Source organism: Leptopilina heterotoma, unplaced genomic scaffold, assembly GCF_015476425.1.
Source record: "Leptopilina heterotoma isolate Lh14 unplaced genomic scaffold, ASM1547642v1 Lhet_76, whole genome shotgun sequence".
Classification (NCBI taxonomy): Eukaryota; Metazoa; Arthropoda; class Insecta; order Hymenoptera; family Figitidae; genus Leptopilina; species Leptopilina heterotoma.
The window spans coordinates 1546971-1673180 of NW_025111175.1; the positions used below are offsets into that span (position 1 = coordinate 1546971).

The window sequence follows — 126210 nt, forward strand, 5'->3', positions numbered from 1 at the left end:
ACAATTTAATCCAAGTTAATTTATATCAACACAATTTTCTGCTTTCAAAAATATTTCCTCTAGACATTAATTTAATACTCCGATTAGTTAGTCAATTTTTTCAAATTAAAAATTCAAGTAGGGAATAAAAATTTGTGTAATGAAAATTTTGTTACTAATAAAAAAGGAATGTGAGTCTATAGAAGAAGCAACAACAGTGGCAACGGCAGCGGCGACGGCGGCTTTCTTTTTTCTCCCAGAGAATTTATAAAACGTGAAGTACAAGAACGGTCATAGTGAAAATGTATTTCAAAATTCTTTTGTTTCGTACTTGCACTTAAAAGGATACCTGAAGAAGTTTATGGAAACTTGCCCTATAAATTTTGGCCTTAATACGAACGTTGGATAATATTAAAACGCTACTAGGAGTTATGACCCCAGACGTCCATTATGCACACAGTTGATAAAGGTAGAACACGATATACTTTGTTTCACTCCCATGGCATGGGCTAAAGGCAACGGTATTTGGATCATAACGATACCCAACACGCTCGTTAAAAGCAATTTCCCTTCTTTTAATATTTAACAGTTAGCGGGGGAGGATTTTCCAAAAAAACAACGAAAAAAATAACAATCCTTTTCTTTTATAAATGAAGGAAGATTAAAATATATTTGAATATCGAAAAAATTCAAATGTTTCCGGTAGCTAAGTGCTTTTACTCATCGAGAAAATTTTTTTTTGCTTTCTATATCTAAATCACTATTGTATAGTCAAAAAAAATATTTTCAGTACAAACCAATTTTAGTCATTTAGCTAAAAGTTCTCGTATTTATTGTTACATTAATTTGCATCTATTTTATATTCAAGAGATTTTTCATTTAAGGAAATTATATTTTGTCCGAAATTTCCATTAATATCTTGGTCATAAAAATTAATTTAATTAACAATTCATAAAAAGTAACCACAGCCGATAATCAGCAGACGATGAAAAATTATTTTTTGAGAGAACTTTATCTTCCATTTACTAACAAGTAACAATTCTTAGTCACAAAATTTTTCCCTGGTCCCAATTTATTGCCAGAACAATTCCAATAATGATCTGAGTCATAAAAATTAATTTAATTTACAATTCACAAACCAAAGTCAAAAATTAAAAAATACGTTTCAAGTTGAAAATATTTCTATCTAAGTGTTATAAAATGCAGTATAACATTTTCTGCATTTATACTTAAATTATTTAATTCTGTATAAAAATATTCACAATTTCATTCACAAATTCCCAATATTATGAAGAAAAAACTTTAAGCACCAAGTAAAGTTGAATATTTCATGTCATAATGACTAAAGATAATGAAACTTTAATTACTGAAGCAATTTTACACTAAAAGTTAAGGCACTATATAAACAACAAAGTTAAAATACTTGAAAATGAAAGCTTTCTCGAGAGTTGAGGTAATGGAATGCCATAACTAATTAATGGTGAAATGTCAGCAAATAGCCTAATTGAGTAGGTGTAAGGAGAAGCACCCAGGCTGTGTTGCCATACAGACATACCGTAAAATCTATTGGTGTATTTACACTAAATTTCCTCTCGACGAGAGGCACTTCAACGACCACAGCTATTGGTATCTCGAGGATTACTTGGTGGTAGAAATGGTCAGATAAGGATAACTTCACGAATTACAGATTACTTCCAACCATATTCAAATCTCATTGCGAATTCCCTAAAACCTAATTTTCCTTTTTCAAAATACATTAAATTATTAAAAGCTACATTTTGAAGAAATAATCTCATCCCAGGTCCCAGTCGCTCTTATCGCATTAAAGATAAATAGTCAAAAGTCGATTATTTTATTCAGTAACAAAAATTTAATTTTTCATTTCCCTGACCTTCCTCTGATTTTTAAATTCAATAATTTTATTAAATAAATATTTAAATACTAGTTATTTTTTTCCCACAGGAATTAAATCTTTTTTTTTATAAATTTTCAATTTTAGATCTTTTAAAATTCAATTATTTCTCCAAAAAACATGTTCCTTTCCAAAATTTAATCCGTTTCAACAATTTTTAAATAATACACACACTGAAAAAAATTTTTATTTAATTCCCTGTAATATATTACCAATTATTTTTATTATTATTAATACTGTTAAATTTCTTGTGGGAATAAAACAAAAACCGTTCCTCGTGCACCGAAAACAAAAAAAAATTTGTTTTCAGGCATAAAAAATGCATTTCAACTAATATAAAACCAACAGCTACCGAAATCTGACCAAATTGCAATGAGATTCAGCACTGGAGCATATTTCAAGCTAAAATATGCAAATTTTCATTGTCCGGCAGAGAGCAGTATTTCGCATATTCAATGTACAACAGTAAAATATATAAAAGCTAAATGTAATTTTCAAGCGTGAGTGCGTACTAGTGTCACCACACCTATTTCCTTCAAAATGTTTTGTTTTCTTTTTCAAACAACTGATTAGCGGAATAAACAGTAACGACACATATATATGTTTATATATATAAAATTAACTAACGACCCACACTAGACGAGAATGCAAATGTTTCTCAATGCAAGGAGAAAAGTAAACAGACCTAACGACTATAAACTCAACACGAATAGAAACTGACACATAACCAGTATATATGTATACATATATACAAAATTTATATATGTATATGGTCAGAAATATTTTTCTCCTGATAAAAAAGCAGAAAAAGGCAAAAAAAAAAATTTTCACAAAAAAATATATCGTATACCAATTGCTCAATTCACAGAAAGAGTTTTACTTCATGAATTTTTATCGTTTGAATCGTCGATAAATTGCTTTTAAAAATTTCGAACATTGTAAGACTATACAAATGGCTCAAATTCTCTCGAGAGAATTTAAAATAGAATTCCATTCAATATATAGTTAAAGCTATGACAGAAATTTCAATTTCAATTCATTGAGTAAACCTTAAAAAAATGATGATGAATAAAATTTTAATTTAATATATAGAAATCTATAAACAATTTTGAAGAAGAAATTAAGTTTGAATTATCATCAAATTTTCAATATTTTAATTTTAAAAAATATATAATTTAAACGATTTGAACTATTTTATAACGTAACCTTAAAAATAAGGTTTGCGCCAGGAATCACAAGTACGATTTCCACCAAAAACTGACATTTTGCTGACACAAAAATATAATATTCCTACTTTTATTCATCTTATTACTTATTCACCTTGTTCAACACTTAAAAAATTTTTTTCACACAAAATACTCAATTAATCGAATACTATTATTGTTGTTTTAATACTAGTAGGAAATTGTCGCAACAATATCATAAAAGAAAAATTTCTCACCAGAAATATTTTATTCATAAACACTATTTTGTTGTAAAAAAAAAACAAAGGAAACTAGAAGAAATATTGTCGAAACAATAGCAAGTAACAAAGATTACATACTGCACATGCGCAGATGTTTGACACTTGTCTACAAAGATATTTTGATTGTTAGAAATATTCCATCAAATTATGCAAAAAACTATTAAAAAACAGATAATTCTTTGAAAAACAATTGAAAACTTGTAACAAGTGTTATATTTAGCTGCAATCACGAAAATATTGTAAACTAATCAACCTAACCTAAAAATAGTCATACCTAGAAAATGTAATCATTACCTGTGCAATTCACTGTTTTCAGCTCCAAATCCATCTTCCACTAGGAAAAATTTATCTAATAATTACGATTCTTTAACTGCAAGGACATAAAATACACTTTATGTTCAACGATTGTGTAAAAAAACATGTGATTATTCTGACACGACGCTCACTGCGACGGTGCGACTAGAAATGGTTGAACTACTCGAGTCAATGACTTGTACCTTGCGCACATGCGCACAACTTCAGACAAGATGCTGCCGCGAAAATTCAAATTTCAATTTCATAAAATAATTAATAAAAGAATAATTTCTTAATTTATTCAAATTTTAATTTCACTCTTGTTAAATAAAAATTGTATACTTTATATTTCTTTTTTCACTATACGACATATTATATTATTGTATTTAGTTTATTAAAAAATATTGAAAAATAGTATAAATTCTTTAAAATGAATAGAAATATAGAGCATTTGTATAAATAAATTAATATTTATAAATAATAATAGTAAACAGGAAATAATAATACGTTCATTGAAATATTAAATATAAAAACCGCTCACGAACTGTGGACTTGCAGCATTAATAGAAATGTCAATTAGTTGAACTAACCTAAAAACTACTTGATGCAACAATTATCATAGTTACCTATTCGATTTTCCGCTTTCAGTCCAAAATTTACCTTTTACTAGGAAAAAAATATTTACTAATTACGATCACTATTCCTCCAAGACAATAAATACACTTTCTATAATAGGATTAACAATAAACAATGGAGCCTTCTGACAATGACGTGGCACTGCATCCACAAGACTACTTGAGTCAATGACATGTCTATTCCGCGCATGCGCGAAACTCCAGACAAGTATTAACCGCGAAAATGAATTCAAATTTGAATTTAATAATTATAATTATAACATAAAAAGTAAATTATTACTTTTTTGTTTCAAAATTTATTTTGAAAGTAATAAATTTTGATATAGTTATAAATATTATAATAAATAATAAGAAAATAAAACCTAAATAAGAAATAAAAATTATAAATACAAATTCTGAAATTCTGGAAAAAATAAAAAATTATCAATACCTAAATAATAATCATAAAATAAAACCTAAATAATTAATAAACAATCAAAATTATAAATACAAAATTCTGAAATCCGATAAAAATTAAAAAAAATTTCTGAATAAACAATTTCTAAATATTGTATAAATATAATAATTAGATGCTAATTATCAGGGATCAGAAAATACGAAATAATTTTCTGTATACATAATGCAGTTTTAATTTACAATGTACAATGGACTTCTTAACTATTATTACAACAATGGTACAATAATTACAGCACATTTCTTGAAAAGTGACAGAAAATAATAATTCATCATTATTCACATTAATAGCTCTAATAGTAAACAGTATTTGAAAATTCCATACAATTATATTCATTCTGTTTCTTTTCAAGGGACGATTCTCACGAGTTATTTATTTTTTTCTTTTTCAATATTATTATTACTATCAAGTATAAAAAAAGACTATTTCCTCGATACTCTTTCAATAAAAGAATTCTAAAAGCGTAACTCTGATAAAAATATAGCAATTTTTTTTGTATTATATTTCTGTATGTATATATTTTGATTAAATCAAAAAAAAAATAATACATAAAAATAAAATCTCTATTTCTAAGACAAAAAAATGATTCTCTATTTTAATGCCTTTTTATGAATAAAATAAAAAAATATATTCACATTTAATGAGAGTGTAAAAAAACAGAAACAACGGATCAGAGCCTCTTTTCTTTTTTCTTCTAGAATAACAACTAAACTCTCTAGTAGATCTCTGATATAGAACTTTGACAAAAAAAAGGAGAAAAAAAATAAATTTACAGGAGGGAGAGACTGTAAAAGTGATTCAGGTACTTTAAAAAATCCAAATAAAATGGAAAAAAATTAATAACGTAATTTACCTTCCAGAGGTAATAAAACGATTATTTCTACAGGAAGATCGAGTTTGAAAAAATGTTAACTGCTTAACATTGAGGAAAAAAAACACAACTTTAAAGCGTAAACACCCTTAAAACATAAAACAAAGGATTTTTTTTTTGGAGTTTTTTGCTGGAAGGCACTTGGTTTTTTTTCCTCTAGTTGTTGTTCGTCTCTTTTTTCATGGTTCCAAGTTCCTCCAGCATCGCTTGTATTCCCTCAGGAACTCGACCTGCATCCAACTCCTGTCCCCAAAAACGATACTAAAAAAGAAAAAAGAAAATTGTAAACAAAATGTAAAACACTTGTCTATTTTATTTGTTGAGTGCGTGTGTGTGAGTGTATAAAAGAAAGAAGATGAAAACGTGCGTAAATGTTTTAAAATAAAAAAAAAGAATTCAATAGAGAAAGATAAAAGGAAAAATTTTTTTAAAAAAGGAGAAAAAAATATATTCTACCAAAAAAAAATTTTTCACAAAAAACGAAATCTACAATAGTATGAGCCATTAAAAGAAAAATAAAAAAAAAGAAGAAAGAAATCAAAAACAGTAACGAGAGAATTCAAATATAGAGGGAAATTTTTCAAACAAAAAGTTATTGCAAAAAATTGCAAGGAAAAATAGGAGTAAATAAAATAATTTATAGGTAAAATAGTAAAGAAATAAGTAAAAAAAAGAAATTGTAGCCTAAAATTCAATATTTATTTTATTTTTTGTTATTTTATATTTATTTCATTTACTTTACTTTTTAGATTTATTTTAATCATTCTGCTTTCCTTTTTTTTATTTATTTTACTTATTTCAATCATTTTATTTCTTTTATTAATTTTGTTTTACTTTCTTAATTCATTTTACGCCTATTTATTTATTTTTTTAAATTATTTATTTATCTATTTATTTATTTCAATATATAAACGGGCTTACAAAGAAAAAAAAAGAAAATTCATTTTGTTTAAAATTTTTTTTATTTATTTTGCTTATTTTATTCACTTTATTTATTTTATTTATTATATTTTTTATCTTTTATTATATTTTTATTTAAACGAGTAAATTAATGAATAAGTAAACAAAATTTATGAGCATAAATAAAAAATACAAATAAAATAATTAATTTCAAACTTATACTTGTTTATAAATGAATAATATTAAAATAATATTTTTAATAAAAATACAAAAATTGAAGTGAATGAAATTAAAATTCATAAAAATAAATTAAATAAGTAAATAATATTTACAAACATGAATAAAAAAGAAAAATATGAAATAATTTATTTATTTCAAACTTATTTGCCTTTATAAATAAATGATTAAAACAAAAATGTTTCTAAGCAAAAATACAAAACATAAATAAATCAAAAAGTTAGTGAATTAAAAAAAACTTTTTTAAAATAAATGAAAATTAAAATCATGAATAAAAAAAGAAAAAAAAACAGAAATAAATATGTAAATAAAATTCACAAACGTAGAAGAATTTCATAAAAATAATTAAATTAATAAATTAATAAATATTAGAAGCATTAAAAAATATGAATAAAAAGCAAAATAAATAAGTAAAAGTGATAGATGTAAAAATACTAAACATAAATAAATGAATAAATAAGGGAATAAAATTAACAATTAGAAATAAAAAATTTAATTAAAATAAATAAAATTATGAGCATAAATACAAAACATAAATAAATAAATAAATAAGCAAATAAAATTTATATGTAGAAATAAAAAAACCAAGATAAAAGAATAAAATAAAAAAGAAGTAAATGAAAATCATAAGCGTAAGTATAAAATATGAATAAAGTTATTAATATACGTAAATAAATGAAGATTAAAATTAATTAATTAAATTAAATTAGTAAATAAATAAATATTTATATTTTGAAAAATTTTATTCTATTTTATTCTAAGTAAATATAAAAATAAATTATACAAAATAAAAAAAAACTTTAAAGAATATATGCAAAATTTAAATAAAATAAATAAATAAATAAAATTATTGCAAAATAAACACAAAAAATTTAAATAAATTAATAGAATATGCAAAATAAACAAAAATTGATCAAATTAAGCAAAAAAACAAATAAATAAATAGAAACAAAGTGTAAAATATTTTCGAAAATAAATCGAACAAATTCAAAGAAAAAAAAATATTAACAAATAAAATGTTATTGACAGAATGTAATTTACAAACTATAACGAAAATGGTATGGACGAAAAAAACATTCAAAACAAAAATCACAAAGGAAATTTAATAAAGAAGATAAATTAAATTTTACAGAAACATTAAATTACATGTATTAAATCAAAGCAAAACGATATTACATGAAAAATTTTGTTGAAAAGCTGTAAAACGTCATCGACGCAATGTTCCATGAATTCTAAAGTGAAAAAGGATTTCTGACAAGAGTTGAAGAGCGCAGTAAAAAAGGGGAAAAATAACAAAGCAGTAAAAGAAATAGAGACAGCAAACAAATAAATGGAAAAATAGAAAGTATAAGCGCAAAAGATTAGAGAAATGAAACAAGTGTATGTGTTTCTGTGTGAGAAATATTTTCAAGAAAACAAAGAAAGATGTGTAGAAAAAAAAACGTAGATTTTTGTTGTTTTTACCATGTCTAGCTCCTTTCGGAGGGCCATCACGGCCTTTTCTCTATCGGCGACAAGCTCTTCCAGGTACTGATATCTCAACTTTTTACGAGCACGGCACTCTCTCGCGCTCTGCCGGCTTCGTTCTAATATAAAACAGCAGCAACAACAACAAAAAAACAAAAGAGATACAGATGAATTTAGTTTCTTTTTTCTTTAAACAAAGAGAAATGTATAAAAATATATTATATATATAATGTATATTAAAATTAATATCTAAATATACATAAAAATTATAAAGGAGTTTCAACAAGAAGTGACTCGCAATTTGACAAAAAATATGCATCTAAAATTTTTTTTTTTACAAAAAGTTTCCCAAGACTTTTCACTTGCAAATTGTTTTAAGACAATTAGAATCGAATTAATGTAAAATTTAGTTTAATTCAGAGAAATTAAATTACAAATTTCATTTAATTATTTTAACTATACATATTAATTTAATTTAAAAATGAAAATAAGCTTCTAATTTTTTAAAATTCAATATTTTTAATATTTTCAATTACATATTTCCAAAAATAATAACATTTTAGAATTATTTTTAACATTTTGGAGAAAAAAATAATGTTCAAAATTTTTAATTAAAATTCATTAGTTTTTTTAAATTATACAAAAATTCTTTAAAGAAATACAATTATTTTCGAAAAATTACATTAATAAAATATTTTTAAAAACTAATTATTAGAATAGTTTTGTAATAATTTTTTAAGATTCAACAGAGTTGCCACAAATATTAAATTTTATTTTTCCCTGATTTCCAGACAAAATTTTAACTTTTTCCCTGACCCTAAAGAATATTCTGATTCACTCTAAAATTATTTGATACTCAAAAAAAATGTTCTATTACAATTATTTACAAATTTCTTCAAAAGTAAAATTATTCGAAAACATCAATAACTTATTTTTTAAATAAATATTGAATCATTATTACTTTTCCGTAAAAATTAAAATTCTTCACATTTTAATAAAATTTTGAAAAAAAATTACATTTTTCAAGGAATTTAATTAAAATATTGTATAAAAAATAATTAAAGTTTTGCCAAGAATTTTATTAAAATTTTTCTAAATTAATTGAATTTCAGAGAAGAATTTTATTATTTATAAAGATACTTGAAATTTTGACAAGAATGTTTGTAAATAATTGAAATCCTCAGAAGAACTTTATTATTTAAGAAAATAATTGAAATCCTCAAAAGAATTTTATTATAGAAAATAATTAAAATCTTTAAAGGAATTTTTCTTTTTATGAAGATAATTGAAATTTTTAAGAAGAATTTTATTGAAATTTTTTGAAAATAATTGAAATACTTTGAAAATTGTTGTTATTTATGAAAATAATTGAAATCTTCAAAAGATTTTTTTTTATGAAGATAATTGAATTTTCAGGAAGAATTTTTATTATAATTATTTTTAAAAATAATTGAATTTTGGAGATGAATTTTATTTTTTATATAGATAATTGAAATTTTGACAAGAATTTTTGTAAAGTTTTTAACATAATTGAATTTCAGCGAAGAATTTTATTATTTTTGAAAATAATTTAATTCTTCCAACGAATTTTATTCAAGTTTATAAAAAAAATGAATTTCTATGAAGAATTTTATTATTTATATAAATAATTCAATTCTTGCACATAATTTTATTCAAATTTATGAAAATAATTGAATTTCGGTAAAGAATTTTATTATTTATACATATATAAATAATTGAATTCTTGCAAAGAATTTTATTCAAATTTATAAAAATAATTGAATTTCGGTGAAAAATTTTATTATTTATAAACATAATTGAATTCTTGCAAAGAATTTTGTTAAATTTTGTTAAATAATTGAATTCTTGCGACGAATTTTATAAAATCTTTTTAAATAATTGATATTTTTCGAAAAATTTTTTGAAATTTTGTATTTTAAATAATTGAATTCCTGTAAAATTTTGCCAAGAGTTTTATTAAAATTTTAAAAATAATTGAATTTCGATGAAAAATTTTATTATTTATAAAGATAATTGAAATTTTAACGAGAATTTTTTTTTCCTTTTTAAACATAATTGAAATTCTACGAAGAATTTTTATAACTTTTGAAAATAATTGAATTTCTAGAATCATTTGTAACTTTTCCAAAATTCAATTTTTTTTTTTTTAGTTTTTTTAACTAAAATTCTTCTATCAATCTAGTATTTATGAAAATTGTAAAAATTATTCATTAAATAATTTATAAGTCGTAATTATATGATGGTTCTTGAAAAATTAAGTTATTTAAACAGAAATTATTGTCAGAAATAGAACAAATTGAAAGGTTTGTATTAAAATTCGTGGTAATTCCATAGTTTACGAGGCAAACAAAAAAAAAATTTTTTAATTTCAAAGTTTTCTCATGAATTTTAAAAATTAAATTTTTTCCAGTTTTTTTTTTAATAAAAATCCCTAAATTTTCCCTGATTTCCCTGACCTGTGGCAACCCTGTTCAAAATTTACTTTTTAGACTTATTAAAATTTTTTAGAAATCACGGTACTTTTTATAATTAAAATTTAAAATTCTTCAAAAATTTGATCATTTTTATTTATACTTTTCAAAAAATCAATTATTTTTAAAAAATTTTACCAAATTTGAATTGTTTGGGAATTTTTCAAAATTAAAAAACTATATTATCGTTCAAAAATTATTTAAAAATATTTTTAGAAAATGAATCGTAAGAACTTCTTTATTATAATTTTTTGAAAATATACCTTAATAACTTAAAAAAAAACTATGGAGAGTCACAATTATTATAAAAAATTGAGTTTATGTATTTAAATAATTGAATTCTGGAAGAACTTTTGGAAAATTATTTAAATTAATTTGTTACTAAATAAAAAATTATTTATTATTATTTTTAGAAAAAAAAATCAAGTCACTAATTGTTTATGTATATAAGGAGAAGAATAAGAAAAAAAAATGATAAATTACTTGTATTTTGGAAAATTGAACCAAATTGAGACTTCGGGATAATTTCTTCTTATATTTATGCAATTTTCTGGAAGGCATCATATTCTGGATATAGAGGTATATAATGGTACACTTTGGATACATATGTATATACATGGAGTGTATAATGGTTGGCACAAACAAGGAGTGTAAGAGAGTCCACAGTGAAGTGGAAGGAATTGCAAATAATTTCGTACACTATTTCACCGAAGTGATAAAATATTTTACGATCAACCCTGCATTATCGTGCTTCCGGGCTTGTTTTACGTGATCATAAAGCTCGCCATTGCTCATTCACTCTCTCTCCATATAAACATATATATATATATACAAACACACGCACAATAACAAATCGTAGAAACAAATTCACGCGCGCGAATACTTTAGATTTCGTTTAAATAAACGCTTATTCTTCCATCCGACGTTTGTTATATATGTATTCTACACTTAAAACTTTGAATCATTAAAAAGTGATTCATGTTACGTCGGGAAATGAGTTCGAGAAAAAAAAAAGGAAGTTAAATTTTTCTACTCAAAAAAGAAATTCATTCGTTTGTATTTACACAGTTTTTCTAAGAATATCAAATTGAGACAAAAAACGAATCAAAACGTTGCTTCGCAACACTTTTGATTTGTTTTTTGTCTCAATTTGATATCCTTAGAAAAACTGTGTAAATAATTTAAATAAATAATGTAATGAATAAATCCTTTGCAATAGCCGCGCGAGTTAAAGTGTCGCTTGTCACTTCAGCGACGTGGGTTCGATTCCTCCCAACGGAATTTAGAATTCAACTTAAAATTTTATTAAATAAGTATAAAGTAATGAATAGTAAATTATAATAAATAAAAGAAAAAAAATAATGAATAAATATGTAATAAATAAATAAGTAATAAATAATTATGAAATTATGAAATATAAAAAATACAAAATAATGAAATATTTATAAATTTTTCTTTTTAAAATGAATACACACACACATATATATATACTATACAAGAAAAGTGTCTGGAAATGTTGCAAAGTTTAAAACTCATTTCCCGGCGCTACTGATAAGTTAGAAAAGAGGAAGGAAAAAAAAAGTAAACGGGGATGGGTTGTTTCTTAGTCTTCAGCGCTAATTTGGCAAGACTGAGGTCCTCGTACGAACTTTAGTACCGAGCAATAAAGCAAAGTCTAGAGAGAAAAGTTTCGATGTTCCTGTACGTGATTTTCGTCGTTAGGATACGTGCGTTGCTAAACACGAGATGAAGGTGTTAATGTGAAAGGAGGGTAAAAAAAAGTAAAAAAAAAAAAAACACGGAAAAAAAACCCCCCGAGGGTATAAAAAAAAGTGACATGTGAGAAAAAAACGTGTTGAAAGCAAATGAATACGTTAATTTGTCACACGACAACAAATTAGTAAATAAATATCAACAAAAAAACACTATTTTTTCAAATAAATTAAAAATTTTTCCAAATTTAAAATTCTTCATAGGAAAAAATTGTGCTTTTTTCTATTTATGCTATAATTGGAATTTTTATCGGATTGCAGAATTTGGAAAAAATATATTTTTCTTCAAATAATTAACATGCAAATTTAATAATGGATTTCATAATTTAGAAAATATATAATTTTCTTTAAATTAAAATGCAGATTTAATAATAGATTTCAGAATTTGTCAAAAAATATTGCGAGACTTTTCAATTACAATAAAAATATTTTCTTTTCGATTTAAAATGTTTTTAGACATTAAAAATATTTCATTAGAGTTTAAAAATATTTTTTCGAGATCTAAAATATATCCAAGAGTTTTAAAATAATTTCTTAGAGTTCTAAAATATATTTAAGAGGTCCAGAATATTTCTCCGAGTTCTAAATTGTATTTAAGAGTTTCAAGATATTTTTAGAGTTTCAAAATATTCCTTCGACTTCGAAAATGTATTTAAGAGTACTAAAATATTTTCAAGAGTTTCAAAATATTTCTTCGAGTTCTAAAATAATTTTTTTTTTTAACTCTTAAAAATATTTTAGGACTCTGAGAAATATTATGGAACTGTAAAAAATAGTTTAGTACTCTGAGTAATATTATGCAACTGTAAAAAATATTTTAAAACTCAAAGAAATATTTTGAAACTCTTAAAAATATTTTATAACTCTTAAATACATTTTAAAACTTGATGAAATATTTTTAAACTCTTAGACGTATTTGTAGAACTCTAAGAAATATTTTGAAACTCTTAAACATAGTTTAGAACTCGCAGAAATATTTTAGAACTGGAAGAAATTTTTCAGAACACGAAAAAATATTTCGAAACTCATAAACACATTTTAAAATCTGAAAAAATGTTTTGAAACTCTTAAAAATATTTTAGAACTGCAAGACATGTTCCAAAATATTTCTTAGAATTTAAAATCGTTTCTCAGAGAGTTAAAATATGTTTAAGAGTCTCAAAATGTTTTTGAATTCTAAAACATTTCTTAAAAATCTAAAATATTTTTAAGAGTATCTAAATACTTTTTTAGAGTTCCAAAATGTTTTTTAAAGTTCTAAAATAATTATCTGAGTTCTAAAATACATTATTTTCAGAATTTCAAAATGTTTTTTAGAATCCTAAAATATGTCTCAAAAATCTAAAATGTGTTTAAGAGTTCCAAATAGTTGTTTTTGAGTTCTAAAATTTTTTTAAAGCTCAAATAGATTTTAAAGAGTTTCGAAATGTTGTTTAGAGTTCTACAGGAAGTTTAGAAAGCATAAAATGTTTTCTAGAGTTTTAAAATTCTCTTAGATATTAAAAACATGTTTAAGAGTACAAAAATGTTTTTTAGAGTTCTAAATTCTTTCTCAGAGTTCTAAAATACCTTTCAGAGTCTCGAAATGTTTTTAAGAAGCCTAAAAATTTTTTCTCAAAATTCTAAAATGTTCTTAAGAATTCCTAAGTATTGTTTTTGAATTCCAAATTTTTTTTAAAGCTAATAGACATTTTTAAGAGTTTCAAAATGTTTTTAGAGCCCTAAATTTTTTCTCAGAGTTCTAAAATACCTTTCAGAGTCTCGAAATGTTTTTAAGAAGCCTAAAAAATATTTCTCAAAACTCAATAACGTTCTTAAGAATTCCAAAGTATTGTTTTGTGTTTCAAAATGTTTTTAAAGCTCATAGCCATTTTTAAGAGTTCCAAAAAGTTTTTTAAAGTTCAAAATTAATTCCCAGAGTTCTAAGATACCTTTCAGAGTCTCAATTTTTTTTAGAATCCTAAAATATTTCTCAAAAATCTAAAATGTATTTAAGAGTTCCAAAGAGTTGTTTTTGAGTTCCAAAATTTTTCTAAAGCTCACAGACATTTGTAAAAGTTCTAAAATGTTGTTTTGAGTCGAAAAAAATCTTTCTGCCCTAATCCAAAATTCTGCTCAATACTCTAAAATACAATACAATTTTTATAACAAAACCAACAAACGATTATTTACCCAAAAAGTGATGAATAAAAAAAAAATATTTATAAAAAGCCCCGAAACAAAATTCACGAAACATAAAAATAACAATTCAAAACCTAAAAGGTGTGTTCAAAAGGTGAATGAACAGAAGGAAACAATTGCGAATAGAGCGAGAATTTCACGAGACTGAATAAAAAACGGAGGTTGAAAAAAATATTACAAAAAATAATAATAATAATAATAAACACCGAAAAGAATGAAGAAGATGAAAAAAAAAATGGTATGCGATTATAAACTTTCCACTAAATAAAAGGACTTTACGTAGCAGAAATAACAACTCGGTTGGAATTACTGTGATAGCAAAAGCGAGCAAGGCAAGAGTGAGAGAGAGTTGCATTTTGCACAAACCTCCTTTTCTCCCTCTCCCCCCCCTTTTTCGCGACACGACGCCTATACACAAACCCACACTTCATCTTTGGCAAAAGTATGGAATAGCAAAATATTCCACGTTACACTACGGTTTCGTTGTAGCGCGCGATAGTAGCAGAGAAAATGATAAAAAGAAGAGAGGGGGGTGACCCGCATAAATATTCATTCGCAAAATACTTCATCCATCACGTCGAATCTGTGCTCATTGCAGTTGGACGCCTCTCCTCCGCCGCGCCTCGCAAAATATAGAAGAGAGTCTCTCTCACGTCGCGCAATTTTGAATTCGAAGACATTACAATTTATAATTTTTTGGTTCCCCCCTTCCATTTACTTTTCCCGATCAACATACATAACTCGCTGTTATATACGTATATATAAAGATATAGATATATACAATTCACCTATACGTGAAGTGAAAATATGAAACAGACGATTTCTATAACCAGCTTTTTGACTCACAGATTTTCATTTGCACAAAATTCGCAACGTTGGCGCATTTATATATTTCGCAATTGCAATTTAAATTTTTCTACAATAAATTAAATAAATAAAAAATTGTATTTCAATTTTGAATTTTAAATTTATGTGAATTTGAATTTGTTTATTTAAATTTATGCTAATATGTATATTTATAATGTAAAATTAAAATTAGAATTCGTATATTTTTATGTATATTAATTATTAATATATACGTTTATCAATTACCTATTTTAAGTACAGGCTTCGTACTCGATAATTAATTTTAAAAAAGTAGTTTAAACACAGAAAAAAGTAGGTAGCTAATATATCGAAAAATTAAACTTGACGACTCAATTTTTAATTTCTTAATATTAGGTACATTCAAAAATACAAAATTTTTTTTAAATAAATATTTCAATGTAACGCATTTTGGAAATGTAACAATTTCTAAAAATAACGAAAGAAATTCTTTCAAAATTCAATCAGTTTTTTCTTGAAATTTATAAATAAAATTATTCAAAACTTTAATAATTTTAATTTATTCAATTTTAAATCAATTCTTCTTATAAAGTTCTACGAGAATGAATAATGCAAAAATAAATAATTTATTGAATAATTGAATATTTGTTAAATTTAAATTCTTATACAGATCTTTATCAACTTTTTTTTAAAATAGTTGAATTTTTACGAAGAATTGGATTAAAATGGATAGAAATTAAATTCTTTCAAGAAATGTAATTAAAAATGAATTGAAAATAATTATTACACTCTAAGAAACAAATTATATCAAATTTTTTTAAATAATTGAATTTTTTCGAAGAATTATTTTATTCTAATTTTTAAGAATAATTGCGTTTTTAACGGAATTAATTTAAAATAATATTAAAAATAATTAAAATCCTGCAATGAGTTTTATTATTTACGAAAATAATTGAATTTTTGTCACCGAACTTTAATAAAGTTTTTAAAATAATTGCCTTCTTGAGAAGAATTGAATTCCTGAGAAGAATTTTATTATTTATAAAAATAATTGAATTCTGGTGAGGAATTTTATAAAAATATATTTAAATAATTGATTTTTTTCGGAAAAAATTAGAAAAATTCTTTTTTAAATAATTGAATTCCTGTGAAAATTTTTTTATTTATGAGAGTAACTGAATGTTTGCGAAGAATTTTATAATAATTTTTTTTAAATTATTCAATTCTTTTTGGAAATTTTTTGTTAAAATATTAGATTTATTAAAAATCAATGAATTACAAAAATTTTTTGAAAATAATTGAATCGTTTTAAAGAATTTTAGAATTTTATTAAAATTTTTTGAATTTTTTCGAATAACTTTATTAATATTTTTTTAAATAATTTTTTTATTTCAACTGTTAAATTTAAAGTAGTGTAAATTCTCAAGCATGGAAAAAAGTAGCTTTTAGTGTAACAAATAAAAAAAAGTATCCAAATAGTAGAAAATCGTAAAAAAAAGTAGTAAATACTAGGTTTTAGTAGACGAGTACGAGGCCTGTAAGTATAATATTAAAAATTTACATTGCAATTTTAATTTATTATACTACTAAATAAATATCTACAACTAATCAACTTACAATTTATACCATAAAACCCTTATCCAAAAATAAAATAGAAAAAAAATTTCCATCACACTTATGTACAAAAAGTATACACATCTAATTTGAATATAAAAAGGCTCTAAAGCAAAAAAAAAAAGAGAGAACAAAAAAAATTATTTAAAAAAAAATGGATCTCATCAAGATGAAGTTTTTAATTTAGAAAATGGCACAATCAGAATATCAAAATAATTCAAAAAATGGAAAATGACATGCGTGAATAATTCATTTACTGCAATGTGTGTATGCAATTTCCCGACATATAAAAAAATAAATACCAAAAAATAAAATTGCCACACTCGAAATAATTTCTTTTTACATAAAAAAATACAAATAAAGAGAAATTCTAAAAAAAACGTGCAATCGATTTGCAATAAATCTACAATAAAAAAACAGTGAAAACAAAATTTCATACAACAAAAATAAAATCTTTAAAGTTCAATTAGTGAAAAATCGTCCACATATTCAAATTAGTAAAAATTTCTACCAATTATTAGTAAAATTAAAATTTTACTATTTTAATTCTTAGGTTTAAATTTATTTACTTTTTTCAGTGGAAAATTACTGGAAATTAGTAAAAATTTTTACTACTTTAAATTAATTGACTTATCACTAATTCAGATTTGAAAATAATTTTCGATCATTTTAATAATTTTTTTTATCAAAAATAGAAAAATGTGCCTCTAATAAACCCAAAACAGTTGATAGATAAAATGTCTCAGTACTCAGTAGCAGGAAATACATTATAAAAAATAAAATACATATACTATAAGTAGATAAGGAAACATAGAATATAAAAAATATGTACCTATAGCTTCGTGTCGCTTTCTCTGCATCCCTTAAATAGGAAAGCATCAAATATCAATTTAATTCCTTGTTTTTCAAAAAAAAAATATATATACATTGAGAACGATTTCATCAAAACTGCGCTTCTATCAACGAAAAAAAATTTTTTTTTAAAATTCTTTCGATAACTTTTGATTTCTTGATTCAAATAATATGAATTTAACCAAGAAAAATTTGTTTTAAAAAAATATTTTCATTTATCAAACAAATATAAGAAATTAAATAAAATATGACGAGCGTAAAAAAAGTACAAGAAGCAAATAAATTTGCTAATAAATTTTGAAGTAAAAATGCAGAAAGAGAATATATTACTATAATAAATGTCGAATTCTCTATTACATGAAAAATATTCAATAAAAACTGGTTTCAAATTTAAATAACTAAAAAGGAACTAAAAAAAAAATTAAAAAGAAATAAATCTAACATAAACATAAACTATAATTTATTTGTTTCTTGTACCTTTCTTGGGAGCGCGTCACAAATGAGTAAAAAAATTAAAAATAAATTCAAAAATGAAATATTCCTTTCAATACATGAAAATATTTTTTTATACACACATACGATTCAATGAAAATGATTTTGAAAAGATGAAAATTTTCCTGAATGGATGTACAGAAATATGTAAAGTTTTATGAGCCAATATTACGGCGTATAGACGAAAAATAGGAACGCAGTAATTTTTTTATCGTTACTTTCTACTCTCAAACACTGAGAAGAAAATAATTTTACCAGAAAAAATATTTATAAAAAATTCTCAAAATTTCTAAAAAATATACAATTATTTATACCATTTCTTATATACCATTTGTAATGTTATAAATCAATTGAATCATCAATTCATTAAAATAAAATAATAATTATTTTACTTATTATGAAATAGTTATAAATAAATAATTAACTAATTTTAAATGAATTAATTAACTAATTATAAGTGAATTAATTATAAATAACTATATCATAAGTAAACTAATTAAAAAAGAATTATAATTATAATTACCCGAATTATAATTATTAAAGAAACTAATTATTTATATAATAAATATATATTTAATTACTGATTGCATTCGAAAGAGAAATGTTGGATGAAAAGAAAAAACAGATGATAAATTAATCAATAAGAGAGAGAAATTTTTAAAAATACAAAAACGCGAAATTTTTCTTTTCTTCTCTTCCGAATTTTTTTTTTCTATATTCTTTTTTTCCACGTTTGTTTTTGAACCGTGTGCAATAAAGTTTCGACTCAATTCACCGCAAATGAAATTTTTTTGAATCTGGTGTACGTGACACTTCAAGTTCTATTCGCATCAGCTTGAAAATTTTTGAAACTTTTCTCTTCGCGCATATAAAAGTCCATAGTTTGACAACTTTTTTTTTGCATTTATTATTTTCCACGTTTGAAAGTTTGCAATCAAAAATGTATATTCTCGAATATATCAAAATTCTAATTTAAATATTGAATTAAAAAAAAAACAGAATAGTAAACCAAAACCGAAAAAAAGAGAAATTTAAAAAAAAATCGACTTTATACCTAAAACTAATTTTTTTTCCGGTTCGGTAATTAATTACTTTTTTTGAATTTCTGTTCTTGGAAAATAAAAAAATTTTGAAAATAAATTTCCTTTGGTAATTTTTTTCTCAATTTCCATTCTTGGAAAATAAAAAGTTTTGAAAATAAATTTCCTTTGGTAATTAATTTCTTTTGTTTTTTTAGTTTCTATTTTCGAAAAATGAGAGAATTTTGAAACTAACTTTCGTTTGGTAATTATTTTCCTTTTTAATTTCGACTCTTGAAAAATAAAAAAATTTCGAAAATAACTTTTGTTCGGTAACTTTTTAAATTGAGATTCTTTGTTTGGTATATAACAAAAGAGGAAAATAAATTTGAGAAGCTTCTCCTTTTTCCTCGTTTTAGTATATAATTAAAGCTTGACAAAGAAATTCAAAGCAATTTGTTTTCTCGAATTTCTCTATTTCTTCTCAGTGTATTGAAAATAATTTGTTAGCTCACCAAGCTTCGCTTTCATGTCCGTCTTGTCGGACGCTTTCCTTCCGGGCTTGCGTCCTCGCTTGCCCCCCTCTTTCCGGTCACCACGTGTGCCCTCCTGAAAAATAAAAAAAATTCTCAAAATTAAGGCGGATCTTTTTAAAGAAATAAAAAAATAAATGAAAATATTTTACTAAACTATTTTTAAATAATTATCGGACTCTCTAAAAGTAAAAATAGCTTTTTTTTATTAAAGCCTCGGACTGAATTTAGAAATTAAAAAAAAACAGTATCACATTATTTATTTATAAATAATGAGTATTGTGTGTTTGACTAAAAAAAATTTATAAATATGCACCAACAACATAAAATAAAGTATTCTCTCAATAACGACAATAAAATTATGTTAATTATAAAAAAAGTGTTTGAGGGATAAAATGGTGTTTTAATTTCTCCACTTGAGAACGCCAAGGTCACCACCAGATGTCAGCGAGAATTCCAAGAAGGAACTGAACTGCCATCTAGCGGTGACCTTGGCGTTCTCAGGTGGAGAATAGCAACTCCATATTGAATCTCAAAATGTACGTCAATATTCGTAATTCTATTATTTATAATCAAATTTATAGTTTGACAATTAATATAAACGGATTTCAATGTTTAATTTGCGATTTAGTTCTTTTAACTACTTTTTGGTGGTCAATACAATTTTTTTAATTACGATTTAATTGAACTTCAATAGAGTAGTTAAAAACTAGTCAAATCCACTAGTAATTTTTTTTTTTTTGAGTCTAGAGAGTAGACGCATTATAATAGTCACGTCTCACTATTTTCCACGCTAATCACAGGGAACAGCAAAACGATCCCAAAGGAGATTTCAATTCAACTGAGGAATAGGTTATTTTATCGTCTCAACATTGAGGAAAAACAAAAAAAAAAACTTATATATCTATATATAAAGCGACGAAAGACAAAGAACTCTCCGAGACACCTGGGAAATTCTCGTTTTAAGCGTCAACTCCCAGGAACGTGATTACGTCTTCCATATTTTCTCGAAGGTAAAGCAAACGCGAGAACAAATAGCCCGCACAGGTCATTGAAAAACCGGACATTGAAAAGTCGAAGTTATTTCCGGTTTTCTACGATCCATGGTATATCCTATATGTACATGTATGTGGGTGTATCTATATATTATTAGACGACAACCTGGAGACTAAATTCGACACTTATATACACATCTATGTGCCTTGAAAATCTTTTCCTCTCGAAAATATATAAAAAGAGATAAGTACGGTCAATGGTGAAGGTAAAAATGATTTTTAAAGGATCGTCCACAGAAAAGTAACAATTTTTACACCTTTGAAAATGTTTCAAAGATAAGCACTTATTTCGCAGACAGAAAAGACATTTTCTCCTACTTCTATACCAAAACAGTTAATTGAAGAAACTTGGTTCTTTTCAATAAATATTCTCAAATACCGAAATTTGTTTTCACGTGAGAAAAATTTATTTGATTCACATAATAGATAACTCCCTAAAATTGAATCAACAGGGCTCGAAGTAAGTCCGTAAATCCTGAAAAAGTCCGTAACTTTGCTTCAAGTCCGTAAAATAAATTGTACGATATAATTTTGAGAATTTTAGAGAAATTACAAATGATTGCAGAAAGTCAATTATTTTTAAACGTAATAAAATTCTTCCCAAAGATTCAATTATGTTCAAACATTCTTTTAAATTTTCATCAAAATTTCAATTATCTTTAGAAATATTAAAATTCTTCTCCTAAATTCAATTACTTTCAAAAAATCTAAAAAACATTGTCAAAATTTCAATTATTTTTATAAATAAACAGCAAAATTCTTCGACAAAATTCAATTATTTTCAAAAATTTTAATAAAATTCATTAAAAAATTTCAATTATTTTCATAATTAACAATATAATGTGACGCTCCACGAGAAAAGGGACCTTATTTACTCTTGTCATAAGGTCCCTTTTCTCGTGGAGCGTCACATATATATCACACGAATTCAACTATTTTCTAAAGTAATAAAATTCAATTATTTTCAAAAAATTTAATAAAATCCATTGCAAAATTTCAATTATTTTCAAAAGTAATAAAATTCTTTTTAGAAGAATTCAATTATTTTCAATAGAATTTTAATCGAATTCCTCGAAAAAATTTTTAAAAATTTTATTAAAATTCGTCCAAAGAATTTAATTATTTAAAAATTTGTTGATAAAATTTTTAATAGGAATTGAATTCCAGAAAACATTCAATTATTCAATAAATTATTTATTTTTGTAGTTAAATAATTGAATTCTGGTAGAATTCTCTCATAAACATAGATTTAAAAATAGATTTCAGTTAAAATCTTAGATTATAATAATTAAATTCTTTCGAAGAATTTCATTAAAATTCTTAAAATAATTGAATTTTATCGAGACATTTTTTTAAAATTGTCTTAAAAATAATTCAATTTCTACCAAAAAAAGTTTTATCACAAAACTTTTTAAAATGTTTGAATTTCTGCTAAAATTATGATATTTTTGAAAATAATTGAATTCTTGCGAAGAATTTTATTAAGACTTTTTGAAAATAATTGAATTTCTGCAAAGATTTTTATTATTTTACGAAAATATTGAAATTCTTGCGAGAAAAATTTTATTAAAATTTCTGAAAGTAATTGAAGATCTAAGAATTTTGTTATTTTTAATTTATGCCAAGAATTTTATTAAAATTTTTAAAAATAATTGAATTCCTGTCAATTTTTTACAAGAATTTAATTATTTTTGAAAATTTTAATAAAATTCTTCGCCAGAATTCAATTATTTTCATAAATAATAAAATTCAATGCAGAATTTCAATTATTTTATTTATTTTTAATACAATTTTAATCAAATTTCTCGAAAAATGTAATTATTCTTAGAAATTTTATTAAATTTCGTTGATAGAATAAAATTCAATTAATTGAAAATTTGTTGATAACGATTTTTTGTGGGAATTGAATTTGAAGAAACGTTCAATTATTCAACAAATTATTTATTTGCATTTTATTTGTATTTAAATAATTGAATTCTAGTAGAATTTTCAAATAAAAATTGATTTTCATTTCATAAAAATGAATTTCAGTTAAAATTTTAGATAATAATTGAATATTAAAAGCAATATAGGCGTTAATTTTAAAAAATAATTCAAGTTTGTATTTAATTTTTTTGAAAAAGTTTATTTGAATTTTTTTATATTATTTGAAGATTTTATTTTCTAAAATATATTTAATTGAAGAATTGACGAATAATTTAAATTTCGTAAAATTGAATATTGTAAAGAAATGAATTTGGAAATGGTCAAAGAACTTTTTCGAAAATTATTAAAAATAATCGATATAAAGAAGAATTTTAGATAAGAATATTCTTAAAAATAATAATTATTATTAATTATTATAAAACATGAAGAAATCGACGACTTCGAGTCGAAGACTCGGTGTTATCGATTTCTTCATGATTTATAGTTATGAGAAACTGAATTTCTAGTTTTAAGTAAAATGTTCTTTTATTTGATTCGGACTGATTCTATTTTTGTCAGTTGGTCCGTAGAGTCCGTATTTTTAAATACTTTCACTGCTTCGAGCCCTGAATCAATTAATCAGTGATCACTTTCTTCAGTCATCATTTGTTTTATAATAATTAAAGATGCATCCAATTCATAATAAATATTAAAATCGTGTTTATTATTCATTATCAGCATTCTCTAATAATAAAACCAAAATAAAAATTGACAAATTCCCTTATTCTTTAAAGAACAACACATTTTTCAAAAAGAACGAATTTTAAACGAGCGCAAAATAAAAATAAAAAGAATTAACTTGGCATAGTTTCAGAACACTTTTAAGTTTTAACGAATATAAAATCGAGTAATTTCGCCATTTTCCCCAATTGTCACATTTGCAAAAGTACTATAATATTTCACAATTCGGTATAAAGGTATAAATTTTCCACTCTCATCCAAAATGAAACAATTACGCAAAACGTTTTTTCTCACTTTGACGGTTTATCTTTTTTGTTTTCCTTTTTTTGTCCTCTCCTGACTCAAATTCATTCTATAGATACGAAATCTCCTGCAATCGTAAACATATCCATTGGTCATTCGAGAAAAAACGCGCGAATACAAAGCCGAGCTTTTCGGTCCATATATGTATACATATATATAATGTTTATCGCGAAAGAAAAACATGTGCGCGAGTAAAAGCGAGATAGTTGAAAAGTAAAGTAGCGAAGCGCAAAAGAATCCGGAAGTGACGAAGAAGCAGAGATAAAGAAGATTCGAGGAGATTTAATATCAGATAGGATTGACAAGTATATATACTGTAGAGATGAAGAGAAAATGGGGGAAGGGGTGGAAGGGGGGGGGTGGAATTTGTATTTTGTCACCGAGGGCGTGCATGCATAACTAAACTAAGGAACCGCATCATGAGAGAGTGAGTGAGAGAGTATGTCCCTTGAGACGAGTCAATTTTAATGGTTAGTCAAAGTAAAAGGGGATGATAAGGGGGGACACGGTGGGTTTTAGGTTAAAGGGAAAACGCGAAAGAGAAACCTCATTCCCCCTATATATTGCTTTTTAGAAAAATCTCTTCTCTTTCGACTCTGGGTCAATCTCTTCTTGCGGTTTGGAATTAAATTAACGTGCGGACGGATTTAAACTTAAAGGGGGATAAATCCCATTTCACAGGAAGGATTTCACACTGTTGTGAGAAAAACTCACTACCTTATATATATATATATATATAGAGGGTACAGATCAGTTCCCATGGAACCTGCAACTTTTCTCCAATCCTTAATAGTAGCAATCTGCCGAGAGAAATCCGTCTTCTTTGGCTTTTCGATTTCAGATATAGGAAATGTAACTCCACTTTCTTTTAGTTAACAAATTGTCACTAGTTTTTTTTCTCTCTTTTTCTTTACAACTATTTCTTCTGACAGGAAAAAGAATTCTCGGAGAAAATTGTGTTTCATAAAAGAAGATGTTAAATATTTAGATTCACTCTTAATGTTCAATGTTAACCCGCTATTTGGAAACCAATTGCGACTCTAAATTTTTCTTCTAAGTGCAATTCTTCTTTTAAGTGTAATTGCATATAAAAGTAGTTAGTATGTAATTCATGAACTACTGAAGGCAAACTAATTAAAAACCCTATTTCAGCTATATAGAGCAAGCAGTTTTTGAAGACCTTTCTTTCAAAAATGCACAAATGTTTAAAAATGCAAAAAAAACAATCTACATAGAGATTTTTCGAATAACATAACAAGTGAGACATAGAATAAAAATTATCACACGATTATTATTTTTCTAGAGATGTTGAGGGTGTTGTAGAGAAGAGGAAGTTGAGGACACATCCCCACCCTTCTCTCATAATTTTGCCAACAGTCCTGCTAAAGCAACGCCTGGTAACAATGAATACAAGGGACATTCTGGGGACAATAGTGGATCATAACTACATCTACACGAGACGTCGCATCGCGAACGCAACACACTAAACTAAAGCACATAAATTTACCTCGCGTAACGCGCATCGTCTATCGGTTCGAATTTCAAGGCATTTAACTCGACACAATAAACTTCCCAACATCGCTTATACAATTTAAAACCATTTCTTCTCACTATATCATTATATAAAAGCGTGTACATACTCGAAAAAAATTTTTAGCGTGCATTCAAAATCGTCTGATTAAAACACTAAACTGTGTGTCATTAAAAAAAATTTGAGAACAATGTTGATTTGTCAATATTCACCAAAGTGGAAATACTATCAGAATATTACTATAATGCTAGAAATAACAGGAAACAAGGGTTCGAACTAGTGAAAGTATTTAAAAATACGGACTTTGGGAACCAAAAATAAAAAATTACGGACCATTTACTGACCAATTATTATTGACAGAAAAATATAACCAGTCCGAGTCAAATAAGAGAACATTTTACTTAAAACTATAAATTAAATTTTATCATAACAATCACAAGTTTTCAACGTTCAAATAAACGAACTTTTTGACAATACAAACATTTCCAAAAATTACTGCCTTATTAAAAGCAAAATACTAAATTAAGCATTTAAAATTGTTATAATTTAATTTTTTCTATCTGACGCAAAATTATTGCAATAAAAATTTTAATTTAGAGAATAAATAAGTAAATTTCGTTCATTTAAATGTTCGGAACTTTATAGGGACATATCATAACTATAAAACATGAAGAAATCAAACAATCGATTTCTTCATGTTTTATAATAATTAAAAATTGTAAATTGATAAAATTATTATTTTATATTATAAGAATATTGTACTTCTTCAAAAATATTCTCATCATTTCAATTCAATTATTATTTTTACGATTTTTTAACTAACATTCTTCTTTAAAGCAATTAATTTTCGAAAAAGTTCTTAGACAATTTTCAAATTTCTTAAGAATATTTGTTTACAAAATTTAATTATTCGTAAATTCTTCAATTAAATATACATTAAAAAAATTAAAACTTCAAATAATTTCAAAAAAAAAAATTCACTAAAAATTCGTAAATTGAACTTTTTCAAAAAAATTAATTTCAAAATTCAATTATTTCTAAAAATTCACGCTATATTGCTTTTAATATATTCAATTATTATCTATAAAATTTCAACTGAAAATCATTTTTAACTTAATTTTAATTAGAAAATTATACTGAAATTCAATTATTTAAATACAAAAGTAAATAATTTACTAATTGAATGTTTCTTACATTTAAATGCTCGTAAAGAATTTTTTCAAATAAATTTTTAAATAAGTGAATTCTCTCGACGAATTTTAACACAGTTTTTTAAATAATTACATTTTTCAAGAAACTTGTTTAAAATTTTATTAAAAATAATTGAAATTCTGCGATAACTTTCATTTATATTTTTGTGAAAATAATTGAATCCCTGTAAAAATGTTATTGTTCATGAAAATAATTGAATTATTGCGAAGAAATTTATAAAAAAAAATTTGTAAATAATTTAATTCCTGGGAATTTTTTATTATTTATGAAAATAATTGAATTTATTTTAAATAAGTGAATTCGTTTAGAAAATTTTATTAAAATAGTAGATATTGAAAATCATTAAATTGTAGAAATTTTTTTAAAATAGTTAAAATTTTGCCAATTTTTAAAATTAAGCCTTTTCTAAATTCAATTATTTCTCAAAATTTATCCTAAAATGCTCTAAATATTCAATTATTAAATAAAATTTTATCTAAAATTCATTTTTAAATCAATTTTTATTAGTAAATTCTACTAGAATTCAATTATTTAAAAACAAAAATAAATAATTTATTAATTGAATGTTTCTTAAAATTGAATGCTCGTAAAGAATTTTATCAAATAAATTTTTAAATAAGTGAATTCTCTCGACGAATTTTAAGAAAATTTTTAAGAATAATTACATTTTTCGAGGAATTTGATTAAAATTGAATTGAAATTTAAAGAAAATTTGTATATAATTGAATTACTGTAAAATTTTTATTTTATTAAAAAATAATTGAATGTTCATAAAGAATTTTATCAAACTTTCTGTTTAATATTTAAATTCTTTTGGGTATTAAATTAGTAGAATATTGAAAATCATTGAATTAAGAAAAAATTTGGACAATAATTGAAATTTTGCCGTGAATTTTATTAAAATTTTTGAAAATAATTGAATTCTTGTGATGAATACTATTATTTATGAAAATAATTGAATTTTACAATGGATTTTATTAAAATTCCTGAATATAATTGAATTTCGGAGAAGAATTTTATTATTTTTAAAAATAATTGAAATTTTGACAAGGATTATTTTAAATTTTTGAACATAATTGATTTTTTACAAGGCATTTTATTACTTTTGTAAATTATTGAATTTCTACAATCATTTGTAATTTCTCTAAAATTCTTCAAATTATATCGTACCTAAAAGTTATGAAAAATTGGTAACGTAATTTATGGAAAACGCGAAATTTTAAATCAAGTAAATACTTCAATTTTTGAACGTAAAAAATAAAATTTTTCCAATACATTAAAAAAATTTATATATTAAATTCTAAAGTTTGAAATGAAATTTTTCCAAATGTGAATCAATTCAAGTATATATATTGACAGTATAAATTTTGACGAAACTTGTTCAAAAATAGTTAAAGTTTTCGGAAAGTGCAATCTGATGGGGGTGAATGATTGAAAATATAACCTTTTGAAAGCAAACGAGAACATTAGACGACTTATTTTTATATTCGAAATTTTTATGTATATAACGCGAAATCCGAGCTTCGAGTCGGACAAGTTTTTACTGCGAAACTATCATTTTATCCCAAGAGCGAATTCCCCTCTTGCATAAAAAGATAGAGTAAAGTAATGTTTGAGTATTAAAGTTTCCATATAGAAAAAAAAGTGAAATAAGTTTTCTACTGCACTCGGGAAAGCTTTAAATTACTTCAAGCATTCAATTTCCTTTTTTTCCGTATTTTTTCTATTGCTAAAGTAAATAAAAAAAAAAGAATTAAAAACATCAAAGAATAATTAATTTAATTAATAATCTGTATAAAATTTGAAAAGAGAAAAAAAAATTCTTTCTTGAAAATGAACTATAAAAAATGGTTTCGAAATATTTCTTTAAAAAAAAGAATTTTTCGTGTAAAAATTGTTGAAAAAAAGATATCGATTTCACTAAAATTATAATAAATTAAAAAAATTGTTAGTATGTTGATATTTCCCGAAAAGCCCAGTTTAATACTCTCGAAACTTGATCCTCTAATTTAATATTAAAATAATTTACAATCACGTCACTTGCAATTAAATCTTAATAGAATTTGCATAATATCACTGGGTTATGCTAAAACTTTTAAGAGATGTAATTTTAATTTTACTTTTGAAGATGTAATTTTTTCAAATCACCCCTGATGCTGGCTTGCTTCATTCCGAATTCAAAAGTTTTTCTTATTTCCATTAAAAAAAAAATCTTTTTTTTGTCAACCCACTATACTACATCTAAAAATTTTCACTCAGAACAAAATTTGTCCGCAACAACCAAATTTTGTTTGAAACAATCAAATTTAGGTCGAATCAACCAAACTATTTGCAACTATTACATTTTGACAATTTGGATACTATTCTTTATTTCTAAATTAATTCCGAGGCCTGCAATTAACGAACCGAAAAGAAGAAACCCTTAAATAATTAAACCCTAAAATAATCACAATAAAAAATATCAAAAACGAGAAACTAATATAAAATTAAACTCCGGCATTATAATAAGAAATTTTAACATTGATTCCTTTTCAACCACTAATCTGGTTAGATATATGTATATGTGTCTATGTGTGTAGATACAAGAGTAATTTGTAAATATCTGAATACCCCTTCATAAAAAGTATGGTGAATGATGATATGCTCATAAATCTTTCGTTGGAAATTTAATGAAAAACATAATACGTTCTCGATATAACTGTGCAATGTCCGATATGCTCTGTAAATCTATGTATATAATTTCATAAAAGCAAAATTTGTGCACCATATATTTATACATATATACATATGTATGTATGTATGTATGTATGTACATAATGTACCCCGAATACTACAACTATGTAGAATTTATGTCGCCATGTGACAGAAGAATTTCAAATGAGAAATAAATTACGCGCCCATTATATTAATTTTCATGTATTTACATAAAAAAAAATTTATATTTTCGCGAATATACGCGCAATGTAAAACAAATAAATAAATGAATATATACAATTATAAAATTATATTTTATAAACAAAAATGTATAATATAATTATATGTATTTATTTACTCTATATATAAATCAGTAACTGACTTTTTACTCTCTTAGTTATTTTTAACTAATTCAAATTTAGAGTTCATTATTTATTAATAATTGAATAAATTGATAATTGAATTAACTATAACAATGGAATCACAACTAATAACCGGGAACCAATAATAATCTTACCTACTGAATCTTATCTACTGATATTTAATTAATAATTGTGTTAATTAATAATTGATTAAATAATAATTGAATTAATTAATTAATAGTTAAAAATTAAAAATTAATTAATTTGATTTTATCAATTAATTATACATTTTTACAGTGAGATAAGAAATTTTCTTTTTGCAAAAAAAGCAAATTGCTCTTTCTGTTTTTCTAAAAATACATCTTACTCTATAATCCAACAAGGGATGATAATGCGATAACGATAAGAGCCACGAAACTTTCGCACAAACTCAAACGGCAACTCCAGACATTAAATCTTTCAAAGCCTTTTCCCCATTTTCTACTTATGTTTCTATTTAACAGGAGCTTTTACAAAATGTCCAGCAACAAAACTACATTACCGATACGGAAGCAATTTTTTTCTAATCAATTATAATTATTTTTATAGAAAGTATTTTATAGAAGATATTTTATATTTATATATAAAAATATATTTATATTTAGAAAATGATACACAGGTATTTATAAAGAAAATTAGAAAATTAACTATAATAATCTTCGTATCCGGATTTCACGATCTCTGTCCACACCTGAAGTTGGACTTTTGTGGATTCTTTTGTTTTATTTCTAGGTTTGACATTTCTTTTGTATACATTTTGCACAATATATTTTCGAGGTTATTGGAAATCAAAATTTATCGCAAGAATTCAAATACTTTGAAAAGTAATAAAATACTTTGCAGAAATTAAATTATTTGCAAATTTTTTAAAAAAATTTCTACAATTAAATTATCTTTATAAATAGATAACGAAATTCTTCTAAAGTATTCAATTATTTCCAAAAATTTTAATAAAATTATTTAAAAAGTATTAAATTATTTTCAAAAGTGGTTATAAAATTCTTTGATGTCATCAATTTCAGTAAAACTTTAATTAAATTTCTTAAAAGAAATTAATTTTTTACAAAATAAAATTCTTCGTAAAAATTAAATTTTAAGAAACATTCAATTATTGAACAATTTATTTATTTTTGTAATTAATAATATGTAATTGAATTCTCGTAAAATTTTCTAATAAAAATTTATTTAAAAATAAATTCTTGAAAATAATTTTAGAAAATAATATTGGAATTTAAATGATAAAAATAATTTAGAAAAAATTAGAGTAACAATATTCTTATATAAAATAATAATTTTATCCCTAGGTTATCTTTAATTCTTAAAAAAATAATAAATTGATCACTCCGAGTCAAAGACTTCCTAATATTTAAAATAATATTCATATAAGTTTTTAAATTTCAAAATTTTTTTTAAAATCTTAATTCCTACAGAAAAATAATAATAAGTAAATATTTCTTTAAAAATGAAGTTTTTTGTATTTTTGAATAACAGGGTTCCTACAGAATCTGGAAATCATGGAAATCATGGAAATGGTATGGAATTTTTAAAAGGCTTCTGGAAATCATGGAAAAGGCCTAGAATATTTAAAAGTTTCTTTTTTGCTGTTTTCCATTTTTTCTCTTGAATAGAAATTCAAATAATAATAAAGCTAAATCCCATAAAAGAGGAGAAAAAATGTTGAATTTTAAGAAATTCGGTTTTTTGAATTTTTGATAATTTTCGATAATTTTAGATTTTTTACCAAAGAGTCGAGACTATTAAATAAGTAAAGTATTTTCCAAAAGCACAAAAACAATGAAGCTAAATCTCATAAAAGAGAGGAAAAACTGTTGAATTTAAAAAAATCGGTTTTTCGAATTTTTGATAAATTTTGATAATTTTAGAATTTTTACCAAAGGGTGGAGACTATTAAATAAGTAAAGTGTTTTTAAAGAGCCCAAAAATATTGAAATTAGATTTAAAATTCCACTGGAATTTCGTAAAAAATTGACCGGGATATCATGGAAAAGGTATGGCGGAACAGTGTTTGGAAGTAACGCGTTACTTTTAACGTCGTTACCGTTTTCGTTACTTATTTTGGGTAACGGTAACGATAACGCGTTATTATTTTAGAAAAGTAACGGTAACGGTAACGAGTTACTTTTTTTTGTAATTTGTAACGAAAAGTCGTTACTTTTATCGTTATTTTTTAAAGGGTATAGCGGAATAAGAATGGAAAATCTGCCTTTGCTCCAAAAAAGTTTAAATTATTACTAAAAGTTGGTACTAATGAGATGAAAATTTCCACCAAATATTTTTTGAAAAAATGCATTTTTACAGGAGTTATGGAGGGGGAAAGCGAAATCAAAAAATTGATTTTTCTCGAAAACGGCTCAACCGATTTTAATTTCAAAAATATGTTTTTTTGTAGAATCAAAAGACGAATTATAAAAAAAATACAAACACTGGTATGGAATTTTAATTTCGGATTTCTGTAGGAATCCTGTAATAATTTTTCAATTAAGAAAATTCGTAAATAAAAGTAATATAGGAATTTTTTGTGTGTACCTATCTAATAATTTTTAGAGTGTATCAGAATATTCTTTATGATCAGGAAAAAAGTCAAAATTCTATCTAGAAATCAGAGAAAGACAAAATTAAATATTTGTGGTAACCCAGTTTTAGCAAGTATTGAAAAATTCAAAATTATTTAAAAATGAAAAATCTTTTATTTTATTCTCAAAAATTTTAAAATATTATTCGAAATTTGGTTATACAATGCAACTAAAATAATATACCTATTAAGATGGTATTCTGGTCTGTTTTTTCGAGTAGGATAAAAAAGAAAGTTTAACACTTTTAGTATTGACTTTTGTTGCAAATTGTTTATTAATGTTTAAAGAATACAGAAAAAAATTAGGAAAAAAAATAAAAAATTTTTTAAAGTTATAAACTGGTGAAGTGGGGACTGAAAAAAAGAAAGTGCGAACTGGTTGACACTGTGGAGACTTTTGTAATTCCCTAAAAAAAACCCAAAAAATTCTTGATTATTACAGGCTTCGCTATGATCGGTACATTGAAAAAGAGAAAATTTTTTTTTAGCAAAATGGCGACGATTTAGAAAAAAGTTGTGTTTTTTGAGATTTTTGAATTTTTTAAAAATAAAATAAAATATATTTTTCAAAATCCAAAGTTCCGATCATAAAGGGATATACAAAGAACATTTCTGCAAAATTTGAAGTAAATCGGTTGAGTAGATTTTGAGTTATCGTGTCAACCAGAATTTTTTTCAGTTACAAACTTCAACAGTTTATAACTTTTAAAATTTTATATTATTTTTTTCTGTATTCTTTAAATATTTATAAACAATTTAGAAAAAAATTAATATTAAAAATATTAAACTTTTTTTTTATCCTAATTTTTCAAAAAATTATCATAAAAAATTATTAGGTATACAAGGCATCAGGCTAAAATTAAAACATTTAATTTCTGAATTCTGATTCATGTTCACGTCAGAATTAAAGTCATGTTATTTAATGTGATATATTTTTCCATAATAAAATATATCGGATACGTAAATAACATATCTTTAATGGTTTAATACACATATCATAATAAGTTTTTCATTGTGAAATAAGAAATATGATATGCGCGCGTAGCGCGCAAAGTTTGCTAGTACTCTATATATTTTTTTATTTATAGAAAATATTAGAAAATATTCTACATTTATGGAAAAAATTAGAAAAAAATCAATATTTAAAAAAGAAAATATTTTTCATTAAAACAACGGCGATTATAATAATTTCCCTTGTCATTAAATTGAGCGCATATAAATTTATAACTTTAAATCGGATAATTAAGTTCAATTTAAGTATATAAATATATAGGTATATGTAATATATTTAGAAATTTTAATTTAAAAAAAATATAATTGCAAATTGAAATTTATTATATTAATTAGTTGATAACTATATAATTAATAATTTTATATTCGCTTCATTAAAATTAATTATTTGGTTCAATCATAAACACATAAATGATTCGCCATATATGGACACGGTATAGAAATACTATATTCAATTATAGTAAACCGACAGAACAAATTAATTAATAGATTACAAATGTATGTATGTGTGTGCGTGCGTGAGTGTGAATATAAACCCTCAATTCTCCAACCATCTTAATTAAAACCATTTTTTTCAATTAACTTTATTATGCGCAAAAATATATATTTCAACTACGAATTAAAAAAAAATTAAATTCACATTACTTTTCATTAAAAACAATTTTTTTTTCTCTTAATTTTCGAGAAAAAATTTTTTTTCTCCTTTCATTTCTCTATTTTGTTTTCCTGACATCTCCCTGACTTTACTGACTACTTTACTGACGTGTGGCCACCCTACGTAAATATTGTTGCCGAATAAATAATTTCGTTAAGATTTACAGTTAAAATTTCAATTATGTTTTATTATTATACTTTTTTTCATTATAAATTTTTATTTCTTATTATTATTATATATGAAAGGAGTTTTATTTGAAAAACGATCAATAAAACGAGAAAATAGTTCTTCGCACATAAAAAAATATATATATTTCCAATTGAGGTGAAGATCCTTGACGGGATTATATTGTTGCGGAATATAAAAATACCGTGTGGATACCGAGGAGAGTGTTTCGTGCGTAACGATCTAGTAATGATGATGATACGCAGTTAAAACTCACAATAGACACAAAATACAAACACACAATTTACCTTGAATGAAAAAAAAATGAAAAAAAAATTATATATACACTATCTCTTCTATGAAAATTGTTGTAAACAAATTTTCAAGTAACACACAAAACGACGCATATGGATTTCGTTAAAAGTTCAATGACACCCCAGAAAAAAATAAGCAAAAACTAGAAAAATATACAAAATATATAAAATTAAATATGTAAAAAATTTACAAAAAAAATATACAAAAAAAATATACAAAAAAAAATATATAAAATATAAAAATATGTATAATTAAAATAAACAGAATGTATAAAAATATATTATAATATTTACATATAATTATATTTAATATAGATTATATAATATATAATCTAGAATATATAATCTCTAATATATAATAATATTAAGAACAATAATAACAATAATAATAACAACAATAAAAAAATATTCATAAATAATATACAAATATAAAAAACCCGGCGCAATTCGAATTTCGAATAGCAAAATAAATTACAAAAACACAATATTTAATTAGGCCAACTATCAATAAAATTAATTCACGTCACCAATTTATATAAATACCACCCCGAGTTTAAACATATAAATTTTATAATACTCTTTTGTAAAAATAATATAAATAATTTAAACGCGCACAAACATTATATTCAAGAGACAGAAAATCTATTTATGAATGAAAACAAACACTCTCAATTAAAAAGAAACCAAGAATAACAATAATACACAAAAATATCGCACAAGGAAAAGAAAAATTTAATTAATTAATATTCAAAAAAAAAAAAAAATTCTCACGATTTAAGAAAAAAAAATTAATAAAAAAGATAAATAACTCACCGGTGAGTTCTCGTTCCGTCAACTGCGCAGCAATATACACAATCTTAGGATGGTCCAGGGACCGCTTATTAAAAGAAAGTGCCCGATGAATCAAACAATCGCAACTCTTTTGTTTTTATTGCTTTTGAATTTTATTATTGTCACGATTACAACGCCGCATTACGGATTCACATAATATTAGAAAAAGAAGATGGTCTCAGATGGAAAAAAATTTTTTTTTTCTTTTTGAATATCGCAAAAATGCTAATTTAATAATCGCGTAATATTTACATATTACAAATTATTGTAATTAGCGCACTATAATCAAATGTAAATTCGTAAAAAGAAAAATGTGTGGGAAAGTATTTATTGCATTATCTAAGAATTGTATGATAATTTTCTTTGTAAATTATTATTGCAAAAAAAAAAATTATTACAATATTTCAATTTTGTGGGAATTGTAAAATATAATAAATATTAATTTAGTTTCATGTTTAAAAAATGTGCTAATAATTGCTATTAAAAGTTTATTTTATTAAATAAATTGTTATACTGTTATTATTATTATTACTATTATTATTATTAATAACAATATTATTATTAAAATTATTATTATTACTGCTAAAATTGCTAGAATTATTATTATTATTATCCAAAAGTAGAATTCAATCATTATTGTAAATAAATTTTCTTGAAATTATATAAGCATTTCCTATTAAAATTTTATAATTTAATTTGTTTGCAGGCACAAGTCAATAATCTCGGGACAAATTCAGTTGGTACATTTATTTGCGCAGAGAAATCATGAACGTCAGTGTTAATTAAAGAACCGATAATGAGATTTAGTAAATGCGAACTGTCTAATAAGGTTACCTGAAAGAATTTCCTTTTAAATTCGAAACATGAAAAAAAATCTCCTTTCACGCACAGTTGTAATTAACTAATCAAAAACAAAAAAAGAAAATGTTGTGTTTATGTCACCAAAAAAAATTGATAGAATTTAATTACAATATTAAATAATAATGAAAATAATTCAAAAATTATAATAAAATAATTATTTCTATTATTATTATTATTATTATTATTATTATTATTATTATTATTATTATTATTATTATATTATATTTATTATATTATAAAATGTAAAAACCCAATTCTTTATAATAAGAAAAAATAGAACAATCAATATTTCCCAGTGGAAATAGAAAGGCGTAATTGTAACATGCTTGTTTTGTTCCTTTTGTTAAGTTACTCTCATTTAAAGTCTACTGAAATACAATTTTATCATATTAAAATACGTCAGTTACATTCAAAGTGCTTGTACATTGTGAATATGTAATTTAAATTAAAAAAACGTACCTATTTATTGCTTGAAAAAATTTTTAAAGATAAAATTTCAATTACAATAAAAATAAAAATTAATATCTTTACTATAATGATAATTAAATGACGAAAATAATAGTCACAAGTTAATTATTCTTTAAATGACAATTTCTTTGAGAAATTAAAATATAGTTAGAATAATTACTAACAAATAGTAGATTATTCAATAATAATTTAAATTTGTAATTACTAACGACTAATATTAATAAAATAATAATAAAAGTATTAATAATAATAATCAACTGATTTAAATACGAAAAACAACGATTTTCCTCTTACAATAAAAACATAACCTCAATTCATGAGAAATTTTACGCTTTATACTTTAATTTCATCCATTTCATAAGTTTCCGCCATAAAATTAAATCTATAACAAAATAAATACCTTTTTAATAATCCAAAATTTCTTTTCCATAACATTTTCTTTCGTATTTTATTGAAACGATAAGGTTTATTCCTTTGTCACAATTGTTATGACTTTTATGTCACTTTCAAAGTTGTATAAATCAAAATTATTGTCCCGATCACGTGGAACATTAAATTGCACGAAATTGCAATAATTTGGTCACTTTGTCACTTTGTATTTCTCACCTAACGGAAGTTCAATAAAGCATCCAACAGGAAATAGAGATATTGACAATTTGGATAACATAACCTCAAAATGAAACTTTGTCCCGTTGGGAAAAAAAACTGGATATGCGAGTAAATTGTCTTGTTTGGACAAAATAGAAATTTGGAAGAAATAATTATATTATCCAAATTTGAAATAGAAAATACATCCCTGATTAACCACGTGATAAATCTTAACAAACTGGCGACATCTTAATGAAGGAACACGTAACAAAGAAATATTGGGAATGAGACATAAGGCGCCAACTTGTTGAAATTACTGAAAACGTGAAAGCTAGCTAAAAAGACAAGAAAAACACGAATAGTAAATAGCGATTCCTCCATTGCGCACCTTTCCCTTCTCCCCTCAACAATAATCCCCGTATATACACAACAAAGACGAAATGATTTGACATCCTGACGTCATATATATATGAAACAACGCCCTTTGTTTGGAAACACGAAAAAAATGGGAAAACAAATTAAACAACAATGCACTATGCAATAATGTATAAATTAATGACAATCATTTTCGCACGTGTCATTATATATTTATACCATAAATAACTGTTACCTACTTCTTTAGATTTTTCCCCCCCAAAATGATTGATTTTACTGTATGATATGTTTTCATCTTACCGTTTCATTCTCAACGATGCACATCTGTTCAACTTCCATGATTCCTCTCTTTTACAGTTGATTATTATTGCTTGTCGTTAACTTTTTGCAATATTATTTTACAATTTGTATATGAGAAAACTTTTACAGGACTTCACAACACAACGTGTATCTGTTTACAAACACTGCAAGGTCACTCAGCTGGCCGCAGACACACTATTGTTGAGAGAGTGGTGGAGTGCTTCTTCTTGCGTCATCACTCGCGACACTAGCGCCACGCGCGGCAAATTTTGAAACTAAAATTCAAATTTGAATTTCCTTTGTCACAATATTTTTATTATTTTTGAATTCATTATTATTAATTACAACTAATTGATAAATAATCGCAAATTGGGAAGTAATTTTGATAATTAATTTTTTTTTTAAATTTTACAAATTGCAAAAAGCAATCTGCTTTTTTTCTATTGGTTTCATTAAAATTAAACTTTAATTAACAAATTAATATAAATAAACTAAATACTTAAATGTTATTTATAGTCAAATATAAATGATATAAAAATTTTCTTGATTTGTAATTGTTTTAATAATAAATACAATAAAATGAATTTAATTAATTTTGCTATTGAAATTTAAATAGTAAAAATAAAAAATTAGTAAAAAATAAATAGTTAATAGTAAATAAAACTAGAATCGTCAAATTAAAAATCGTTGCATATTAAGAAAAATTGAAGAATAATAATTTTCTCAAAAATGAATTTAATTAATCTTGCTATTAAAATTTAAATAGTAAAAATTAAAAAATTTACACTTATGAGACTAGTTTTTTTTTATTTTTTATTAGCTATCTGTATTTATTTCTTTTTTTCTTTTTTTATTAATAATTTATTTTCAGAAGCTGTAACTATTGATCAGCTCACCTTAACACTAACAGATAATTGTCGTGTAAATTGTTCCAATTACTGAGAGAAGATAATTACAAGATTCAAATCTCTGATAGTATCAGAATATTGATTTTGAGAGAACATTTTCATGGTTCATAGCAGAGGTACGATCAAATACTCTATACTATAATTTAGAGGAAAATTATTCAACTGTATTTTTTCACTCAATTTAATTGAAACAATAGACAATCTTCTAATTAGTAAAAATGTCCCTGAAGTAAACGTCAAAATAATTCTTCTTTTTTTTTAAAACATTTTTTAAGTTATTTCAATCATGGACAGATTAACAATAAAAAAATTTTTCACATTTAAATACAAACAAGTTTTTCAAAATTAATTTTCATTGAATGGAAAAAAGGTGTTAATTTTTTGATTAATTTACAAATTTTTCGAAAATAAACCAAAACTGTGACAATTTGGAATGAATAATGATGAAATTGATCATGAATTCGATTGGATTGTGAGAACTTGCTTGAATGGACTCAATATATTTATTACGATGCTTCATGTGGGTATTTCTGAAAATATGAACTATGAAATATTTACTTTTCCTGGTAAATATTTTTTCAAATTACGTTTCGAATATTTTTTTTTGATATAATTTTTATTTGGTATTATTTATTTTAATTTAGTTGTAATTATTTTTATTACGACTGTGATTGGCATTTTTATTACCACTGTGATTGGTATTTTTATTACTTCTATTTATATTATTATATAGTATTATTTTTATTGATACTTTAAATTATTTTTTATTATCAGTGGAATAATTAATTTTATTTATTATTTATCTTTAGTATTATTTATTATACATAGTTCTTGCCTTTCGGCTTTGAACGAGATTTTTTTCTTATTTACTTATTTATTTATTATTATTTTCATACATTACATTTTTTCTTCATTTATTATTATTTTCGTTCATTTATTTTCTCTTTTTTGATTTATTTTCTTTTTTTTTATTTATTATTTTTGTTTATTTATTGTATTTATTATTGTACTTTTGTTGATTAGTAATTAGTAATTAATAATTAATTTTAATCACATTTTTTATAGAATTTTTGGTTTATCCGCTATTTATGACATTGATTGATTATATCATGTACAGTAGTATATGAAGTGAAAAATTTACAAGTCACTGAAAGTAACAAATAAACTGAATGTAATAATTAATATTTTGATGAAACAATAAATAGTGAGGACAATTAAAAAAGTCAGTTAAATTAATCGGAACTTTAGACGAATTTTATTAAAGGTACGATCCTTAATCTTTATTTAATAATTTAATTTTTTCATTCGATTTTAATTCGTGGCGCTCACATTTAATAATAATTATGTTTATTTACTTAAATTAATTAATTTAATTATTTAATTTCATCTAATTATTTTAATTTTTCGAATTTATCTAATTATTTGAATTTATTATTTGAATTTATTTGTTTCATAAAAAATTTATTTATTTAAAAAAATTTCTTTTTCTTTTTTTTTTTTGATTAAAAATATTTTTATTGTATTTAATAGTGAAAGATCTTGGAAATTTATTAAAAATAACGTATAAATCTTTTCTTACGTTTGACATTAATTTCTAATATCTTCCATAGTAATTTTGATAGAAATTATTTGGTAAATATTCTTTCTCGTATCCACTCGAATATTTAGTATCATAATCGTCTCTGTAATAATCCGTCCAAGTATCATCGGATCCATCGTAGTATCGTCTCATGGCAGGATAATAATGATCATCATTATAGTAATTACGTTGATTTGAGTAATATCTAGAACAAGAAAGAAAATTAATATTAATTTAAATTAATAAAAATTAAATACCAATTTCTTTATCAATATTTTACGAATTTTAATAAAATTCTCTAAATCTTTCTAAATTCTTCAAATCTATAAAAAAAAATTTGTACACTATTTTAGAAATACTTTTTTGTCGAAAGAAAATTAAATTACCCTGTATCGTATAGATTTCGAGGATAATAAGCATTATAATGAGGATTTTCATGAGGGTAATATTCGTTAGGATAATAAACATGGGGATGTTCTCGGCGATAGTAGTAGATCTCATTTCCATTATGATCATAATATCTTCCTGCTCCATCGTGATAGATTTTTCTCCTATCGTCATCGTAGCGACTGTTGTCATACCCTCCAGCGTAATTGTACCGATTCTTCTGTCTGTAATGTACACAAAAAAAAATTAATTAAAATTTCACTTAAAAAAATATTTTCCTATTTGAAAGAATAACAAAATGTGAAGATATCAATCAGTACAAATTACCTTCACATTTCTGTTATTAAGAACAAGAGAATGATAAAGTTATTTCTATTAAAAAAATAGAATTTTAATTACATACTTAGAAATTACTTAATAGAAATTAAACTTTCTTTTTTGTCTCTTGAAAAAAGGTAATAAAAGATTTTTCGTAAATAAAATTAAGATGAAAATATTGACTCAAAATTCTTTACCCTTTTCCCTTGTCATAAACGCCGTGATTGGCATTATTCTTGGAAGTTAAAGCCCTGTCGTGAGCGTCATCCTTGTAGGAATCCTCGGTCTTCTCATATTGTTGACCATTACGTCCTTTATAATCCTTGTGGCCTTTTTGATTATCACTGTCCTCGTAGTAACTCGAATTATCACTGGATTCATCCTTGTGATATTTATTGACAAAACCACTTCGATGATAGCCCTTCTTCTCCTGTCCTTTGTCATGTTTCTCATGAGAATGTTCACTTTGATCGGTTTTTTTCGATTCACCATCAGATTGTCGAGCAATTTCGTGACCCTTTGTCACTGAATCCTTCTCATCGAAATGTCCCGATTTTTTCTCCTCCTCATGTGAATTGGACTCCTTTTTTTCTGACTCGGCACTATCCTCATTGTGACTACTCCCCTTATCACGAATAAGATATTCAGATTCACTTCCACGATTTGTAAAGTCCTTAATTGACGATCCTTTCTCATTGTCCTTCACATTGTCCTCAAGATCAGAATGAAAATTTGTACAATTCACAAATGAAATTAGAAGAGAAATTGTACAAATCCAGAATATATCCATTGATTTTCCTTGATTTCCCCAATTCTCCTATCTTGAAAATAAAAATTAAAAAATTATTATTAGTCAATTTTCCAGAAAATGATAAATTTAATTTTTTGGTTCACGTTTTCTTTTAACTTTTTAAATTTATCATTTTTGAAAACTAAAATTATTTCACTCTCAAGAATAGTGAAAAGATAATTAGCAACATACCGAAACGTAGTTATAGAAGAATCTGCAGATTTCCTCGGAGAAAATCGCCTCTTGTAAGTGTTCGAAAATCCTTGTAAAAGCGACAAAACGAAATACATCCTGTTCTCAAGAGAGCTAAAAAGAGTTAATTTACTCCAGAAAAAAAAGAAACACAAATCCGTGAAGAATATATCCTTTTTTGAAAGCTGTAAATTCAATTTCAAATTATTTCTTCGTGGTCGAGGTTCTTTTAAACGCCTCACCGAACATAACAATGACATGTTGCATTACGTCAATTTCCCAATTTCCTCAAATATTTAAATAACACTTTTCGAGAAAAAAAAATCTTTTTCTCTAAACAAAATTGTTTTTGAATAAAAAGAAAATTTCCCTTACCAAGAAAAAAATTCTGAAAAAAATCTCTTTTTGACAAATTTATTTCTGAAAAAATTTCTCTTAACAGTAAAAAATTATCATTCGAAAAATTTATCTCTCGAAAAAATTTTCTTTTGGAAAAAATTTATGTTCGAAAAAAATTCTTTTCTTTTGCAAAAAAAAAATAACCCTCGCCTTATCCACATTTTTTTCTCATCAATAAAAGAACTTGTTTATATAAAAAAAACTTTATTTAAAATCTAGAAACGTCTGGCGACATAGTTACAAGTACTTTTTCAATGGAACCAGTGAATTAAAATTCCTCAGCAAAAAAAAAAAACAATATATACTCAATAACGTTTGCTATTTTTTCACTAATATAAAATAACTGTTTAAAGTTACAAAAGAAAATTTCTAAAATTAAGAAACCAGTATTTTTATTTTTTTTTTAAACGCAAATAAAGCGGGGACTAGAGTTGGCAAAAGGTAAAGAGTATATATAAAAATATTCAAAACTTATATTTTATGAAACCTCAATCAAACACAAATTGATCGAGAATAGTAGGTACAAGATGACTGTACTCGTGACTAAGTTTCGTCATAACGTTTAAAAAAAATGAGGAGAATGGGAGACAAAAAAAATTTTTTTTTGGGGCCGATAATAGTCGGTTACTTATAACGCATTATATGATACACAATATCGTAGTCACTTAATAATATTAATTTTTTTTTTGCTGCAACAGCAAGCACTCAAAAAAAAATATACTTGTTATTCACGCAAACAATGAACTCGCACGTACTTTAAACATTCTTTAAACATTATTTTTTTCCACACGAAGCAAACGATATTTTTTAGTTTCTGCATTTTCACTTGTAATTTAATAAATTAGATGTTTCACATTCAATAAAACAGATAATTTCATTGACAAAAATTTAACGAGAACTTTTTTATTACAATGTTACTTAGTTATTTACAAAAAAAGAGAAAAATATGAAAAATGAAAAAAAAAAATAAAAAATGAATAAAAAACAAAAAATGAAAAAAACCTAAAGGTTATAAATTTAATTATTTAATAATAGCGATTTACTCTTAATAAATTATTCAAAAGTCGAATTTAAATAAATTTAATTTAATTTAATTAAATTTAATTTAAATAAATCGAAGATCTACAATTGCCAAAAATATTCTTCGAATTAATAAATAATTAAAGCAGTATTATTCTCGAAATAATTGAATCGTCAATTATTGACATGAAATTATCTGTAAAATTATAAAATGTAACGACTGCAATTAAATCACGTCTCTTAATGCAACTGAGAAAAGTTCAGTTTCTGTTTTTAAAGTCTAGCTGCACGTCGATATCGAGTCGAATTAAATATTCAAAAAAAAAGAAACGATCATTATCAACAAAAATCGTCGCACTTATGGGCAGTGATGAATTGAAAAACATTCTCTTTGATTTTTGAAAGTTTATCAACTACTTGAAGAAAATGACTCGAATTATAAAAGTGCTTATTAATTTCTCCATGGTAAAAATGTTAAATTAATTTAGTAAAATAATTTCTTTGATAATTTACAAAAACACTAATTCAATTAATAATTCAATAAAATACAAAAATTCGTTGATATTATTAGTAAATTAATGATTTAGTTAATTGGTGAATTAATAATTTACTGAATCATTCATCTAAATAAACATTAAATTATTAATTTAAAAAAGTATTGATTTAGTAAATTAATAACTTAGTAAATTATTTGTTTCGGACATTATTAATTTAGTAAATTATTTATTTCGAACATTACAACTTTAGTAAATTATTTGTTTTGGAAATTACTAATTTAGTAAATTTATAATTAATGAAATTATTTGTTTAGAAAACTATTAATTTAATTAATTATTAGTTCACTAAATTATTCATTTAGGAAATTATTAATTTAGAAAATTATTAGTTTAGAAAATTATTAATTCAGAAAATTATTAATTCAGAAAATTATTAATTTAGAAAAATATTAATTTAAGAAATTGACTTGAAATGATAAATTTAGTTAATTATCAATTGAGTAAATTATCAATTTAGTTAATCATCAAATTAGTAATTTACCAAATTATCAATTAAATTAATCATTAAATAATAAATCACCAAATGATAATCGATCACTAAAAATGTCTTTTTAAATATAATAAATATAAAACAATGATAATAATTAATATTAGTAATAGTTGTAATAATAATAATAATTCCTAAAGAAATTAATTCCAAATATTAAAAGTCTTATAATAATGAAAAATTTCAATTTGAATGAATATAAAATATAATTTAATTTTCTTTGGCAGTTGGAAAACTTTCGAAGTGCGGACTATTTAGCCGATTTTAAATTTGTTTCTTTTCTTTAATTTCATACTCTAAGCAGTGTGTATGTGTTTCTATGTGTCAAAACTATCACAAACAGTCTGTTGCTATTCGCATTATAAAATGTACTTAATTAAGGGTGGCCTTTAAAAATGTTTTCTACAAAAATAATTTTCTCTAGTACATTATTTTCCTTCCATATTATTCGTTTACTGTTTTTTTTCAGATTTTTGTTTCTGAGATACACTTGTATCTTATAAAAAAATAAATTTTTAGTTTTGATTTCAGTTCTTTTTTTTCTATACAGAACTGGGCAATTTAAAAAAGAAATTGTTCAACAGTTTCTGCTTTTTTAGAAACTTTTCTTCGTCTTTAAATATTTTTTTTGTTTCAATTTTTATGTAATTATTTTTTCTTGCTTTTTATTTCCTTTTTCTTACTTCTTTTTTTCTTTAATTTTTTTTTTGCATAATTATTTTTTATTTAATTTATTTCGCTTCACTATTTTTTGATTTATGTTTTTTTTGTCTGATTTTTTTTTGCCCTATTTTTTGCATTATTTCTTCTAAAAGTTTCAATCTATTGGGTCTTTCATAAAATTTCGATTAATTTTTAAAAAATGCAATCTTTTCAACAAAATAAAATTTTTCCCGTTTTTGTTCATTTTTCTCTCAAATAAATTGAAAATAAATAAATATTTTAGTGTGAAATTTGAATTTCACAGATAAAGTGTTACACACAAATTTAACGATTAAAAAATGAGATAAAAATTTGTATTGCAATAATCAGTTCTTAAAAAAATTTTTTTTGTTCAAATGCTAAAAAAACAATTGAAATCCAATATTTTTTTGTAAAATTTTATAAAAATGTTATTTAAGAAATAATTGAACGAACAAATGGAACAAAAGTCAGTCCATCTTTATAAATAAACAAACAATTTAGATTTAATTGGAAAATTTTTGAATATTCGAACTTTTTAATTTTCGAATCATTGGAAAAAAATAGAAAATCAAAAATTTTATTTTCAAAAATGTTTATATTTCTATAATAAATAATAATGGTTAATAATATTTAATCATAAATTAGGTTTGATAATTAAATAATAATGTTGAAAATAAAATTAAAAAATTTTTAAATATTTGATAAAAATGGAATAAAATTTTTTACTGTCCGTCCAATTTTTCCTCTATTATTGAAGCCCAGTTCTGATTCTACAAAACCGAAAAAAATACATCTAGTATCAAAAATTATCTATTCGCTAAATAAGGTAAAAAAAAGCCAAATAAAAAGTAGGCCACCCTCTTCTTGGAAATAAACGCCAGTACGTTTAGCGACGTTATTTTCATTATCGTAACTTGATAATTTATACTTATTCTGTACATGTACGTTCGTATACACTACATTACTCAAATAGATACATACATACTGTACATGTATTTTTATGTACAGATTTTGGCGAATTAAAAATACTCGAATGTTTGTATCTCGTGTGAATTTGATGAGCAGTAAAACCACACTTAAAAAATAATTATTAACTTGAAACCCACTATCCATTCGATCTCAATTTGAATATCGTTCTTGTTCAAAGAGGATTAATTCATTCTTTTAAAGAAAATTTTCAACAAAAAAATGGAAGAACAACTCTTTCTTTCTTTTCTTTTTTTTCGACAATCAAAAATCAATTCTTCTGCATAATTCACCATTGATTATCCTCTTTCGATATTCTATAGTTGTTATCATTTTTACTATATAAATTGTATTGAATGTCATTTTTAATGGACTTGGAAGCGCTGCTACCGACTGAAGAATTTGTTGGCGAATTATTCAATACTTCTTGTAATTGTTGAATTGAACGCATAACCATTTGAACATCGTCTTTCTCTTGATCACTAGCTGGTGTTGAACCCAATAGATCATCAATACTAATTGCTTCTTTTTTCTCTGGTAAATCATCATTAATAATCTGACTAAGATAATTTGTTGCCGCAACTGTTTCTTCAATTTGTTTTTGTTCTTGTTCAATTTTTTCCTTATCACTTTTACTCTCTCTCTTTCTTTTCTTTGTCTCATGGGTTTTTTGATGTCGACCATCATAATAACGCTCTTGTTTCTTCTCGCTTTTATTTAAATAATCCAAATCATGATCAACGTCAGTTTTACGATTATGAATTGTTTCAATGGCGGCATCTTGAAGTACACGTATTGGCATTGAAACCATAACGGAATTTTGATTATTTAAATCCTGACGGGAATGATAATGGCTTTGTTGCGATATGTTTGTTGTTGCTGCTGCTGTTTCATTATGTGTTGCTGTTATTGTTGTTGTTTCAGAGAATGGAATAATTGAGACAGTGTCTTTTTTTATATCGTTGGTTTTTATTGTTATTGGTTTTTGATAATCAACGGGTGTTATTGATAGGGAACTATTACTGGTGAGATCCATGGGATTGAATTTTTCAATATTATTTGAGGGCTTCGCCAATAATTGCGCGGTAGGCACGACGGTTATTTTTCCGATAGGCACGTTAGGAGGAGTCGCGTTTTCTGTTTGTTTATTTATTGTGAGACTACTATTATTCTTTTCTTTATGCTTCGAACTGATTTGCTTTTTTTCATTATATGAATCATTGGATTTTGTTATTGTTAAATTGAGCGAATTTTCCGTCGAATTTACCTTATATGAATTGGAAATTGTTTTCCCTTTATCAAATGCATGATGTGATGATGTATTATTTGCAATAGTTTCCGATTTTTGAGTATTATTAACACTACCGGAAGCAATGACAATGCAGTTTGATGAAACACTCGTGTCCTTTGATTTCTTTTGCTTCTTCTTAGGGCTAAAATCAAAATAAAATTTATGTAATTCTTTTCTCTAACATTCAAAATATATTAGAAAAAAAAAAATAAAAACGGCTAAAATCCTTTTCATTAACATTTAAATTTAATTATTAAAAACTTATCTCTTAAATTTATTTTATCAAAAGAATGTTAGTATTCTTTTTCTTTTTCTGTTTTTATAATTTTATCTTTTATTCTCATATTCAAACGTCAGTGAAAAGAAAAAAATAATATTTCAAATATTTTTTGCAAAAGGTTTAACTTAAAAGTAAAAAAAAATTTTTTGCGAGAGGTTTAATGTCAAGGAAAGTAGGTGAGTGTATGAAAAAAATAAAACATAAATTATTTATATCAGAGAAATTTTTAAATTTTACAAAATAAATATTAAACAAAAAATTTTTGAACACATGTAGTATATAAAAAAAAATAATAATAATAATTAAAAATAAACGACAATTTAAACACAAAAAAAATATTCTAAATACTTTGAAAGCCAATTCAGGTATTTTAAAGCGTATTCTCGAAGTTCATAATTCGTGAAAAACTATTTGATAGAAATTACATTCGTCATAACAAAAAATATTAGATTTTAATTTAATTCTATGAATAATAAATTTTTTTTTTCAACGCCTCAACATTATGTAAATAAGACGTTTAGAAGTAATGATCCTTGTTAGCATGAAATTCTAATGATCCGAAAAAAAATCACCTCCTAAAACACATAATATAAGAAACAAAAAAATAATGATAATAAATGAATGTTTGCATAATTGCCAAAACTAAAAAAACAATGTTTTTTAAAAGCACTTCATTATAAATATGCTAAAAAATTATATTAAATTTAACATTCAATTTCTAGAATTTTCACTTATTTTTACATAAACATTTTTTTTGGTTTTTAGAATAAAAACAAAAGCAAACAATATTTTGTTTTTAAAGATCTCAATTAACGCTTCATCAATGGCAAATAAGTATTAATTAAAAAATACTTACGAAACAGTGCCAGTAGCACATTGTAAAAGATTTTCTAATTTCATCCAACCTTCAGGCCAAAGAGGTAACACATCCGTCTCAAAAAACGTTGCGATAAAAGTATCTAAACTTTCTTTCCTCGTTCTCGAGATTTTGAAGTAACTTTTCCTGCTGCTTGCCATTTCTCGCACAATGTTTCTACAAGAAAAGAAAATAGAAAATTTAAATATTTTCCAAGCAATTATTTTTCCTTTTTTTTAAATTAATAATAAAATAAAAAATACAACATTAATAGTAATTTCACGGAATTTTTACTACTAAAGACAATGAAAAGTTTATATTACATGCTATCATCGTTCCAAGGAAACTTTTTCTGTGGCATTTTGTCTGAATTTTTATTTACACCTCCATCAGCATCATTTTGATCAGATAAAGAATCTCTGATTGGCGACTGAAGATTCCTGAAAATAAATTAATGAATTAAAATTTATAATCTACAAAAAATGTAATTGAAATAAAAATTAATGAATGAATCAGACAAAATTCGTCGATTCGGTAAAATAATGTTTATATTTATAAACTTTATTTATTTACTTTTTATTATTAATTTACAGTTTAATGATTAATTAACTGTTTGATAATTATTAATTTACTGTTTGGTAATTATTAATGTAATTATTAATGTATTAATGTAATTATTAATAATTATTATCTTACTGTTTAATAATTATCAGTTTATTATTTAAATACATAATAATCGTCGAATTTAGTCTCTAATTTCTAATAAATTGAATTTGCAATAAAATTCTGAGTAATACTATCGAAGATGAAAAACAGAATTAAATTAGATACTGATGATAAAAAGCCCCGATTTTTCTGTACAATTTTGATTTTTACTATGTAATAAATTATTTTTTTTAATAGAAATTCTACATAAAAAAAATTGGAAAAATATGTCACGAAAGTAAATTACAGAAAACGTCTCGAAATTTATACACAATGAAGAGTTATTTTAAATATTGATTGTTAGTTCAAGCATGAATAAAATTTCAAATTACGAGCGATAGAAAATTGGAAAAGATGTTAAAATAATAAAAATGGAAATTAGAATGAAATGTATTGGAACGTGAAAATAAATTTTCCTTTAGGGGCACCTTACCAACAGTATCGATAAATATCCCAGTATACTTGAGGGCTGAGAAATAAAGAGAAATTTTTGTTCAAATAAAATCTTTTTTCAATCCTTTTTTCAAAAAAATTAATTTCATATTTGCAATTTTCGAGAAAAGAAATGTACTTTTTTTACAGAATGTTTTTAATAGTTGAAAAATTTAATTCAAACTCTAAATCGAAAACTTTCAAGTAACAATAAAATAAAATACTCACTTATCTTCCATTATCCTCTGGCACTCTCTTTTATATTTTACCTCAGCCGCTGGCATAACTTGATCAATTATCGACTTTAACCTGAAACAATACAATTCTTTTACGAACATCGTGAATGTGCAAACTTATCCCGAATACAATATTTATATTCAAAATTTTCCATCTTCATTCAATAATAATTATCTTAACTTACTTTTCCAACTGGGATTTAACACGACCTCTTTGATACTGCATATGCATTTTTTTGGCCCGATTAATAAGTGTTGTTTTAGTGCAAGGTAAATGATGCGCTAAGTGTTTGTAGGTCAGCTGCCTTACGCTATTTGTGCCTATTACTCGAAGTTTACCCTCTAAGCTGAAAAGAAAATACAAATTTTGAAACATTTCTTTTTAAATTTTTTTTAAAATAAGTAACAATAAATTTAATATAAATTCTTACCTGAAGAGAAGCGTACTAACGTTTGGAGAGAAAAATTTACTCTTTCCAGTTGCTTGTTTAGCGAGAATTTTTAAATTATTACAAATTTCTTTAACATCATCGGGAAGGCAATCTGGCAAAGGACACTCTTGTTTATCTAGTTCCTCGCAATCGGACTCAGTTCCAGGAGCACCACGTGACTTTCCAGAATCCGAAGTTTCACGACTCGATTCATCAACATCAACATGTGAGGCATTAACTACACTTTCAATAGCGTTGTCAATATTAGTATCCTTTTTTACCTCCTTTACCTCCTTTACCTCCTTTTTTGAATCAAAACCATTGCTCGATACTTTTTTCACAAATTTTTTCACATCAAATTTTTTCTCTCCTGTTGTTGTTGTTGTTTTCGTACGTTGAACATCATTTAATTTTGTATTCTTTTTCTTTTCCTCTGATTCTAATTGAGATAAAAAAGAAAAGGAAATAAATCAAAAATAAAGAACTAAAACATCAAATATTCTTTTTAATATAAAATCAATAATTACCACCATTTGTTTCTTTCTCTGACTTGTCAACTTTACTCTGCTCTGTATTCTTTTTAACTGACTCAGACTCTCGAGTATTTTGTGAACTATTATTTTGAATCTCCTCGGACTGATGATTTAGTTTCTTCTTTTTTCTAACCACATTATCATTATTAGATTTCTTCTCAACAACTTCTTCCAATTTTTGTTTCTGAAAATAGAAAAAAATTCATTTTTGTGTCTTGATTTAAAAACAAAATTAATAAATGATGAATTTGAAGACAATTTTTTACCTTTGCAGGATGTTCTCGAACAATTTCTTCTCCTTCTTCACATTCTGAGGAAGAATTTGTACGTTTATCTGATCTCTTGGGTGTATCTTCTTCATCTTCATCGTCTTCACTACTTTCATCGTCGTCATCGTTATAATTTCGAACATTAAAGACAGTATTGTTGTTGGCATTTTTGAATTCAAGAGCTCCACTATTAATATAGAAGCCTCCATAAGCTGTCGTTACCTCATCGGGTACAATTTCATCGTACTGTACAATTACAAAGAGAAATTATTAATTCTAATCAAAAACTTTTTTGAAACTTGATATTTATCAATGACGACAGACACTTATAAATAGTTCAAAAATACAAAATATTAAATAAAATATTAAATTTTAATTCTTTCAAAGAAATTTGATTAAATGTATTGTTACTAAATAATTAATGAAAATCAAGCCTCGGATCGACTTTAAGGTGTCAAAAAAAGAGTCGGTTTTGTTGATTACAAATACAGAACAAGTCGAAAAAGTCACTTATTTTATTCAGTGTAGTCAGAAAATTTCATTTTGTATTTTTCTAAACTTTTACTGATTTCTAAATTCAATTAACTTCAGAACTTCAAATAATTTTTTTGGGAAATATTTAAATTTCGAAATAATTGAAATTTGGTAAAATTTTTTGAAAATAGTTGCAATTCTTTAGAAGAATTTTTAGAAAATATAAAGAAATAATCAATTTTTTGAAGAATTTTAATTATATTTACGACCATGATTTCTCCGAAATTTTAATAAGTTTGAAAAAGTAAATTCTTATACATTTTTATTTATTCTGTTCAAAGATTATTGAATCTTAAAAAATTACGATAAAATAATTCAAAGAATTAGTTTTAAAAAATATTTTAATGTCATTTTTCGAAAATAATTGAATTTCTTAAAAAAAAATTTACTATTTAAAAAAACTAATGAATTTTTTGATGAATTTTAATTAAAAATTTTGAACATGATTTTTTTTTCTCCAAAATGTTAAAAATAATAAATTCTAAAATGTTATTTTTTGTATGTATTTGATCATTTGATTTTTCGGAAATATGTAATTGAGAATAATGAAAATATTGAATTTTCCAAAATTAGAAGCTAATTTTCATTTTTAAATTTACATTTAAAGGTTTTACATTAAAATTTTTGATATGTACTTCAATCATTTTCAAAATTTGCTATTAAAATTCTTTAAAAGTTGATTTACAAAAATTTTAATAAAATACTTGAAAGAAATTAATTATTTCCAATTTACAAAATTTCAATTATTCAAAATATTCCAAAAATATGGTATTTTGTTGCAATATTTGGAGAAAAAGTCGCAATTTTTGAAAATACAGAAAAAAGTTTTAATTTTCCTAATTTCCTTGACAGAAATTTTTTTTCCTGTCATTTCCTTGAGTTTGCTGACAAAACTTTTGTTTAAGTCGAAAAAAAGTCTAAAAGCTCGTACTATCTGAGACCTAAATTTTTTCTTAAAAGTAAATTTAAAAAAAAAAACTTACAGCATCCGTGTTATCGATGAAAGAATCATTTTCATCGTAACCGGCACCCAAATCCGTGTAACCCTGTAATAAAATTTATATCATGAATATTACTGAATTATTTTGAATATAAAAATTCAAGAATTAAAATTACAAAATTAAAAATACAAAAATTCAAAAATTTTCTTCGAAAGAAGTAAACTTTTTAATCTTACATATTTGGCTTCGAATTTTTTCGCCATCTCTTTGAGATTATCCTCATCGTCATCATCATAGGGATCCAATCCATTCGTAGTGTGATTATTTTTTCGTTTATTCTCCTTAATTCGCTTTTTCTAAAAACAAAAATTATCCAATTAAAAAAATTGCAAAATAGCAAATAAATAGAGGAATAAAGTAGCTAAATAAATGAAAAAAGAGAACAAAATAAAAAAAAAGAGAAATTCAAATTTAAAAAATAAAAAAAAAATTCTGTTAATAATAATAATTATTAAATGAGAAATTGCAATATAAAAAAGATGCGAATAAAAAAGAGGAAACGAGTGAGACGCGAAGGTAGGTGTTGGATGTTTTAGAGAAGAGAACGCTTGGGGGTGTTGTGGGGTGGGTGGTTTAGGGATAGACGGTTAGGGGCGAAGGGGGTGGTGTAATCATCCAAGGGTACGCAAAGTGTCCATCGGAACCAGGAGCGCACGACTATATACGATTTTGCGCGACAGTCTACACAAATACCAATCGAGAAAAGCTATTTTGTCCCCCCCCCCCTAACTTTGAGTTAACTTCTTCCCTAGAGAAGCTCTGATTCTGTCCACTTCTGATCTCCTGTTACTAGGTCCTTAGAATGATAACGCCTGATGTATATAAAAAAAATAACAAAAAATAGCAAACATTTTTCCCTTTCCCCCCTAAAAAAAATAATTTTTCTATTTCTACCAACACTATCAGAAATAAATTAAAATCACAATTATTACAAAACAAAATCAGTAAGCATATGGAAAAGAAAAATAGCACGTGACCTCAAATAATATATGAAATGGTGGATGGCTACACAATAACCGTCCATATACACAAAAAAAAAACCGAATAAGAACGGAAGAAAAAAAAAGGAAGCTGTCGGCGACAGTCGGGATCAATATCCATCAGTATAAAGATGCGTTCAAGAAAATTCAACACAGAAATGGATTTAAACCTGTTCTCGGCAGTTACTTTGTTTGGATGAGCAAATCCCCCTCCCACTATGATTTGATGCCAATTCCTAATAAAGAAATGCAAAAAAAAATGAAATATAAAAAACAATTCTTGTATTAAGAATCTCGACGAGAGGAAAAGCAAAAAAACCGAAAGGAATTTTCTTTATTAAAAAAAAATGGTTAATTTGGAAAATTTCAATTAATTAATTAATTAAATAATTTAATTACAATTTGGGAAAAGTTTTTGCAGAATTTGGATAAAATTGAAACACATGTTTGGATTATGGTATAAATGAAACGTGCGCGAACGTGTCGCTGCTCGCGTTTCTACACACGGATCTTTGTCCTTCGAATTAAAAAGAAAGGCATAATGGCAACGACGATAAGATGTTAGCTTCGACTGCGATTTATAAAAGAGACACGAGAGAGACTCGATCCTATATAAAATATATTTTGGGGAAAATGAAAAAATATGTCGCAGTTTATGAGTTAGATTTTTGCAGGTTACTTCAATTCATTCAAGTAAAAAAAAATCCCCCACTGTTTGAGAATTAATCGTATTTTCTCTCGAGAAAATAAAAGAAAAAGAAATTAATTTTCTTAATATAAATTTGATTAAGTAAGAATGGTTGGCAGGTTATCTAGGTCTACGATCACCGAGCCTACCGCAACGTGACAGTACGTATGGTCTGCTCCGTATGGCAGACGAATGAGATTAGAAAGGTTTGCAAATCGATCACACTTATTTTCACATATTTTCATTAAAAATTGCAATTGGAGCATAGAAAAAAATAGATGTTTATTATCTGAATAAAAAAAATAGCTGCTATGACAGATCAATGCTACCCATGGGATTCACGTGGCTGATATGATTGTCGGCGAAAAATAATACACAAGGAAGTAGCCGACGCCTTCTTGTACAATCTTGCCATCGGAAAATTACGAAACTAGTCAACAGGGCTGGTTCCTGATTCTTTAAACAAAAAAATAATCAACCCGTCATAGTGCGATAGGAGGAGAATGAAAATTTGAATATCCAGGGAAATAATTGGACGTGAAGATGGGGAATGATTTTTTTCTGGTGATTAGAGACATTTACTAACCTCAGCATTTTTTAGAAGTTTAGTATAGCTGAACTCCGGACATCTCTCTTCATTAGGTTCCGGCAGGGTCAACGTAAAGCGGTGGGAGGGAAGGAGCTTCTTGTCCTTATCCTTCTTGGCGGCGTGGCCCAGGGAATCCGGAAACTCCAGGGTTTGCAAGGGAACCCGTTTTGGTTCTGACATTCTACATTTACACTAAACTCAACACGAATCACAGAAACACTTGCGCGAACTTGACAACATGCTTTTTTAAATGCCGCCCCAAATCCGCCACTCACACCGCGTCGCCATTGTCGCCATATTGGCTCGTGCTCCACTGTTTTGGTTTTTACGGCACACTTCCGCTACCTAGTGTCGCTTTTCACTATTAAAACTTGTGCGCATGCGTCGTACTATTCGCGCGAAATTCAAAATAACACTTACAAACTCAACATTTTAAATACATTTAAATAATTATTATTTAGATTTGTATCTTGTATTTGCATTTTGTATTCTTTATTATTAGTTTGCAGTAAAAATAAATTGTCCCTAAAAAATTATTATCAAATAGTAACAATGAATTAACAATTAATTTATAATTTCCATTCTTATTTCTTGTTTTGCAACTATTATCCTTTCGCTAATTTCAAATGCGTCAATTTATCCTTCTTATTGCATCACCCGGAAAGGAATATTTATTATTTCACACACACATAAACATTTTGTTAAAAAAAAAAATCTTTTTTCCATGACTAATATAAAGTTCAAGACAAATGACACATAACATTGTTGCAAGTGTATTTTTTTAATAGTTGTCATAATACATCATTAAAGATAGTATTTAGATAATTATACAGTAATTAACTGGAATTAAAGACAATATAGTAAATTATTAATTGAAAATTGAAAATTCAGGGGAAAATTAACAATAATTTGCTGACCAATCAGTGACAATTTACCACGCATGCGTACAAATTTGCGACGCATCATACTTCTTAGAAAAGAGAAAAAAATTGCAAATATATTACATCAACTTTTAGAAAATACAAAAATTGAACGAAAAAAATTAATTTTTAGAATTTTCATTACAGGGGGAAATTAAATCTTATATAAAAATACAATTACCTGTGAATGATAAATGAATTAATTCATAAAATTGATTAAAATTAAATTATGACATCAGCACTCCTAGCGGTGAAGTGATTCACTAATTTATTGTATTGATGAAAATGGCCGCTTGATATTGTATCCAGAATGATTGCAAATATTATTTCGGAATTTACCATGGAATCTTTTAATATTATCTCTAACTTGGAAGTTGATGTTGATTCTAATTGTGCAAATATTACTCGTGATTGTAAGTGTGGATTTAATTCTAAAGTTATTCTCGAAAATCAAAGACAATACGGATACGCACAACAGCCTTGCTTTAAGAATTGTCACGCCTTTAAAGGCCGTCCTTGGCGGAAAAATTCAGGTAAATTTGATAAATTTTATTAACATTTCTTGTATTTTAGTATAAATTTGAATAACTCTTGTGGATCGGATTTTTTTTCGAAAAGTAATCATTGAAAATTAATCATTGTCTTGTAACTTCTGATGTCTCATACTATAGTTTGTTGAAAACGATTGCGTATTTGCACGTTTTCATTTTTTTTTGGATATATTTTATAATATCCAATTCTGGGTTATGAAATTCGAAAAAATTGAAAGTAATTACAAGAATTGAAATGCAAACATTTCGTAGACAAATTATGATGAATTTTAATATCAATTTTGTCAACAATGTCAAAAAAAAGGAAAAAAAAGAGGGAAATTAAGATGTAAATGGAGAAATGTATTTAAAAAATGATAATTTCCAATCTTTGCTAATTAGTAAAAATGTCAAACAAACTATAAGGGAATTGTAAATGAGACTTTTGTATTTTCTCACTGTTGGTTTGTATGTGTAATTAGTGTGCCACTGATACAATTCTCATTGTTTAGTTTTGTAACTATAGTTTATTTCAAACACACTGTTCATACTGTAGAACAGTGTTTGTACAAAGTAATATCATTTTCTAAATTATCTTTGTTCTTTGATAGAATAATGGAAGAATGTTTTGTAAACCACTTTCTATTTTTAAACCATTTTTTTTGAAAAGGAATTTAAAGTTTTATTATTTATGTATGAAATGCACTGATTGTATTTAATTATTCAGCAGATAAAATTAAATTCTGTAATTGAGAACTAAATTTCTGAATATTAAATATTAATTAACTGTTTGTAATTAATATTCAAAAATTAGTTTTAAAATCCAAAAAGTTTATTTGTTGAAACGGGATAGAATTTTCGAGTAAACTTTTTATGTAATTGAAAAACATTTGCAACAGGTGGGGGTAATTTTATAAAAATTGTCTACAACTTTCTAAAGTTAATATTAAATTTTTAAACTCCATTCGCGGAATGATGCAATAATTTGTTATTAACTATCCGGATATTTCAAAATGATGCAATTTTTCTACTTTTTTTTCTTTTTGCTTTTGTATTTTTAATGTGTGTCTATTTTTTTGCAGTAAAAGGTGCATTTTTTGAAAGTGGAGGCGGAGAAGTCTGGACTTACTGAAGTATCATATGGAGCCTTCTAGAAATCAATTATACTTAAATTGGCAATCCCCTGTAACATATAATCCTTTTGTGAATCAAACAAAAATGTATTCAACAATGAATTCAACAAAATCCCCAATTGAAAAAATGCATTCGAAGCAAGCTTTAAATATGCATTCCCCAACGATTGTTGTGACGCCAAAAAAAGGGAATATATTTCAAAATATGTATAATTCATTGGCAACAATATTCGTCGATCAACTCGCGAAAGTGCCAACAACATTAATCAATCATTTTACAAATGTCAATAATTCCTTGAGTGTCACTATTGTTCCAAATGAGGGAATAATATCACACGAATTTTTTAAGACCCTCACTGGTCAAAAGGATCAATTGTCAGAAAATATGTATATACAATGTATCCAAAATAAGGAATCATCAATTGATTTTATTGACACAATGAAATTGAGTAATAAAGTTCATATACCAAAGGACGAATTTCTAGGCAATACGAATGATTCTAAATTTCCGATTTTAGATGATTTTGATTTGTGTCTAGATTTAGAGCCAATGTTTTTATATGAGAAAGCATTCGACAATAATCATCATACTAATCGAACAGTTATGAATGATAAAAAGAAATCGAGTGAAATAAATATGGAGACTATTGATGACAAAATTATTCCTGAGGACGAAATTATTATCAAGAACAAAGTAGAATTGTATCAAAATACTAAATTATCGAAGAATTCGTCAAATGACAAATTACAATTAACGGAAAATAATTCATTTTCCAATATGTGGAATGCAGTTATCAGTGGTGTGACAGATCATTTTCGTTCATTTTCACCGGCACAGAAGAATAATAATAATCAGCATCAATCGAAAAATCGTCGAAAAGCAAATTGTGTGTCGAGTGGACGAGGTCGTGGCAGGGGAAAATCACAATTGAGACGCAATGGTGTCAGTCAAAGTAGACACAGAAAAGAGAGGGGTAAACATCAAATTTTTACCGATATTCAAGATGATTTTGATACATGGGAAGAATTTGAATCGTATACGGAACCATTTAATTGTCTCGGCTATGAGGACAATAATGATGATAATGATAATAATGGTGATGCTGATAATATTGACACTATGATAACAATTGAGAATCCTTCTTATACACTGAACTTTGAATTGATCGATTTTAAACCGAAGAAAATGAAGCAAAAAAAGAATATTCTCGTGAAGACAGACAGCTTCTCGATGAAAGTGAAATTTGTACCTGAATGTTCCTTGGAGGAAAGAGAGGCAACCTGTACAGTAGATAAGACTGCCTTTCGTCCTAGACTGATTTCGGAAGCTTCTGTTGATTCTGAAGACAGTTACATTGTCTTTCAAACAGGCGACGATTCAGATTTCGACTGTTCAGATGAAACTGAGACCAGTGATAGTGACACTGATACCGAGAGTGAGACTGATGATGAACCACTGAAAAATAGGGTTTGTATTTCAATATCTCCTTTTGTTTATAAACAAATATATTTTGAAAATATTACAATTTTCTTAAATATTCACTAATAATTCAAATTTTTATTTATTATTACGATGTAGATATTTTTTTTGATATTTAATTCTATTTTTATTGCTTTTTAATGACTCACTGCTATTTTTAATGGAAAATTTTCGAAAGTAGTTTTTGTAATTCTTTTCAACATCAAACGACAAAAACTATTATTTATTATTTATTTGTCAATTTACTAACTTATTTTTAAAAAAATTAATTATTATGATTAAATAAAAAAAATTACGTTAACTTTTTTACATTCGACGTGGAAATTAAATTAAAATTACAGGCCTCGGATCAATTTTCTTTGATAAAAACTTTTAATTAAAAATTTGATTTTTTTATGAAAATAATTAAATTCTTGGCGAATTTTTCAAAAATTATTAAAAATAATTGATTTGAAAAAGAATTTTAGTTAAAAATTCTAAAAAATGGTTGAATATTTGAAGTTATAGTAGAAATTCTTGGAAAGAATTAAATTTCAAACGATTTTAAATTAAAACTTTTGAAAATTTGAATTTTAAATAATTTTAATTAAAATTTCTAAAGAACTTTTTTACTTTGAAAAATTTGAATTCGAATTGCTTTTGAAATCAGTTAATTTTTGAATATTTTAGTTGAAAAATATTCGAATAATCGAAATTTGACAAAATTAAATTAATAGCGATTAAATTTTAGATTTATTTGAAGTTTTGAAACTTTATTTTTTAATTTTTTAATAAATTGAATTCACAAAAAATTTTCTCAAATTATTCAAAATAATTGAATTAACAAAAATTTTTCTCAAAGTATTCAAAATAATTGAATTCACAAAAAATTTTCTTTAATTATTCAAAATAAAATTGAATTCACAAAAAATTTTCTCAAATTATTCAAAAAATTTTAGTTGAAAATTCAAGAAAATAATTTAATTTCGAAGTAGTTATATAGTATAGTAATTTTGTAAAAGTAATTAACTTTCAAAAGATTTCTAATTAACATTTTTGAAAATTTCATTTGATTTAGATTCAATCATATCTAAGTAATTAAAAAATAAAACTTTTACAAAATTATCATTAAACTTTTGAATAATTTTAGTTTAAAATTCTAGAAAATAATTTATTGAGTTTTTTAAAAATGAGAAAAATAAAATATACCTAATTTTTAAAAATAATTGAATTTTAGAAACTTTGAAATTTACATTTAAAAAAATTTTAATTCCTTTGGAAAAATAAATAACAGTAAGGAATTTAAATATTTATTAAATCAAGTTATTGAAATTTTGAATAATTTAATTTTAGAAATTCTGAAAAAAACTTGGTTTTTGAAAAGATTTAATTAAAAATTTTTGTGAAGTTAATTTAATTCCCGAAACTAATTTAATAAAAAATGTTTTATTATTTCAAGATTTCGTCAAATTTTATTGAAATAAAATTTATATTTTAAAGAATTCTTTATTTTTTCTTCTTGAAGATATGTGTAAAAAAAGTATTTGGAATAATTTGAATATAATTGAATTGTACAAAAAATTAGAATTATTATTATCGGTATGAGGGAAAATATTAATTTTTCTAGAAATCAGGAAAATTCAAAATCAACTTTTGCGATAATTCTGAATAAAATAAACGACTATCTCGACTTTATTTTTTGAATTGATTTTTTTTGTGCCTTAAATTCGATCCGAGGTCTGAAATTGAATTAGATTATCGTAATTAAAAAATTAAAAAATATTACATAATTCTTATAATAATAATAATAAATTTTATGTTCATTTTTCAGGTTCGTTTTAATTTAAATCCGACGATCCACAAAATGGTAAAATGGGATTTTGCATATCGAGCCGCAAGACTTGGTCCATGGGAGGAAATGGCGAGAGATAGAGAACGTTTCAAGGATCGTATTTATTCAATTGGACGGATTCTTGAACCCGTTCTGTCATCTCATGTCAGAACACAAATTTGGAATGAGCGATTTGCACCCAAGGAGGAGTCATTGTAAAGCCTTCATCGTTTTTTCTCTTGTTTTTTAAAGAAGAAATAGTTGATTATTTTTCGTTAACAAAATTATATTAACGTCTTAGTTAGTTCACATTAATTTGACGAAGAGAAGGTAAGTTTTAAGTAATACATAATATATATTATATTTTTTTAATCTTTATTAAGTAGAAAACCAGAAATTTTCATATAAGCGAAAAAAAAGTTATTTTAAAAAACAGCGAATCATCTAATAATGAAAAACGCATTTATGCATTTTATCTGTTTTCGATAATTTAAACATGAAAAACAAAATCTTATAAATATAACGACTTCGATTTTTAGTGTTGTCTGTTTGTAAGAATATATTCGAATAGAATTTATAAATTTTTAAAAAATACTAGATCATAAAAAAAATTTTAAGATTATAGTATTATTCTAATTTTTTTAATTCTACGATTTAAATAATGTTTTTAAATGTAAAAAGTGTAAACTATTTAAAATTATTATTAACTTTTAAATTCTCTTCGCCAAATTATCTATAAAAATAATTTTTAAAAATGAAAATTTCCAGCGATAAACATTTTATTTCCGATAAAAGTCATAATATATAATCATGAATAATTAAATTCTAGCATAGAGAAAATTTTTTATTTAATTAAAATTAATTAAAAAATTCTTTCTGTTATTTATCTGAAAAAATATTTTATTTACAAATTTTAACTGTGATTTTTTCTGGTTTATTGTTATCGCTAAAAAGAATTCTTTTTCGGAAATATTTCTTTATCAAGAATATTTCTTTATACTATAAATATGTATATTAATGTGTTTAAAAGGAAAAAAAAAATAGTTGTGTAAGTTTCTGTATAAAGATACACGGATTTTTAACCACGTGAGAATTCCGCATGGGAAAAAATTGAAGTCACAGATTTAAAAAAACATAGAAAATTATAAAAAATTGAAATCTATTGATTTTGGAACTTTGGAAAATCGGTGATTTCTTTTTATTTATTTTCCAAAAAGGGAAAAAGGCGGTATTTACACGTGTGTGGGAGAAGAAGTGTTTAATATGTACATGTATTTTTATGGAAAAAAATTTACATCGACAGTTGAGAGAATTTTTGCAGATTTATTTGATGCATTTCAGTCAGATGCATTGTTTTATATTAGAAAAAAAATGTTTTGTATTTTGCATCTGTTTTTTCTCTTATTTTTCTGTTTAAAAAAAAAATATCAATATTGCTCGTGAGAAGCAGGCCTCTCCAGTTATTTTTCCATCTGCATTAATTCTTCCTGTCGCTGCTACTTGTATTTATGTAAAACTAATAAAAAATAGTTTGGATTCAAATTTTACACTCAAATTATTTCACTTTCTTTTCTCGAGTCGATTTTTTACTAGAATCGTCTATTTTTTAGTAAAAAAAAAGGTACTGTTATTTTTTATCATTTTTCCCAAATAACTTAATTTATTATTTATTACTCAAAAACGATTTAAGAAAATCGATAAAAAAACTAAACTTTCTAATTTGTTGAAGAAAATATTTTTTTAATATTAATAAATCGTTTTCACTTCGTTAATAGTCACGCCAATGAGTTTTACTAACAAGTAATTCTAGAGAATTAACATCAACCATTTACCGCAGGAAAAAGTTCTCTTGACGACGTTCTCATAACTTCACAATGGAATAATCATAGAAGCATAATCATGTCAAGGGTAGTTATGTGATCGAGGTGAAGATTTCAGATTTTATTTTTGTGCGTCTTGTAGAAAAAGTTGAGAAAGACATAAAACGCAAAATTGGTGTAAAAACGTGCTGTTTTTTTGTGAGTTAAGGCTGTTTTATTTGTTTTTTTCAGCTAAACAGAGAAGAGAATTGTTAAAAGTTGTGTGACCGTTCAATTGTATTTTTTTTTACAGAGAAAGAAACGATTTATAGTTGGACAATTATCTCAGTTTTGAATAGGGCGCCTACCCCGACTAATTACTGATCTCACCGGTGATTATTTATGAAGAAATTCTAATGAACTTTTGAAACCCGTTAAAGTTGACGGAAAACAATGAAATTACACTTTTTAAAGTACAATTGTCTATTTATGAATTTATATTCATTTTTTAAATGTTTATTTTTCCATTAACGGTACTATTTTATTAATTAGTAATAAATATTTACTAATAAATATCTATTAGTAGATATTTAATTACTAGTAAATATTTATTACTGATAAAATATTAAAATTAAAAATATATTAATATATTAAATATTAAAAATTTTTAAAATCCTAATTAAATTCTTTTGAAGAATTTTTTTTGATTTTTTTTTTAAAATAATGGAGTTTTTTTTAATAATTTTAATTGAAAATTTTGAAAGCAATTGAATTTTATTAAAATTGTTTTGAAAATAATTGAATTCCTGAGAAGAATTTTATTATTTATAAAAATAATATTTAATTCTTGCGAAGAATTTTACTATTTATAAAAATAATTGATTTGTTCTGAAGAATTTATTAAAATTTTGGGAAAACCATTTATAAAAATAATTGAATTGTTTTCAAGAATTTATTAGAAGTTTAGAAAATAATTTAATTCTTTCGAAAAATTTTATTGAAAGTTGGAAAAAATTTAATTGAATCCTTTCGTAAAATTTTATTAAAATTGTATTGAAAATAATTGAATTCTTTCAATTTTTTTGACGAATATATTTAAAAATTGCATTAAAAGTAATTTAATTTTCATACAGAATTTTTAAGAATATTTCGCGAATAATTGATTTATTTTTAGAGAATTTTAAATTCTTGTTAAAAGTGAATTTTATGTAAAATTTTTGAATGTAATTGAATTATTTCGTGTTATTTTATTTAAATTGGATTAAAAATAATTTAATTATTCCTGCAAAGAATTTTTTTATTTTACTATATTTATAAAAATAATTTAATTGTTTCGAATGATTTATTAAAATTATGGAAAAAAATATTGAATTCTTTTGAAAAATTTTATTTAGGATTTATTAAAATTTATTATATTATTTATTAAAATTTTAGAAAATAATTGAATTCTTCTGTGAAATTTTATTAAAATTTTGTTAATAATTGAATTTATGCGAAGAATGATATTAAAATTTTTGAAAATATAGACAATAATAATTAATGTTGTACTTAATAAGTGAATTCTAAAAATTTTGATTATGAATTATTAATAATTTAATTTAATTATTTAATAAATTTATTAATAATCAAATAATTATATGAATATGGAAAAAATTTACCGTCTGGTTTAAAAAAAAGGCTTTTAATTTTTTTTCCTAGAAAAAAAGGGAGTATTATGTGTATTAGAAAAAAAGCAAACAGGAAAAGGATGGGCACGGGTCTAATCGAGTCAGTCAAAAGGTAAAGAAGTGTTGTAATAGTGGTAATGGAAAAATGAAAAATACGTGGATACTTCATGGGCCAGTGATTGTATGACTATTAACTGTTACTATATGAATACCAACTTCTTCATAAAAAAAAAAAAAAAAATTAACAAAAGCAATTCAATGACGCATCGTCTCACTGATCATGATGTTTTACTCTATATGCATATAAATTCTACATAATATATTTCTATACACTTATTTTGCATTACACACTCAAGGAATTTTAATTATTCAAACATTTTCTTCGCATCAATTCATAATCGAGAAATATTTAAACATCAATTTTCTACTTTATTTTCCAAGATTCATAAAGTTAGAGAAAATTGAGAAATACAATTATTTTTTGCCATTTTTTTTCATTGTTAAAATTATATTTGCTTTGTTATGTTTTTTGGAAAAATTTTTCTCCTTATTTTTCTTTAATTGATAAATTTAGGTCCAAAAGTATTAGAATTTTAATTTATGAAAGAAAAAAGAAGTTTTTTTTTATTGACATTGCATGCTTCGTTCTGCTTTCACCTTTTCACGATTGACTTATTGTAATTAGAATGGCCAGTAGTTGAAAAAGATTTTTATTTAAAATTGAAAAACAAGACTAAATTTACTTTTATAATTCTACTATCGTTCAAGGCGATTTTATTTTTCGAGGTTTGCCCTACAAAGCGCAAACTTCAAAAAACACCGTTATGGGACGAATTTATCTTGATACCGAATGTGACCTGTGACTTGAAAAAAAATATTTATTTCACGATCGTCTGATTTTTTAAAAAAGACTAAGAAAATCCACAATTTTCCAAAAATTTTATATTTTCAAATAAAACAAATTTTAATTTTTTTCCAAATTGCATTTAGTATTTCTTTTGAAGTATTAATTTATTTAAAAAATAATAACAAAAAGTGACAAAAAGTTATCTTAATTTATATTTTTTCCTACATTGCTTCTTTTATTTTAAGTTCAAAGGAAGTAAGAATTTTTTTTTAAATTAATAAAAAACAATAATTTCGAATTCTATTTTTTCCTATTTTAAATTCAAAGGATTGTAAGAATTTTTCTTTTTGAAAATTAATAATAAATTATTTTGAATCGTATTTTTTCTTATTTTGCTTTTTTCTATTCTTAAGTTCAAAGGAAATTGTTAGAACTTTGCACTAGGTAAATATTTGGCTTCTTTAATATTCTGCATTTGATTGTAAAGTGTGACTCATTCTAACGTGAACGAAATAATTAAAAAAAACTTTTTTCTCTCTCTCTCTTATTTCACAGATTCGATTATTTTTACTTGTTGAAAAAAATATTATATAAGCTGGAGAAGACCTTGTGCAGCTTCCAAGAAAATTTCTTTTGCTTTGAAATAAGAGAGGATCCATAAAACAACTTTCGCCTTTCTTTCATTTTAGCGAAAAAAAAATCATTTTTATCACAAAAGAATGATTCAGTGCCTGAATAGAAATTCAATTTCTTCATTTTGATTCCTTTCTTTCTATGCAACATATTTGAATCAATTTGAATTCAATGTTGAATACTAATCGTCAATATTGAGAAAAAAAGTGGAAGATTTTGACTTTCTAAAATCGTGATTCAAAAAAAAAATAATTGTATTTTGAGACTCGTTTTTTTCCCTATATATTCAAATTAATGTCCTTGTAATTATTTTATCCTTTTTCGAAATTAAATTTCAAGGATTAAAAATATTTTTGGATTGCAAAGAAAGGGAAAAAGCCTGCTTTTAAATTCGGAATTGCGTAAATTTTTTTCTTTCCCATAATTAAAATTAAGGTAAAATTTTTATTTACATGAATCGGTGAATGGGATTCCCAGTAGGAAATTCCTTTCTGAGAATTATGATATTATTTTTTCATTTATCATTTTGCAAGACAGATTTAAAGGAATATTTAAGAAAAAAAAATTTAGAGAAATTATCGTCAATTAAAATTTATTGCCAGATTATTCTTTGAAATTATGAATTAGAAAAAATTTTGTAAAATATTACTGGTTAACAATAGATTATTTTCCTCTATTTATAGAGTTATAAAAAATGTAAAGATTCTTTAATTTAAATTTGTCATTGATGGAGAAATAAATGAAAAATTAAAGAAACAAAAACAATTAATTATTAATGGAGTAAATAACATTGGGTCAATTGCTTGACCTCGAGTGACTCCTTCGTGCTCCAAAGGACTTGATATGAGAACAAACTGATGTTTCTTTAGAGATTGGAGTTTCGAGAGGTGAGACACGTGAGTGCCGGTGGGGAGACCCTGGGGGACACCGCCCGGTACTTAGCTATAAAATCCCGACTGGAGGGTCGAACCCAACCAGTCATAATCGGTGAATCGGAAGTACGTTCCTCTTTTTTTGTTCCACACACAGTTTTTTAGATTCGACAACAAGTTTTTCCCAAGTTTTAGGAAATTCACTCCAAAAAAAAAACAATCATGAAACTTGTTTTCATTTTCGCTGTTTTATTCGTCGCCGCTGTCTTTGCCGCTGATGAAAAACAAGAAGAGGGACGTCCTCGAGTTTATAAGCGAGTAATTCCCGCTGATGTTCTTCGTGGTGAGTGTCAAACTCTAGAAAAAAAATAAAATTTGTGAAAATAAATTAAAAAGTAAATTTTCTAAAAATTGAGCTAAATTTGAAATTTTTAAATAAAAATGATGATAAAATTAAAAAAAAATATTAATTAAAATAATAAAAATAATATTAATAATAATGAAACAATAAAGAACAATAATAAAAATGAAGAAAATAATAGAACTATTAATAATAATAAATTAGGAACTAAAATTGAAAAAATGTTCTGAATTAAAAAACTAAAAATTTGAATTTAATTTTCAATTTATTCTCATTTTAAAGATAAGTATTTAATAGAAAATTCAATATCTACTAATTAATTCACATGTTATGAAATTAAAAAAAATGGTAAAATTAATAAATAATCTCCGTTACCTGAATTATCGAAGTTCAATGTATATTGGTTGTATCTTTAAGTGAAAGCGGTACAACGACTTTATTTACATTTTTAGTCCATGCACACTTGACTTGAAGACACGTTTCGAATTTCAAGTTCGTCGAACAAAGAAGAAAAAAAAGTTCTTGACAGAAATAATGCCAAATTTTAAAATTTGTTATTCAGCTCCAAAAATCTGGAAAAAAGAAATAGAATTATCAGAAAACAATTAATTTCTATTTAAATAAATTTCGAAAATAAATTTTACAGAATTATAAAAAAAATATATTTTCGAATACTTTTGTAGAAAACAATTTCATTTCATATCAAATTTTATCACCGTTTGTTTGTGAATTATATGTAGAAACTAAAATTCGTTACTTATTTTCTTATTTTTTGTTCTTGGAAATTAGTTATTAAAATTGTTTCCTAATTTTGAAAACAAATTATTGAAATTAAAGTTAACAAACTTTAATTACTCACTCTACGAAAATTAACTATTAAAATTTGATAACAAACAAATGATTAAAATTGAAAATTTACTTAAATGCAAGAATTTATTTCAATTCAGTAATTTTTAAAATTATTATTTATTTAAATAATAATTTCTTTAAATATTCATTTCTTTAAATATTCATTTCTTTAAATAATCATTTCTTTAAATAATTATTTTGTTAAATAATAATTTTTTCAAATAATAGAAATAACCGTTTTAAATAAAATTCTGCTATTGTTTCCTCAGCGGCATGTCACACTAGGCATTCAAATCTCCGGAAAAGGAAGTGCATTCTCCCCTAAAAGTAAAAAAAAATTGTCATTTACAGGAATATTAGCATACCATGAATATTTATAATTTAATTTTTATTTAATTATGAATATTTATTTTTACAAATTAAAAATTAAAAACAAAAGAAAATTCTTTACTAAAAAAATATTTAAAACTATTTTTTTATCTGAAATTTTAATTATTAGTTATTTTTGAAATTAAAAACATTAAAAAATATAAAAAGTAGAAAGAAAAAAAATTGGTACAACGCTTTAGTGTGAAAATTTTACAGAATTTTATCTAATTTTTTGTCTACATTGTAAATTTTCTATTTTAAATTTAAAAAATATTTAAATTTATTTTATTCACCAGAAATGAATTTAATTATAGAGTTGACTTTTTTAAAATTAAAATCAATAAAAAGTGGATAAGAAAAAAAATTTCATAATGCCGGAGGTGTGAAAATTCACAGGATATTTTATCTAATTAAACAATATAATTAATTTATTATTTGTTTTTCTGTTTGGAAAGTAAATTGATCTTTTCGAGGTTCATAGATTTTCAAGACACGCCCCTTTTACAAAAAAAAAGGAAAGTCAAGTTACCTTGGTGACTAGGCCAGATTTTTTTTCACACCATTTAGCATTGATAAATATACTTCAAAATGAAATAAACGTATTTATGATTTTTATTGTTTTTTTTCCTCTGTGTAAAAAACGATAATGCACGACAAGCATATCCTTATTTCGAAAAGGAATATTTATTTCCTCTCTGAGATAATAAGTAGTTTTTTCCTTCAAGGGATTTTTTTACAAATATAAGTTATAAAAAATTAAGAAAATAGTATAAAATTAAAAAAATTAAAGAGAGGGGAAAAATTATGCAAAAAAAATAAACAATGACTCATTTTAATGATTTAGATTAGTCGACAGGAAATAATAGAATACGAAAGTGGAATTACAAAACAATTGAAACAGAATGTAAATATGTAAATTTTAATTCGTTAATAACAAATGTTAGAAGACTTAAATAAATAAAACAAAGAAGCAAAAATAAATTCAAGTTGTTTGATGCTGGGAGTTAAAAAGTGTTTTTGTAAAAAAATGTTCTAAAGATTTGTTCTGAATTTTGCAAAAATCGATTTTTTCCAGATACGATAAATACGTTTACAATAAATTCTAGATTATTCTCATTTTTATTCTTTATGAATATTTATCTCATTACCTTAAAGATGCCAAATGACCTCGTAATAATGCAATTATAACGAAGGTTCTATTATCGATTAAACTAATTTTCCTCAAGATCCGAAGGATTCTAAATAATAGTCTCATATTTCTCTATATGAACACGTCAGTATAATATTTAAAATCAGACCAATTATGCAAATTGATTTCTCTGTATTCACACCACTTTTTATTCAATGAATCGTATCCTCTTAATTATTTGCTTTTATTCTTTTGAAAATTCCTATGAATTTATACTCGTTTCTTTCTATCCTTTTTTTTTTTTGTTTTGTTTTTTTCGTTGTTAATTTTGCAAATAATATTGTGCATTACATACGTATAATGACCATGAGATATTATAATGTCATTATATTTAAATATATAATCACTTTGTTCCGACAATCAAACAAGTTTCATTCTTGTGTGGGGTGCAAACATTTCACAATAGGGATCACTTGCATTGGTCAGAGAAAGTGTCTCGCCTTGAAGTTTCTATTATTACATTGTTCGGAATAAATTTGCACTTTTGGAATTAGAATCATCTATTTTTAATATTTCTCAATCAAAAGCACTTTCTCTCAGTTTTTTCATCAAATTTAAATTTCTTTTCAAACTTCTTCTTGTTTCATTTTATTCTACCTAAAAAAAAAGGAGCATTTAGAATAAATTTCTGCTTCTGCAATTAAAATCGCTTTGGATTTTGATCAAAAATTTCGTTTTTAACTTATAAACAATTTTTTTTTAAATGAAATTAATAATTATGAATCAATGTAAATTATAATTATAAATACCTTTCTTTGTGTAGATTTCCCTGAAATGTGTTTTGCATCGACGAAATGTGCAACAATTGAACCAACAAAATCATGGGATCTCTCTCCATTCTGCGGACGTTCCACTTGCATCACTGCTGAAGATAACTTAGGACGTTTATTCGAATTGGTAGAAGATTGTGGACCATTGCCAAAACCAAATCCCAAATGCAAGATCTCTGAGAAAACAAATAAGACCGCAAGTTTTCCAGATTGCTGTCCAATTTTCGATTGCGAACCAGGTGCGAAACTTGAATATCCAGAAATTCGATCCATTCCACCTCCATCCGAAGAACAAGACGGTAATCCAGCACCAGCACCAGCACAAGCACCAAAGGCATAAGATATACACTTAAAGAAAAAGAGAAAACAAAAAAATTTCTTCGCTTCTTCTTCATCACTGTGATTCTTATTAAAAAAAAATTCGATTCAATCCAAAGACATTCCAGTAAATTTGCAATTAATTTTTTTGCAAATCCATTTCATCAGCAGACGATATCATTTTTTTTTGTCTCGTTAGCCTGAAAAATAAGACAAACGGAATTAGAAAACAAAGGATACTTTTTTACATATCGATTCTAGGAAGAAAATTATTGAAAATAAAAAAAAACAAATGTACATATTTTGCTCTTCCGCAATAATACAAAGCTCCCAATTTTATTTACGGAACCAGAAAAAAAAGTAAATTCTACAAAATCGAGCCCTAGTCGCGGATAAGAAGCAAAACAAAAATTTCTATCCCCTTTTAAATAAATTCATATTTTTTCATCTCGATTTTGCCTTCTTTAACAATAGACAAAAATTTAAAGTTCGCAAAACCGCTACAATAAAACAATAAAAATAAAAATGTGATTCTAATTGTATATGTGATTAAATTAAAATAATTTTAAGAAAATATTTCTCTGTGGATAATTTTTATTTTCACCAGTTTCCTATTTTTTATTTTATTGAAAAAGTGATAAGAAACAAAAATAGGACTTGTTTTTTTATATTTCATATATATGAATCAGTTTCCTCTTGCGTATTGCATCTCTATCATAAAATATATCACGGAAACATGTAATTAGAAACATTTGAATAGACAATTAAATATGCTGGAAACTTTTAAATAGGGTCGAGGAGAATAAAAAGTATTATGAACAATAAAGTATAGATGTGACGGTGAGAATTGACCTGTGTTCGTATTGTTAATGTCCAGTCGAAAAATTCAAATTCTCCCATCAAATTTATTCCTGTGTATTCATAAAAAAAAGGGAAGTATTTCTGCATACCGGAAGTTTTTTTCAACAATAGAATGATGAGTTCAATGAATTTTCTCTATACTTCAACTCGAAACTAAGAACCTGAAACTGAATAAATTTATTTAAATACAAATTCAATATAAAAGGTATGTAATAAAAAAATTCTAAATAGGTAAAAAATAATTAATAAAAAATAATAAATTAAAAATAAAGAATAAAAAAATAGATTAAATTAGATAAATCCTTTATTAAAAAAAAAATAAATAAAAATAGGAAATAATAATAAAAATAAAATAAATAATCCAAATAATCCAAATGAAATAAAAAAGAATGAAAATAATAATTCAAATTATTTTGTTTTATTTAAATATTATTATTCCAAATAATTAATTTCTAATAAATTATTCACTAATTAATTTACTAATAATAATAATAATAATAATAATAATAATAATAATAATAATAAAAATTGATTCCTTTATATATGTTTCTGCTTTTTTAAATTGGAATATTAGCGATTGCAAGAGAGAATATAAATAATTTTGCGATTATAATTAGCAATTCAAAGTATCATAGTAATCTAGAACATTTTAAATTATAGTAGGTGGTGTTTCAAGATCATAAGTTTCTTCCATTGCTTTTAAAGGAGATGAAAGATTGCGAAATTATAATTATTACAGAAATAATTTATCAAAACTTCATTCGATTTCTGTCATTACTGAAAATTAAATATAAATTATTATTTGACAATAATTCTCGATATTAATTATATTTAATGCTTAATTTAGTTAACTAAATTTTAGAAAATAAAAATAATTTCAATATAAATAACATTTATTAAATTATCAAATAATATCAATAATATTAATGCATTAATTAAAATACAAATTTCTTTAATATAAAAACATTTATAAAATTATTACCAACGAAAAGATATCGAAAGCCCGTTGGTCTGAATAAATATAAATATTTATGATTAATTAAATAATATTAATAATAAAGAAATATTAATAATATTAATTATTAAATAATAGATTGATTTATCCGTCTACATTAAATAAAATAAAAAAATAAAATCGAAATTTATAACATTAGATATAAAAATATTTTTACCAAAAAGTTAGGCTATGTTCGTTTGTTTTTATTAAAAAACGATTGTTAAACGGAGAATTCATTTACACTTTTTCAAAATTATTGGAAATATAAAAAGAAACAACTGACAATTATTAATTTATACCGTACAATAAATAAAGTGTCTAAAAAACCCTGGATTTTTGCTTTTTATTTCAATTTCAACGATTTCAACATTTGTTTATTTACTTTTTGACATTTTTAGCAACAGTTTTTAATTTTCATTAGGTTGTCAACACTGTCAATCAAAACAACTTCATCCTCCTTTCAAATGCTTCAAATTTTTATCTTATTTTCATTTTTATACATTTTCTTCTCTTCTATTCACCTACTTGATCCTTTTCTAAAAGTTGTTTTACTAATAAGTAAATATTTTCTACATATTTAATTAACAAACTATTATAATTAGGAAAATTATATTTGTAAACAACTTGATTCTGGGTTGTGGTAGACCTGGTTATTTTGAATGTGTGCAAATCGTAAATATTTTTTAATTTAAAATAATAAGAGCGAATTTAGGTAACGTTTTCGTGTTATATATTATTAGTAACATAAAAATAATTATTTTTATGTTACTTATTTTCTCTAATACGTAGAAATTAACTAATAAAAATAATTAACCGGGAAGAATAGTGCGAGAGTCTACTATTGGCAGCACTGTACAGTTTCATTTCAGTGCATCATGGCGGACCCGTTGAGTTTGTTGCGACAATACAATGTCAACAAAAAAGAAATTATTGAACGTGAAAATCAAATTATTTTCGGAGAATTCTCCTGGCCGAAAAATGTGAAAACAAATTACTTGACCTACGGGTAAGTCAGCTTTTATCTATTGCTATTATTCCATAAATTTCGCCTTCAATCTGGACGTTCACGTCAACCTTCAAACTAGATTTTCACATTTGTTTTTCATGTACAATTATTAAATTGAGAATATATTCTTATTATTTAACATTTTTCAGCAATTTTTATACTAATACTAAGTTTTTATACTAAGTTTGGACATTATTTCTTAATTTGAACATTTATTTGACATGGAAACAGACCAATATTTCTGTAGGTGCATGACAGGCGGGTTGAATTTTATTTCTAAAATAATTATTATTTGTAATTATTTGTTCTTATTTGGTGATGGTATTAATTGCATGCTTATGAAGATTTTCGATATGAAATTCATGAGGAAATAACTGAAAAATTATGAATGGTGAATTAATTTCTGCGTTTGGACAGCAAACATAACCTTAAAATTTTTTGTTTTTACAAATAATGCAATATGACGATTTTTTACTTTTCTGATTGAAAGTATTTATTTTATTGAGTATATTCTTGTAGGTCGGGTAAAGATGGAACACCGAAGGATTATTACACACTAGAGTGCCTTTTATTCTTGCTGAAACATGTCCAACTTTCTCATCCGGTTTATGTACGTCAGGCAGCCGCTGAAAACATTCCCGTTGTACGTCGTCCCGACAGAAAGGATCTCCTCGCCTATCTCAATGGCGAGACGGCAACATCAGTGGCAATCGATAAATCAGCACCACTTGAAATACCCACACAAGTTAAAAGAACTGCCGAGGATGGCCTTGAGAGTGGCTCATCGAAAAAGCCACGTTTTGAAGAGACACACGTGCAAAAAGTTAAGGAACAACTTGCAGCCCGTTTGGACGCACCAAAGGAAGCCTCCGTAACTGTTGACAATATTAAATCACTATCAGAGGCAATGTCAGTCGAGAAAATTGCCGCCATCAAAGCAAAACGTTTAGCAAAAAAACGAACGACAATTAAAGAAAATGACGATATAGGTATGGGATCAGATCTAAAAGTTATTTTAGATATGGACGTTGACGATACAAAGGATATAGTTTCTCGTGAACGACAATGGCGTACAAGGGCAACAATATTACAGAGTAGTGGTAAGGTTTTTGCAAAAAATATTCTCGCAATTTTACAGGGTATTAAGGCGCGTGAGGAGGGCAGGCAAAAGGGACCCGTTGCACCAACGCCAATGATAACACCGCGTTCAACTCCAATGAGACCATTACCACAACCAACGCAATATAATCGTTACGATCAGGAAAGATTTATTCGTCAAAAAGAGGAGACGGAGGGTTTTAAAATTGATACTATGGGTACTTATCATGGTATGACCTTAAAGTCTGTGACTGAAGGTACAAATCCATCGATTAGAAAACCACCAACTGTACCAAGTGCAACGCCAACATCGGGTTTACTGCCAACATCAGCTGCCAAATTAACGCCACAACAGGCAGCGCAAAATAAACGACCAAGCCGAACGCCTATTATTATTATTCCAAGTGCCACAACATCTTTAATTACCATGTATAATTCAAAAGATATTCTACAGGATTTGAAATTCATCACAAACGAAGAAAAGAGAACGCAAGGTTGTAAGCGTGAAACTGAAATTCTTTTGCAACGCCGAAAAGAAGGTGGTTTAACGGTTCCCTATCGGGTTGTTGATAATCCACAGAAATTAAATAATGCCGATTGGGAGCGAGTTGTGGCCGTTTTTGTCAATGGACCCGCTTGGCAGTTTAAAGGATGGCCTTTCGATGGCAATCCTGTTGAAATTTTCTCAAAAAGTGAGTATAACGAACACAGGCTTTTTTCGACTTTTTATCGACTATTTTCAAATAATACGACTTTTATCGACTTATATTAAAAAATTGCAACTTTTTCAACTTTTTATGAATTTAAATTTGCAAAACTCTGAAAATAATGTAATTCTCAAAAAGTTTAATTAAAAATCTCACAAGTGTATCTAAATTTAATAAAAATGAAAATTAGTTTCTTAAAAATATATTAAAATATTTTTAAAAAAAAGTAATTCTCAAAATTTTTTCATTCTAATTTTTAAAATTCAATTTTTTTTATTTTTTTTAAATTATACAAAACTTCTTTTTATAAATTCAAATATTTTCGAAAAATTACATTAAAATATTTATTAAAAATACTAATTCTAAGAATTATTTTATTATAATTTTTTAAGATTCAATTTAGCTTCGAACAAAGTAAATTAAAATTTTTTTAAATTTACTTTTTTAGACTTTATAAAATTTCAAAGAAATCATTTATAATTAAAATTCTTTAAAAATTTGATTTTTTATAGGTATTTTTTAAAATCTCAATTATTTTTAAAAGATTTTATCAAATTTCAATTATTTTTCAAACATTTTACCAAATTTTAATTATTTTTCAAAGATTTTACTAAATTTAAATTATTTTTCAAAGATTTTACAAAATTTCAATTATTTTTCAAAGATTTTATCAAATTTTAATTTTCTGGACATTTTTTAATTGTATATTTAATTGTAAAGCTATTGACTTTCAAAAATTATTAAAAATTAATATAAATAATTGATTTCGAAATGAAGTTTAGTTAAAAATTGTAGAAAATAATTAAAATTTTTAATAAAATTAAAATAATTAAAGTTTGGAAGGGTTATAGTTGTAATTTTAATTTTTTAAATTAATGAAAAAACCTTAGAATTAGAAAATTCAAGGTTTTAAAGATTAAATACCAATAAAAAGTAATTTAACACAATTGTTTTGAATTCAACAACTTGAAAACAAAATTTGTAAATTAAAAATATTATTTTTTGAGTAAATATTACTTTTTTCTTCTAATCGTTGATTATTAACGTTGGAAATTTCAGCAACGTATTTAATTTGTAAATTAAATTTAATATTTTTTTAATTCTTTTTGAAAAATTTTATTTAAATTTCTAAAAATAATGGAATTCAAGAAATTATTCGAAAAAATCATTAAAAATTTTATTAAAAACGATTGTTTCTTTGAAGAAAATTAATTAAAATTGTATTAAAAATAATTCCTCCGATGAATTTTATTATTTCTAAAAATAATTGAATGGTTTCGAAGAATTTTATAATTTCTAAAATAATTTAATTGTTTTGAAGAGATATAAATTCTTAAAAATACATGAACTCTTTAGATAAATTTTATTGAAAATTATTAAATTCCTGCGAAGAATTTTATTATATCTTAAAATAATTTCATTTTTGCTAAGAATTGTATCAAAATTTTTGAAAATAATTGAATTTTTACGAAGAATTTGATTATTTATTAAAATAATTTCGTTTTTTTCGAGAATTTTATTAAAATTGCATTGAAAATAATTAAATTCTTTTTGAAGAATTTTATTTATATTTTTAAAAATAATTGAATTCTTTTGAGAAATTTTGTTAAAATTTTATTGTAAATTAATTGACTTCCTGCACAAAATTTTTATTATTTCTGAAAATAATTGAATTCCTTCCTAGAATTTTGTTAAAATTTTTAAAAATAATTCAATTCTTTCGAGAAATTTAATTAAAATTTAATTGAAAATAATTCTATTCTTGAGAAGAATTTTATTAAAAATTTTGTAAATTTAATTGTTTTAAAGGATTTTTTATTAAGTTTATTAAAAATAATTCAATTCCTGCAAAAATCTAATTGCTTGATAAATATAATTTCTGAACTGTAATATAAAACGTTTTTTTTTTTTTATATTTTTTTTGATAAGATATTTATTTTTGTATCAACTAACAGTATTTCTGTATTATTTATAATTGTTAAATTCCTAATTCGATTCTTTAGCTTTTCATTATTTTGTACAAATTGCAATTATTATGATTTAAATTAAATTAATATATTAAATTCATATTTTTTTCCTTGTGATTTGCCTTTTCTTAGATGAAAATTGTTTCTTTTTTTTGCAGTCTGTGCATTTCATATAAAATATGACGAAATGAAATTGGACGCAAATGTAGGGAGATGGGCAGTAACGGTCATTGAATTGAGTCGAACAAAACGGCATTTAGACAGGGCAGCTCTCATGGTTTTCTGGGAACACTTGGACAAGTAAATAAAATTTTCCGTTTTAAAATTAGAAGTAAACGTTATTAAAACGAAAAATTATAATTAATTAGGGATATTATAGTAACATTTAAAATATTCAATAATAATAATTTATTCCTTTTCAGACACATGATAAAGAACAAACCACATCTTCGATTCTAAATATCGTCTTTCCATCGAGATAATCGAGAATTTCCAGAGGAAGCCATGTAATAATCCAGCCTCTCACATAGAGCACGAGTCGTGTCAATTCTTTGAAACGTGTGCAAAATAAATTTTATTCACAGAGAATTCGGGAGTAAAATTTCTGTTTCTGCTTTAAAATGGAGAAAGAAAAAAGTGTGTCAGTCGGATGAAAAATTGGGCAGTTAATTTGAATCTCAGTGCTCTTTCCAATCAAGTTCTCTGCCAGGAATGTATTCACATCTTGTTTGTAAAATATCTATTAATCGTAAGAGAAAAAGATTTTAAGTATCCTAAAAATTAAACTGTTATTGGTAATAATCAAAAAAATCTGTTTATTAATTCAATTTTCATTATCCTTTTTTTTATTTCTAAATTCTAAATTACAATTTTCAGTTTTTTAAATTCTAAATTATAAATTTGAAAATATTTTTGTTTTATTTTCAGAACATAGGAAAATTTTGAAACTAATTAAATTTACCTCGAAAATATTTTTCTAATTTGTTTTATTTTCAGGTCAATATGAAAAAAAATGCTTTTCATTTATTTTGATATTTTTCTTTTTTTTTTTTTGGTTTTGAGAAAATTGAAAAGAATGGAAATTTGAAAATCAAAGATTCAGAAGATAAATATTATATACGTGTAAAACAAAAGAAAAAAAGAGAAAGAAAGTTGGAAGAGAAAAATCTTTGAATGGTGTTAAGTTTCATGTGTGTTTAGAAATTCAAGACACTACACGGCGACGATAGTCATAGAATGCGCAATCGTCCCGTGGGACTTCCGTTTAGTATTTTCTTTAGCGAAAAGTAAATCAAAAGTAAACTGCCCTTCGGTTTTTTCTTGCCTCAAGGCATTGCCGAGGAATTATTTGCACGACGAATCGGATCTTCTTGATTCGATTAACTTCCTCTCTATTTCACGAGTGATGAAAATATATATGTTTTTGCTTTCACAAAACGATATTACGAAAAGTGTAACACCATCAATTTTATCTTTATATTAATTATTATATTTTCTCTATTAGATAAAAAAAATCTTCCATTATTTCTTTCTTATTTCAACACGAAAATAAATGAAAAGACAGTTTCCATTTAAATATAATTCAGTTTTATTTAAAACATTCAAATTTATTTGAATTAAAATTAAAATTAAAATTAGAAAAAAGTTTCTAAATTATTTTTCCTTTTAAAAGAAATATTAAAAAAAGGAGTAATAGTTGAAGAACTTCTAAGACTCTAGTAGAAAATATTTCAAAGAAATTTTTTGTTAATTCAATTGTTTGTGAAAAGTATTTTTTTTGCAAATAATGAAAGTGTAATTAATTTTCGAATTTAAATTGTAAACGAAAAAAGTTATAAGTGATCAGAAGGCAATTTTTTTTTTTCGTATAAAGTTCATATTTTATACAAGAAAAAAGTAGGGGAATTTTTAATAATTTCGCAGAGACTTGCGTTAAATTAATATGTTTGTAATTCCAGTTATAAATAACGCATTGTATTCTAGGAAGATATCAAATTATTACATATACAATTAAATACATGTAATGTATTAAACGCTCGATACTTTAGTTGTAAATTAATGATAATTATGTATAAATATTCTCATCATAGTGGTTAATAAATTCGAATATTTCACTATCCTAATGCTCTTTCAATACAGTAGATATCATTTTACAATAATTAGGGTTGCCACAGGTCAGGGAAATCAGGGAAAAGTCAAGGATTATTATTAAAGTACTGGAAAAAATTAAATTAATATTTGGATTCATAATTCATTTTTAGAGTCAGTAGTGAATCAGAACGTTCATTAGGGTCAGGGAAAAAGTTAAAATTTTGTCTGGGAATTAGGGAAAAACAAAATTAATTTTTTCCCCGCAACCCTGATATAATAGAATAAATTAATTAATTTTTGATTTAGAAAATTCGTTTTTTCGAAATTCATTTAAATTTCTGAGAATTATTTGCAATTAATTTTAATTTCTGATATTAATTTTTATTGATTTCTTTAACTAAATGTTGAAATAATTTTAATAATATTATTTTTCTTCAATTCTAAAAAGGTGAGTTTAATTTCATCATTTCTTTTATTAAATATACTTAAAGTTTACTGACATTTAATTTTCTTTTTCAGAAAGAATTTGTCAAAGGCGCAGATGAATTGAGACATTTTACGCAAATTTGTAGCAGAGCAAGCAATTGGGTTGAACGCAAGGAATATTTGGAATGAAAGGTGGAAGATGGAGAATACTTGGCCTTTGAGAAAATTCAGCGAATTGATGATTATATTGCAGTCCCGAGTCAAAGTAATGATTATACTGTAAATTAAGAGCAATACTCTCGCGATCAATTCGCGAGTTTCCTGATTTTCCAAAAGGGAAATTGTTTCCACAGAAGTTGGTGCTTTCAAAATTCTTCGATACCGGCTCGGATATTACGTTCAAGAGACAATAACTTTCGCCCAAATGATTCGTTGGATGCAGTGATGGCAGAGTAAAAGTCTGTAAAGAAAATATTGTAAGTAAATTTTTTTTATTTTTTCTATTATTGAATAATGAAATATATTTCAGTTTTTTTTATATTATTAATTTACAATGTCACCTTGGGTGGAGTTTTCATATCGGGATTGGAAATCTCCGGAAGACGATCGACTTTCGGCGGATGAAAAGCTGAAACACTGGGACAATGAGAATCAATAGTTGCAGATTTCTCGTTACAAGAAAAATACTCAATTGCCTTGAGGAGATCCTGTCCACATCTTTGCAATACCAATTGAAGTACAGAAAGTTTTGTATTTGGAAATAGTCGAATAAGAGTTTCCATGGATGTTTGAGACACGGCGCAATCCGTTTTCTTAACTAATTTCTCCTTCGTTTTTAGAAAGAGACCATCAGTCTTGGTTTCTTCATTCTTCTCCTGCTCGGAGGTAAAAAGAAAATTTATTTTTAAATTTCAAATTATTTATCTATTAATTAATTAATTAGTAACAAAATTTTTCAAACTGAATTTCTTTACAATATCTACTACTATTTAGGTATCGAAATAAACTATAAATAAATATTAATATTTATCTAAATAAAATATAGATATTTATTTGGAGTTTTATTTCTAAATTTGAATTTAATTTAACTTTACTTGATTTTTCAATTCAAAACTATTGTTATCTTCAGTTTCGATAGAATTTGCATTGTCCTCGGGCGTATTTTTATCATTTGATGAACATTTCGCTTCGGAATTTCCCTCTTTATTTTTTTTATTCGTATCAGGATCTGTTACTGTCATTCCAAATATTTTTCCCGGTGGTAGACGATTAATTTTCTGTCCTGTCGTCACTTTTGCCATACAAAGAGCAATTGCATCTTCGGCAGCTTGCTGTCGTTTTAGAGCGACCTTTCAATTAAGAGAAAAAAGTTAATTACTTTACACGAATTGTAATATAATTATATTTAATATTAAATATATAAATACTAAAATAGTAGTAAATAATAATAAAAATAATTTAATTTATTTCAAAAATTTTATCCTTATTTTTTTCAATAATTGAATTCTTTCTAGAAAATGTAACTAAAATTGTATTAAACATGACTTAATTCTTGGCAAGATTTTTATTAAAATTATTTAAAATAATTTAATTGTTTTAAAGAATTTATTTCAGTTAATTACAATGAATTGTAATTAATAATTTTCCTATTAAATTATATTAAAAAATTGTTTAAAAAATTTTATTACAATTTTTAAAAATAATTGAACCTGTTAGGGAAATTTTATTGAAATTATCTTGAATATAATTGAATTTTTTCCAATAGAAATTTTATTAAAATTGTATTGAAAATAATTGAACTTCTCAGAAGAATTAATTGTATTCTTTCGAAATTTTTTTTTTTAATTTTGAATCTGTAATCATTCGAAAATTGATAATGAAAATAAAATAAATATTATACGTAAATATATTTATGTATATGAAATTAATATCAATTAAATTGCTTTCAGGAGTTGCATTCAACTAAAGATACCAAAGTGCGAATATTCACTAAATATACATACACGTGTGTGTATATAATAATCAGAAACAGTTTTGAGATTTTGAGGGTTGAAGTGTTGTATGGACAAAGGATCGAGTGACTCTAATGCCTATGCAAACAGAAATGAAATACAACACTGAAGCTTAATGGATTTTGCCTTTAATGATACCAGACAAGAAGAACGATTGAGAAATGAGGAGACTGGATATGTTACATTAACAAAAATGATTTTTTTTCTTGAAACTTTCATGTGAGTGCTATTCAGAATATTTTTTTTTTGAAACAAAAATTTTGCGATTATTCTAAAATTCAAGTAGTAGCAGCGAATGTTGTACTACTCAAATTTTACAAAAAAATTATATTTTGGGAAATTACAATTTCTAAATTACTCAGAAATTTTATATCTGAAATAAATTTTATTTAATTAAGAGAGTAAATATTTTAGTGTTTAATGAATTAAATAGGTACTAAATTTGTTAATTCATACTAAAGTAGTTAAATACTGTTTAGTATTTTCTTAAATTAAATACTATTCAGTACTTGTTTAATTTAATACTATTTAGTTCTTCATTTATTTAATTGAATATTATTTAGTTTTTTTGCTTACTATTTACTAATTTCTTAAATACAAAAATACAATTTTTTACTATTATAAGAAATTATTATATTTATTTACAATTTAATTTTAATTGTTATGAAAGTAAATTCAAAAAAGGAAATCTCTCACCTGTGCTGCCATAACTCGTTGACGTTCAGCAATTAGGGAACATTTTACACAAAAACAATCGCGATAGCGACATTCCCTTTTATGACCCCTCAACCAAGATATGAGTCCATGATTTCTGCATCTTGCACATTTAGGTTTCCTTTGTTTAACACTCGAATCATCATTTTCCTCCAATTTCTTTGATTTTACACGAAGCATTGTTTTATCTTCACTTTGCGTTCTTCTATTTTTTTTAAAACCTTTTCAGTCTTTCACATTCAAACACATTTTTCTATTTTAATAATTTCTTGAATTTTTTATTTTTATTTATTAATTTTCTTTGTATTAATTTTCTTTTTGGGTAAAAATGAGGATTTTTAATGCTTGATGAAAGAATTTTTTTTAAGAAAAAACAGAGATGAGGAATTTATTTTGGTAAACAAATATTTTAATTAATTTTCTAAAAAAAATATTTGAATTTTTAAAAAAAATATTTTAACTAATTTTAATAACAGAATATTTTAATTAATTTTACTAAAAAATATTTTTATTAATTCAACTAACAAAATATAATCAATTCTAGTAGAAAATATTGTATCATTTAAAAAATAGAAAATGAAAAAGTACAAAAGTTAATTTAAATAAAAAATATTTTTTTATTTGAAAAAAAAGTGAATGAAAATGAAAAAAAAATTGTTAATTTAGATTCTTTTGAAATAAGGAAAAAAAATGTTTGTGGGGAGTTTATTTTTTAACTTTAGAGAAAAAATTGTAAATTCTTTGAAATTTGACTTTAATTTTGAATATTGTTATTTCTGTTAGGTTTGATAGATGATCACTGACTGAAGATAAAACTCTCATCGTTGAATCAAAAATTTCTTTCGGAAAATTCGGTTACAAGCTGACAAGTTTCAATTGGTTGCTCCCCTAGTAACCATACTTTATCTCTGTTGAGAAGAAATCCTTCACTGGACCACCCTTACGCTTCGATTGGTTCAACTTTGTTTACCTTCTCCGCCTCGCTGTTCACATTGTCGGTTTAGTTTAAACAAATACACAAGTGCCACTGAAAAAAAAATAAGAACAATTATATTACAGTTCATGTGAATTTAAATTCAAAGAAATTAGAAATTTCATTTACATTCTATTTTTAATAATAATAATTAATATAAAAAAGAAATAAGAGTAAAAAATACGTTTCTTTTAATAGTATAAAAAAAATTTCCAAAAATTACTGCAAAAATTGTATGAAAAATTATTACAAGAATAAAAAATACTTTTTTTATTTTTTAAAAAATAGAAGAAAAATATTCTGCAAAAGTTTACTGCAAAATAATATTTGAAAGAAATTTTTCATTGAATTTTTTCAATTTTCTATCGATTAAAATTCAAATATCTTAAATTTACATGCCATAAATATCTTTTTTGAAAACAAATTAATTAATTAAAACAAACAGAGGTAAAAAACTAAATATTTCTAAAAAAATAAAAGCAATAACAAAAAGGGGATTTAAAGTTTAAAAAAGACTCTGAATACGTTTTTTTCTTCGTTTATTAATGAAAAATCAAATCGAGTGCCAATTATAGGTACAATATCAATTACTAGAACAATTGTTATGTACTTCAATAATTTTTTTTTGTTCTTTTTTTATTATTTGATATTACAAAACATTTTCTCTAATTTAACAATCAGTAATAATTTTTAAAATCTACTTCACTTTACAGTAAAGAAGAAAATGTTTTCTTTTTCGCAATAAAAGAAAAGAAAAACAAATTTGCTATTCATAGAATATGAAAAATTGTTTAACTGACTCGCTTTTTGTTTTGCTTTTCATTATTATTTTTTTTTTCTTTTTAGAATTATGATGTACGACTTTGAAAATTTCAATCCGTTACATTAAATATATTCGTTGGTAGCATTTTTTTTTAATATTAATTATTTAACTCTGCGCTGACATTTATCTCTGTTAAAAATTTCTATATTCGTGTGATATGCAAATTCATTGTCTCACTAAGTGAAAAATTCTACAATGCCTTTATATTCATTTTCTTTTTTGTAATATTAAAAAATATTTCTATTGCAATATAGATATATATGTATATATATAAATTGATATAATATAATCTCAATATATATTTTTTTATATTTCGTGGTTTTTGAATACAGAAATTTTTAACTGGAATAAACATTTATTTTCGTCAAGTACTTTTTTTAAATTGTTTTTTTTCATTTGACAAAGAATTGGGATTCGTAATACAGTATAAATGTAAATATAAGCGAATAAAATTATCAGTAAATATAAAATTGCATTTTAGATATATGATATATTTAAAATAACTTCTTTTTTCATTCGTGTTCAAATATATTTAAAGAATGAAATTACCTTTTTAAATATCTAAGCAATTTTTTACTTTTTTCCGGGGATATTTAAAAAATACAAAATATTTGGTAAAAAAATTTGTTTCCTAATTTTTAAAAATTAATATGTAAAAAAAATATCCCAGGAATCGTGAGACATTTTCTTTGACGAATTCCATTTTTTTTCTGTTTTTTTTTATCTTTTTAATTTCCTGACAATATAATGTATATATATATTTATTTATGAAAAATGTATATATCGTTTGAGTAAAATTTATGAAATTTAAAAATCGAAATTCATTATCAAGCGATAGTTAAACTCGGCCTATTAAAAAGACAAATATATTTTATATATCATAATAAACGTATAATCACGCAACGATTTTTTTTTTGTGCATACGATTATTGTGCTCACAGTAATAATTAGTTGGCTCGTTGAGAAACTTACAAACTTATTTATAAATATAAATTTAAAACAATTATGTCCGTTTTTCTTGAACTTTTCATTTTTTTAATTAATTAATTTTTAAAAGCACCTCCCGCCAGGAATTTTCATCAAATTTGTCGGCAGAAAAAATTTATTTTTGATGGCATAAATTCGTTATCGACAACGATTCAAATGGGAATCGATGAAGAAACGAATTTTTACTAATTTCATTTTTTCTTTTTTTTGTTCTCTAATACACAATTACCACGATTCATTTCCTTATCACCGATTGGCCCCAAAAAACGAAAGATTACCTTTCCTTTCATTCTTTCAACTGTACAACTTTCTCACTTTTTTTTCTCGTCGATCCTAGAATTTTTTTTTTTTATTTTGCGATTTGGCTCGTTCGATGCGATGAAGATATGTATTACTCGATTGAAATTCAGTTGTTTTTGTTGTCCCTCAGTAAACATTTTTGTTAACTATTACAATATATTAAAAATTCATTCAAATTATTTTTTTTATATAGTTATAATAATTAGTGTAAAAATTATCATTTTGATAATATTAATTAATATAATTGTAAAATTCGGAAAGAATTCTATATTGAGACAATTTTCTTTTAATGCGAACTCGGTGAGTTGCAGTAACAAAACGTAGAATTTTTTTTTTAAATATAACAAATTCCTTTGTGTCTTCGAGTGTTTGATTTCTTTTTTCTTTTTCATCAAGCTAAAAATGTCGAATACAATTTCTTTTTTCCAAGTAACAGTTAAATATTACAAGTATTGTAACTATTTTCACTAGGCAAAGTTTGGCAATGGAAATAATTTGGAGCTGTGTTTTCTTTTCGACAATAAAAAAAATATTCTTTCGTTTGTAGAAAAAATTGTTAATTATAAAAAAAAAAATTTCCAAAATTTGCGTTTTTTTTAACATTTCGAAAATTTGTTTCTAAAAATATTTTTCTTCGCAATATTAAAAAAACGCATTGTTTTTAATTTTATTATCTATTAATAAATAATAATTATCTCTTAATTCAAATTGTTAATATTGAATAAAACTAAGAGAATTAAATATTAAGAAAAAGTAAATAAAATTAATTTAATCGACGACGGAGAAAAGTGAAAATAATTTCACTCAATTGAATTTCGATTGAAGGAGAGAGAAAAAAACACAGCTCCAAGACATTTATCGACCCAGTTATAGTGTGCAGTTTTATCTCTTTGATAGTGTCTCTCGGGAAGACACGTTCCAGTTTCAGGTAACCCTCTAGAATCCCATGGGAAACGCTCGCACTTAGACTATAAAGTTAAAAGTACAAACTATAAGAATTCTCAATACATGTATAATGTATAATATTGTTGTATACTATATAATCAAAAAACAGGTACTTAAGTTAAGAGGAACGAGTGCTCCGATTTTTTTTCGTCCAGATAAAAAGTCTTAGATCATCGCGTCTTCATTTTTCTTTGATAAATAATTTATACAATGTAAAAGTGATTTTTCTTTCTCTAGATAATTTTTGTGCCTTTGAAAACAAAATTCAAACTTATAATTCGCATAGAATTTTTTTTTCTTTTTTGCATAAACTTAGAAGTATTCATGAGAATCCATGTGGGTACCTTTCCATTAATTTCATTTTCTTCAGACTCTCGTTTGTTGGAAATGAAAGTATTTAGAAAAAATAATTCCCATTTGAAAAAATAATTCACGTTTTAAAAAATAATTCACATTAGAATGAATGATTCACATTAAAATGAAAAATTAAAGCCTCGTAGTAATTTAATACGGAAATATTCAGTAATTAATTAGAAATCAGCTTTCTAGATTTTTTCAATTTCTTCTAAATCTTTTTTATAATTTTTCTTTTTCGTAATTGTCTATTTAGAAAAAAATTTTCTTCTTTGAAATTCGAAAACAAATGTTTGAATTGGTACCTATTTTCCAAATGTGTGACATTTTTTAAATTACGTATTTTTTTCACTAAATAAATCATCGTTCGATTCATCTTCAACCTCTTCACAAGTCTTTACATTGCCGTTAGGAAACAAAAATTTCAATTTTTCCGCCAATATAAATAATTTATTACTAATTATTTTAATTCAATAATTTGAAATGCAGAAAAATTCTTCAATTTTTTAATTCATTCAATTATTTATTTTATTACAAAATTATATCAATAAAAATTCGTCTGATTAAAAAATCTTTAATTCATTCAATTATTTTTTAATTTATTATAAAATTATTCCAATCCAATAAAAATTTCTTTAAATTATTAAAATTCTCGCAATAATTAGGATTTTAAAATTAATTTTTTAATTTTATTAAATTATTTCACTGTAAAAAGAATTTTTTTTTTAATTTATAAAAATTTGTTTAATTCGTCATTAAAGTATTTTAATAGAAGATGAAAATTATTTTCATTATGAAAGTTGTTTAAAATTAGTTCAATGTAATAAAAATTTATATTTTCAATTAAATTTTTCGCCCGCGTCTTGAATTAAAACTCAAAGGACAATGATCGTAATTAAAAATTTTGATTAGACAATTATTCTCGATGTCGCTCATCGTAATTAATTCGTTGTTCATTTAGCATTCGGTAAAAGACGATAATTTGTGTATTACTTTCATTTCCCCCCCGTGATCAAAATTCTTGATTAGAATCATTTTTTTTCCATTAATTTTTTAAAATAGTCTCGATATTTTTTTTATTTTAGGCCAAAACTAAATTATTGAAAAAGCAAAAGAAGATTGTGAGAGGTCAAAGAGATCGGTATTCTTTTTTTTTGGCAAATGCCACAATTTTACAACTACGGCTACTTAAGAATGAGATTAAAAATTTCTTTTTTTGGACGTTAACGCTATAAAATCGATCGCACATTACTTCTAAAAACGTCCACTACTGTTTTTCATATTTTTTTTTGTTTCTCTTTTAAATACATTTTTCTTGCGAATTTTGTGAGACTCGTTATACATTTACGTACATTTTTGCAAAAATTTTAATAATGATTTTTTTTTTGCCCCTCGTGTACGTTTGGACTACAACACATTTATTCTGATCGCGACGATATTTATTTTAAAACTTCTAATAGCATCGTTTACAAAAATCTTAAAACTATTCAACAAAAACCAATCTCATAACAGTTCATACATTTTTTTTTCTCTCATTATTTTCTTCCTCTACTCGCAATATTTCACAATATTTTTCATGCTCTTTTGCACTGATTCGTCGTTCGCTCTATCGCATTTTGCACTTTCCTTCTCGAATAAAAAATTACAACGACCTTCAAGTTTTCAATGTGTGTAGGAGAAGAAAGGGCTCTTCTACCTACTGACCTAAACATAAACTAACAATGAATTAATTACCCACTTTTCTCAAGAGGGTGGAGATTTATTTAAAAAAATTTTAAGGTCACATAATATGAGAATTAAAAGGAAAAAAGTATTTTTATTTTCACTTGAAAATTGCTTTCAATCAAGAAATTTGTAAAAAGAAAATTTTTTATTGTTTTCAAATCAAAATTTCATAGAGAAAATTAGGAAAATCGAAATATTTATTTTTAATGAAATTATGAAATTTCATTTTTTTTTATTTAGAGATAATAAAAATTTACTAGTTTAGATAATAAAATTTGTTCGTTTAGATAATAAAATGATATATTCGTATATAATTTACAACATACCAGACTTTATATTTGAAAAAATATCCAAAAGTTTAAAAACTTTTGGAACTTGTTCCCTAGTTAGTGAAAATATTTCGAGTTCAGTCTTATTAAAACATTTTTTAAACAATATAATCGACAAGGAAAGAAATTATTCTCGATTACTTTGTAATTTTTTATGAAGATAAAAATTAAAAATACCGAATTAAAATTCAGCGCGACATAAATTTATCAATCTGAGAAGTATTTCCTTCCGCATGTTTTCTTCAAAACAGTCTTTAACTCAATAAGTACATTTTTAATACTTGAAATTCAATTGATTTTAATTACAAAAATTTAACTTTTCGTAATTTGTTACTTTTGATTACAAAAAATAAAATAAAAATGTACGAATACATTAATTAATTAATTAGTACTTAAACTACTTTCTTTATATCAACATCTATAAATTTTTTTTTCGACACAATCTAAAAATAATCAATTCTCCACGTACCTAATTTCACAACCTTCAATTTTTATAATTAATAATTATTATATTGAATTCTATAAATCCCTTAAGAATTTTAATAAATATTGTAGTCTATTAAATATTATTGCCTAGAATTTTACAATTCTTAATCAATATATTCTTGAATTATAATTAATAATTTAATTCTTCTTTTATCGATTCTCCATGAAATTTTAAAAAATTTCCGCTTTGTTTTCTTGAATTTTGTTTGCAAGTTTTATTATTGAAAACCTTTTCTTAATTTCATTACTTCTTTTAATTTTATTACTTTTTTTAATTTAATTTTTTTTTACTTCCATTATTATGAAGAAAAGTCTTTATAATAAAGATTTTCAGAGAAAAATAATAATGATTTTGCTCAAAAATTCTTGATCAAATACAATTTTTTTTCGAGTGGAAATATTATAAGCGATTATTAAAAAATTTCAATAATAATAATAATAATAAAAAAATGAGAAGAGAAATATTCTTCGTTTCGTTGTTATTATTAGCCAGATAACAATAATAATTCCTATCTTACAGTCTACATTGAAAATTGTATTTTCATTTAACAATATTATTTCATATTTTTAGTGTCAGAGAGAGAAAGAGAAGTTAATAAATATTATATGTTTGTGTATAAACAATATATTCGTCTTGTTTTTTTCATATTTAAAATACACATGCAAATATCGAACTTTGGTTGATCTTTGAAAATCGGAAATTTGTCTTTATTTATTTTTTACGTAAATAGACTTCTTTAGAAGCGAATTGAAAATCTTGCAAAAAAAAAAAAATATATTAAAAATATTCTATGCACTGTAATATTATATTATCTATCCAAGATTAAATTGTTTTGTCATACAATTTTTAATCAAATTTTATTTAAAAAAGCCGAAAAATCCAATTTTTTAATCGTTGAAAAAATGATCTATTTTATATATTAAATACAAATGGAAAATAATTAAATAATAATTTTAATAATAATTTGAATAAAATAATAAATTAGTTTATTATTATAATTATTTTTATTATTAATAATTAATAATAATAATATCGATCACTCTGAGTGATAAATTCGTAATTTTACTAATTTTATTATTATTATTATTATTATTATTATTATTATTATTATTATTATTATTATTATCGTTATTATTTTGTTATTATTAAAATTATAAGCATTTTTTAAAATTATTAATAGTACAAAAGTGATTAAAATGGAAATTACAAAAAACTCCTGTCGAAAAATTTGCGAAAAGCGAAATTTAAGATTTTTTTTCTATTTTCGTTATTAAAATATTGTTTTTTTTTATTAAGTGAGCGAACGACGAAATTTGTAGCCATTCTGTGCATTTTTATAGGGAGATTGCCTGATCACGTCGATACTCCTTTAGGTTTTAACTGAACTTCTTTTAAACACCTATAGGAGTAAAAATTACGACGTATTTGAATATTATAATAAAGCGATAATTAATAACAAGAACAAGATTATTGGCCAATTACAAATAACATTTTTTCTTTACTTCTCTTTTCTTTTTTTTTAACTTTTTTGTAATCGAACAACTATCTCTTTCGTGTCAACTATTTTCTTATAATTCTAAATTGGGAAAATTTTTCTGGTCTATTTAAGATTTTACGAATAGGAAAGAGTCTTCTTAATTCTCTTCTTTTTCATTGGAAATTTAGGTCGTCAGTTTTTAAATAATTCTTTCTCTTTCCTCACAATTAAAACATTGTACATGATAAATTTATAATTTACAAAAAACGACCCCCTGTTTATTTTATAATTTGTCGTCGTCAAACCGATCGACGAATTTCATTTTAATCGGATACTAGAAAATTTCACTACTTATGAATAAAAAATTAGAAAATGAAATAACTTCGTTTCTTAATTATTTTTTCCTGTATTTTTCGAATTTAGATCTAAATTTCCCAATTAAATCTTTTTCCTTTTTTTTTAGAAATTTTTTCGTTTTGTTGAATAAATTTTGATAGAAATGGAAAATTTCCTTTTTTTTTGGATAAAATTTGTGTTTTGTAAAATAAAAATTACATGACGACACACTTTTCTTTAAAGCTGATTGCATTACTGCTTTGTACCGGTTGCAACGAAACTGATCGATTCTTTTCAAGTGTCAATAAATCTCGGAAAAGTGTATTTACGTTATGATTCGTTTTCGCAGATGTCTCCAGAAAACCACAACCCCAATTTGCTGCCTCCGCTGCTCCTTCGCTCAACGAAACCTCTCTCACGGAAGGACTCTCATCACACTTGTTTCCCACCTGGATTAAAAGGCAAAAAAAAAAAAATTAATTACATGACAATTTTGAATCTATATTTTTTAATTGCATTTTTAAAATTATATATTTAACATTCAATTATTTTTTTTAATATTATTTTCTTTAATTTTAATTTTCTAACTCTTTCCTAAAAAAAATTAAATTCTTTCTATTTTCTTTTCAGTTCTTACCAACATTATCGGAATTTGTGAAATATCTTGTCCTTTGAGCTCACGAATAACGGCCCAAATTGGTCGTAGTTCCTCGAGGCTTTGCCGGGAGCAAACGGAATAGACCAGGATGAAGGCATGTCCTTTGCTTATGGAAAGTCTCTGCATTGCAGGAAACTGATGAGACCCCGTTGTGTCCGTAATTTGAAGCGTGCAAATATTTTTGTTGCAGCTAATCACCTAGAAATCATGCCGCATTTTCAATTTTTTTTTTTTTGCTTCTGAAAATCTTTTTTTAAATGGCACACTTCGCATCACGAACACAGCAGAGGATCCCACAAGTTCCCTTATTATTTTTCTCTCTCTTTTTTTCCATCTCTCTCACTCTTTTTTCTCTCAACCCCCTTTTTCTCTGCAATAGATGCTAGACATGTGACATTCTGCCACTTTAGCTCTCTTTAACTCTAAGGAGGTTTATCGTCCAATGAATTATTCAAGACGAAAAACCTCATATTGCACTTAGAGAAAGATTTACTTGGGTCAACTATATTTTATACCGTCTTCTGAATATAAATAAACTCTGATTGCATAATCATGGAGAAAATCTTTTCTTCTCTCTGAAAATTTCTCATCAATCGCAATAAAATTTTAGACAATTTTAATAGAAATTCTATTCTATTTCTATAAATAAATAAATAAATAAATAAACAAAATAGACAATAGAAGAAAAAGAGATGAAAAAACAGAATCGAAATCGTGAATTAAATAGAATAAAAATTTCTATTGCGTTAATTAACATTAGAAGTGAAATTTGCTTCGGGAAAAAATTAATTTGATGGGAAAAAGTAAAATTAATTAACACAATATTTAGAAATTGAGATTAAGAACAATATTATCGGAGAGGGAAAAAAACAGTAAAAATCAGACAATATTTATTTTTAATTACAACTCGAAAGGATTCTCACGGTCTATAAATAATTTCAACTGATTGATTATTCCAAGTTTATATTACTAGCTTTTAATAAAAAATATTCAGCTTCTTTTAGAAGTTCAAGTTTTCCTAATTTAGCTAATCTGCAAGGTGAACTTTCTTCTATCTTTAAATAGAATTTTTTAATTTAAATTCACTTCAATTAATGATAAATATTTTCCCAGTGAATATACATAAAAAAATAATTACCCCCTCTAAAAATTATATTATAATTTAATGACAATCAGAAGAAATTAATTTTAATTTATTATTATTATTTATTTATTTAATTTTAATTTCATTTTCATTTGATTTAATTTGTTTTAATTTGATTTAATTTAATTTTCGTTTAATTTAATTTAGTTTTCGTTTAATTTAATTTAATTTTCGTACAATTGAATTTAATTTTCGTTTAATTAAATTTAATTTTTCACTCCATAATTATAATTAAAGCATTAGTAGAGTTTACTCTACTTTTAAAAAAAAATTAATGCTCCTTCATTCTTATTAAAAAAAAAAGAATGAAGAAAAAAAATTCTTTTTTATCGAATAAAAATCAGATATTCTGTCGACAATAAAGCACTTCACTGAGGATAAAAGTGGAAGACTGGATTTTAACGATATCCATCTTTATTAGAAGCTCTCTGGCGATCAATCCCTCGGCAATCTCACTTCCTGAATCCTAAACCACCGCAAGAATCTTTTAAGTATAAACAGGGTGAATATCTATTTTACCAAAATTACAGATGAAAATGTTTTTCTACTTTCTATTTAATCTTTATGTAAAACTAATGTCTTTTTTGAGTGTTTGTGTGAGAAAGAAATCTATTTTTTGTGGGAAAATAAACATCTTCTTTTCGGAGAGTAAAAAACATCTTTTTTTTGGGTGATAAAAAATTTTCGATTCAATAAAAGAAAGAAAAATGAAGGAAAATTTATTTATTTAGAGATTTTTTTCTCTTTCCCTCCCCCTAGAAGTTTGAAAAAAGAGAAGAAATTGTTTGAAAATTTAATTAAATTAAAAACTATTTCATTGAAAATTTTCTCTCTTCTAAGGAAAAGAGAAATCTTTCGTGAAAATTGAAATTACGGAAGGGGATTGCAGACTAACTCTTGAACTTCATTCCACAATTACACTAATGAATAAAGGAAACCAAGAGAGTGTTCTCCGACTTGTTTGCATGTTTCCTGATGTGAGCGAACAAAGAAAAGTAAGATGAAAAACGAAGGAAATCAAAAAAATATATTTCGCTGCATTGTTTTTTTAAATTCATAGAGAAATAATAATAATAGGAATAAAAATTACTACTACTATTATTATTATTATCATTATCTTTTACTATTCTTATTTTTATTCTTATTATTATTATTTTATTCTGTTATCCAGAAATTATTAGCAATTAAGGAAATTATAATTATGCTGGATCATGTAAACAAATTGAAATAAGAAATAATTGTCGTGGAAAATTTTTTTTTTACAAATTGCTTTATAATTTCGTTAAAGTCAACTAATTTATGACGATGACAAAATTGCATTTCAGTGTGAGTTATGAAATTAACACGCCAAGTTCACTCACAGTATTTTCCATGGAAACTCGAATATGATCTTCCTATATCCATACATAATTCTGCTTTTGACGACAAACTTAATATTACAACCTTTGCAACATTAATAATTAACTTAAAGAAGCAAGTGTAAAATGTGTCAATGAGCCAGAAAGATAATTTTATGGATGAGTGAAAAGAGCTTATTGTCGACATAAAATTAATAGCAACATTTAATGCAAAATTATTGTTTCTTTACTTGTTATTTATTTCTTATTTTTTTATTATGTTATTCATTTCTTATTATTTTTTTTGTAAAATTCGAAGCAAAAATGTTCTTTAATATTGAGGAGCGTAAAAAAATTTCTGTTCCTTAATCTTAATTAAAAACATTAATTTCACCGTTACAACAAAATTTACCAAAGTATTAAACAAATTAAACAAAAAAGGACATTACGAAATTAAATATTTTAAGAGAACTTGAAAAAATATTTCTCCAACTGAAAGCGAAATTTAATTATTAAAGCGAAATTGAAGTTTCTCTCAGTGACATAAAAATAAATTAAAAGGAAACTTTTTAACATCCAAGTTTCAAATAAATTTCAGATGAAACTTGAATTAATATAGATTCGATTTTCTTTTCTCTTTGATTTTCTTTAAATAATAAAAAGAAGAAAAGAAAAGATAAAAATTCCCGTTAATGATTAAATTATCAAAAGGAAAATTAACAAATTTGACAAAAAATTGACACAAAAAAAGGGGTTTGAAAGAAAGAATTTGCGAAAAAAAGAGAATTTTCATTTAAAATTATTTTCCCCAGTTATTATAGTGACGAAACAATAGCAATTTTAGTGTTGACAAATGCTTTATACCCGAGAATATAATATGCAAACACGAGACAGATATGTGACACAATGAACCAGATCAACGATTAAATCTTCGTTTATGACTCTCTCCCGTTGTTTCAAGTTTGGAAATGTCAAAGCTGTTAGAAGATCACAAAATTGAACCCGCAAAACTAACTAAAATTACTTAAAGCAAATTTGTCAAAGATAAATAAGTTTCAAATTAATTTCGACTAATTTAGTTGGAAATTAATTAGTCTAAATTTGCAATTTCGTCACTATAAACACTAAGATTCAAATTTAATTGAAAGTAGAAATAATTTTTAATTTTAATTTAAATTTTTTTATATCAACTGAATTTTATAACTAATAATAATTTCAAGAATTGTTAATTTCAATTTTTTTTATTATCTACTTTCAACTGAATTTTATAATTAATAGTCATTTCAAGAATTTATAACTAATAATCGTTCATTTCAATCATTTTTTCACTAAATTTACAACTAATAATAAAGTTGAAATTAATAATAAAACTGAAACTAATAATAAAATTTAACTTGTTGAAATTAATAGTAATTATAATTTTGAAACTAATTCTAAATAAATTACTTTTTGCGAATTATAAATAAACTTCTGAATAATAGTTTTCTATTTTCAATTTTTCTATATTAGCATTTTATGTAGAATATAAAATTCTAAATATATTATTGAATAAAATTATTAATTTATTGAATACAATAAATTTATATCCTATTTCTATGATAGAATCTTGGACAATAATTTAATTAGTTTCATCAACATTTTTTATGAAATAGTTTCATTAAAAAAATAAAGAAGATTAAGAATTATTATTAGTTACAAAAGGTTGAAAAAATAAATGATTAACCAACGACTTTGAATATTGAGGGAAAATTAATTTCTCTTGCTTTCTTTAAACATTGAAAGAAACGTTTGTTAATAAATTAATATCCTATTTTCAAAGTTTCGAATGAAAATGAAAAATAATTTATCAAGGCGAGGTAAAAAGCCTTAGTATAATGAGGCTGTGTGAAAAGAAAATGCATAACAAAGTAGTTTAACTAGAACGTCTAAATTGAAAACACTGTATATTGAGGAATTTAGTCGTTAAATATTTATTCTACATACTTGTCTATAAGTGTCCTCAATTGTTGGTATATAGGATTCCCGAAAAGTGCCTTTCACGAAGCGTAAAACCAAGGAACTCTTCCCAACACCTCCAGCACCAAAGACAACGACCCGGTAGTCGTTACTCTGTTCCGGCATCCTGACATCTGCTGCCGCAATTGTAATAGCTGGCCCGTTAAAAAACGGGCACTTGATTTTCCTTTTAAAACACGAATTCTCAACAATAACCTCCTCTCCAAACTCTCAGTCCTTCCTAGAATTATTTAATATTCTTTATTATTATTTAATATTCAAATTTTTTTTTTCAAAAACATTTTTTTAAAAACGTTTTTAAAAATATTTTTTCAAAAATTAAAAAGCTTTTTCTTCAAAATATTTTCAATTTTAGATAATCATTAGTCCTTGCGATAAATAATGGAGAAAACTTTGCTAATTTCGAGAGTAAAAATAAAACCACCTTCATGAACTGACGTCTGCTCGATCAACGAGTGATATGATCCAAAAACAGTGGGCGCGATCCATCTATACGACCTTAGGACATCCGTTGATTTATCATCAAGATGAATCCAGAAGGTATGAAAAAACAAGGACTCAGACTCTTTTTCTCACAGTTTTTAAATTTTTTTATGTATATACTTTTCCCTTTTTCCAGGAAGACTATTTTTGTTTCTTTGGCTTCAATTTCTTATTTTTCTCTCTTTTATTTTGTTTTAATATTTGAAAATGTTCCCGAAAAGTTTTGTTTCCACGCTAGAGATATCTCTCACTTCACGTCGCGAATGTTACATAGTTGAAACACTCTCTCACGGGGTAGCTGCAACTTTTGCGGCGTGAACTTTGATTAATTCGGGTGAAAACGAGGCGCGCACACCCACTGCACCGGACGAGATCATTTCACTGTATGAGTGGGTAGGTGCGCACTAAACCAAAAGTACTTTCCATGGCGAAAAATCAATAGAAAAGGGTGGCTGGCACATGCACGCCTCCGCCGTCGACGCATTTCTCGTATGATATCAAACACACGTTTTTTCCCCCCAAGAAAAAGAGTCCACAATAAATCCCACGCATCGTCGTCGTCGTCGTCGTCATCATCATCATCGTTGAATCATTTCCATTTACTTAGGGTGTTAATTTGAAAATAAACTTTCCTTCTTCTATATTATCAGTTCTCCTGCTTCAAATATTAATTATCTATACACTAGAAAAATTCGGTGTTAAATATATTCTCATGTATTTTAAATTCTATACTTCGAAAATTAAGAAACAAATTATTCTCCCTTTATCAGTTCTTAATTACTTTTATTTTTTACTTCAATGAGTAGGCAAGTTCAAGTTATTGAGATTGAATTTTAATTACAAAAAATAAACTCTCGAGAGTAATATTTTTTTTCTCCCCATGTTCTCATAACATTCATCAATCAAAAGCCATTAACAGTGAAGACAGAATCCATTTCGAATCATTTGATATTATTATCAGATAAAATTGAATCCATTTAAAATTACTGGTTATATGTTATATTAAAAAAATAAAATTTACGACAGTGGAAATAAAATTAATCATGAATTCGAAATTTAATGAAAGCACATTAATATCTAAATTTTGTGATTATAATAATAAAAAAATTCACAAGTAAAAAATTTATTTCATAAATTCAATTTTCGAAAATTCTTTCTCTATCGTAAACATCCTTGAAATAATTCGATTATTGTAAAAGTAGTAAGAAGAAACTTAATATAAATAAATACCGTGAAAAATCGGTTATTGAGTCCATTTTCGTAAATTCTTTAGAACAAAAGCACTGAGAGCAGTCTCATAAATTCACTTCACAAAAACCACGGATTTACCATTGGCTTTACTGTTCTTGAACTTTATTTAAGTAAGTCTTTAGTTCTCGACTGAATTTCAAAGCTAGGATTCTTTCACGACAGGATTTTTTATGAGGTTATCGCTGCCTTCATTTTCAATCGCATCGTAGGTCCATTTTCTATTATTTCTGTAAAAAAGAAAATGCAAACAAAATTTTAATCTAAGAAATACTTTCATAAATTTACCCTGACTCGGAGTGATCGTTATATTTACATTTTAATATTTTAATTTAATAATTTTTAATAATGAGATAAATTAATTCTAAATACCGAAATAAATAAATACAAAAATAAATATAAATATAGAAATTTAATAATTCTAAATACAGAATTAAAATGATACCTGCACTCGTGGCCGCATTTCGTAGAACCACATTTTGGACATTGAAAATGACAACCGGGACAATTTTTATTTAAACAATCACAGAGATTATCGCCAGTTGCATTTAAAATTCCCTTTTCATCGTACAAAACGTTCTTCTTTTGTGGCTGAGAGAGACGACGATTTAATTTACGTTTCTCTCTTTCACTCGTCTCAGGATCGAAATTGCGAAGAAATTTTTTAGTAACACTGTCGACACCTTTTTGCTTTACGCCTCTAGTGCTTTTCTAAAATAATATTTACATATCGATTTATTATCAAGAAATTGATTTATATAGTTACAATACGTACCCTCACAGCTCTTGTGTCAAACGATTTATCCGATGAGTAATTCATTATTAAATCTTATTTCAAAATACCAGTTTTCTCAAATCTGAAATCAAAAATTAGTTATATTAATGCATAAGAAATAATAGTTTTTTACTATTCTTTTTAAAAGTGTATTTGTATTTAATGTTCTTTTTGTCTTAAATGAATAAATTAATAATTAATTACATAAACAATAATTTTTATAACTTTCGGTTCGATTCAATCCTCATAAATTGTCTTAGAAATAAACAAATAAAAAAAATATGACGTTTAATGCATTTAAATAAATTGTTGTAAATTGTCTACTATTGTTCAGAATAATGAATATTGTTAAAACAAACTATATAAAGTAAATATAAACGATATAAACATTAAGAATAAACATTTTTTATAAATTAAATGCATTTTTCATCCTTTAATAGAGGAAAAAAAGGTAACAAAAACATAACCTAAAAATTAATTTTTGTGTTTTTGTTGAATAAAATAATTGTTTAATGTGAGAAGTACTTAATTATTATTGAATACAATTGTTGATAAAATTGATTACTCACTCTTAATATATTCCTGTATCAATTTTCAAAATTCTATCTAATTATTATACGTTATTTAAATTATAAAATAAAAACATTTTGACAGAAAATGATAGAAAAAACTTGTATTTTTTTCATGAATTTGGTAACACTGTCACACAGTTTACCGCGCGAATGATAACAAATTTTTAATTTTTGGACTTCAATATTTTTTTTATTAATTGCAAGTGGAATTTCTCTTTTTATTGATAAAAAAATAAATCTTGTCAAAATTTTAATTTTATATTGTTTTATATAATTTTGTATTCTATTTAAGTAAACAAAATTCAAATAAAATTGTTAATATGAAGAATTCGAGTAGCGCGACGCCTAGCGGACAAAACTTGAACTAAGATGGCGTCTTTGCATTGCGAGTCTACCTTCTCATTTATAGGCAGCGGCAAGTCATGTTCATTTCGAAAAAGCCGTTAAAAGCCGTTAAATTATTAACATCGAAATGTTTTATTGTTAACAAAGTGTTTTCAACAATGATATTCTATTCATTAATGTTAAATACACGTTGGAGAACATAAATTTTGTCAAGAAAAGAAGAGAACATTGTACATGCCATGTTTGGACAATAGCCGCAGCACGTGGTTTTCAACATTGTGTATTTTATTCTTTTACTACATATTCTGAAAGTCTTGAGATATCAGGATACTGATGCGGAGGTTCCTGTATATCAGAAGTAGCTGTTGCTACTGATCCTTTTTGTTAATCAGCGACCGGTGAGTACGTCTTTTATCATAAATATAATTATTTAAACAATTATCACAAGAATCACAAGCAAAAGATTATATATTCTTTGTACAGAGTAATGATACAAATTAAGTACTTAGAACAAAGGACTTTAAAAATGTGGTGACACTCGTTGGCAAAATTTAATATTTCTTAATAATTAATAAAGAAATTAATAAGTCTTATTAATTTATTAGTAATAATAAATATATTGTCTCATTATGTTTGGTTATTATTATTCAGTAGAAAAATTATTGAATGACATATTTATTTTTTTTATTCAACATCATGTTTTTTTTAAATAAAAAAATATTTTTCCAATAAAAATATTTGTATTTTGCCTCCGGCGCATTTGCTGTAAAAAGTAAGCAGCGAAGTGACTCAATCGTTTTTCTATAAAGGCGCTCTCTCACCTCTACTGCCTGCCTGCCTGCACAGGCAGGCGCAATGAGAGTAAGGGAGAAAAAACATTTAATTTGAATTTTCTGACTCTCTTACTCTTATGTGTTACCATGACGACCTGCAGGCAGGCAGGCAGGCAGTAGAGCTGTGCGAGCGCCTTAAACCTTGGTTTTGTGAGTGTATGTGTGATTGTATTCGTGTTGTTTTCATGCATCACAAAAAGTGAAACTGTGAAAAAGCAAAAAATGACAGACGATGATAAAATTGGCACTCTCACCGACGAGGCCTTAAAAAGAAAAGAGCGTCTCGCACTTTTAAAAAGAAAAAATGATGCACCAAGTGATAAAATTGAACCCTCGAAAAAACTTCCAACGTAAGTACTTACAGTCAGAAATAAATATTCCTAGCCACTTTAATCTTGAACTCCAAAACTAACCTATAAATTTTGTTTACCTTCGATCGGTTTAATTCTTGTCGCATTGAATTATTTCTCATTTGTTTTAGACCAAAATTTCGAAGTTATAGACCACAGGACGAGAGTTTAAAAGAAAAAGTATTGGAAGACGCGAAACCTGGTGATGTAGAATCAGAAGTTGCTGAACAGCTGAAAGCAGCTACTACGAAGGCTGTCATCGAGGAGCTTGTGAGTCTTATTTATTCCTTATTTTATACATTTTTTTTCTGATTTTAATTTTCTTTTCCTGGAAATTTTCGTTTATTTGCAATTAATTTTTATTTACAGGACATTCATAATTTAGCTCCGAGGAAGCCGGATTGGGATTTAAAAAGAGACGTTGACAAGAAATTAGAAAAATTAGAAAGGCGCACACAAAAAGCAATAGCTGAATTAATTAGGGATAGATTAAAAATGGGTCAGGAAGATCTTGCAAGTGCAGTTAATGTTGGGACGAAAACATTTGAAAACGGAAAATAAAAAAAATAAGACTAGAAATTTAATTTTACTTTGTAATTTTAATATTCTGTAAATAAGCATTTTTCTATAATATAAAACTATATTTTATCACAAACCAGTCGATTTAATAAAACCTCGTTTTATATTTTTATTTAAAATTAATTTTAATTGTTTTTGTTTTGCTTGTGCACAGGCCTCGCTCAGACATTACTTTTTCCGATTATTTTCAAAAAATGCGACTTTTCCGACATTTATTCAAAATAATGCAACAAAATACTAAATTTTCAATATAAAATACAAATTATTTTCATTTTTATAGTGTGAAAAATAATTAGACAAATTTTTCAATTAAATTATTTTTTTAAGTCAGAGAGATACAGAATAAAATTTTTGTGACAACACTGAATTAAGTAAACGACTTTTTTTTGACTACTTTTGTATTTTGATTCGACAACAGCGATTTTTTTGCGCCTTAAAGTCGATACGAGGCCTGTGTGCACGAATTTTTTTTTAATTCTTCGTGAAAAAAAATTTAATGATAAAATATACATAATTTAGTGGAAAGGAAATTTTAACACACTTTAAGCTTTTGTTTTTTTAAATTATATTTCTATTATTACGAGAACATATTTCAGAAATACATTTGGTGTATCAACCTAAGAAATTATATTTGCATAATTATTTGCATACTAGTTAAGTTAACTAGAAATAAGAAATGTTTCTTTGTTCATAAAAAATTCTTTTACAAAATGTCGAGACAATCAGAAAATATACCAAAAATTTATCAAACGTGTCATTAACAGTTCTTGATTATTTCTAATAATGTTTCTTTTACATAAACGAATTTCGATTCTTTTTTCTTGTTATGAAATTTTTATAATTATTAAAAACAAGTTAATTTGATTTTATTTCCCTTGAGACGAATTTTAAGTGTGAAAAACATATTTTTGAACTTTCTGTGTAATAATAATATTAGATTTCTTCCCAGCGGAAGAATACATTAGAAATTAGTATAACTGAATTCGGAAATCGTTGTCTATAAAGAATACTAGCGTCACTATATTTTTATTGCATTAATTTATTACTTATCTATATATATTTTTTTTATTTAATAATATACTCTGGACGATAAATTTATTGCCTAACGTAGTAAATTTATGTGATAATTGTTTAAATATACATGAATCGAAACGAAAAAAATATAATTATTATGCTCATCATAAAACTTAAAAATCCATTAATATCACGACAATAGTTTTTAAAAAAAACGAGAATGAATACATATATCCAAAAATAATTTTCGAATGTAAAGGAATTGAGTACATTTCTTAAAAAGAAAATAATTGAGAATTAGAAACTATTTACAATTTTTGATAAAGCATGATTTTTTTTTTGAATTTATAAAATTATTATCTAATGTAATAATTTTCACAACAGTAATTACTTTAGTAATTTTTAATTATCGTTAATTATTTAATATAGACGGCGATTAGTACATTTTTTTGCTTTTAATAACAAAGAAAATGTTACTAGCGCGTTTATCACTTTTGTTATAAGTTTATAATAACCACAAGAATACTGCGCCTAGAAAATCTTAAAACACTTTAATTTTCTGTAAATTACACCACATATGAAAAGAAGTGACAAAAATTGTCATGTTCACAGGTCTCGGATATTATGACTTTTTCGACTTTTTAGAACTTTTTTCGAATAATGCGACTTTTATTTAAAAATTTTATTTCTCGTGAAAAAAGAAATATTTATTAAGCATGAAATTACTCAAGTTTTGATTAATTGAATTTAGAAATCAGTGAAATAGAAAATAAAATTTTTTGTGACAACACTGAATTAAATAAAGGACTTTTTTCTATTTTTTATCGACTAAAGCAACTTTTTTTGTGTCGATCCGAGGCCTTTGTTCGATAAGTATATAAATATGAGGTGTAAAAATTATTGTGCGTTAAAATTAAACAAACGGCTATAATAATTAATACAACGAATTTTCTTCCTTTTGGAAAAATCAATTTTTGAGATCCGGGTTGATTTTTTTCTACTCTTTCGTTTCACCTTCTTCCTCGATTTCGTCTCACGTACCTCTAGTTTCAATTTTAATCTTCTTCTTCTCCTCGACTAATTTAACATCAGTCACATGTAAATTGTGAATACTTTTTGCCGCAAATTTAATAACCGATTGTGTTGATACTTGCGTTGTGTGTCGTAGATCGAGTCGTTTCAAAGCATTACAACGTAGAAGATGATCGAGTGTGGTTTCAGTGAGTAGTTTGCAATTTGAGAGATTTAAGGAGACGAGATGATTCATTGTCTGTGCGGGTGGTGCGGCTAATTGTGCGACTCCAGCGTCAGTGACTCTACCGCATGATGAGAGATCGAGATTTTCCAAATGAGGTAAATGTTGAGAGACGTAACGCAAAGCAACGTCAGTTATGTCACAGCCAGCTAGGGATAGATTTCTTAGATACTTTAGGCGCGATGTTTTGTCAATTAAACCGGGACGAGAGTCGGTGGGTGGACTGAGAACTTCCCTTAGACTTGAGTCATTTAAATTTGAGACGTGACTGAGATCGAGAGATGTTAGCGGTGGACAGGCACATGTGCGGAGTGCACAAACACCGGACCAGGTGCAACCTTGGAGAGAGAGACTGCGTAATTGGGGCAGTCGACTGAGAAGCCAGGCGAGTTGTCGTTTCGTGACGTTCGTCCAATTTAACGTGAGTCTCACGGGTTGACGACGTGTTATTCCGGTTAAGTGAGCGGGTGTCAATTGAACGTGGGATAAATCGAGACGGCGCCAAAGAGTCGGATCTATCGTGTATCGGGACCAGGCGCGACAGACTAGGGCACAATTCACTAGATCCTTGATCGGCAGGTACCTGAAGACTGAGATGATGGCGACTTTGTTGAATACGTAGAATTGACCGTTAACGTCCTGACCTGACCTGTGAACCGGGGGCAGTGGCATTGGTCGCACAACGACACTCGGTTTCTTTAATGATTTACTGCTCGATCCGGTCAATTGTGAGGCTAATTGGGTCCTTAGGGCTGTTCTCTGCTCACCTTCGGCCGGTTCTCGATCTGCCCAGGTCTACAAATCAGAATATTCTTTAGGGTCAGGAAAAAAAATCAAAATCAGTCAGAAAGAAGTTTGGAAATCAGGGAAAAAGAAAATGAAATTTTTCTGGCAATCCTGATCAGATAACAGTTCGGTTTAACTCACCTCGGTAGGATCTGGTCTGGATCTTTTGCTCGGCGTGGTGGCTCTCTCGGAATCCGTTGTTGGCACCGAGGATGCAGCACTTGAGACAGAAAGTTTTCTTGCGCGAGCTTTCGCTTGTTTAATTTCCGTGTTTCGTCGTTTGGCATCCAATTTCTCTTTCTTTACGCGACAATTGAAACATTCCCAACTGTTTGGCAGATCCTCGTTGAACGGTATTGTTGAGGGATTAATTCCGACGCAACGTGGATGAATAATATCGAAACAGAGTTGACACTCATGAAGAACGGACGGTGTCATTGGAATCGGTTTGCCTAAATTCAAATGAATTCAATTTGATGAATTAAAGAATTTTTTTTTCGTCAATTGGAATCGAATCAATATAAATCTATTGCTTACCCATCAGAGGCGATGGTTCTTGACCCCATCCGTCCAGATTACAGACACTACAAGCAGCTGTAACGGGGAGCATTGGCCTTAGACATTGTCTCATTAAACATGTTTGCTTTGCTCTTCCGGTTCCACCGAACTTCACCATATCTTGACAATAGACGCACTCTTGACAATCTTGCCTGGTGCATGCCTCACATTTTTTACAACGTGTTCGTCGTCTTCTGGCACAGGCCGATTTTGAATCGTGTTTTTCAATCGTTTGCTGGCGCTGAATTTTCGTCAATGTCTTCTTAGTCGCTTTCAAACGTTCCTGTTGGAAAAAATTTACAATTAGGTAGGTAATGAACTTAAATTAAAATTAAAGAGATGATACTTACTCGTTCGGCTATTGTCATAGGAGGTGGAGGCGGTAAAACCGGATTGCCAGTTACAGCTGCTTCTGGATTGTCATGTCGATGTTGTTCAACTAGGCACCTAACGTCGTGAATTAAGGCCACAGGATCACGTATTAAATCCGGTACATTTTTCTTCGTCGAAGGCAGAGAATGCAAGTACATTACAATTGACTTTAGCCCATGGAGTTCGTACGGAGTCAAATGAACATGAGGATGATTTAAAGCAGTTAATTGTTGAACCTGTGATTCGGGAATATCCAAATGACTTCTTCCCAAAAGAACATGAACGTACTTTTCCAAAACGTACCTAAAATATTATTTCTAAATTAAAATCCAATCACAGGAATAATCTACTCTTAAATTATTCAATCACAATTTAATTCTTAAATTAGAATTTAAATACCAGAGCATTTCCGTGAAGAACGGATAACGAAACTTTTGCGGTACTTTCGTGTGTTCCTCGACTTGCGCAACTTTCAATTGTTTATCAATGCCAAAACTGTGAAGAAAATTACCACCAAAAACAAGTGAATCTTGTGGTGTATAGACTGCGTGAATCCATCCAGTTGGAATGAATAAAGTCATTCCGGCTTTTAAATTGATTCGGCCGCATTTTTCGACCATATCGCCAAAAAAGACGTCGGATTGTTTACCACTGAGAACCCATTCTTGATAAAGAGAGAGATTCTTCTCTGTCGGTGGGATGAGCCAGAAAATTTTCCCCCCACGAAGAATGTGATACCAAACGCTTGTGCCACCGAAATCCACGTGAAAATCAGTGTAGCAACCCTTCACTGACATTAGACAGTATTTTTGCACTTTTGGATACATCATGTCCTCGAGAAGATTTGTAGCCTCGACTTGAGCTTCTTTCAAGTGACGAGGCCAAATCACATCGACCCAATCGACTTGTCGCACTAATGTTGGTGACTGAACATAATTTTCCAATTTTGTGTGACTAAATTCGAGGGATATTACATTTAGCAAGCGACCTTTATTCGGATCCTCGTAATATTTTTGCCATTCTTTCATTGTCATGTCCTCATTTTTTTGAGTATTTACGTCCATCACGTCCAGTACCCTTTTTGAACCTGATAAAAATTTGTTTTCTTTAAATTAAAATTCTTAATTAGATAATTAAAATTTAAAATAAAAAACACAAACATACCAACACAAGTTCGAACATCGTTAATTGAAAAATTGGCACTCGGTACACGAAGTCCCAATCCGGCTTTATCTCTGAATAAAAGTGGTATTCCCAAACCGTGTTTTTGCAGATAAGCAACATTAAGTTCTGGTCCAGTCATTATACGGAAAAGTCCCGTAAAATTGTTCAAGTCATACCTTTCACATTCAATCTTTTCATCAAGTTGAAATGTCCTTCTGCCTTCAATTTCCTCATCACCAATAGCCCAATCATCTGTATAGAGTTTCTTGGTTCTTTCTCTCTACAAAAAATATAATCAAATTTTATCGAGAAAAAATGAGAATTTCAGTCAGGAAAATTTTATTTCTTTTTTAAAAAAAGCACATGTTACATGTTTCTCATTTGTTTACCAATTGTCGCCTCTTTGGAGCTGAGACAGGTTCATCGGCCATTGTAAACACGCTGTCAAAAACGTATCACCGTATTTTCATTGGTAATTTAATTGATATTTTCTATTTTGACACTATTAGAATTTTATTTTGACAACAACAAATCACTGTCGACTATTTATTTATTCACATGTCAAATGTTAAACAGCTGTAATTTGGAACCGGAGGTTTTGATTACAATTCTGCTGCGAAACCAGGTTGCCATTTTGCTACTCTAGCGTCGCCAATCAATGACAAAGGAAAACTTAAATTCTCTAGATGGAGATTTTAGTGAATTTTGGTGTTATTTTTTCAGTTGAAGTTTCCTCACCTGAATGACGTCAGTTTAGCGGGAAATTTTAAGTTGATTAGAAATTTTTTTATTAATAGGCTTGAATTATTTGATGATAATTAATTATAACTAATTAACATTTGTAAATAACAAATTAATTGTAATTAATTTTAATTACCTGAACTGTAATTAATATTAATTATATTAACTGCAATTAATATTAATTATATTAACTGTAATTAATATTAATTATATTAACTGTAATTAATATTATTTATAATTCTAATTAATAAATAAAATATTTGATAAATAGTAAATTGCTTGTTTGGAAAAATATATTTTAGGTTGTTTTCCGAATTCTGTAAATTTATTTGAAAAATGTTTTATCAATATTCGTCGTCATGGTATCGAAACGGAAATTTTTTTAGAAAGTAAATATTGTAGGAAAATTTCGCATTGTGATTAGATTGAATTTTAATAATGGCTACTTGCAAAAATGTACAAAAAGCAAAAATTGTAAAACATTCAAAACAAAATGATCCATTGACACAAATATTTCATACTTCAAAGGAAGATACTCCGATTATAAAGTAATATATATTAAAAAATATATTAAATATATAAAAAGATTATTAAAAAATTATCAAAATTCAATTAAATTATTAAATTATTATTTTTTAATAATATTAATAAATATTATTAATTAAATAGATTTGATACAATTTTTCATTATTATTAATAATAAAAATTTTTATTTTAACAAATAAAAACTTTAGTAGATTCTTAGTCAAATATATCTTTTTTTCTTTGATGATTTTTTTAAAAGTACGGAGAAAATAATTTTTCAATTAATAATGTGAGGAAAAAAGTTGACATTCTTTATAATATGTAGAAAATATCCAGAAATGAATATGGCTAGAGCAAATCCTGAAGGACAGTTGATGAGAGCACGACAAGATTTGTTGAAAGCTGAAAATGAATTAAAAGAAAAACGGGAAGAACAGAAAATTAGAAAAATTGAAATGCAACAACAATGGACCGATTTAAGAAATAAAGAGTTGTCACTGCGTGAATCATTTATAGAATATAATAAGCTTGTGAAGGAGAATCGCGAGAAAAGAGAACGAGCTGAGAAAAAAATTTGCGAGGAGAAAGAACTTCAAAAATTGAGGGAAGAAGAAGTATGAAATTTTTTTTTTTAATACATAATTTTATTATTTTATACAATACAAATTGGTAAAAATTTAAAAAAAAATTATTTCAACTTAATTATTTGAATCATAAAGAAAATTATCTTTGAGTTATAAAAAAAAAAATCTAGAAATCCCCGTTGGCCGCAGTCGTTAAAGCCTTTAAAACCTCGTATTTCAAGTTCGGCGTTCGAATCCTGGTGGGGTTAAAATTTTAATTTTAGTTTAAATTACATTCGAATCAGTTTTAAACGAAAGAACTTAAAAAAGAGTTTGGGAAATAAAAATTAGACTAATTTTAATTGTAAAATGAATTAAATACTTAATCATTAATTATTTATCAAAATCTTTCTTAAAAGAATTATTATTACTTCTTTAAAAAAAATTTTGAAGGCAAGATTTTTAAATAATCAATTTGCAGATTAGCGAATTGAAGAAAAATATAGAAAAATTCTCAGAAGCTCGAGACAAAATTAAACATTACGTCAATGAATATAAAATGTATCAGAATTATCTCGAAAGGGTGGTTAATGAGACAGATGAATTTGAATCAGTACCAGCAATTTTTAATCGTTATGAAACTTTGATGGAGGCCAAAGAACAACTTGCTGAGAAACAGGACAAGAGTCTCGCAATTTTAGAAGAAGCTAGCAAAAATATGGTCAGTTTTAATTTTCTTTTTCATGCGAAACAAAATATTTCCAAATATTTACAAAATCATTTTTTTTCTAAGAATATCTAATTGAGACAAAAAACGTATCAAAATAGTTGCGAAGCAACGTTTTGATACGTTTTTTGTCTCAATTTGATATTCTTAGAAAAAGTGATGTTAAAAGTACCAAAGAAATGAAAATTAAAAATTAAAGATTTTAAATTAAAATTAAAATTGCAAATTGCAAATTGAAAATTGCATATTTTAATTTTAAATATTTACTCCAGATAGAATTTTTTTTTCATATTAAAAGTTAGTAGAAATTTCGTTGCTTTTAACAAAAATGATGTATAATTTGGTGCAAAAGACAAACGAGACAAATAAATAAAATTTTTTTAATATTTCAAATAGCATGAAATGACACAAACGAAAACTAATATGCTAATGGATCTGAGTAATGAATTAGCACAACTTCAGGGAAGATATGATAGAGCAAAAGCACTTGCAATTAGATGGGAAACTATTGTTGCAATTATAAAAGCGGCGGCTGCTGTAAAACAGTCAGAATTAACTCAAATCCGATCGAGTTGTTATAATCTTTATTTGCAAATTTGCAAGAGAAAGGGAATAGCGAGTGAATTAGATCCAACGGATTATGAGCATCAACTGCTTGAAATTAAACGCACTATCATGGAAATGAAAAGAATCGTCAAAGCAGTCAAGAAGAAAGCTGCCAAGCCTGTTAAAAGAGAATAAAATTTAAAACAATTAGAAACCCAACAATTTATTAATAATTTTATTGATAAAATGTCAGATTTTTTTAGCATTCTACAAAAATTTAAAATTTTTCTAAAATCTATAACAATTTTATAAAAAAAATTTAATTATAAAAATGAAATAATAAATAATGAATTTTAACATAAATAAATAAATTTTTATCAGAAAATAAATTACTCACGAATCATGAATATTAATATTTAATAGTAATAAAAGACAAATAGAATTTTACCTTTCCGTAAAATTTACTTTATTAAAAACATTATTTTTTCTGTTTCAGTTTGCGGCAGTTCAGAGTGTCCAGCAGTACGGAAAGTTAGGGAACTTGTTTAGTCAGGAAAATGTTAGGAAACTTTAAAATTATACAAAAATTGAAAACTTTTTCAATCTAAAAAAACTTAAATTGTTTTTATTACCACTTGTTTTGATAATTAATAGATAATATAATTATGTAGAGATTTTGGATATTAATTTATTATTAATTATTTATTTTATACGTCAAGAATCATATTTTTGTTCCAAAAAAGTAGAATCAAAGTTAGAGCAAAGTTAGGGAATTTTATTCTTATAATCATTGCTGGACATTCTGCAATTCGACGATCTAAAGGACCGGGAAAGATGTGGAGAAGAAAAGTGGCCCCAGCACACTGCCGATTTTTTTTATTTTCTTTGTAGTTTATTTAGTCTATTTTTTATTTATTTTTTTAAATTTTAATTTCACGGTTCCGTGTGGCCCCCGACCTGACGCAGAAGTGCAATGAAGAGCCAGGGATCTTCGGGGGTGGTCCGGAAGGGGTGATGACGTAGGATCCCATCGCCACAACGTGGGCTCATCATCCACCGTGGGATTCACAATGTCGACTATCACAAACTGTGATAGTAAGACTCATTTTACATATTCAATTTTTTTTATTCATCCTTCCCTGTTTAAAGCACTTTTTCAATTAATTTCCTTTAATTAAAATTATTTCGAGTAAATTGAAATAGAAAATCAATTGTTTATCGCTTCTTTGTTATTTTGCAAATATTTGCTCTTCCTTTTAATAAGTGAACTGAAATTTGGATATTAATATTTTATATTAATTTTGAAACTTTATTTTATTTAATTTATTAAATGTAATTGATAATTGATTGTTAATTATTAAGATTGATTATTAATTATTTAGAATTGAATTTCGAAATTTTTTTAAAACAGGGAAGGAATCCGCAACAACATAGTGACGCCCGCAATTGACAAAATTATTATTTTGTTGTATTTTTATTTACTGCAAAATTTAATACTTTTGGCAATGTTTCTTTTATATCTTGGCATGTTGTATCTACACTGAATAATTTTTTACCTACTTAATGTTTTGAAGATTCTTCTCATAATTTAATACAAATTTCTTTCATTTCCAAACAACAATTAAAAATTCGATTCATTAAATTTTTATTTTTATCAATATAGAAAGTTTATCAATTTATAAAATTTTTAGCAGAAATTCAATTATATTCAAATTTTTTTTTTTAAAATTCTAATCAAAATTTCAATTATTTTTATAAATAATAAAATTCTTCACCGAATTTCAATTATTTTCAAGAATTTTAATAAAACTCTCTTGTCAAAATTTCAATTATTTTCGAAAATTTTAATAAAATTCTTCGCAAAAATTCAATTATTCTAGTATAATTTTCAAATTAAAATTTATTTAAAAATGAATTTCAGTTAAAATTTGAGATAATAATTGAATATTAAGAGCAATATGGCGTGAATTTTTAGAAATAATTGAATTTTGAATCCAATAATTTTTTGAATAATAAAATTAGTTCCAAGAATCGAATTGCTTTTTAAATATTAAAATTCTTCTCCGCAATTTTATTATTTAAAACACAATATTCATAAAATTTTTTGGAAAAAATCTATCATTTTAAAAGATTTTCATTAAATTCTTCGTTACAATTCAATTATTTTTAGAAATTTTCATAGGGATTCAATTATTTTCACAAATAAAAAAAATTTTTTCAGGAATTCAATTATTTTCATAAATAATAAAACTCGTCGCAGGATCTCAATTATTCTTAATACAATTTTTATCAACTTTCTCGAAATTGTAAATATTTTTTAAAAATTTACTTAAAATTCGTCCAAAAAATCTAATTATGTATTTAAAAATTTGTTTAGAAAATTCCTTATGAAAATTGAAGTTTAAGAAATATTTAATTATTCAATAAATTCTTTATTTGCATTTTATTTGTATTTAAATAATTGAATTCTAGTAGAATTTTCAATTAAAAATTTATTTAAAAATAAATTTCAGTTAAAATTTGAGATAATAATTGAATATTAAGAGCAATATGGCGTGAATTTTAAGAAATAATTTAATTTTGAAATCAATTTTTTTTTAAATTGTCAAAGAACTTTTTCGAAAATTATTAAAAATAATTGATGCAAGGAAGAATTTTATTTAAAAATTTTTTAAAATAAAAATTTAATGGAAATGACGAAAATAATTTTGAAGAAGTGCAATATTTTTATATAATTATAAAAAATTAGTTAGTTTTAAGTAAAATGTTCGGAATCGGACTGGTTATATTTTTGTCTGTGATAATCGATCCGTAAAGTCTGGTTCGAGCCCTAAAATGTAGGTTAAAAATTTATCCAGTGTATTGTTAATAATTTTATATTTTCTATTTTTGAATGTGTGAGTAGGTTTTGAGCTCAGATGACGGATGCGTCCCGGGACGTATGGGTGAGCCTAACGTGCCCCTTTATCCCTAGAGTAGGTCAATTTGCATCTGGGCGGTATGTGAGAGAATCGTGGAGTATTTGTGCGAATATCTGTGATTTAAAACTAGGTTTGTATTAAATAGATTCTGGATAGGAAGGATTAGCTTTTTTATATGAAAAAATGTAATAATTTTTTTTACCGTATTAAATATTTGGTTAGAAAGGGAATTCGGAAAAATTGCCATACGTACACGAACCAGACACCTGCGTTTGAAGCAGTGTGCAATCGTACACACGAACCAGACACCTGCGTTTGAAGCAGTGTGTACCACTGGAGTACCAGTGCAAAAATCTTCATTTTAAATTTTTATTATTTTATCATTTTTGTCACTATGTTGTTTAAAATTTTACTTGATTTCTATGTAATGCAATTTACAAATAAATATTACGAATAAATTTCTCTAGGTGTCCACTAAAAGGGAAATTAGATTTAACGAGATTCTTTTGTAATCGATGGTTATAGTTATAGTGACTCGCGTGTAATTTAAATCCTTCATTTATGTAATCGCTTGCAAACACCCTGCAGCAAATTTTCTCCCAACTATAATTTTTCACCATTAGTTTATTTTTTATTTATTTTTTTATTTATTTTTTTATTGGTATCTCTTTTGCATAATTTTTCTCGCCGCTGGCAAGTTACAACCAGATACACTGTGCAATAATTCGGAAATGTCATTCTCCAGTCTTTTATTTAGCTTCTCAGTCGCCTCTTTTTGAGTCATTGGTACTTCCAAACCTTCGGAAACTTTTTGAAATTCTTCCTTCTCGGAACAACTGTATGAATAATGGTTTAAAAAATAAAAGTTGGAAACAAAAATTAAAACTAGAAAATTAATGAATGAGGATATTTTGAGTGGAATAGGAGGAACTTACAGAGGACAAGGTTGAGTTGGCGCGATATCGGAAAGGGTTGGAGGTACAAGAACGGATTTTCTTTCTTCACTTATTTTCTCCTCGCCATTCACATTCTCAGTAGAGTACATTTTAGTTAAAATATTTGAAACCTCCTTCTCGATAATACCAAGGTATAACATGACGTTATTCATGGTAACCTGAGTATCATCACCGAGTAATTCTAGAATGGGTGACTTGTCGCATTTTATTGCACCAAACAGTTCGTCGACTCCTTTCAGAAGTTGATTCATTACTTCCTGAGACTGGAATATTGTAAAATGTTAGTTATTTAGAACTTTTATGGAGAAAACTTTGAAAGTTAGTTTAAACTTTAACTTTTGTATCGTACATTTCGAAAAGCCGAGGATATAATTCGATAATTACCTTCTCTAGTTCTTTTTCCGCCTCGTCAGCAAGTCGTGTCTCTTCCTCGAGTTCTTGCTTTAATTTCTCTAAAGTTTCCGCCTGTTTTTGACCCTCCTCATTATTTAGAGCTTTTGCTTCCTCAATTCCTGCTCTTAATTGTTCGACTCGATTTTGAAGACTTTCGCGCTCATCGTTCAGCTCATTCACATAATTAAAGAGTGCAAAGTTCTCTTCTTCCTGCTTTATGAAATTAGCGGCCAACTTGTCTACATCTTCTTCCCCTGTGGAAAATTGTACGTCATTAATTTCTATACTCAATTTATTAATTATTAATAATTAATAATTAATAATTAATAATTTCAGTTTCAGTAAATTAAAATTTGTATTTAGTTGCAGGAGCATAGTACAGCGTTGTTACAAATCAGGGAATTCAGAGAAAAGTCATAATATTTAGCCAAAAATTGAAAAATTACCTGTAAATTCTTTGAGTTCGGTAAGAATTTTCGTGTACTCGGCAACTTTGTCCTCCATTTCCTTTTTCTTGGCAGCATGCTCAGCGTCTTTCTTTGCATTTAAATTCGTCATCTCCCGGCACTGACCTTTCACACCAAGGAACTCTTGTAGTTTCATTTCATTGTCAAGGGTTCGTTGAAGTTCACACATTTCAGACGTGTGATTCTTTAAATCTCGCGCCCCTCTGGAAATAATTTTTTTGTAGCATTCTTTTGTTCGTATTTCTAATCAATCTTCTTTATACATTTTTACATTATATTCTCTTCCGAATATATTTTATTTAATATTATTATTTTATTCCATTCGTTATTTATTTTATTAGGTACTATTTACTATATTTTATTTTTTCCATGTTAATTTACTTACAACTCTGTATGAGAAATAGAACTTTACAAATAAATTTTCTAATTATCTGTTTCCTTTCTTTCAAGTTTTGTTTCAAGTAAGGAATAAAACAAGTTTTTTTTTTACATAAAAATGGCTGCGAAAAAGTTTAATCTGAATAATTAAATTCGATTTATTGCTTTTAGATTGTAATCACTTTACACTAATATGTACCAATTGTCGTATTAAATTTCATCGATTTAAAGTTGATATCTTTATATACAGAATGCGGATCAATTTCAGATAATTAACACAAGGAAGCCGTATAAGTGTCTAATCCGGTAATCATCTGAACACCTTAACTTTCGCACCACTTCCACTTTTTATAGACTGAGCGCGAAGATAAAGTTAATTAAATTCCAGAGAGGAAGAGTTGAAAAATTATTAACTAATAAAATGAAAAACGTAACGAAACAAAGGTTACAAAACCTAATATTTTGTATAACCGCACTATGCTAGTTTTGCTTTAGTTAGAAGAATGCGGTTTTTAATTCTAATTATTTTTCGTTTATGGTTCGGATTGATTTTTTTTAAAAACCATCCATAATTTTCAGAAATAACAGTTTGTAAAACGAGGTTTATTATTTTGTTTACGCGTATTTTACTTGTTAACTGAAATATAAATGTTATAGCTGCGAAGTAAATAAAAATTTGCGAGAATAAATGCATACCTTTCGCGTAGAGCATGAATTTTACTGAGTTCCTCATCCCTTTGATTAAAGGCAATTGTTGCTTGTTCAATAAGATCATTAATAACCTGTTTGCCCGCGTTAATTTTATTAACAAGCTTAGTGTAAAGGGCGTTAAATTGTGCTCGTTCCTTAAGAAGACCATCAATTTCCTTACGCAATTCAGTATTTTTTGCTATTGTCAGATTAAATTTTTTCGTTGCCACTTCCAACCGGTTTTCCAGTATAGAAACAAACTTGTTGTGCTTCATCACCATTTCCTTTGATTGAGCATCCGTGCGAACTTTCTTCTTCAGGGCATTCACTTCCTTCGATACCTGTAATTAACCTCCACCTTTTGCATTAAGCCTGCACGTTTTTCTGTTAAATTTTCGTAAATCAACTGAGAATTTCTCAACTTTTATTTATATGTATACGGTGCGCGGGTGTATTATTAAAAAATCAGGAAATTGGCTCATGAAAAATGATGTACTATATCGAACTAATGAATTACGATTCACTTTCATTCAGTCTGTGATTATTATTATTATTACGGATAATAATAGCAGTAATAATGGTCATAATTATCATAATAATGGAATAATTCTTCTTAGATTGGCAATCGTGTTTCTAAAGTTTAAGGCATAACACGAAAAAATTTTTTATTTTCAACATTCAATGGAACTGTAGCACCCAGAGTTGTCAACACTCATTAAATTTTTGAAAAATTTATTTTGGTATTGAAACGAAAATATGAAGCTGATAACTGGCACCCAGGTGCGGTCAGCACCCAGTTAAGTTTTTAAAATATTATGTTGGTTTTAAACCAACATAATATTTTAAAAACTTAACTGGGTGCTGATATACCTGGATGCCAGTCTTCAGCACCTAGTTAATTTTTCAAAATTTTATTTTATCACCCAGTTATTGTTCGCTTTTTTGTTTCTTAACTTTTTAAATATTTTCAATTTTAAAATTAATTTATTAAAAATCATCATCGAATTGTTGCAAAGAATTTTATCAAAAAATTTGATAATAATTGAATTCCTTTGAAGAATTTTATTATTTATGAAAATATTTTAATTCTTGCGAAGAATTTTCTTATTTATGAAAATAATTAAATTCTTGCAGAGGATTTTAAAATTAATAAAAATAAATGAACTGTTTCGAAGAATTTTATCTAAATTTTTGAAAATAATTGTAGTTTTTGAATGAATTTTATTAAAAATGTTGAAAATAATGATTTTTTAAAAACAATTTCATCAAAATTGTTGAAAATAATTGAATTTATATTAAAATTGTTGAAAATAATTAATTTTAATTAATATTTTTTAAAAATAATTGTATTCTTTCGAGAAATTTTTTAAAAATTGAATTGAAAATAATTGAATTGCAAGAAGTTTATTTTAAAAAAAAATAATACCTTTGCTATCTGTTCGTCCAGTTCAGCAATTTGTTGCTTTTCTTTTTCTATAAGTTCCATATATTTGGTTCTTTTTTGCAAAAGTTTTTCAATTTCGGCTCTGTCCTTTTCATCCTTTTTCAAGTTTGCCGGCGATTTAATGGCTTTTATTGTTAATAAAAGTTCCGATTTTTCACGTTCGAGTTGATCGATTATTTTCTCTTGTTTCTTAAGTTGTAATTGCATTTTCCTTGAATACGATTTTCGATCATTTTCCATAATTCTATATTGTCTTTTTAATCTCGCGAGTTCCGCTTCCGCCATTGCTTCCAATTCCATCTCATCTTGAACTTGATTCTGTTGTCTGTAGGCCATTCTTTTCTATTTGCCTGTAAAGAAAAATTCTCTTTTGGAACAACTTTTTTATCTTCATTATTATTTTATTATTATTATTATTATTATTATTATTATTATTATTATTATTATTATTATTATTATTATTTGAATTATTATTGTTGTTATTAGTTTTTTATTTTTATTTTGTTTGCTTTTAGTTTTCTTGTTTTAGTTTTTTCTTTTGGTTTTTTGCTTTTAGTTTTTTATTATGAAGTTATGTGAATTATTCTCGGAGAGTAATGTTTTATTTCTAAAGATGAAAAAAGTATATTGTGATAGAGTTATTTCTGTATTATTACATGCCACTCTGAAACAAATGATTTAGTAATGAATTTGCATTTTATGAGTAAGTGTTTTGAAAATATTTCTTTAATGGGCAAAATTACTGTATTTAGATGACGCATCGAATAAATCGAAAAGAATTATTATTGAAAGGTTGAAGAAAATAACGCGTGCCAAGGAGTGTACATGATGTTCTCATCGAATGAATCACGAGATAGATTCCACTGCAAAAATAGACATCTGCTAAGTGGGTCTGGCAGCCCTTTGATATATACTCTCGATGCAATTTCGATGAAAGGACTACTTGTTCATCTTCTGAAAGGGAGTCAAGTACTTCCTCTCTCCTCTCGACTATAATACTATATCAAAACCATGCAGTGAAATTTTATTAATTTTCAAAAAATTTTAAATTCACTAAAAATTTAAATCAAACTTTTGCTTTTAAAAATTATATCTTTTTCTAATTGTGAAATCCTCTTGGTTCTCCTTTTTGCATTGGGTTCAGAGAAAATATTAAATTAGGAAGAAGGCAAGGAAAAACAAAATTTTTGTCACAACTCAGATCTGAAAAAAATATTTTTCATGCAATGTTGATTTAGAAAAATTGGTGCGTAAAAATAATTTTACAGTACTTGTTATTGATAACCTGTAAATTGTCCGGTTAAAATTGATTCAAAAAAATGACGATCTTGTTTATGATTCAGGGACGAAAAACAAATTCAAATAAATTCGCGGAAGTTAAATTTCGGTTGACATTTGTATAAGAATTTTGGTCACTTCGCACAACCCTGGCAGATGTACCAATACAACCCCATCGAAGTGGATTTCCGGTTACTAAGCACTAAAGGCAACCCACGTTGTCAGCTGTGAGCCGTTTGTTCAATGGTTACTAAGGCAACTTCTTGATTGTGTCATTTTTATACACACAAAAACGAAAACAAGAAATATCTACATATTGACATTTTCATAAAAATCCAAACATCTTATTTTCATCAAATTTCATCAATATTAAAAAATTCAAAAGTGGTAAATTTTTATTAAGTTCTAAATTTCGTAGATAGAATATAAATTATCTATGTATATAGTTGCAATTCTTCTTCACGAATTATAGGCTACTTTGAAGGCGAGATTTTTTAAACCGTTTATTTTTCAAATTTTCGGTTATGTTTATAATTGGTAATTTTTAGTTATTGAAAAACATTTTGAAAAAGATTTCAAAAGTGGATCCCCTTAGAAAATAGTTGTAAATATTATTTTATGAGTATTGATTAAAACCCCTTTTGTCCTTGAACTATCTTTTTATTGATAATTTCCACTAACACTATTCGTTGGACGTTCAGAATTAGAGGCTATAAAAATATGTATATTGGGTAGATTTTAAGAATCTTTTATTTTAAGCAACATTACAACAACAACAAAATTAAAATTTTTTTAATTAATACTAATTAATTTGGGAGTACTAAATATTTTCTCTTGATGGTAAATTTTTGTTATCTACAATTTCATACCAATTTATTATACGGGAAATTAACTATGATATTAAATTAGCTACAAAATTTATTTCTTCTCATTTTTAATATTTCTCTCATCGGCAAATCACCTTATTTGCAGTATGGAGCGAGCCCTACTCAATCCTAAAAAATAAACAATTTTATTTTTATATATTATTTATTATAAATAAAAAAATTATTTATTATATATTAATTTTTATATATTATTTTATAATTATTAAATTTAGAAGAAATAAATTTCTATTTTCGTTTTTACCAAATTTTGGTTGTCTGAAATGAAAATAAAAATTTATTTCCTCCAAATTTAATAATTATAATCACCTGAAAGTTACCAGAGTTCTAGTAGGGACTGAGCCCTACCCAATCTTGAAGATTAGAGAATTTTATTTCAATTTTTAAGTAGTAGCACCATCACCCGTACGCCATCAGACAATCAAAATTTGGTAAAAATGAAAATAAAAATTTATTTGTTCCAAATTTAATAATTATAATCACCTGAAAGTTACCAGAGTTCTAATAGGGACTGAGCCCTACCCAATCTTGAAGATTAGAGAATTTTATTTCAAATTTTAAGTAGTAGCAGGTCCACCCGTACGCCATCAGACAATCAAAATTTGGTAAAAACGACAATAAAAATTTATTTCTACCAAATTTAAAAATTATAATCACCTAAAAGTTACCAGAGTTCTAGTAGGGACTGAGCCCTACCCAATCTTGAAGATTAGAGAATTTTATTTCAATTTTTAAGTAGTAGCACCATCACCCGAACACCATCAGACAATCAAAATTTGGTAAAAACGACAATAAAAATTTATTTATACCAAATTTAATAATTATAATCATCTGAAAGTTACCAGAGTTCTAGTAGGGACTGAGCCCTACCCAATCTTGAAGATTAGAGAATTTTATTTCAATTTTTAAGTAGTAGCACCATCACCCGAACACCATCAGACAATCAAAATTTGGTAAAAACGACAATAAAAATTTATTTCTACCAAATTTAATAATTATAATCATCTGAAAGTTACCAGAGTTCTAGTAGGGACTGAGCCCTACCCAATCTTGAAGATTAGAGAATTTTATTTCAAATTTTAAGTAGTAGCAGGTCCACCCGTACGCCATCAGACAATCAAAATTTGGTAAAAACGACAATAAAAATTTATTTCTACCAAATTTAATAATTATAATCATCTGAAAGTTACCAGAGTTCTAGTAGGGACTGAGCCCTACCCAATCTTGAAGATTAGAGAATTTTATTTCAATTTTTAAGTAGTAGCAGGTCCACCCGTACGCCATCAGACAATCAAAATTTGGTAAAAACGACAATAAAAATTTATTTCTACCAAATTTAATAATTATAATCATCTGAAAGTTACCAGAGTTCTAGTAGGGACTGAGCCCTACCCAATCTTGAAGATTAGAGAATTTTATTTCAATTTTTAAGTAGTAGCACCATCACCCGAACACCATCAGACAATCAAAATTTGGTAAAAACGACAATAAAAATTTATTTATACCAAATTTAATAATTATAATCATCTGAAAGTTACCAGAGTTCTAGTAGGGACTGAGCCCTACCCAATCTTGAAGATTAGAGAATTTTATTTCAATTTTTAAGTAGTAGCACCATCACCCGAACACCATCAGACAATCAAAATTTGGTAAAAACGACAATAAAAATTTATTTCTACCAAATTTAATAATTATAATCATCTGAAAGTTACCAGAGTTCTAGTAGGGACTGAGCCCTACCCAATCTTGAAGATTAGAGAATTTTATTTCAATTTTAAGTAGTAGCACCATCACCCGAACACCATCAGACAATCAAAATTTGGTAAAAACGACAATAAAAATTTATTTCTACCAAATTTAATAATTATAATCATCTGAAAGTTACCAGAGTTCTAGTAGGGACTGAGCCCTACCCAATCTTGAAGATTAGAGAATTTTATTTCAATTTTTAAGTAGTAGCAGGTCCACCCGTACGCCATCAGACAATCAAAATTTGGTAAAAACGACAATAAAAATTTATTTCTACCAAATTTAAAAATTATAATCATCTGAAAGTTACCAGAGTTCTAGTAGGGACTGAGCCCTACCCAATCTTGAAGATTAGAGAATTTTATTTCAATTTTTAAGTAGTAGCAGGTCCACCCGTACGCCATCAGACAATCAAAATTTGGTAAAAACGACAATAAAAATTTATTTCTACCAAATTTAATAATTATAATCATCTGAAAGTTACCAGAGTTCTAGTAGGGACTGAGCCCTACCCAATCTTGAAGATTAGAGAATTTTATTTCAATTTTTAAGTAGTAGCAGCCATCACCCGAACACCATCAGACAATCAAAATTTGGTAAAAACGACAATAAAAATTTATTTATACCAAATTTAATAATTATAATCATCTGAAAGTTACCAGAGTTCTAGTAGGGACTGAGCCCTACCCAATCTTGAAGATTAGAGAATTTTATTTCAATTTTTAAGTAGTAGCACCATCACCCGTACGCCATCAGACAATCAAAATTTGGTAAAAACGACAATAAAAATTTATTTCTACCAAATTTAATAATTATAATCACCTAAAAGTTACCAGAGTTCTAGTAGGGACTGAGCCCTACCCAATCTTGAAGATTAGAGAATTTTATTTCAATTTTTAAGTAGTAGCACCATCACCCGAACACCATCAGACAATCAAAATTTGGTAAAAACGACAATAAAAATTTATTTCTACCAAATTTAATAATTATAATCATCTGAAAGTTACCAGAGTTCTAGTAGGGACTGAGCCCTACCCAATCTTGAAGATTAGAGAATTTTATTTCAATTTTTAAGTAGTAGCACCATCACCCGTACGCCATCAGACAATCAAAATTTGGTAAAAACGACAATAAAAATTTATTTCTACCAAATTTAATAATTATAATCACCTAAAAGTTACCAGAGTTCTAGTAGGGACTGAGCCCTACCCAATCTTGAAGATTAGAGAATTTTATTTCAATTTTTAAGTAGTAGCACCATCACCCGAACACCATCAGACAATCAAAATTTGGTAAAAACGACAATAAAAATTTATTTCTACCAAATTTAATAATTATAATCATCTGAAAGTTACCAGAGTTCTAGTAGGGACTGAGCCCTACCCAATCTTGAAGATTAGAGAATTTTATTTCAAATTTTAAGTAGTAGCAGGTCCACCCGTACGCCATCAGACAATCAAAATTTGGTAAAAACGACAATAAAAATTTATTTCTACCAAATTTAATAATTATAATCATCTGAAAGTTACCAGAGTTCTAGTAGGGACTGAGCCCTACCCAATCTTGAAGATTAGAGAATTTTATTTCAATTTTTAAGTAGTAGCAGGTCCACCCGAACGCCATCAGACAATCAAAATTTGGTAAAAACGACAATAAAAATTTATTTATACCAAATTTAATAATTATAATCATCTGAAAGTTACCAGAGTTCTAGTAGGGACTGAGCCCTACCCAATCTTGAAGATTAGAGAATTTTATTTCAATTTTTAAGTAGTAGCACCATCACCCGTACGCCATCAGACAATCAAAATTTGGTAAAAACGACAATAAAAATTTATTTCTACCAAATTTAATAATTATAATCAACTAAAAGTTACCAGAGTTCTAGTAGGGACTGAGCCCTACCCAATCTTGAAGATTAGAGAATTTTATTTCAATTTTTAAGTAGTAGCACCATCACCCGAACACCATCAGACAATCAAAATTTGGTAAAAACGACAATAAAAATTTATTTATACCAAATTTAATAATTATAATCATCTGAAAGTTACCAGAGTTCTAGTAGGGACTGAGCCCTACCCAATCTTGAAGATTAGAGAATTTTATTTCAATTTTTAAGTAGTAGCAGGTCCACCCGTACGCCATCAGACAATCAAAATTTGGTAAAAACGACAATAAAAATTTATTTCTACCAAATTTAAAAATTATAATCAGCTGAAAGTTACCAGAGTTCTAGTAGGGACTGAGCCCTACCCAATCTTGAAGATTAGAGAATTTTATTTCAATTTTTAAGTAGTAGCAGGTCCACCCGAACGCCATCAGACAATCAAAATTTGGTAAAAACGACAATAAAAATTTATTTATACCAAATTTAAAAATTATAATCAGCTGAAAGTTACCAGAGTTCTAGTAGGGACTGAGCCCTACCCAATCTTGAAGATTAGAGAATTTTATTTCAATTTTTAAGTAGTAGCAGGTCCACCCGTACGCCATCAGACAATCAAAATTTGGTAAAAACGACAATAAAAATTTATTTCTACCAAATTTAAAAATTATAATCAGCTGAAAGTTACCAGAGTTCTAGTAGGGACTGAGCCCTACCTAATCTTGAAGATTAGAGAATTTTATTTCAATTTTTAAGTAGTAGCAGTCCACCCGAACGCATGCCAAGCAGACAATCAAAATTTGGTAAAACGACAATAAAATTTATTTATACCAAATTTAATAATTATAATCATCTGAAAGTTACCAGAGTTCTAGTAGGGACTGAGCCCTACCCAATCTTGAAGATTAGAAAATTTTATTTCAATTTTTAAGTAGTAGCAGGTCCACCCGTACGCCATCAGACAATCAAAATTTGGTAAAAACGACAATAAAAATTTATTTCTACCAAATTTAATAATTATAATCATCTGAAAGTTACCAGAGTTCTAGTAGGGACTGAGCCCTACCCAATCTTGAAGATTAGAGAATTTTATTTCAAATTTTAAGTAGTAGCACTATCACCCGAACACCATCAGACAATCAAAATTTGGTAAAAACGACAATAAAAATTTATTTATACCAAATTTAATAATTATAATCATCTGAAAGTTACCAGAGTTCTAGTAGGGACTGAGCCCTACCCAATCTTGAAGATTAGAGAATTTTATTTCAATTTTTAAGTAGTAGCACCATCACCCGTACGCCATCAGACAATCAAAATTTGGTAAAAATGAAAATAAAAATTTATTTCTACCAAATTTAATAATTATAATCATCTGAAAGCTACCAGAGTTCTAGTAGGGACTGAGCCCTACCCAATCTTGAAGATTAGAGAATTTTATTTCAATTTTTAAGTAGTAGCACCATCACCCGTACGCCATCAGACAATCAAAATTTAGTAAAAACGACAATAAAAATTTATTTCTTCCAAATTTAATAATTATAATCATCTGAAAGTTATCAGAGTTCTAGTAGGGACTGAGCCCTACCCAATCTTGAAGATTAGAGAATTTTATTTCAATTTTTAAGTAGTAGCACCATCACCCGTACGCCATCAGACAATCAAAATTTGGTAAAAATGAAAATAAAAATTTATTTCTTCCAAATTTAAAAATTATAATCATCTGAAAGTTACCAGAGTTCTAGTAGGGACTGAGCCCTACCCAATCTTGAAGATTAGAGAATTTTATTTCAATTTTTAAGTAGTAGCACCATCACCCGTACGCCATCAGACAATCAAAATTTGGTAAAAACGACAATAAAAATTTATTTCTACCAAATTTAATAATTATAATCACCTAAAAGTTACCAGAGTTCTAGTAGGGACTGAGCCCTACCCAATCTTGAAGATTAGAGAATTTTATTTCAATTTTTAAGTAGTAGCACCATCACCCGAACACCATCAGACAATCAAAATTTGGTAAAAACGACAATAAAAATTTATTTATACCAAATTTAATAATTATAATCATCTGAAAGTTACCAGAGTTCTAGTAGGGACTGAGCCCTACCCAATCTTGAAGATTAGAGAATTTTATTTCAATTTTTAAGTAGTAGCACCATCACCCGTACGCCATCAGACAATCAAAATTTGGTAAAAATGAAAATAAAAATTTATTTCTACCAAATTTAATAATTATAATCATCTGAAAGCTACCAGAGTTCTAGTAGGGACTGAGCCCTACCCAATCTTGAAGATTAGAGAATTTTATTTCAATTTTTAAGTAGTAGCACCATCACCCGTACGCCATCAGACAATCAAAATTTAGTAAAAACGACAATAAAAATTTATTTCTTCCAAATTTAATAATTATAATCATCTGAAAGTTATCAGAGTTCTAGTAGGGACTGAGCCCTACCCAATCTTGAAGATTAGAGAATTTTATTTCAATTTTAAGTAGTAGCACCATCACCCGTACGCCATCAGACAATCAAAATTTGGTAAAAATGAAAATAAAAATTTATTTCTTCCAAATTTAATAATTATAATCATCTGAAAGCTACCAGAGTTCTAGTAGGGACTGAGCCCTACCCAATCTTGAAGATTAGAGAATTTTATTTCAATTTTTAAGTAGTAGCAGGTCCACCCGTACGCCATCAGACAATCAAAATTTGGTAAAAACGACAATAAAAATTTATTTCTTCCAAATTTAATAATTATAATCATCTGAAAGTTATCAGAGTTCTAGTAGGGGACTGAGCCCTACCCAATCTGAAGATTTAGAGAATTTTATTTCAATTTTTAAGTAGTAGCACCATCACCCGTACGCCATCAGACAATCAAAATTTGGTAAAAATGAAAATAAAAATTTATTTCTTCCAAATTTAATAATTATAATCATCTGAAAGTTACCAGAGTTCTAGTAGGGACTGAGCCCTACCCAATCTTGAAGATTAGAGAATTTTATTTCAATTTTTAAGTAGTAGCACCATCACCCGTACGCCATTCAGACAATCAAAATTGGTATAAAACGACAATAGAAATTTATTTCTTCCAAATTTAATAATTATAATCATCTGAAAGTTATCAGAGTTCTAGTAGGGACTGAGCCCTACCCAATCTTGAAGATTAGAGAATTTTATTTCAATTTTTAAGTAGTAGCACCATCACCCGAACACCATCAGACAATCAAAATTTGGTTAAAATGAAAATAAAATTATTTTATTACCAAATTTAATAATATAATCTCTGAAAAAGTTACCG

General features: G+C 25.7%; 13 protein-coding genes and 2 long non-coding RNA genes across 20 annotated transcripts; 5 read left to right on the plus strand and 10 right to left on the minus strand.

Moving 5' to 3' along the window:
• Positions 1-4889: 4889 nt before the first annotated feature.
• On the minus strand, positions 4890-38187 carry LOC122510817 (REPTOR-binding partner). Of its 4 annotated transcripts, none has more exons than XM_043625725.1 (5): positions 37998-38187; positions 19977-20070; positions 17931-17960; positions 8212-8333; positions 4890-5871 (listed from the first exon to the last, which is right to left on the minus strand). In XM_043625725.1, exons 1-5 carry the CDS (start codon positions 38034-38036, stop codon positions 5767-5769), a joined length of 390 nt encoding a protein of 129 aa, XP_043481660.1. In that variant the 5' UTR covers positions 38037-38187; the 3' UTR covers positions 4890-5766. The 4 variants fall into 4 exon arrangements, with proteins under 4 accessions (XP_043481660.1, XP_043481661.1, XP_043481662.1 ...); XM_043625726.1 differs by lacking the exon at positions 37998-38187 and adding an exon at positions 37135-37348; XM_043625727.1 differs by lacking the exon at positions 17931-17960.
• LOC122510816 (probable ATP-dependent RNA helicase ddx20) lies at positions 38113-42542 on the minus strand. The gene is made up of 5 exons (XM_043625724.1): positions 42172-42542; positions 41387-42010; positions 40871-41095; positions 40485-40689; positions 38113-38272 (listed from the first exon to the last, which is right to left on the minus strand). Exons 2-4 carry the CDS (start codon positions 41977-41979, stop codon positions 40500-40502), a joined length of 1008 nt encoding a protein of 335 aa, XP_043481659.1. The 5' UTR covers positions 41980-42010; positions 42172-42542; the 3' UTR covers positions 38113-38272; positions 40485-40499.
• Positions 42543-45937: 3395 nt separating this feature from the next.
• LOC122510819 (ubinuclein-1-like) lies at positions 45938-55436 on the minus strand. 2 transcript variants are annotated; one of them, XM_043625730.1, is made up of 11 exons: positions 55107-55436; positions 53029-53148; positions 52835-52897; positions 51315-51563; positions 51046-51232; positions 50516-50954; positions 50270-50431; positions 50077-50157; positions 49035-49151; positions 48712-48888; positions 45938-47717 (listed from the first exon to the last, which is right to left on the minus strand). In XM_043625730.1, exons 1-11 carry the CDS (start codon positions 55287-55289, stop codon positions 46574-46576), a joined length of 2922 nt encoding a protein of 973 aa, XP_043481665.1. In that variant the 5' UTR covers positions 55290-55436; the 3' UTR covers positions 45938-46573. The 2 variants fall into 2 exon arrangements, with proteins under 2 accessions (XP_043481665.1, XP_043481664.1); XM_043625729.1 differs by having other exon boundaries at positions 45939-47717; positions 51043-51232.
• Positions 55437-56287: 851 nt separating this feature from the next.
• LOC122510821 lies at positions 56288-62524 on the plus strand. The gene is made up of 3 exons (XM_043625731.1): positions 56288-56562; positions 57642-59160; positions 60983-62524. Exons 2-3 carry the CDS (start codon positions 57700-57702, stop codon positions 61199-61201), a joined length of 1680 nt encoding a protein of 559 aa, XP_043481666.1. The 5' UTR covers positions 56288-56562; positions 57642-57699; the 3' UTR covers positions 61202-62524.
• Positions 62525-66883: 4359 nt separating this feature from the next.
• On the plus strand, positions 66884-71232 carry LOC122510857. Its single transcript, XM_043625798.1, has 2 exons — positions 66884-67143; positions 70332-71232. Exons 1-2 carry the CDS (start codon positions 67023-67025, stop codon positions 70676-70678), a joined length of 468 nt encoding a protein of 155 aa, XP_043481733.1. The 5' UTR covers positions 66884-67022; the 3' UTR covers positions 70679-71232.
• LOC122510858 lies at positions 67451-70324 on the minus strand. Its single transcript, XR_006302468.1, has 3 exons — positions 69528-70324; positions 68246-68331; positions 67451-67733 (listed from the first exon to the last, which is right to left on the minus strand). It is a non-coding gene; the product is annotated as an uncharacterized LOC122510858 (long non-coding RNA).
• Positions 71049-72884, minus strand: LOC122510859. The gene is made up of 2 exons (XR_006302469.1): positions 72690-72884; positions 71049-71684 (listed from the first exon to the last, which is right to left on the minus strand). It is a non-coding gene; the product is annotated as an uncharacterized LOC122510859 (long non-coding RNA).
• A 493-nt stretch (positions 72885-73377) lies between these two features.
• LOC122510854 (parafibromin) lies at positions 73378-78102 on the plus strand. The gene is made up of 4 exons (XM_043625796.1): positions 73378-73520; positions 74040-75310; positions 77451-77592; positions 77715-78102. The coding sequence occupies exons 1-4, from the start codon at positions 73390-73392 to the stop codon at positions 77749-77751; spliced, it is 1581 nt and encodes a 526-aa protein (XP_043481731.1). The 5' UTR covers positions 73378-73389; the 3' UTR covers positions 77752-78102.
• Positions 78103-79804: 1702 nt separating this feature from the next.
• On the minus strand, positions 79805-82768 carry LOC122510855 (doublesex- and mab-3-related transcription factor A2-like). The gene is made up of 4 exons (XM_043625797.1): positions 82518-82768; positions 80904-81158; positions 80370-80684; positions 79805-80269 (listed from the first exon to the last, which is right to left on the minus strand). Exons 1-4 carry the CDS (start codon positions 82713-82715, stop codon positions 79940-79942), a joined length of 1098 nt encoding a protein of 365 aa, XP_043481732.1. The 5' UTR covers positions 82716-82768; the 3' UTR covers positions 79805-79939.
• A 7778-nt stretch (positions 82769-90546) lies between these two features.
• Positions 90547-97873, minus strand: LOC122510860 (GTP-binding protein Di-Ras2). Its single transcript, XM_043625799.1, has 4 exons — positions 96851-97873; positions 96394-96646; positions 91909-92127; positions 90547-91720 (listed from the first exon to the last, which is right to left on the minus strand). Exons 2-4 carry the CDS (start codon positions 96529-96531, stop codon positions 91487-91489), a joined length of 591 nt encoding a protein of 196 aa, XP_043481734.1. The 5' UTR covers positions 96532-96646; positions 96851-97873; the 3' UTR covers positions 90547-91486.
• Positions 97874-98016: 143 nt separating this feature from the next.
• LOC122510861 (ARL14 effector protein) lies at positions 98017-99565 on the minus strand. The gene is made up of 4 exons (XM_043625801.1): positions 99502-99565; positions 98933-99014; positions 98603-98868; positions 98017-98387 (listed from the first exon to the last, which is right to left on the minus strand). Exons 2-4 carry the CDS (start codon positions 98975-98977, stop codon positions 98303-98305), a joined length of 396 nt encoding a protein of 131 aa, XP_043481736.1. The 5' UTR covers positions 98978-99014; positions 99502-99565; the 3' UTR covers positions 98017-98302.
• Positions 99566-100823: 1258 nt separating this feature from the next.
• Positions 100824-101687, plus strand: LOC122510827 (coiled-coil domain-containing protein 12). Its single transcript, XM_043625745.1, has 3 exons — positions 100824-101032; positions 101164-101302; positions 101402-101687. Exons 1-3 carry the CDS (start codon positions 100905-100907, stop codon positions 101591-101593), a joined length of 459 nt encoding a protein of 152 aa, XP_043481680.1. The 5' UTR covers positions 100824-100904; the 3' UTR covers positions 101594-101687.
• Positions 101688-102960: 1273 nt separating this feature from the next.
• LOC122510826 (jmjC domain-containing histone demethylation protein 1) lies at positions 102961-107405 on the minus strand. Its single transcript, XM_043625744.1, has 7 exons — positions 107150-107405; positions 106761-107040; positions 105996-106683; positions 105575-105899; positions 105204-105507; positions 104808-105118; positions 102961-104675 (listed from the first exon to the last, which is right to left on the minus strand). The coding sequence occupies exons 1-7, from the start codon at positions 107189-107191 to the stop codon at positions 103659-103661; spliced, it is 2967 nt and encodes a 988-aa protein (XP_043481679.1). The 5' UTR covers positions 107192-107405; the 3' UTR covers positions 102961-103658.
• Positions 107406-107939: 534 nt separating this feature from the next.
• LOC122510869 (coiled-coil domain-containing protein 42 homolog) lies at positions 107940-110057 on the plus strand. The gene is made up of 4 exons (XM_043625809.1): positions 107940-108049; positions 108352-108640; positions 109071-109310; positions 109713-110057. The coding sequence occupies exons 1-4, from the start codon at positions 107940-107942 to the stop codon at positions 110055-110057; spliced, it is 984 nt and encodes a 327-aa protein (XP_043481744.1).
• Positions 110058-113274: 3217 nt separating this feature from the next.
• On the minus strand, positions 113275-118557 carry LOC122510825 (coiled-coil domain-containing protein 63). 2 transcript variants are annotated; one of them, XM_043625743.1, is made up of 7 exons: positions 118397-118557; positions 117094-117461; positions 115674-116008; positions 114579-114802; positions 114124-114386; positions 113719-114002; positions 113275-113619 (listed from the first exon to the last, which is right to left on the minus strand). In XM_043625743.1, exons 2-7 carry the CDS (start codon positions 117445-117447, stop codon positions 113439-113441), a joined length of 1641 nt encoding a protein of 546 aa, XP_043481678.1. In that variant the 5' UTR covers positions 117448-117461; positions 118397-118557; the 3' UTR covers positions 113275-113438. The 2 variants fall into 2 exon arrangements, with proteins under 2 accessions (XP_043481678.1, XP_043481677.1); XM_043625742.1 differs by lacking the exon at positions 118397-118557 and adding an exon at positions 117855-118237.
• Positions 118558-126210: the final 7653 nt, after the last annotated feature.

Excerpts from the sequence above, each read along its gene's own strand:
- LOC122510817 (XM_043625725.1), bottom strand. The coding sequence starts at position 38,036 with ATGGAAGTTGAACAGATGTGCATCGTTGAGAATGAAACG. Across the intron at positions 20,071-37,997 it reads GCATCGTTGAGAATGAAACG|GAGGGCACACGTGGTGACCG; the intron begins GTAAGATGAAAA and ends TTTATTTTTCAG. Across the intron at positions 17,961-19,976 it reads GGACATGAAAGCGAAGCTTG|GGATGCAGAGAAAGCGACAC; the intron begins GTGAGCTAACAA and ends TTCCTATTTAAG.
- LOC122510816 (XM_043625724.1), bottom strand. The coding sequence starts at position 41,979 with ATGGATATATTCTGGATTTGTACAATTTCTCTTCTAATTTCATTTGTG. Across the intron at positions 41,096-41,386 it reads GTTTATGACAAGGGAAAAGG|ACAGAAGAATCGGTACAATT; the intron begins GTAAAGAATTTT and ends TGTACATTACAG. Across the intron at positions 40,690-40,870 it reads CGAAATCTATACGATACAGG|ATATTACTCAAATCAACGTA; the intron begins GTAATTTAATTT and ends TTCTTGTTCTAG.
- LOC122510819 (XM_043625729.1), bottom strand. The coding sequence starts at position 55,289 with ATGTCAGAACCAAAACGGGTTCCCTTGCAAACCCTGGAGTTTCCGGAT. Across the intron at positions 52,898-53,028 it reads AAAAATTCGAAGCCAAATAT|GGTTACACGGATTTGGGTGC; the intron begins GTAAGATTAAAA and ends ATTTTATTACAG. Across the intron at positions 50,158-50,269 it reads GTTAAATCCCAGTTGGAAAA|GTTAAAGTCGATAATTGATC; the intron begins GTAAGTTAAGAT and ends GTATTGTTTCAG.
- LOC122510821 (XM_043625731.1), top strand. The coding sequence starts at position 57,700 with ATGGAGCCTTCTAGAAATCAATTATACTTAAATTGGCAATCCCCTGTA. Across the intron at positions 59,161-60,982 it reads ATGAACCACTGAAAAATAGG|GTTCGTTTTAATTTAAATCC; the intron begins GTTTGTATTTCA and ends TTCATTTTTCAG.
- LOC122510857 (XM_043625798.1), top strand. The coding sequence starts at position 67,023 with ATGAAACTTGTTTTCATTTTCGCTGTTTTATTCGTCGCCGCTGTCTTT. Across the intron at positions 67,144-70,331 it reads TCCCGCTGATGTTCTTCGTG|ATTTCCCTGAAATGTGTTTT; the intron begins GTGAGTGTCAAA and ends TTCTTTGTGTAG.
- LOC122510854 (XM_043625796.1), top strand. The coding sequence starts at position 73,390 with ATGGCGGACCCGTTGAGTTTGTTGCGACAATACAATGTCAACAAAAAA. Across the intron at positions 73,521-74,039 it reads ACAAATTACTTGACCTACGG|GTCGGGTAAAGATGGAACAC; the intron begins GTAAGTCAGCTT and ends ATATTCTTGTAG. Across the intron at positions 77,593-77,714 it reads TTCTGGGAACACTTGGACAA|ACACATGATAAAGAACAAAC; the intron begins GTAAATAAAATT and ends ATTCCTTTTCAG.
- LOC122510855 (XM_043625797.1), bottom strand. The coding sequence starts at position 82,715 with ATGCTTCGTGTAAAATCAAAGAAATTGGAGGAAAATGATGATTCGAGT. Across the intron at positions 81,159-82,517 it reads AACGAGTTATGGCAGCACAG|GTCGCTCTAAAACGACAGCA; the intron begins GTGAGAGATTTC and ends CTTAATTGAAAG. Across the intron at positions 80,270-80,369 it reads ATATGAAAACTCCACCCAAG|ACTTTTACTCTGCCATCACT; the intron begins GTGACATTGTAA and ends TTTTCTTTACAG.
- LOC122510860 (XM_043625799.1), bottom strand. The coding sequence starts at position 96,531 with ATGCCGGAACAGAGTAACGACTACCGGGTCGTTGTCTTTGGTGCTGGA. Across the intron at positions 92,128-96,393 it reads TTGAGGACACTTATAGACAA|GTGATTAGCTGCAACAAAAA; the intron begins GTATGTAGAATA and ends CATGATTTCTAG. Across the intron at positions 91,721-91,908 it reads CACAAATTCCGATAATGTTG|GTGGGAAACAAGTGTGATGA; the intron begins GTAAGAACTGAA and ends CTTTTAATCCAG.
- LOC122510861 (XM_043625801.1), bottom strand. The coding sequence starts at position 98,977 with ATGAATTACTCATCGGATAAATCGTTTGACACAAGAGCTGTGAGG. Across the intron at positions 98,869-98,932 it reads TTGACACAAGAGCTGTGAGG|AAAAGCACTAGAGGCGTAAA; the intron begins GTACGTATTGTA and ends ATATTATTTTAG. Across the intron at positions 98,388-98,602 it reads AAATGCGGCCACGAGTGCAG|AAATAATAGAAAATGGACCT; the intron begins GTATCATTTTAA and ends TCTTTTTTACAG.
- LOC122510827 (XM_043625745.1), top strand. The coding sequence starts at position 100,905 with ATGACAGACGATGATAAAATTGGCACTCTCACCGACGAGGCCTTAAAA. Across the intron at positions 101,033-101,163 it reads CCCTCGAAAAAACTTCCAAC|ACCAAAATTTCGAAGTTATA; the intron begins GTAAGTACTTAC and ends CATTTGTTTTAG. Across the intron at positions 101,303-101,401 it reads AGGCTGTCATCGAGGAGCTT|GACATTCATAATTTAGCTCC; the intron begins GTGAGTCTTATT and ends TTTTATTTACAG.
- LOC122510826 (XM_043625744.1), bottom strand. The coding sequence starts at position 107,191 with ATGGCCGATGAACCTGTCTCAGCTCCAAAGAGGCGACAATTG. Across the intron at positions 105,508-105,574 it reads CTATGACAATAGCCGAACGA|GAACGTTTGAAAGCGACTAA; the intron begins GTAAGTATCATC and ends TTTTTCCAACAG. Across the intron at positions 105,119-105,203 it reads AGAACCATCGCCTCTGATGG|GCAAACCGATTCCAATGACA; the intron begins GTAAGCAATAGA and ends ATTTGAATTTAG.
- LOC122510869 (XM_043625809.1), top strand. The coding sequence starts at position 107,940 with ATGGCTACTTGCAAAAATGTACAAAAAGCAAAAATTGTAAAACATTCA. Across the intron at positions 108,050-108,351 it reads GAAGATACTCCGATTATAAA|AAAATATCCAGAAATGAATA; the intron begins GTAATATATATT and ends TATAATATGTAG. Across the intron at positions 108,641-109,070 it reads AAAAATTGAGGGAAGAAGAA|ATTAGCGAATTGAAGAAAAA; the intron begins GTATGAAATTTT and ends ATCAATTTGCAG.
- LOC122510825 (XM_043625743.1), bottom strand. The coding sequence starts at position 117,447 with ATGGCCTACAGACAACAGAATCAAGTTCAAGATGAGATGGAATTGGAA. Across the intron at positions 114,803-115,673 it reads ATTCATGCTCTACGCGAAAG|AGGGGCGCGAGATTTAAAGA; the intron begins GTATGCATTTAT and ends AATTATTTCCAG. Across the intron at positions 114,387-114,578 it reads CGAACTCAAAGAATTTACAG|GGGAAGAAGATGTAGACAAG; the intron begins GTAATTTTTCAA and ends AATTTTCCACAG.